General features: G+C 39.6%; 4 protein-coding genes across 8 annotated transcripts in view; 1 reads left to right on the top strand and 3 right to left on the bottom strand.

The window, feature by feature from the left end:
• cpne4a (copine IVa) overlaps positions 1-31,261 on the top strand; it is a 52,510-nt gene extending 21,249 nt beyond the window's left edge. Inside the window, exons 4-16 of the mRNA XM_084026714.1 lie at positions 4,657-4,728; positions 7,665-7,739; positions 8,749-8,832; positions 9,457-9,546; positions 13,203-13,301; positions 18,018-18,104; positions 22,275-22,334; positions 24,713-24,846; positions 25,927-25,981; positions 27,092-27,143; positions 28,236-28,369; positions 29,301-29,537; positions 31,022-31,261. Of these exons, the coding sequence (XP_083882840.1) occupies positions 4,657-4,728; positions 7,665-7,739; positions 8,749-8,832; positions 9,457-9,546; positions 13,203-13,301; positions 18,018-18,104; positions 22,275-22,334; positions 24,713-24,846; positions 25,927-25,981; positions 27,092-27,143; positions 28,236-28,369; positions 29,301-29,537; positions 31,022-31,153 (1,311 nt within the window). The 3' untranslated portion in view covers positions 31,154-31,261. The remainder of the gene's footprint in view (positions 1-4,656; positions 4,729-7,664; positions 7,740-8,748; positions 8,833-9,456; positions 9,547-13,202; positions 13,302-18,017; positions 18,105-22,274; positions 22,335-24,712; positions 24,847-25,926; positions 25,982-27,091; positions 27,144-28,235; positions 28,370-29,300; positions 29,538-31,021) is intronic.
• Positions 31,262-79,540: 48,279 nt separating this feature from the next.
• On the bottom strand, positions 79,541-119,480 carry nek11 (NIMA-related kinase 11). Of its 4 annotated transcripts, none has more exons than XM_084026544.1 (15): positions 119,440-119,480; positions 118,734-118,918; positions 111,812-111,977; positions 108,572-108,690; positions 108,220-108,284; positions 107,199-107,325; positions 105,011-105,160; positions 104,410-104,488; positions 102,162-102,232; positions 101,493-101,618; positions 100,399-100,492; positions 100,088-100,199; positions 95,351-95,469; positions 91,163-91,223; positions 79,541-79,633 (listed from the first exon to the last, which is right to left on the bottom strand). In XM_084026544.1, the coding sequence occupies exons 2-15, from the start codon at positions 118,898-118,900 to the stop codon at positions 79,602-79,604; spliced, it is 1,488 nt and encodes a 495-aa protein (XP_083882670.1). In that variant the 5' UTR covers positions 118,901-118,918; positions 119,440-119,480; the 3' UTR covers positions 79,541-79,601. The 4 variants fall into 4 exon arrangements, 2 of the variants coding, with proteins under 2 accessions (XP_083882670.1, XP_083882669.1); XR_014598284.1 differs by having other exon boundaries at positions 79,598-79,633; positions 95,351-95,483; XM_084026543.1 differs by lacking the exon at positions 79,541-79,633 and adding an exon at positions 87,466-88,072.
• Positions 119,481-121,900: 2,420 nt separating this feature from the next.
• cmtm7 (CKLF-like MARVEL transmembrane domain containing 7) lies at positions 121,901-133,197 on the bottom strand. Its single transcript, XM_084027920.1, has 5 exons — positions 132,970-133,197; positions 130,492-130,668; positions 129,337-129,435; positions 128,629-128,710; positions 121,901-128,025 (listed from the first exon to the last, which is right to left on the bottom strand). Exons 1-5 carry the CDS (start codon positions 133,081-133,083, stop codon positions 128,012-128,014), a joined length of 486 nt encoding a protein of 161 aa, XP_083884046.1. The 5' UTR covers positions 133,084-133,197; the 3' UTR covers positions 121,901-128,011.
• A 1,259-nt stretch (positions 133,198-134,456) lies between these two features.
• On the bottom strand, positions 134,457-140,637 carry LOC311024359 (sialic acid-binding Ig-like lectin 15). Of its 2 annotated transcripts, none has more exons than XM_084026729.1 (8): positions 140,538-140,637; positions 139,625-139,999; positions 138,853-139,209; positions 137,847-137,888; positions 137,568-137,681; positions 136,847-136,894; positions 136,701-136,739; positions 134,457-134,832 (listed from the first exon to the last, which is right to left on the bottom strand). In XM_084026729.1, the coding sequence occupies exons 1-7, from the start codon at positions 140,587-140,589 to the stop codon at positions 136,702-136,704; spliced, it is 1,026 nt and encodes a 341-aa protein (XP_083882855.1). In that variant the 5' UTR covers positions 140,590-140,637; the 3' UTR covers positions 134,457-134,832; position 136,701. The 2 variants fall into 2 exon arrangements, with proteins under 2 accessions (XP_083882855.1, XP_083882856.1); XM_084026730.1 differs by having other exon boundaries at positions 137,568-137,675.
• Positions 140,638-144,179: the final 3,542 nt, after the last annotated feature.

Here is a 144,179-nt window from a genome sequence, read left to right as displayed (position 1 = left end):
TGAGGTGCTTTGTGATTAAAAAACAAACACACAAGTAAAAATGCAGTATAAACAGAATATCATTCTCGGGATTCTCTGTCAAGTTTGTGTACTCATACTCAACACATGTCAGGAAGTTAATCCTTTTTTAAAATTCAAAAATAATAGAGTATTTTACAGGGAGATGTTAATCATCAGAGTCACCTGAGCTGAAAAATAAATGGTTGTTTTTGTTTTTGATCCTGGAAAGCTCCCAGAGCTTCTTCTAATTGACCAAAACGACACAAAAACACTGCAACAAGAAAATAGAAATACAAATGTCTTCTCCAGTTGCTGAAAAGCTAATTATTGGAAATATTGATGTCTTTTTATGGTCAGACAGCAGCTGAACATAAAAACACCATCAACAACTCCATAATAAGCCGAATGCAGCAGAAAACAGCCAAGATAATAATCTTAAAATATACTCCTGACAATACAAATTCAATGAGTTCTCTGCTGGTGTAGATTATTATCGCTGTTATCTTGAGGCTGTCAAATCATGCTCTCACACACAACATTCACAACAAAAGATGAAGACAACAAAGTGACAGAGTAAATTGAATTTATTATTCCTTCGCCTGCAGCACAAATGTGTTTTCAAGGCTTGTGAAGTTTCTTAAATTAGACGTTTTTCCTATGAAGTTTGGTGGAAATGCAAATAATTGCCTCTCCAGTGAAAACTTTCATTTACATAAAAATTAACTATCCAATATATACAAATGCACTGAATGAAAAAGGTCTGAACATAGATGGACTAATTATTAAGGTAATTTAGTATTCAGATTATATTACTGCACCATGTCAAGGACAAACTATAAGCAGAATAACGATTACCTCCAAGACCAAAACTCTGGTCTGTAGAGTGTGTGTGTGTGTGTGTGTGTGTGTGTGTGTGTGTGTGTGTGTGTCTGCTCATCACACTCACTCTCTGTTTAGACACAGCTGACGAATATGTGGAATAGATATTTAAAATATATTTCCAATCGCAAACAGCGATTTAATACTGAATGGATTTTGAAATTTGATCATGTGGGAAATGGATCCGGGAACTCCCAGAGAACAGCAGGAAGAGAGAAGGAAAATTAAATGCGTGGGATGCATAATATATCATCATTAATCAGAATAAAATCCTTTATATTATTTATAATATTTGATATTGTTATATTATCAGAGTATATTCTTGGCAGTTCATCAGCGCGTCACTTTTCTCCAGTGATGCTTCTCCCCTTGGTGCAGCCGATGTTGGTAAAACTACAGTAAACAAGATACCAGCTCACACCAGGGTACTGGTTCTATAAAGAAGATATAAAAACAAGGAAGAGGGAACTACACATTTGTACAAACACAGTCTCGGGAGAGTTTATGAAATAGTCATGAAACTGAAATACTGATTTGCGTACATGCACATGAATTTTACTTTTTTTTTCGTGTCACAGCACGACTTTCAAACTATTTTAATTGGTGACTGCACCATGTTTTTTTCTGTCACTTGGGATGACATTATTCTACAAAACAAATGTTAGGTTTAGGTCTTGTGTCCACAAAGTGCCTTCTTCTGAGCACAAGCTTCTTTTTTCAGCTGTTCTTATTGGGCGTATGAGAGTGATGCATCCAGCTCAATAAAAAGTTATTTTCATAAGGTACGAAATCTATCATTTTTACAGAAGATATATATTTCAGTGCACTAACACTGCCTTTATTGTTTAGCTGCTTCGAACCCTTCAAATCTCTGAACTTTACAGAAAAACACTGGAGACGTAATTGTGAAATGTAGGAGAAGCTTGTTTTGGATGTTCCTGTCGGACAGATACTATCATAACAAAGAGAGACACTCAATGTTACTGGTGTGTGTTGTACTCCAGCATACGCATCCTCTCCGACAGATCGTCTGACAGATTGAACGGTGCCAACTCATCTTACAAAGTATGAAGCAAACATCCCCTGGTTCTCATAGTGGAGAGAAAAAAACAATGTTTAATTAAAAGAGTAGCTGGAATAGATAAAGCAAAGGGCCAATGTTGATATATCATACAACAGTAGTTAGTGTGATGATATATTGTCAAGATATTGTTGGGGGAAAAAACCCATTAATGATGTAAAAATGCTGGGATGAAGCGCTCCCCCTTTCCTGCAACTAAAAGGCATTACATGGACACGGAGCCTGAGGCAACAAAGCTCTTAGTTGGGTTTAGGGAAACTGTCTGGAATGCATCACTTCACAACAACACTTTGGGACAGTTTCATGGATGGAAGTCCTGTGTTGTTGGACCTGCCCACCATCCGTATTCTCAATATTTAATACACCACTCTGGACCTTACAGAGTCACGTGGATGCATTTAATTTAAGTTACCCTTCTTTTGCTCATGTTGTGAGCATGCCCCACTGGCTTAGGGTTGGTTCGTGAGCTTCAGCGAAGGTTTCGGTGTCTGGTGCCTCACCTGTTGCACAACTAACTACTCTATTTTACACGTTTTCAGCAGTAAAACCAGAGTGTAAAGAACTACGGTGGCCTTTAGGTAACAGAACAACGTAAACGGTGTGTTGTCCGTTCTGGGCTACCGTAGAAACATGGCGGTGCAACGTGGCAGACTGTGAAGACCCACTCCCTATGAAGATGCTCATTTTGAGCTCATGAAAATACAAGGATTCTTAGTTTCAGCTGATTATACAGAAAGGAAAACATAGTTATGAATATTATATTCCATTTCTACACACTGGACGGTTAAATATATATTCCCAGTCATTTCCTAAAACAGGTTGTCAACGTGTACACACACAGAATCAACCCATCAAATAATTTTCACAAGCTTAAAGAGAACAAGACTGAAGGACGGAGAGGAGGGAACCGTAATCATCTAGAATTTTCAACCATCTGCTCTTCATCTCATTACTAGCTTAAATCGTTCACTACAACAAAGGAGCGATGCTGCGGATTGTTTTCGGCTTCCTGGGTTGGAACGCTTTTCACATGCAGAGCAGAGGAAGTGGAGCGGAAGTCTGTGATGAAACAATCGATGGGAAAAGCCTCCTCTTCCTCCTCGTCTTCATCTCTCCACCTCGTTTGTGTCCGTGCCAGCAGCAGCAGTGTTGCTCAGCTCGGCTGCCAGCTCCTTCGGCGGCCAGATGGCTGACGGAGCGACGGAGGTTCCTGCTCACAGGCTGGAAGAGACCGTCAGAAACCCTCAGACGGTACTGGCGTTCCGGTTGAAGTGAAGCAGCTGACGATGCAGCTTGTTGATAGCAGCAGGAGAGAAGCTGCAACTTAACTTATACGACACAAACCCTCAGCAAGGCGGCATTATAGGCTCAAGTCCCGCCCGTCTAGTCTGCAATAACATCAGCTTAGTTTGAATCTACAACGATTTCTGATATTGTTGTGGAAATCTTGCACTGATGATTCTTCTTGAAGATGAATAAAAAAACCCCGTAGAGCCTCAGTTGTCCTTACTTGAGGATATAGTTTAATACAAATATCTGCACAGAGAACGTTTGGTACAGTATGGCTGTGTAGACACATTCAGATACCAAATGCTTCCAGAGACATCGTGACCTCGGGTTTTATACAGGGAGTCAGGGACCAAGGACTACCATATCTACTAAGAGAGTCAGGGACCAAGGACTACCATATCTACTAAGAGAGTCAGGGACCAAGGACTACCATATCTGCTAAGAACAATAAAACAATCCTTTCTACAACCAAGGAAAGAAAGCCACCAGTAGTCATTGACATGTGTTGAGTCTAGAATGAAAATATCTGAATGTATCACATATTTTTCTCTAACAGATATGATGGGTCGTTTTTAAAGTTTCTTTTTAATCAGCATCATATCAACATTCATCTCAACTGTGACACCACATGAGAATTTAAACCTCAAACTGGTCTGTATTTCAACATCCTACCCAGGCTGCAACCTCTGATTCTGAAGAGTGAAGCCAAGGCTGAAGTGCCTTAAACTTGCATTCTCTCTACTGGCCATTAGGAGGCAACTCCTCTGGTTGCAAAATTAAGTCACACAGAATGTGGATGAAGAATAAAACCAATCAAACTCCTTTAAATAAGTGACCATGTCTGTGAAGGAAGTCTTTTGGCATTTCCATCAACCTCTCTTGCACACTGTTGCCACCTGCTTCTCACAGCTCCAGGGATCACTAGGAAACAGGTTTATCCTTATAGCTGGTTTTCACAGACACAAGCAACACTACACGTTTCACAGTTCCCCCTTCCAGCATGCTGCTCTCTATCCTCCACCACCACCATGCGGACGCCTACTGTGGAGAATATATAGGAACAACAATCAATCACCCAGATCAGCTGCAGCTGTGTCAATCAGCGGCCACTGCTCCGTGAGCCTCCTCCACACACCCACACACACCTCTCTACCACGCCCACCTCCACACACACTTATTAAGACCAATAACCTCAACTTGAACCTGACTCTAACCCTCAAAGTCAGTCCAAACCTTCAAACACCTTTGAAGAGGCGAGAACAAAATATTCTCACTTTCCAAGATTTCCTTTCCTCGACAGTCTGATACTTTGTCTTATCCCCTTAATGATCACCATAGTCGTGTGTTATTCCAGCCTGACACTTATGCATTAACTGGATTATGTGTGTGTGTGTGTGTGGGTGCAGATCATCTCCCAGAGGAAGCTGTGCAAAGCTCTTCTCAGACCAGGAGGCACCGTGGGAAAGGCCATCATCACGGTGAGCTTCACTCTGTCATCACGTCCTCTCATTGCTTCATCCTCATTCTTTCTAATGACCATCAGGGGGCAACTCCTCTCTGATTGTATAGAAGTCTATGAGAAAATTAGCCTACAGCCCACGTCATTTATTACCTCAGTAAACATGTGTTTGTGGTCTAGTTTCTAGTTTGTGAAGTGCTTGAGGGGCCGTCCAGACGAAGCAAAACAAACTTTTTTTCTCCGTTTTGCCTTGGCGTCGTTTCAAGAAAATCTGCGTCCAGACGAATCCACTGAAAACGACTCAGCGCGCTGTAGTACATATTCCAGGCCCTTATGCGGTGCTGTTTCTGCTACAAAAACGCAGAAGAAGAGACAGAGCTTGACCGGATGTTTGCCATTGCTATGGCAACACGTGAGAGCTACGGCTAATCTCCGCCCGACCACCCGACCACTAAACACCCATAAGATGACAATTTGGCCCGTATAAATAAAACCAACAATAAGCACCAACAGCCGTCACCCTAAGGACCTTGACGAAGCGTTGTCACACGTTGGGATGGATTAATAAGAAAAATAAATGCCTACATTCATGGGAAGTTAGCTAGAAAACGAACACGAAACGGAGGGGTGCCGTTTTTTTCTTTTCCACCCTGAGAGCTGGTTTCAAAAAAGTGTGTTTTCACGCCGCGAAAACGCTGGATCCGTATGGACGGCAGGGCGAAACGCACAACGCTTCTGCGTTTATGCACTGAAAACGTTTTCGTGTGGACAGGCCCTTAAGTGTGAGTGCTCTAAGGCGGGGCTACCTTGTGATTGACAGGTAATTACCACAGCGTTTTTGTCTTAAACTTTAACCATTCCACAGAGTGTCTGTGAAAGTAACTTATGTGTAAATTGGAGATGGCATAAAAAACAAAATGCACCTGCCAAAGAGTGCGACAAGGCAAAATGCTGAAGGCTTCAAACAGCAGTCCACAAACCGATGACGAAGCCACAATGACTGCGTCCACTTCTTATATGCTTTAGTTTTAATGTGGAGAGATTGAGGAGGAAGTGGCTTCTCCACCTCGACATCCTGCTCCATAAAAAAACCCAGCTGTCATTGTTTACAGGTGGGAAGCCAGTGAGGGATCACAGCCTCGCCGCCGCATATTAAACCTTTGTGTTTCTTCGGCAGGGAGATGTTTTTTCCCCTCAACCATCTGATCTCCTACAGAGCCTACTTTGTGGCTTAAACTCTTTACTGATAAAGTTTGTTTGTCTGCAGTCTGAGAGTCTCAGACATTAAAGCCTCCATCAGACAGGAAGTAGGATTTTCTGGTGCTGGTTCTGTGGTTTCTGCAATCAGCTGAGGACTCTGATCCTCAGCCAGCTGTCACATTTACTCGTTCATTTATCTACAGCTGGAAAATCCCTTTCTGATGTTTTTCTTCACCTCTGTGAACACATGAAACGCTTCGGGGGGATTTATTTTGAAAGGATTTCAGTGCAGGAAGCAGTGAATCAGAGCTTTTATATCTGTCTTTAAAGAAATAAATCTTTCTGTCTTTTGGTTTTCTGTCTCATTCTTCCAATTCTTCCTTGCTTACCTTTCTGTCATTTTTTCTCTTCCTTCATTCCTTCTTTGATTCATTCTTCCCTTCCTTCCTTTTGGATCCTTTCCCCTTGCCTTCTTTCTTTTCTTACTCCTTCCTTCCTTCCTTCCTTCCTTCCTTCCTTCCTTCCTTCCTTCCTTCCTTCCTTCCTTCCTTCCTAATTCCTCCCTTCTTTGTTTCCTCTATTTTATTCTGTACCTTATTCTTATTTCCTACCTACATCCCTTCTTCTTTCTGTCCTTCATTTGTTTCTTTCCCTTACCTTCCTCAATTTGTATCTTTCCCCCCTCCTTTCTTTTATCTTCTCATTTTCTTTCCTGCTGTCTTGTTGAAGGTTGTTGTTTATTCAGACCATTTTTGTTTTTCCTCCTTGAATTCACAAACTGGACTTCAAACAGTTTGAAGGTTGAAACAACATATCAGTTTGAAGTTAGAAACAGGTGACCTTTGCTAAGTCCTGAACCCGGTTCAGCTGAGATACAAACTGATCCTGAGCCAGCTGCATGCTTTTGTTGTTTGAAGATAAAAGAAGGTGAAAGATCTGAGATCATTTCTTGTCTCACTAAATTTGTCTTCATATCATTTAACATTCTGTTTTCCTTCTTGTCATTTGTTTACATGATAATGAACAGAAAATGAATACATGTATTTTCTGCTCCTGTAGTAACCTGCAGGCTTCTCTTCCAGTCTCATCTATTGTTAATTTGAATGCTTTTGTGTATCATCTCTCATGTCGCTGTATGTAAATGTGTTGACGCTTCAGGAACACATCTGGTGTGGCGTGTTTCATTACATTTCATTTGCTTCAAGTATTCAGTTCACTCTCTTAAATCGAGTCAGATGAGACGTTAATTCTCAGCTCAACACTTCAGACACGTCATCTGTGAGCTGTAAATAACCACTGCTAGGGAAACATTTACTGTTACATTCAAGCAGCAATCTCTTGTTTTGAAAAGTGAAGTACCTCAAACTATAATATGGTCCCTTCCTTCACAATATTCTGAACTCCAGGCTTCAAAACTGTAGTACACAAACCAACGGGTGACATCATGATGACTGCATCCACTTGCGGTTATATTACTGCAATTATGGTAATTCATGGTTTGACTGGATACTCAACAGAAATGTGAATGAAGCTTGGAGTTAATTTGTTTGTTTCACGAGAAAAATAAATGACACTGATGGTAATTGTAATAATGATGTGTGGGCTGATGAAGCAGAAAAAGAGTGGAGCTTCGAAATGTTCCTCAGTGTTTATCCACGGGTTGTGTATATTCAGAGTTTCTGTGTGTGTGCGTGTGTGTGTGTGTGTGTGTGTGTGTGTGTGTGTGTGTGTGTGTGTGTGTGTGTGTGTGTGCAGGTCACAGCAGAGGAGCTGACAGGGAACGACGACTACATCGAGCTCTCGTTCAGCGCCAGGAAGCTGGACGACAAGGTAACAACTGAGTCTCTTTGTTACCTGTAACTTGTTTCTAGAAACTCCGTGAAATATGTCTGTCATGTTTGTTTGGCTGCACCATCTTTTATTTCTCTTTTTTTTGCAATAAGCTGATGCAGAACGTCTCATATTTCTCTGTATGCAACCTACTGAGGTGTAACTGGATATGTGAGCAACATTTGATCCTTACGCTTCATCTTGCATCATCAATCAGTTTCAATACAAAGTGGGAAAGAGAAAATATCAGTTTTAAGATTACAATAATCTACACAGTATAAAGAATGCCAAAGTAGTATGGATCAGAAGATATAAACAGGTTACCGCAGAGAACAGTCTATAAACTGTATATACTTGCATGGATACTGTATCAGATAAGCTGCACAACAGTTTCCATCAGGATGAATCAAGTTCTATCTTTTATTATAATATGAGTAAGCACCAAACACAGTTTAGAAAAGCCAAAGATCATGGTGGATTATGAGACAATGAGCTCCACCAGCTGTCCCACCAAACAGCAACAGATAGACTTTGTAGTCATTTTGTGTCTCTTCGTTATCATTTTTTTTTAAACTTTGTAGATAGTTTGTGTCTCCGTAGATGTATTCTGTCTTTTTGTGGTCATGTTGTGCCTCTTTGTTGTCATTTTTCTCTCGTTGCAGCTGTTTTTTTGACACTTTATAGACGTTTTGGTGATTGTGTGCTCTGTCATATAATATAGATGTGGTCAGCCTTCTGTCTGGCAGCTGGACAGCCAAACGATTCCACATGCTGTCAAGCAAAGATGTTGTTATCAGCCATTCTCATTCCTGTAACCTGTCAGCTGGCTCTGTTGAAATATTGTCATTCATTTTATTGATCGTGTTTCCTGAAAGTGAAAAGTAATTATGGATTTCTGTAGAGTGAACGATTGTTCAAATGAACATTCTGCTGTTGTAAATATGTACATAGATCTGGTTTTAGTTAACTGTTTCTCCCTTTAATACTCGGCGTCTGTTTGTTTGTGCAGGACTTCTTCAGTAAGTCCGACCCGTTTCTGGAGATCTACAGGCTGAACGATGACGCCACGATGCAGCTCGTCTACAGAACTGAGGTTCAGTCCACATTATATGTACAACATAACGTACAGTGTTACACTGCAACACAAACCGACACCGTGAGCTCACGCTACATCCCAACCTCACTGATTTAGTCTCCTAAAAACATCTAATTCAGCGTTTAGTTGTACGTAACTCCAACCTCTAGTGTCATTTCTGGTTGTAAGCAAAACAAGATGATGACAGAAAAAACATAAACTGACCTTAAACATTAACATGACTAAACTTAACCAAATACTTTTGTTTCAGTTCCATATTAATTTTAAGCCAAACATGATGTTTTTTTACTTAACCTGAACATTAGTTTCGTTGCCTCATCCTAACTATGTAGTTTATTAGCGCTTTGTTTGATTTTTCCATTAAACACATTTCATACTGTTTCCAACTGTGAGCATTGTTCTGTAGGAGTCAAGGTTGCATGTGAAGTGATGTTTAGTAATTCCATCATTTATCAAAGACATCACCTTCGGTTTTATTCCGCTCAAGTGAGCTGTTGGACGCAACAAAGACTTGATGATGTCATTATCTCTGGAAGATAGTCGGCCATCATTTCAACAACCTTGTCAATGTTCTCCCTCTCTCTCTCTCTCTCTCTCTCTCTCTCTCTCTCTCTCTCTCAGACGGTGATGAATAATTTGAACCCAGTATGGAAAACCTTCAAAGTTTCTCTCAACTCGCTTTGCAGTGGAGACCATGAACGCAAGCTGCAGGTATAGACACACACACACACACACACACACACACACACACACACACACACACACACACACACACACACACACACACACACACACACACACAGTGTCTCTTGTATCAGTCGATGGATGCTGTGGCTCCAGTCTAAATGTGGACGTCTGATTGGCTGCTATAAGTAGAAGCTAATGAGGATGAAAACCTTGAGTCTCTACCTTTCTTTTATTTTGACATTTATTGATTTTGACATGGCAGTGTTTGTTCATCATCGTTTTATAGGGTGGACATATTACAAGACAGAAAAGGTGTCTTCACTCAGTATCAGACTTAAAGAGCTTTAATGAGCCATCATGTTTGTCAAAAATGATAAAGGAACAAAAGCAGGGATTTTCCACTTAGTTGTGTCTTGCTGTTGCTATGGAAGCGTGAACTCATCATCTGTCAACCACATGATTAGTGATACTGTGTCTGTAAACAAACATAATTGAAATAACACACAAAGAAATGTTAATGTTCCTCCAGACCGACTGCCTCGCTAAAATGAATGAAAATGAAGGAAAGCGTAACGCGTCGTGTTCAACAAACTCAAACCATTAATATTTCAGGTCGATGCTCCAATGCAAAGGAAAAGAAGAAGCACGAGTTGTGGGTATCGATCAGGAGGGAGAAAACAGTGGAGCTGTTGTTAAATTTTTTTTTAAAAAACATGTGATTATTAAGAAGGATAAACAGAGAATCACTTCTGCTGTATGAACATGTTGTGTTTGTGAACGCTACATCAACCCTACAGTCTGTCATCACTGTGTTATTTCAAATGAAATGTAGAGTCATCACAGACATGGTGGAGGTCCAGGGTTATTATAGTAAACTAAAAGTGAAACCGAAAGGGAAATAAACTGTAAATAATATAGTATAAATTGAAACTAAATAATAATCCTCTAAAAAAACAATGAAATTACGTGGTTGAAAAAAAAAAACAAGTTAAAAAAGTTAAACGAAAAAATATATTTAATTGAATTTTTAGCAATATTGAAAAAGGAAGACAGCATAGATTACAACTTCTCTAAAGCAGAAACCTGAACCTGTAGGACATCTTTTCACCGTGGAAACCACTCAAGTTTCTAATTCCAAATGCATTCTCGAATGAAGCTGTGAGTGTGACAGCTCATTAAAACTTTCCTCTCAGGTAGAAACCTGTAAAAATTATAAACCTTAAACCTCCGAGGGTCTGTTCATATGTGTAGACTCTCAGAGAAGAAGGAGGAGAAGGAGGAGAAGAAGAAGAAGAAGGTGGAGGTGAAAAGGGGGAGAAGACGACAATTTTTTCTTACAGCCATCAGTGCTGCTGTCATGTTCAATTTAATGAGGCCACACACACACACACACACACACACACACACACACACACACACACACACACACACACACACACACACACACACACACTCCTATGCTGTAGCTAATTGGCTCGGTCGCCCACTTGACTCCTGTTGACCTGAACAAAATGAGAGAAACAACATTTTAGCCATTATCATCATGTCTTCTTCTTCTTCTTCTTCTTCTTCTTCTTCTTCTTCTTCTTCATTTTAAAGTGTGTGTTACAGTAAGGGGTTACAGTGTTGACGTTACGTCAACGACAGACAGATCTACTGACATTAGCATGCTACCCAGCTAGCATAGCGTCCTGTCTTGTAATACCACTTGGACCTGGAGAGGCGGTAGTGAGTCACTGTAGCGCCCAGTCCGCCCTCAGTCCAACATGAGGGGACAAAGAAAAGTAGAGCTGCCCCAAGGGCCTGTCAACAATGAATTGTTACAGGAATGAGTCCTAAATCGCAGACATTTTTAAAATTTCTGTTGATTTATTATCTCAGTAAACATGAGTTTATGGTCTCAATCTCTAGCTTTCACACTTTTAGCTGTGCTGCTCTGCTGCTTGTGTTCTTCAGATCCACCCGTCGCTCCTCCGTAGTCCACAAACCAATGTGTGTCTTATTTTAGAGGTAGACATAGATTTTCAAACTGTCCATCGTGAGTCCCGACAGTGTTTTAGGAGTGTGATGATGACTGTGTGCACTTGAATGCACTTTAATGTTGTTGTAGTGCCACCTACAGGTGATATACGACCACTGTGAGATGAATTCATTCATTTGTCAAGAATTGATCGGTGATATAGGAAGGCAATTTTATTTGTATAGCACCCTAGACCATATTCAAAGTGATTCACAGAACAATAGAAGAATACAGTAAAGATACAAACATTCACAATTAAAATGCAATAGAAATACAGACAATAAATCCACAAGTTAAAATATAAAATATATAGATAGACAGTGCAGGGGATGAGAACAGCAAAAATACATCAAAATGCTACAAAGAAGCTGTGTTTACATACATATTGAGATTTATGACACACACACACACACACACACACACACACACACACACACACACTGGCCTCCGGAAACTCCTGCATGAATATATGAAAATATAAATCATCAGACTGAAATGAGAACTGGGGCACGAGTGTGTGTGTGTGTGTGTGTGTGTGTGTTCTGTAAATTCATGAGATGGTGGTCTACGTCTCCCTTCTTCTCTGGGACTGTCAGCGTTCTTCTTCACGTCCTCCGATCTATTTTTCATGAACTCTGTCAAACCATCCTGGATTCAGTCCTCGTCTGATTTATTCCCTTCCCAGTGCTCGTTGTGGTCCCAGTGCTGCCCACTGGTTCCACTGGGAGGACGTCAGCATGACAGAAGGTCCAGCAGGACATTCATACATGTCTTTATTCTTCTGCCACATGTTATATTCCCTCTATTATTCTTTCGAACATTTGTGTTGCAAGAGAGAAGGTTCAGTCAGAAGAAGAAACGCTTCCTACAAACCTCGCTGTACTGTGTTGAAAATGATTTTGTATAATATTTGTGAATCGGGGTAGCAGTTTGCTCAGAGGGATCTTTGTCTGTCGTACAGCATTTGGTTCTCCACGCACTAAAGCCTGCAATAAGAGGACCATTCAGACATATAGAGTCTTCCTCTCCCATCTGACTGGACCCAGTCAAACTTTGTGGCAGCACATTAATAACTTTTCAGCTGACTTTGCTGAATGACTACAAACAAAAAACAAAATATACTTTCACTCAACTAATTTTAAAAGCTTCAAACAGAGAAAATTAATTAACAGAGACTTGATTTATTTGAGTAAACAGACTTGTCATCGTTAAGGGGAAACACATTTTTCATCCTCTGGTCAATTGAGAGATTTTGTTCTATTCATATTCCATAACATGCTTCTTTCAGACTAGTGGAAAGAAATCATCCAAAATTCACATTTAAGTGTTTATTTTTAATACTTTTCTCCTAAATTCACCAAAGGTTACCTGATGATTTAAACATAACATTTCCAAGAATTTGCAAAACAAAAAATAATTGTCTTAATGTCCGTAATAAACTGGTGATGTTTCATGTTGATGTCTATTTTTTAATGTTTTACCCTATTCAACTCCTGTCTCCTGTGGACAGATTGATCTGTAAATCAGTGATGAAGGTTCAAACACAATTACAAAGTGACAACTGTCCTCTGATGATTCAAATGTCTTCCATGTGGTTGTTGTCCCTCAGCAGTTTCTAATCAACGTCCACTGAAGTGTCTCTGTATTTTGTTCCACTCAGTGCACCGTGTGGGACTGGGACTCGAACGGGAAACACGACTACATCGGCGAGTTCGAGGCCACGTTCAAAGAGATGAGAGGGGCCATCGATGGGCGACAGGTAGGAGACGATGACCCTTCATTCACATACTTCCTGTATCACACCATATGATTAGTTATAGTACGATAAGAGGCGATGAGATATGTTGAGATGCAGTTAGATATGATGATATCTGTATGAAATGATAACATATGAGATACAATAACATGTGATGAGATACGATAAGATATGATGAAATATGAAATGGAGATGTGATATGTTAAGATACGATAGGATACAATCATTCTTTTGTTGAGCCCAAGACGATAAATTCTGTTGTTTTAGCTGCACAACACATACATAACTACAGATGAATAGAGAACGTAAATTGAAGAAATAATAAGGACGTGTATCTAGAACTAATCAGAAAAGATTAAAATAGGAAATATAAAACTATATAAGTACAAAGAGTGTTTTGACCCTTCAAAGCTGAATCAGGACTAAGGATACAAAGTATCTACAGCTAGAAGTCCTACATATACTGTACATAATGCATTGGATGTGACAATGCTTACATGGCAAATACATTCATAATTAATTAAATGAATGTAGTGCAGTAATGGGAAATATGTGCCTGTGAAATGCAGTGCAGTAAGTGAAAAATACCTTAACACCCCAGTTTTTTTTAATTTTTTTTTTTTTTATCAAATCCAGTTAATATTTCATTTCGGTGTGAACACCCCGAGTGTCAGTTTTCTGTGATATTTGCTCACTGTGGCAGAAAGTCCTGTTTCCCCTTCAGCTGCAGATCAATTCACCGGCTCAGTGAGAGTCAGCCGGAGTGACACAGCGTAACACAGAAAAGACTTCAGACACAGGAGGACACACAGAGGCTCAGAGAGGTTTATTTTTACCGAAACCAACGAGCTGTTGGATGGATTGTAGAAAAGGTGGCTTATTATTCACGTCCCCCTCAGGATGTGCGATCACTTAGGTGATCATCTGACTTTTCATGTAGCAATATCATCGGTCCAATACTTCTTCCTCAGAGTTTCACTACACAGTTATCGCGGCAACTTTCTTCCTTAACATCACGTAACAAGCCCAAAGTCAACATTTAGTTTTGGTTTAACATGGGGCATGAACAGCGGTCTCCTTGGTGAAAGTCCTGTGTTTGTTTGACCCACCCACCAGTTAATTAGTGGTGTTGATGCAAACACTATGAACCAAAATGTCCCCAGCTGGAAACAGTTACAGATCAGTAGCTGTTTGATGGGCATTAGCTTCCCTGGAGCTGTGTCGCTAATGTGGCTACAAACCACAGATAGCAGCCGACTTTAACCCTGGTTGGTCTGAGAAGAAAATACCTGACCTCCATCAGGTCCTGCAGCTCCAGGAATCCATGAAAGTGCCAATTAGCAGCGCGACCGCCCTGTAATAATGCACTTTCGGGGCTGGACACTTTATGTATTCAGACGGTGTAATAACCTGGGACGGCGGAGGCGGAGGCAGAGCTAATGAAGACTCAGCTGTCAAGAAGAAGAGCTGCTGGACAGAGATGCTTATTATGGGGCTCTGCATTAACAGCGTTCTGTTTCCAAACACTCAGGTTGTGTGTTTTCTCTGGAAAAGATGAGACCAAGCGGCTGGAAACACACTAACAATGTGAGACGGTTCAGCGGAGACGCTCGCTCTCAGCTGTCTCATTATCAGTGACGAGGATTCCAATATGTTGACCGCGGTGATCCTCTGTGATGGTCTGATGACATGACGCTACGTTAACCTTGTCCTCCCTCAGAGCCTTACCTCCTTCACTCTTATAAAGACTGAAATGAAATACAGCAAACATGAAGCAGAGCAGGATATGAATGCATCTTTTATTTGCCTGTCAGCTGGATTTGTGACGAAAGCTGTTGCTCGTCTCACCTTCTCGTCACATAGAAAACTCAACGTGTGACAAGATGACAGAGTGTGATGTTATTTTTTTTGTCAAGAAATCCCATGTTCAGATTCAACTCAACAGTGTGTTAGTGAATTGCCATTGTGTTGGACAGAGGTGAGGGAATGTTGCCTCCGTATGTCTGACTCGGGGGGTAGGAGGGCAACGAACATAGTACACAAAGATTGTATAGAATGATTGTAAACACTTGACGTGTCACTTCTGGTTGCAAAAAAAACAGGATGGCGATGGCCAGACACTGAGATGGCAATGGACAAATCCAAGATGGCGATGAACAAAAACTATGATGACAACAGCCAGAAATCAAGATGGTGACGAATAAAAACAATGATTGCGATTGGGTGAAATGCCAAACTGGAGGCTCCACAAACCAATGGTTTTCCTCACAGTGACGAAGTCCACTTCTTCCTCACAGTCTATGGCTGTTAGGATTATTTATTGGTCAGAGCTGCAGTCAACTCCAACTGTAAGCGCTCTGAAATGGGAGGTGTTTTCATCCTTGCTGTCATCCAGCAGAGGACGAAGTACAATAAGAACAGTCAGTCGAGGTCCGTCGGGGGAATCCCCCACCCCGTCTCTTCCTCCTGTTATTTATTGGCCTCCTTCCTCAGCTGACAGTCGGCTCCCAACTGAAACCTCCAGGGAGCTCATCCCCCTCCATCCATCCATCCAGACAGGAATAGAATCTGAACTGCTGCGCATCACCTGGTCTCCACGGTTACATCAGTAGAGTCAGAGTGAAGCCTCTGCGGTCTTGTTCGGGCAGGTGAAGGATGGTCTTCAGCTCGGAGGGTTTGTGGTTAACTAGACTGTAGCTCTGTTTCCTCCGCAGGAAGAAGTTAGCAGGCTGTATGAATAATTGGGCTTTTTATGATGATGTATGAGATTGAATATAAACACTTCATACTAATTAAATAAAAAGGGCTGCACGGTGGTGTAGTGGGTAGCACTCTCGCCTCACAGCAAGAGGGTCCTGGGTTCGATTCCCGGGTCGGCCCAGGTTCCTTCTGTGTGGAGTTTGTATGTTCTCACCGTGTAAGCGTGGGTTCTCTCTGGGTTCTCCGGCTTCCTCCCACAGTCCAAAGACATGCAGGATGGGGATAGGTTCATTGGTGACTCTAAATTGCCCGTAGGTGTGAATGTGAGTGTGAATGGTTGTTTGTCTCTACATGTCGGCCCTGCGATAGACTGGCGACCTGTCCAGGGTGTACCCTGCCTTCACCCAATGACAGCTGGGATCTGCTCCAGCCCCCCCGTGACCCTGAATACAGGATAAGCGGTAGAAAATGGATGGATGGATTCTAATTAAATGCTAGGCCTGCTGGTCTATATAGTAGCAAACATACATAGTGTTCTTGTGGTGCAATAGAAACACACATTATTGTTCATTATGTCTCTCTTTTGGCAAATTATTCAAAGTCAAAATCCAAGTGTCGGGAGGTAAAGAAAGAGTTTGTAAGCTTACAAAAAAAATATTTACCTAAAAAAGGCAACCAGACAAGCTGATAAGCAACAAATCCACAAAACAGCTGCCATCAATTCAATGTCCTTGTCTAAAACACAATCACTTGCAGAGAGCAGGGGGCAAGGGTTACCACAATATTATCAAATGTGTATTATCAACTAGATTTCAATATTTAATATTTTAAATATCAAGGTCAATATCAACACTGATGTGTCACAACGCCCTCATTATATACTTAACGTGATAACTTAGTTCTACTTCATTTTTGTACGATTTTCTAATTGGTCAGCTTCATCAGAGGATAAACCAAAAATTAGCTGGAGGATTTTATTTTGAAATCCCCAGAGACAACTTCTACAGTTTGTTTCCCAGCATCGTTACACAGCAGATCGTCTCCTCCAGCAGCGGCAGATTATCACTGTGAGACAAAAACACTCACAAACCTGTTGTTACACAGAATAATGTGTTTCAGTCAATTAAACAGTCACACAGGAGGAATGATTAGTGTTTTCACCTGGAAGCAGCAGCTGTTTGGCGTTCAGCTGCTCTCTCTGTGTCTGTCAACATTCATCAGCTGTTACCGTTAGCATCCAATCACATTCATGGAGTATCAAGTCCAATCTGCTTCGCCAGTTTGTCTTCATAACAGATTATGGTGGACTCATTCGTCATTGTTCTGGTTGAGAATGAGCTTTGGCCACTTTGTTGGCATTCAGGTGAGAGCAGCAGGATGAGCAGCCAAGTCACCAGGAGAAAATGTTGGCATTGTACCTTTCTGCAAAAATCAATGTGTTGAATGTGGAGGTTATTGACGTAGTGTCACATCATACAACATAGTTATGTTTCCAACGGTTTGTAGCAGTTTTAAAAGACACAGACAAACACAAAATGTTCAAATTGCATGTAACATATTTTATGGTTGAACAAGTGCAGTCGCTTCTGAGCTGACTTATAAAATCACACAGTCGGTGGAGTGATTATTTACTCCATGAATTCCATGAGGTTTTTAACTTAATGTTAAACTAGAAATTGAAGCATGTTGACTTTTTTTGTCAACATGCTGAAATGTTAACACAACAGGCGACACATCTTTAGAAATTTCACACATCAGTCAACCGAACTGAATGGAAACAGGGACAAATATAACAGAGAGCTGTGTGTCAGATGATGGTTTTCAACTCAATCACCAGAAAAAAAAAGCAAACCACAGGACATGTTGAATGTAAAAAAAACAAGTGTCCCCATTTTGCTCATGTATGTGATGTCCTGATGGTTGGATTGTTTTTGCACCAAAAAAGATTGAATATACTGTTTATAGAGTAAGACAACCTAAAAATAATTGACTAATCATACTTTCTTTGTGTGTTTGCAGGTGCAGTGGCCATGCATGAATCCCAAATACAGAGTCAAGAAGAAGAATTACAAGAACTCCGGGATCGTCATTTTGAACCAGTGCAAGGTGGGTGACACGTTAAAATACGTTAAGGGATGCTGGGAAATCTATGATGGAAGTCATCACTTAGGCTCATAAACAGAATCAGTTGGGTTCGTAACGAAATCTTGCATTGTTCCAGAAAGTCTGCTCCAAAATGTAATGGATTCTTCCACTAACTTTCATGAAAATCAGGCCAACAGTCTTTCCCAGAGTCCTGCTGGCAAACTGAACAGAAAACATAACCTCCTTACGAGGTAATAATAAGCCAACATTAACATTAAAAGAGCAACGTGTTACTCTCTCTTTGCTGAAAGTCAGAGTTGAAGCTTCATCAGTAAGTCTTTGGAAGTTATTACGCCGCCGAGGGGCGAGGAGTGTTTTGTTCCTGCTTTCTCTGTCAGATGGATGTAGGAGGGTTTCAGAGTTGCTTCATAAATACACATCCTGACAGAAAGTCTTCATATTAAAATCTTTTCAAATCTTAAACTTTATTTATCACTGTTTTTTCATCCATTTCTCAACACAGTCTCAGTGATAAAGAAACAGAAGACAGTTTCAGCATATGTCATTATTTAATTACGAGTCTTCATCGTATTCGGAGACTAATTAGGACACAAACACTCCTCACTGGTGAAAAAGTAAAGGACTGAAAAGTTTTTCCACCGAAATATTCAGCGATTCTATTTGTGCGTTGCAAAAACGTAACAAGGCTGGCAAGGTTGAAAACTGGGAACTGGAACAGGCAAAAGGCACAAACTGGCAGGGCATCTCACAGGTCGAGAATAACACTGACGACGACGTAGTGAAACCAGACTGGAAACAGACAGACTATAACAGCCCTCACCCTAATGAAAACGTAAAACAATAAAAATAAATAATAAATAGTCACGTCTGCACATATTTCAAGTAAACACTCGGCCTGAACATATGCTGAGGGAGCAGGCAGCGTAGGCGGGCAGCAGATTTTGGACGGAGAAACACAGCTGCATTTGTGTTATAAAAGTACCGGTCCGGTTCCGCTCCGGTACCGCTCACACCGCAAGTCTGAAGCCCAATCCTGACCCAGAATCCCGCTGTGTCCTACAGTCATCAACAGTATTTTCAGTCATAAATCAGCTCGTTAGCGGGGGAGATCCGAGTTGAACACTGAGTGATAATGAGTGGGATGGCCTATCGATTAAAGCCTACGTCTTGTCCACGTTGTTGATGTGCTCGTGCATGAACCGTACCGGAATCTGATCCCCCTCTTCCATGCGTGCCAGGGGTGAGGAAGCGTACCGTTCTTAAGAACAGAGCTCTCACACTGGCCAAACGGGACTTTAGGCTCAAGCGTGCCTGGGCGCGATATGGTTGGTGTAGTGTGAGTGCGCCTTAACTCACTTCACCACAGGGATGTCGCTGGCGACGGGCAGGCTGATGACTTGGATAGCTGATCCAGGTGGAGGGAGGATGTGTATGGCAAAGGTCACATATTGGGGCAACCATTCCTTTTTCATGTAATCATGAGTTCAGTTTTACTCATTTAGGGACTGCTAGCTAGCTTGCTAATTTCTTGCTACTGTTACAGAACGCACCATAAACTGCTGGGCTTGGTCCACATTACAGTTTGCTGTTGACTTAAACTGCCTCCATCCTTAGGAAGACGTGGCATTCCCGGTCTACGTCAGTCAGGTCCTTTGACGACCACGAAGGCCGAACCGAGCGGCCTCTGAAAAGAGACGTTCTGGTCGACAGTGTATTTCCTGTTTGCGTAGCCCAGTAACCAGTAAAATGGGGCCAAAGTTCATAGTTTATTCTTTTAAATGTACGTTATGATGGAGGATATGCTTCATGATATATTTCAGGCTGAGAGAGTTTATTTCTACTGCATCCCCCGCTGCTGATCCGCTCGCAGCTGCCATGTTGATTAAAACCCATTCATCACCGGCGTGCACTGAATCTCGGGATACGTTGGGAACCGAATCAACAACACGACTGAATACCCAGATACATTTTCAGCTGGTTTGGGAGTTTCGTTAATCTTGGATATTTTTGCTCTTTTTGTGCCATCATTGTATTATATTGGTTTCTTCCCAGATTGGAGACATTAGAAGTTGATCTCTTTCCAGTAAAGATGAAGTTTCTTGTTTCTCAGAGGCTGTCTGGCTGACAGACTGAACCTATTATGCGTCGCTCAGTTGCCTGACTAACTCAACGTTTCCTGCCAGACGATGCTGAACAGCAGAGTCAGGGGAATCCCGCCGTCGAATAAGAGCCAGATAACATTTAGCACGACGACACTCGACACATGAAGAGTCCCTGCTTCAAAACGGGTTAACGGCAGTTTGAAGAGAGCGAAGCAGGATGAGGTGTGGCACAACATGGAAACAAATTACTGAGCTGCTCTGAGGGGCTCATTTCCACTTGATGGATGAGGAGGAGGCAGCAAATGAAGGCAAAGGAGGTGAGTTAGTGGGGAGACAGAATGAGAGCAGGTTTACAGATCACTTACCGTCCTTTGCTGCAGCTCTCTCTTCCTTACAGCTGCACATATGCAATGTTTCATAAAGATCCCCTCTGATCTCATTCTGTCACAGCAGCCACACTCAGCAGCCGGGGGCAGATTCAGGACTGGCGGGGGCCCCAGGAGGACTCAGGCCAACAGTCCCAAACCCAAAGACTTAACTGGGATAGTGATTTAATTTTTAGAATAACTGGAAGGGGTGGTGGTTTCATAAGTGTGATAGGATAATAGCTTCAAGTCTTCTAGATCTGATCTTGGGTTATTCTCTTCTTTTGAAATATTGCCTCCTGTTTTTTTTCTGAATTCGGTCAATTGTTATGTCTGAATATGATAATAATCTCCTGCTAGAGGAGATCAGATCAGGCACCTAGCTTGGTTTCTTCTTTTATAGCTCTCCGTTCCCACACAATGAAACTGTCTTGTGAATTATGGTTTGAGGGAAATGTATTTTGTCAGGGATTACGTTTTCTCTTGATGCTTCACAAATTAGTTTCAAACAAGTCTATAGAAGTAGTGGTAGTGGAAGTAGGGAGGAGATCTGAGTGGGACGGGTCAAAAACACAGGACTTTCACCCAGGAGACTAATGTTAGAGTCCCATAACCAAATAGCTTTGTTGTGTTTTTGTTATGTCATTCTCAGTCAAACATCATGTTTCTTTTTTTAATTTAGCCATATTTTTGCCTCAGTTTTTCAGGTTCAGTGGAGCACAGATATGAGGAGGCGGTTTGTTTAATTAAGTTGTTCTGTGTTTTATGGAGAAAACAAACCAACTTTCTCATACAGACTAGTGATGTGTTCAGATGCTTGAATCAGAGACAAATTGTTGCACAGCACAATATTACTGAATCTAACATTTTCAAAGAAGATTAATTTATGTGCATATAAAAACATCACCATAATCAGTTGCTGATAAAAGCGTCGCTTGAATTAATTATTTCCTCGCAGCAAAAATAAAACCAGCATTTATTTCTCTTATCAAAACCTAACTTCACCCAGCTCTAAAGAGCTGAATCATGGGGATATTTGCTTGAAAAGTGACTTAATTATCAAATGAATAATTAATGCTTAGATGGTCAAACTGCCCAATACCCCTTTTAAAATGACCTGCAGTTCATTTTTTTTTAGATTTCAACGAAATTTTGTGAAATGATGTCTGTTTTAAGCTCTTGGCACAGAAACCAATATTTAACTTTTTTTGCCTGTTTTGTTACATCTTGAAAAATATTTTTAAAGTCTTTTAGGTCACATCCCGGTCACACTCTGCACCTATTTAATCAATTTCTTTGTATGTGTACATCCTTTTGACAATAAGTGTGTGGAACCACAGTGCCCTGTAGCACTGTATCACACTGTAATCTAAGCCCGCCCCCTTTTAAGTAGTCCAATCAAATCAAATGGATTTTATTTCAATTTACACACTTGCTTAGAGCTTCAGGCCAAGGAAACAAACGAGGAGGATGTTCAAGTGAAACCTTTAAAAACGTCTCCACAGCAGCTGAGTGTGTCGTGATAAAGGCTGCTGCTTACGCCTGCATTAATCTGATTGGATGTCACCGGTCAGCTGGTACACAAACAGCTGGTCAACTTCAATGGCTGAAACAGCTGATGCAAGTGTGACTTCAGTGCTCCTTTTGATATTTGGTGTTACATCATTGAAACCTTTAAAATATTAAATGCATTCTGTCTGCAGATCATCAAGATGCACTCCTTCCTGGATTACATCATGGGAGGCTGTCAGATCCAGTTTACGGTGAGCACGCACATACACAACAAAAAAGTGTCCCGTGTACGATGTCTCCATGGAAACGGTAACCATGGTAACACATGCAGCAGCCTCAGTGTCCCCATTAAAACTGCCAACCCTCGCTGGGGATCTGACCAGTTTAACCAGTCTGATCTCTTTAACTCTTTAAAAGCACAATAACTGAGGCTGGAAGTTTATATTTATGAGTATTTATTATTTTATTACATGGATCACGGTGGGCTGCACCCTCCGGGTTGGGTGTGAGTCGCTGCCCCAAATAGGGGCGTTCAAGTATATCGGGGTCTTGTTCTTGAGTGAGGAAAATGGATCATGAGATTGACAGGTGGTTTGGCCTTCCTAACTCTCCTGTCCCTGTGAGCCTGACCCGGATAAGCGGAGGATAATGGAAATTTGGTGTCATTATTTTCTATATTTTAATATACTTTTAACATTACTATTTATTTGATACTTTTAAGCTTATTTGAATACTTATGTGTATAGGACTTGTCACTTTGCTATGTGTATAGGGTCTTTATTTATAAGCATGAACATCTTTCTTTCTTTCTTTCCTTCTTTCTTTCTTTCTTTCTTTCTTTCTTTCTTTCTAACTGTAATGAAGCAAATGCAGCTGCACAATTTCCTGAGGGACTAATAAAGTATTCTGATTCTGATTTTAATATTACTATAAAAATGAAACGGTGCTTTGATCTTTAGAGATCAACTCAAGGCAGAGAAGATCAAAACACTCCATAAAAGTGTTTTTTTTAATTATTATTATGGAGATTACCGTTGCGTTTAACTCAGTATTAAACAGAGTCTGTTTTTTTTTTATATCTCAGCTTGATTTTAAACTCTAAACACACTGGTTGTGTGGTTGTGTTACATGGAGAGGCAAACACCCAGTGCATGCTGGGAAACACCTCAAACTCTTTCAGCTCTTTAAACATCTTCCTTCAGTCTGGCAGATACAAACATGTTGTTAACTCCTGTAAACATGGAGCTCAACAAAGCGGCATCACTTCCTGCGGCGACGGGATCCGACTGTGGGATCAGTCAGGAGAAAGGAAGAAGAGAAACGAAGAGTATTTGTGAAATGATCCGCGGAGGTTTAATCACCCAGGAGGGTGACAAAGTCACTCATCGGGTAAACAAGCGAGGGCGCTGGTTGAGTAAGAGGAGCTGCACAAATGGGAGGGAGGTGTGTTTTCTTTCTCTGCAGCATTGGTCGTCTCCAGAGGAAACTCCAGACTGCAGGTTGTTTTAGTTCACAGTCACAGTTTACTCCATTAAACAAAATCCAAGTAAATACAAACATAGGAGACATTGCCAGTGCCAGGGAAAGGACGTTTAAATAATATTCCATTCGTTTTGCTTTTTCCTTTAAGTTTTAAAGCAATGGTTTCTTTGTGTTAAGATGACCGTGTCCTTACCTGGACATGACTGGAGCCACCTCTGTTTCATCTTTTTCTTCAAGGCTTCTATAACTCCTTAATTTCACTCTGTAGCAGCAGCAGAGATGAAAGAAACCTGAACCATCATGGCTTTTTAATGTGTGAAGGTTCAGGTCCGCTACACTGGCTAATCGAGCTTCTTAAAGTCAAGGTCCATCTGAGATCCTGTGGAACATATTGGTGTTACAGTTGGATCCTCAACTGGGAGCCAGAGAACTACAGGGATAACAGGAAGTGGAAAGCATCGCTGGTTCCCCCCCTCCACAAAACAGACCTGCATATATCTTTTCTAGTCCTGCATTTATGTAGCGCTTTACTCGTCTTTCAGACCACTCAAAGCATTTTACATTACATGCCAACATTCACCCATTCACACACATAAACCACTGAAGACAGAGGCTAAATCCAAACCACCCTTAATGTTCCAAAAGTCAGTAGTCATTCAAAGGTGTGCTATATAACCTTTTCTGTCTGATTGCTCATTTTGATAAGTGCCAACATATAGGTATGTTTGCTAATATATTAAACCTTCATTGCACAACATGAGACTAACAGCCTACAATCTAGAGTTAAATATTAGAATTACACGGAAAATAAACCTGTTTCTTCAAATCAGCCAATCAGCTCTTTGATCAAACAAGAGCCAGGCAAACAAAACTGCGAACAAAACTAACCAGCATGCATTGTGTGGCGATCGCCGGTGATCGATTAAATGCAGGCCTGGCTCATCTCGAACGAGCCTATTGTCTTGGAGACGAGGGAACAGGAAGTGTAAAAAGTAATTTCCTGGTTGCGGCGCAAAAGGAAATGGAGCTTCGTCGTACAGGATTCTAGCGAATGAAATCTGACTTTCACTTCCACCTCTGACAAACTGAAAAGAGCCAAAGCTAACAAGTGAACTGATGCTGGTCTCTGATTGGTTGTCGTGTCTAGGTAGCCATCGACTTCACAGCCTCTAACGGCGATCCAAGGAACAGCTGCTCTCTGCACTACATCCATCCGTACCAGCCCAACGAGTACCTGAAGGCTCTGGTGGCTGTGGGCGAGATCTGCCAGGACTACGACAGGTCGGTCCGCATCACAGCGCAGCATCCAATCACATGCACTCATGACGATTCAACAGCAGGTTACAGAAAAGGCAGTTACCGTCTTAACCTTCTGTGACTAAATGTTTTATTCAGATAGAGAAGAACTGATGAGGCTCTTTATTCTAACTTGTATTTTACTTGTCTCCTTGAGATTTCTTCTTCTGGCTGACAGACTTTAAACCCCTTCAAGCTTCACATTGCGTCCCACGCAGTCTTTTATAATGTCGCATTTTTAGAAAAGGTTGTATTTTATTCTTTGCGAGGAGAAACCCTGAAGTTAAAAAGCCTGTTTTGAAGGTCTTTCTTTCTTCAGGGTTTGAGAACATAAAGCTCTCAGAAGTCCTCTAAGTGGGTAATGTTCCTCCACTTCAGATATAAATGCTTTCAGAACACGCACACAGTGAAGGATTTATGTAAAATATACCTACAGTCCTGTGCAGGAATATACAGTCATTTATCATTCAAATGCAATCAAACATTTTGTGCGCTCACTAAAGAGTTGACATTTGCACGTATCACAGAATTTTAATTACAAATCGCTCAGATGTTATTCAAGGATTCAAGGATGATTTATCATCATTATGCAACACAGGAATGTGCAAAAAAATGCAGTTATTGCACAAGAAAAACCAGACAAAAACATTAGTGAATTCTTGTAGTGCATTTCTTGAGTTTGCATCAGGAGGAACGTAAACAGCAGCAATGAAATTCTCTGGGACGATAAGAGACCAAAAAAATCAAGTAGCCTTCGGGGTGATCACATCCTGACGCGTCACTAGAATCAATCTTTTAGATTACATGTTAATCTCTAAAATGAGAAAGGTGCCAAAATATTCAGATTAACAGCAGAACTAGAGAAAATCCTTCTTAAATCAAGACAATTTGTGATCATTTAGAAATATGTTTTACTTTTCTTCACTTTTCATTCATGTGATCCGAGCAGGAAGTAATCACTTGAAGCTCCCCACATCCAATCAGTAATTTCTCTGATTTGTGTTGAAGTATGAGCTCTTTAACTGGCAGCCAATCACAAACCCTCCTCCCTTCTTCTTCTCGCAGTGACAAAATGTTCCCAGCGTTCGGCTTCGGAGCTCAGATCCCTCCTGAGTACAAGGTAATTTAACTGCTCAGCTCGCCGTCTCTCCCAGCATGCTCTCTGTCTATGGGGAGGGGGGCGAGGTGGTCTCTGCCAGACACCGGTGATTACCAGCCCTCCTCCTTCTCCCTGTCACCCTGGGGTGCTGCTGGTTGAATTGTCCCCCATCACTTCCCTTCCCAGGATGCCATGCTGCGCCCTGCGGGTGCTTGTCTGGTGCTGCATTCACATCACATGTTAAATAGTGCTGATTATCTGCATGAAGGGACCTGGAAAGGCTTAGGAGGTTAAAGTGAAATTATTTAACTTTTGAACAAATGAAAAGTTGAGTCCATCATTAAAAAAATGGTCTTTTTCTCTTTCAGAGGAGACAGAAATACATTGGGAAAGTAAGGAAGAGCTATATAAAGCTAAAATAGGAACTATATAAAGTAAGATATCCATCAATTGTGGCTGGAGCCGATCCCAGCCTACATTGGGCGAAGGCAGGGTTCACCCTGGAAAGGACGCCAGTCTATCACAGGCTGACATGTAGAGACAGACAGGTAACCAGTCTATCACAGGACCGACATGTAGAGACAGACAACCAATCACACTCACATTCACACCTATGCAACATTAAAGTCATCAATTAACCTATTCCCATCCTGCATGTCTTTGGACTGAGGAAGCCGGAGAACCCAGAGAGAACCCACACTGACACGGGGAGAACATGCAAACTCCACACAAAAGGAACCCAAGCCCAACCGGGAATCGAAGCCGGGACCCTCTCGCTGTGAGGGGGCGGTGCTATTCTCCCATTGTGGCTTTAGCTTTCGCCTGTCCTACATGAATTGAATGCAGCATCAGTCGCTGAAGTCTTTGCCACTTCCTGTACAGCAGGTTTCTCATTCAGTAAACTCTCCAACCTCAACTATGGTTGGTTGTTTTAATAAGATACAGTCAGTCAGCTGCTCCAATTAGATGTCAAGAAGAAAAAAATTAAAGCAGCTGAAAGAAACATGAGGTGGGATGAAGGGCCTTATTTCATTGTTGCACCTCTGTCTTTAGGCTTCTCTTTTATTCTGATTTTGAGATAAAACAGACCTCCTGTATCCCCCCACCCCCCCACCCCCTCCTCCCCTCCAGGTCTCCCACGACTTTGCAGTGAATTTTAACGAGGAGAACCCGGAGTGTGCAGGTAGGTGCTTTGATTTCATGCTCTGTTTGAAAAATAAAAGAAAAAAAAAGAAGTCAAATATTGGAGTGTGAGCCTCAGCACGAAGGAAAGTGTTTGATCTGAGGATTAGTTTGTTGATGTTGGGGCTGCAGATCGAAGGAACTCCCTCTGTCTAAAGCCTCCAATGATGGAGGAGGTGACGGAGTCTCCATATGAGGCGAAACTCAGTAAAACTTCCTGAAAGCGACTATGAAATACTGACCGAAATAACGGTGTAAATTTTGCACTTTAATAATAATAATATATATATATTGTGTATGTATTTATTTATTATTTTATGTTTTTATTAGTAACTTTATTTATTTGAGTCAACAATACGTTTAGCCTAGCTTAGCACAAAGACTGGAAGCAGAGTGAAACTGTTAGCATAGCTAAATTTGTCAATCAAAAATTTTAAAAAGAACAACTACTTTAGCTTCCTTTCTTATACTAGTTGATTATAATTCTCTTTTTTTGTTGTTATCTGTATTTATTTTTGTTTTTGTGCTGCTGCAACAACTGAATTTACCCTCTGGGGATCAATACAGGATTATCCGATCTCATCTTAAAACCAGCTGACTATGTGATGCTGATTAGCTTGTACAGTAAGTGAGACAGTCGGAAGGTCGGAAGGTGTATTTGTTTCCTCCTGCTCCATGTTGTCCTCTCCTTCTCTGTTAATTAGGTCAGAGAGAGAGAGAGAGAGACTCTTTAGCTGAAGGGCTTTCACCCTCTCGGCTGTAAAGGGCTGTAAAGGTCACACTTGAACACCAATACTCTTAATTAAGAAGTGTGAAGGAGATGGTGTTATCAATGACCTTCAGACATTAAATCACATCAGTGTGCCACCGGGCATGTTGGGACGTCTCCAAACACATCCAGAGAAAGACGGAGTGAACTTGAGTCTGGAGAGGCATTTCCTGCTGGTTGTGTTTGTGGAGGAAACGCTGTAACCATTAGAGGTTCAGGAATTTTCAGTAGTCTCAAAAACCAGTAGTGTTTTGGATTATTTCTGATGCAAATGTGTTTAAATCATAAATGTGCTTCCTGACAATGATCTTTATTTTTTGTCAGGTATCCAGGGTGTGGTGGAAGCTTACCAGGCCTGCCTCCCCAAGCTGCAGCTCTACGGTCCCACCAACATCGCCCCCATCATCCAGAAGGTCGCCAACTCCGCCTCGCAGGAGGTCCACACCAAAGAGGCCATGGTGAGAGAGTGGCTTGGACCGGTTTAGTGGTCACTCCTCATTCCACCACAGTCTGCTGCTGCCTGGTTGTGATTGTTGAGGCACTTGATTTATTATCCTAAAGAGGTTTACGTAGAAGTTACAAGATTATTTCTTTATGGAAAGAAGAGGAAACATGACACTGAATACTCCCCCCTCTTCTCCAGTCAGTTTGATTGACAGATGATTCATCCAATCACCAGCCAGGTACCTTTTTTTTAAAGAGCCTGCCCTTTTCCAAACAGTTTCCAATGACAGTTTCTCTCTAATAAACCATTTTGCAGGCCAGATAAGATCTTTCCAGGCTGTCTGGGTCTTGGATCAGCATACCTCCCAAAGGTTGTGATCCTTGTTCAGTCATGCAGTAATATACTGAAAGTTGGTGTAGCAAGTAGTAGAACAATGCACGCTCAGGAAGTTCTAGAAAAAAATGTTCTTTATAATTGTCTGGGTTTCTGGGAGTCGTCTAATCGGTACCTGGGAGAAAGTGAGTAACAACTCTGGTGGAATTCTTTACCATTTCCCTTCACTCAGTTTGAGACAGTGTTGTATTAGAATATAAAATATAAAATATATGAGAGATTAAAAATAAGAAAACGTCTTTTGGTGTTCATTTGTCAGAGTAAGTTTATGGTCAGGTTTGGTTCATTTTTGTCATTTTGAGAGCAGACCTGAATTTGGTTTGATGGGTGCTTTAAATTCTCTTTATTTTAGCTTAATATTTGTTTTTCATCGAAGGTTAATTTGAGCTTTCTTTTATTATAACAATATTGTTTTACAATTAACAGTTTTTAAGATGATCATATAGAGACAAATATATTCGTTAACCATTAACAACCTGTGAACCTTGGACTTCCTGATACAGTTTGACGTAAGAAATTAACTGATTGGTTGTATATTCTCCTTCCCGCAGCAATACTTCATCCTGCTGATCCTAACGGACGGCGTCATCACCGACATGGCTGACACGAGGGAAGCCATCGTCCAGGCCTCCCACCTTCCCATGTCTGTCATCATTGTTGGGATTGGGAACGCCGACTTCAGCGACATGCAGATGCTGGATGGCGATGACGGGATCCTGCGATCACCCAAAGGAGAGCCTGTTCTCCGGGACATCGTCCAGTTTGTCCCCTTCCGCAACTTCAAACACGTGAGTCTATCCAATGGACTCTAAATGAAAAAAAAAATCATGAATATAAAGAGAGGGAGATTCTCTGTTGCCATCTTTGTCTTAAATTTCCTTCCGACTGAGGTGGTCCTCAGGGCACGATTTTAGGTCCTTTATTGTTTCCGATATACGAGTTAATTTTTCCTTGTGGGCTCATCGTACCATGACACAATATTATTTTTATTGTTGCTATGGTCTGCATATTGTTGTGCCTTTCATATATCATCAGCCTGATCTCATTCCCAGGGCATACTGTCATTGTTGATGATTTCATAAAACTCAGCTTTACATAAATACTTTCACATATTTCGTTGGCTTTGCTCTGTTTTACCCATTACATTTTTTTTAGCTTTCCTTTCCCTGATTATGATTAAATATGTTGCTACTAACAGTAAATAACTTGTCTGCTGTGCAAATATAATATATTTATATACTTTTTTTATTACAAACACATCTAGCTGTTCATTGCCTGTGTTATCCCGAGTTAAAAATCTCTAAATATGGGACCAGATGGTGTGTTATTTTGAAAGATATCTTAATTAAAAATGATACAGTGTGTATATTTATATAACTTTGTGTGACCCTAAAATAATGTAACTGTGGATGGCTGTGAATGCAATAAGCCAAGAAGAGCAGAAAGTTTGGAATCACGACCAGAGCATATTGTAAGAGGAGGAGGACGAGGCGGGAGTGTGAAGTTATTGAAGAAATGAGCTTTTCGCATTTTAGAAAGGAAGATGGGGCGGCAATCTGCCAAACCACAAGTGGGAAATAATTTATTTCTCTCAAATGAATTTTCGCTCTTTAACAAGTCTGAAGGTTACAGACTCTACAGTTCAGTGGAGATTTATCTTCACAGTTTGGACTCATTTTACAGACACTGGATACATTTTTCCTCCTGGGTTCAATATGTGTGTTGAATGAGAGTTTCCATTTTTTTACCCAAAAAGAAGTGATTCTCATTTGACAGCCGCAGAATAAGGCAGAGACGAGTAACTCTGACCGACTCCCTACCCAGTCAGTTTCTCCCAAAAGTAGAATTATGTATATGTAAAGGTCAGAATCCCTGTAGTATTTATTCTACTTATCTTACTTGTATACATTCCTGCTCATCTTAGAAAAAAGAATCTTACCCGCTCATCTGTTTTTTTTTTATCATTGATGTCTTTTATTATTAATATCTCTTTTGTATCTCATGTTTCCATAGTGTTTTCCTTATCATTTAGCTTCATCTCCACCTTTGCTGTTTCCATCAATTTCTCATCCTTGTTTACTTTATTCCCTGTCTTGTTTTTGTAGATTCTATTAAATAAAATATTGCTGATGCAATAGTTGCCTGGATGATGGGAAATTGTTCAGTGCTAAGTAAAGGTCCACAGATACAGGTTCAGCACACAATGGTTTGATTCCATATAAGAAAATAAATATGTTTGTAGATGGATATTTTCTTTCTGTCTCATCCTCAGGCGTCTCCAGCTGCTCTAGCTAAGAGTGTGTTAGCTGAGGTGCCAAACCAGGTGGTTGACTACTACAACAGCAAGGGCATCAAGCCCAAAGTGCCCAACAAGTTCCAGTCTTCCCGGCAGTTCGGCCCCTGAGTATCGGTGCCGCCACAGCTGCCCCTGGACAGCACAACCTCTTCTAGACTGAGAAAAATGTTTACTGTCTTGTCATTTGTTGATGCGGATGTTAAAGGTGCTACATGCAGCATTTTACATTGAGGAAGGGACTCATTTCAAAATGTTAATGCCTGTCAGCCTCCACATTGCATTTACATTGGGAGGGATTTTACAGTTAGGACAAACAAGAAGTTCTACTGGTTACTTTATGGTACAAAACAGGGAGACAGTGTTTCATTACCTGCCGTCAGCTTTTAAAAAGAGAAGCTGCTGGTCACAGAATTGCAAGTTAGGATGCTCCCAAGGAGGAAACATGGGTCTGGTCTAATTACATGCACACAGTAGATAAACCATTATAGACAGCAAGCAGCCAGTCTTCCATTTCAAAGAGCGATGTACGTTTTCAGAAATATCAAAGAAGTGAGTACTGTAACCTGAAGCACTGCAGTAAGTCAACTTGCAGTGATGAGCGTCCTGATGCCGAGTATGTGGGCTTACATACACAACCATAGCGAATAGTGTTTCGATGCACACTATAAGTGGATGTTTCACCCTCTAGTGTCCCTGAAAGAAGAAACACAGGAGTCTCATTGAATCATACATTTGAACCAACATGTTTTTCAGACATGAGTACAGGACATAAGGCTAATGTGAATATACCTTTGGGTCATATCAGGTCATACTGTAATTGCTTATTTTCTAATTTGTAAACATCCTTCACATCATGTTGCAAGATCTAATTACCACTACACACCAGGGTTAAAACATATTAGTAGTCATAGACATAATTTTCTAGTTATGTAGCATTACTTTTGATATGCATATAAGAATTATGTAATTTTACGTCATTTATATGTCATGTAGCATGTACTGCAATGAAATGCTTTCATGTGAATAAGATGTAGTATCAAATGTAAGAGAGACCACTTATGATGGGTGGGAGGGGGGTCAAACAAACACAGGACATGCAACCAGGAGACCAGTGTTGAAGACCAGTGTCCCAAAGTGTAGTTGTTGTTTTTCTAAGATACGTTTATAATGTGTTTCCCTAAACTGCGGCTGTCACTGTAGTGCATTGCCTAAACAACAAATGACACATGGCAAGTAAAAAGCCTAAAATGCATAATAATGCCTATAGGGGAAATTATGTTTTTTACGCCTTCCCATGAGATCAGGTTTGAAAATGTGGAATTTGAGGCAATGTAAATAGATGCAGAGATTTCGCTTATAGGAAAATTGCATAGTGAACTGTGACACATCTGTTTGTGGAAAAAATGTACAGTACAATCTAAACTGCGATAACTTTTAGTCCTGTTAGCGACTAAACCATCTTATTTACTAATCAGAAGTTAGCTAACTGGTAGCAAATAAACTAGCCTGTTAAGCAATTATGACTATTATCTGCAAATTACTGTCTGGATATCATATAAGCAGTTAGCTCAGCAGCCACGGTAGTTTGCTGAGTAGGCCTACTACAGTGGGCATGCAAGTAGTAACTTCATCATCAAGCTTCCAGCACTGTTCATTGGTGGTGCCAGTTTCTGGTGTCACCCGGTAGTAACACTCGCAGTCACTATCTTGAGTTGTCCAGTGAATTAAAGACACAAAAGTCGTAATCTTTTGCGATCTTCGATCCCACCTTACATGGACACATCATAGGAGGCTGAGAGGTTTATGGGCAATGAGGAACTGTTGCACTAAAAATATCAGTGACGTGAGAAAGAACTGCATCTTATCTTTCAAATTTAGGTTCCATGTATAAAAATGCTTATTGTTGCACCTTTAGCATCCATTGTGCATGCAGGGCCTACAGAGGCTGAGCTGATTGTTACATTCAGGAGTGTTTTTAAGGGATGTGAAAAGCACACAAACACACAACACGGACCAATCCAAACGCTGCTTCCCTGCAGACAGCATGACGGGCGGGGAAACAGACAATGATGGAATGTATGACCCCCCTCTCCTCCCCCATCTGCTGGTTTGGTTTTATAAGAGTTTAATCAATATTTTGCTAAATTTCGTATGGTTCGTAAGTTGTAAAGCATTTTGGATCTCTGCCACATTAACAAGTGAGCTGCCTTTACAGACGTCTGCATCCTCTACTGGTTTTTTCTAAAGGCGAGGCAGATGCATGAACTGTTGTTTTGCATGCAAATCTCCATGCAGGACTCCTCGGTCCTTGTGGTTTCTGTTTCCTGGTAGTAATATGAGTAATAATGACGTTTACAATGTACCCGATGAAGGGGATGTTCTGCTCTAAAGCATGTTCACATGTAAATGAAAATGTGTGGGTAGATTTAAAAGCACAACCTGAGTATCCTTGGAGAGATTTTTGGATTATGGTGATAGATTTTGGTCACTTTGTGCCACAGCACGTGCCCATCTCTATTTCTGTCTTTGAAGAACAAATTCACTTTCTTCTGAATGTCATGGGTTTTACCGATCACATTGGCACATCTGACATCCTTTTGAGGGGGTAATCATATTGTTTGCGTTTTTCAGACTACACGTCTTGTTTTTTTTTTATGTGAGTACATTAACGGTCAATTTTGCTTTCAGTGTAAACGTCCTCAGTTTCTACACTTTATTCAAGTCCTAAGTCAGCATCAGACTTCACATCCCATCCATCCATCAGTCCCTCTGTCAATTGCTCCACTTCCACCACTTATGCAGATCTAGGTTTTGGAAGCAGGCTGAACAAGATAGGCGTCTGTGAAGATTCTCTGTAATCCAGGTCATGGTATAGCTAGAAGTGCTCTGTCAAAGGTTAGTGGTTTGGTCCCAGGCTTCCTGAGACTTCCTACCAGTAAGCCTTTTGGATGATAGGAATAACATCTTAAAGAAAATCCAGTTGCCCAGTTGACTTAACACTTCTAGATATTCCCCAGCCACATCCTCCAGTTTTTCCTGGGGATCCCCCTGTTGGGATTAGTCATCCCTCAAACGTCTGGTTCCTTTTAGGCCCTCCTCTGGGAAAAGACTCCACAGAAAGGCGTCCATCCGAATCATGAGGGAACAGCACTGGATGTCAAAGCTCCTCATTCCACCTTCTCTGTTTTGTAAACATCCAAAAATTCTACCATTTGACCAAACTTCACGATCCATCCACTTCGATCCACTTCATTTGGGTCTTGGTCTAAATTAAGCTAAACAAGGTACTCCGGAGGTCCAGGTCCAGTTACATCCTCCAGCTTATCTTACAGGATCCCAAGGTTTTCCTGGGTCAACTGGCATTAGTAATCCCTTGAAGAAATGTTGGGTCTGCCCCAGTTTTCCTTCGAGTTGGACATGGCCCAGAGTTCCCCCGCAGGAAGGCATACAAGAGGTGTCTGAATCACCTCAACATGGCCCTTTCAACACGAAGGAGCAGCTGCTACTCCCAGCTCCTTTTGTATGTCTGAGCACCCTGTCCTTCGAGTCCTGATACTGAACACAACTCATTCCAACTGCTTGTATCTGTATTCTCATTATTTCGGTTGTGACACAAAACTCATGAGCAGAGCTGTGGGTTGAAATGCAGACCGGAAAAATCCTGAGATTTGCCTCGAACATCCACCAGACCTGTTGTTAGCTAGGTAATGTTTGATCCTGGTAACGAACACACAGGCACCGTAGCTCAGAGAGAGACGTCACTTAGCACACTTTGGGATGTGTCGTCTGTCTATTTATGTATTTTCAGTCTTTTACTTCAGAGTTATACAAGAAAATGTGATTTTCATCACTTGCAAAATCATCTTTTAAATTAGAATACATACATTGTTTTTTTTTCCAATATTAGGTCCACCTAAAGGGACAAGACTTAAGAATCTTGCCCAATAAACACTCCATTCAGGAACCTTTTTTATAGACTGTTTTTCATACGTTGCATTTTGCATGTACTGGCACTGTGTTTTTGTTTTGTTTTTTGTGTTTTAACAAAGAGAGAAAAGATGGGAAACAGGTATTGGGACACATGACTTATTGTGCAGTATTGTGTGCAAAACAATGACAAACTGACTTATGATAATAAAAGTTCAGTAACCTTCAAGTGTGTGTTTATGTATTATGAGAGGTCAGATTGATTCGATTTCCTCAGTCTCCGTATTCATCAGCTCCCATCGTGAGTGTATTGAACTGTGTGTTAACCCTGCGCGTATAGAGGAGAAAATGAAGGAGCGGGATCTCTGAACAACAGCAGCAATAATTAAACCTCTTGGCTGTTTGTTCGGAGGCGTGAGGAGTTCAATGAGAGGAGGAGACGGATGAAAGGAAGTCATTAACTCTGTCAACAGGACAAAAGACGTCAAAAGACTCGACATAAAGCTGCTGCCACAAAGGGCACAAGTGATCACAGCACAAGACGACGGGTTCGTGAAACATGAAGCTGCTCAATGTGGGGAATCATAGAAACATCTCAATCTGAAAAGAACCCATTTCAACTGAATAATTGTTTTAAATCTTCAATGATCCATTGTTTCTAGAACATACACATATACATATTTATTAAAATATATCATTCATAGCACAATTGAAACATTTATTCATCTTTGTTCTTATAGAAACACTGTAAACAAGATGTTTCACAGTTGGCGGATTGTAGCAACAAAGGGAGGAGGACTCAATTGCAAGTTGGATAAAGATGAATTTACTGAAGGCTAATGATCAAGAACAGGCTTAAGAGGAGGCAACAAATTCCATAGATGCAAAATAGGTGAGGTGAGCAGATCAGGAATAGGTAACAAGCACCAGATCAGGTTCTGGCTCAGATACAGATGGCCGAAAGGCAAAAGCAACACTGACAATCTGGCAACCATGTGGGGAAAAGGGGGCTGGATAAATGCTGAGATGATGATTGGAAAATGAGACACAGGTGAGCAGATGGAAGGTCAGGTGATAGAAAAGGTTGGGCAGGGCCATCTGGCTGGATCTGCAATGACAGGAGAGTAATTAAGGGGGCAGAAAACAAAAACACATAGGCGACAACAGGATGAATGCTAGGAGCTGCTTGGAGTTGTGACAGCATATCCAATATTGTGCATGGGTGGACAAAACTACAAATTCTACCATGCAAGTTATTATGATTGATCCTCAGGGGATCATGAATTTCTCAAGAACGTTTCATGGTAACATTTATTGACATTAAATTGTTGACATATCAGTCTGGAATAAAGGATCGAACATCACATATACAAAAATTGAAGGAGTAATTATGCCGACTTGAGGTTTTATTGCTGACCAGCCACCAGTCAAAAAATCAAAAATACAACTGTTATTAGATGCGGTAAGATAAAAGGATTGGATGGAAGTGATCATCAAAAATGCTATGAAACTACACGGTTAATTACATTTCGTGGGAAACACATTTTCTCAAAAATCCCTTTCCAATCAAACCACTAGGGACACGGTTTGGGTGGATGGATCGGCGACACAAACACAGGACCTGTGTGAAGCCAGAAGTCAGCACTGACTTATTTTAATTTACATCTGATCAAATCCTCCTCCAAGTGAAACTTTCCAGAGTAGACTACATGCTGGCATGACTAAATAGAAACCCTTCACTCTGATTGGCACAAACAGCTGATTAGTGCGGAGACCTTCAGCTGCTGTTTCTCAAAAATATCTCACATCTCTGAAAACGCTCTGACCCACAGGTTGTTAATAAAAAATGGTTCAGCATGTCTTTAATTACCTCAGGAAGGAGGGCATGGGACGCCTCTATCTAACGAGGAGGTTAACGAGGAGCAGCCAATAGGAAGCCAGCTTGCAGCTCCGCTAAAAGAAGGAGCTCCAACCAGAATAAACTGACACCAAACAAATTACTCTGAAGCTAATAAATTATTTTACTTTAAGGCAGTGGCGGCGCCAGGGAGGGGCTTGGTTGGGCTATAGCCCCATCAAGAATTGTGTCAGCCCTACCTGGTTAGAGTGCATGCCATTTACCCATGTCTGCATATATGCAGCAGCCTCAGGTTCGAATCCCGGCTGGAGATCCTTTGATACATGTCACATCCCCCTCTCTCTCCCATGTTTCCTCTCTATCCTTTGCTAAATACAAAGGTGTCTATGAAAGAAAATAATCTTTAAAAAAAAAGCCTTGATCATATTGTTAAAAAAAGGTCATGCTATAGCATGTCGAAAATTCACGAAAAAGTCAGTCAGGATATATTCATAAAAAAATATTTAAAATTGTTTAAAAGTCCTAACATATGCTTCTATATCGCGTGTCAATCAAAATCTGAGTGTAGTGAGTGCAAAATAGTTATAAAAAGGCTTAGTCATATTCCCCCCCCCCCAAAAAAAAGTCATACTATAGCACGTCGAAAATTCACAAAAAAGTCAGTCAGGATATATTCATAAAAAAATATTTAAAATTGTTAAAAAGGCATAAAAATCGCTCATCTCGCTTGACGCGCCTAGTCTCAGTGTAGTGAGTCCAAAACAGCCATAAAAAGGCTTATTCATGGCAGGCAGGTGGTTGAGTGGTTAGAGTGCATGACATTTACCCATGTCTGCATGCAGCAGCCTCAGGTTCGAATCCCGGCTGGAGATCCTTTGATACATGCCACATCCCCCTCTCTCTCCCATGTTTCCTCTCTATCCATAGCTAAATACAAAGGTGTCTATGAAAGAAAATAATCTTTAAAAAAAAAGCCTTGATCATATTGTTAAAAAAAGGTCATGCTATAGCACGTCGAAAATTCACGAAAAAGTCAGTCAGGATATATTCATAAAAAAATATTTAAAATTGTTAAAAAGGCATAAAAATCGGTCATCTCGCTTGACGCGCCTAGTCTCAGTGTAGTGAGTCCAAAACAGCCATAAAAAGCCATGGTCAACTTTTTCAGGGAAAAAAAAAGTCATACTATAGCATGTCGGAAAAAAAGTGAAAAATCAACAAAATTCATAAAATGTTGTAAAAATTATGTAAAAGTCCTAACATATGCTTCTATATCGCGTTACAATCAAAATCTGAGTGTAGTGAGTGCAAAATAGTTATAAAAAGGCTTAGTCATATTCCCCCCCCCCAAAAAAAAGTCATACTATAGCACGTCGAAAATTCACGAAAAAGTCAGTCAGGATATATTCATAAAAAAATATTTAAAATTGTTAAAAAGGCATAAAAATCGCTCATCTCGCTTGACGCGCCTAGTCTCAGTGTAGTGAGTCCAAAACAGCCATAAAAAGGCTTATTCATGGCAGGCAGGTGGTTGAGTGGTTAGAGTGCATGACATTTACCCATGTCTGCATGCAGCAGCCTCAGGTTCGAATCCCGGCTGGAGATCCTTTGATACATGCCACATCCCCCTCTCTCTCCCATGTTTCCTCTCTATCCATAGCTAAATACAAAGGTGTCTATGAAAGAAAATAATCTTTAAAAAAAAAGCCTTGATCATATTGTTAAAAAAAGGTCATGCTATAGCACGTCGAAAATTCACGAAAAAGTCAGTCAGGATATATTCATAAAAAAATATTTAAAATTGTTAAAAAGGCATAAAAATCGCTCATCTCGCTTGACGCGCCTAGTCTCAGTGTAGTGAGTCCAAAACAGCCATAAAAAGCCATGGTCAACTTTTTCAGGGAAAAAAAAAGTCATACTATAGCATGTCGGAAAAAAAGTGAAAAATCGACAAAATTCATAAAATGTTGTAAAAATGATGTAAAAGTCCTAACATATGCTTCTATATCGCGTGTCAATCAAAATCTGAGTGTAGTGAGTGCAAAATAGTTATAAAAAGGCTTAGTCATATTCCCCCCCCCCCAAAAAAAAGTCATACTATAGCACGTCGAAAATTCACAAAAAAGTCAGTCAGGATATATTCATAAAAAAATATTTAAAATTGTTAAAAAGGCATAAAAATCGCTCATCTCGCTTGACGCGCCTAGTCTCAGTGTAGTGAGTCCAAAACAGCCATAAAAAGGCTTATTCATGGCAGGCAGGTGGTTGAGTGGTTAGAGTGCATGACATTTACCCATGTCTGCATGCAGCAGCCTCAGGTTCGAATCCCGGCTGGAGATCCTTTGATACATGCCACATCCCCCTCTCTCTCCCATGTTTCCTCTCTATCCATAGCTAAATACAAAGGTGTCTATGAAAGAAAATAATCTTTAAAAAAAAAGCCTTGATCATATTGTTAAAAAAAGGTCATGCTATACCACGTCGAAAATTCACGAAAAAGTCAGTCAGGATATATTCATAAAAAAATATTTAAAATTGTTAAAAAGGCATAAAAATCGCTCATCTCGCTTGACGCGCCTAGTCTCAGTGTAGTGAGTCCAAAACAGCCATAAAAAGCCATGGTCAACTTTTTCAGGGAAAAAAAAAGTCATAATATAGCATGTCGGAAAAAAAGTGAAAAATCAACAAAATTCATAAAATGTTGTAAAAATTATGTAAAAGTCCTAACATATGCTTCTATATCGCGTTACAATCAAAATCTGAGTGTAGTGAGTGCAAAATAGTTATAAAAAGGCTTAGTCATATTCCCCCCCCCCAAAAAAAAGTCATACTATAGCACGTCGAAAATTCACGAAAAAGTCAGTCAGGATATATTCATAAAAAAATATTTAAAATTGTTAAAAAGGCATAAAAATCGCTCATCTCGCTTGACGCGCCTAGTCTCAGTGTAGTGAGTCCAAAACAGCCATAAAAAGGCTTATTCATGGCAGGCAGGTGGTTGAGTGGTTAGAGTGCATGACATTTACCCATGTCTGCATGCAGCAGCCTCAGGTTCGAATCCCGGCTGGAGATCCTTTGATACATGCCACATCCCCCTCTCTCTCCCATGTTTCCTCTCTATCCATAGCTAAATACAAAGGTGTCTATGAAAGAAAATAATCTTTAAAAAAAAAGCCTTGATCATATTGTTAAAAAAAGGTCATGCTATAGCACGTCGAAAATTCACGAAAAAGTCAGTCAGGATATATTCATAAAAAAATATTTAAAATTGTTAAAAAGGCATAAAAATCGCTCATCTCGCTTGACGCGCCTAGTCTCAGTGTAGTGAGTCCAAAACAGCCATAAAAAGCCATGGTCAACTTTTTCAGGGAAAAAAAAAGTCATACTATAGCATGTCGGAAAAAAAGTGAAAAATCGACAAAATTCATAAAATGTTGTAAAAATGATGTAAAAGTCCTAACATATGCTTCTATATCGCGTTACAATCAAAATCTGAGTGTAGTGTGCAAAATAGTTATAAAAAGGCTTAGTCATATTCCCCCCCCCCAAAAAAAGTCATACTATAGCACGTCGAAAATTCACGAAAAAGTCAGTCAGGATATATTCATAAAAAAATATTTAAAATTGTTAAAAAGGCATAAAAATCGCTCATCTCGCTTGACGCGCCTAGTCTCAGTGTAGTGAGTCCAAAACAGCCATAAAAAGCCATGGTCAACTTTTTCAGGGAAAAAAAAAGTCATACTATAGCATGTCGGAAAAAAAGTGAAAAATCGACAAAATTCATAAAATGTTGTAAAAATGATGTAAAAGTCCTAACATATGATTCTATATCGCGTTACAATCAAAATCTGAGTGTAGTGAGTGCAAAATAGTTATAAAAAGGCTTAGTCATATTCCCCCCCCCCAAAAAAAGTCATACTATAGCACGTCGAAAATTCACGAAAAAGTCAGTCAGGATATATTCATAGAAAAATATTTAAAATTGTTAAAAAGGCATAAAAATCGCTCATCTCGCTTGACGCGCCTAGTCTCAGTGTAGTGAGTCCAAAACAGCCATAAAAAGCCATGGTCAACTTTTTCAGGGAAAAAAAAAGTCATACTATAGCATGTCGGAAAAAAAGTGAAAAATCAACAAAATTCATAAAATGTTGTAAAAATTATGTAAAAGTCCTAACATATGCTTCTATATCGCGTTACAATCAAAATCTGAGTGTAGTGAGTGCAAAATAGTTATAAAAAGGCTTAGTCATATTCCCCCCCCCAAAAAAAAGTCATACTATAGCACGTCGAAAATTCACGAAAAAGTCAGTCAGGATATATTCATAAAAAAATATTTAAAATTGTTAAAAAGGCATAAAAATCGCTCATCTCGCTTGACGCGCCTAGTCTCAGTGTAGTGAGTCCAAAACAGCCATAAAAAGCCATGGTCAACTTTTTCAGGGAAAAAAAAAGTCATACTATAGCATGTCGGAAAAAAAGTGAAAAATCGACAAAATTCATAAAATGTTGTAAAAATGATGTAAAAGTCCTAACATATGCTTCTATATCGCGTTACAATCAAAATCTGAGTGTAGTGTGCAAAATAGTTATAAAAAGGCTTAGTCATATTCCCCCCCCCCAAAAAAAGTCATACTATAGCACGTCGAAAATTCACGAAAAAGTCAGTCAGGATATATTCATAAAAAAATATTTAAAATTGTTAAAAAGGCATAAAAATCGCTCATCTCGCTTGACGCGCCTAGTCTCAGTGTAGTGAGTCCAAAACAGCCATAAAAAGCCATGGTCAACTTTTTCAGGGAAAAAAAAAGTCATACTATAGCATGTCGGAAAAAAAGTGAAAAATCAACAAAATTCATAAAATGTTGTAAAAATTATGTAAAAGTCCTAACATATGCTTCTATATCGCGTTACAATCAAAATCTGAGTGTAGTGAGTGCAAAATAGTTATAAAAAGGCTTAGTCATATTCCCCCCCCCAAAAAAAAGTCATACTATAGCACGTCGAAAATTCACGAAAAAGTCAGTCAGGATATATTCATAGAAAAATATTTAAAATTGTTAAAAAGGCATAAAAATCGCTCATCTCGCTTGACGCGCCTAGTCTCAGTGTAGTGAGTCCAAAACAGCCATAAAAAGCCATGGTCAACTTTTTCAGGGAAAAAAAAAGTCATACTATAGCATGTCGGAAAAAAAGTGAAAAATCGACAAAATTCATAAAATGTTGTAAAAATGATGTAAAAGTCCTAACATATGCTTCTATATCGCGTTACAATCAAAATCTGAGTGTAGTGTGCAAAATAGTTATAAAAAGGCTTAGTCATATTCCCCCCCCCCCCAAAAAGTCATACTATAGCACGTCGAAAATTCACGAAAAAGTCAGTCAGGATATATTCATAAAAAAATATTTAAAATTGTTAAAAAGGCATAAAAATCGCTCATCTCGCTTGACGCGCCTAGTCTCAGTGTAGTGAGTCCAAAACAGCCATAAAAAGCCATGGTCAACTTTTTCAGGGAAAAAAGAGTCATACTATAGCATGTCGGAAAAAAAGTGAAAAATCGACAAAATTCATAAAATGTTGTAAAAATGATGTAAAAGTCCTAACATATGATTCTATATCGCGTTACAATCAAAATCTGAGTGTAGTGAGTGCAAAATAGTTATAAAAAGGCTTAGTCATATTCCCCCCCCCCCAAAAAAAGTCATACTATAGCACGTCGAAAATTCACGAAAAAGTCAGTCAGGATATGTTCATGAAAAAATATTTAAAATTGTTAAAAAGGCATAAAAATCGCTCATCTCGCTTGACGCGCCTATCTCAGTGTAGTGAGTCCAAAACAGCCATAAAAAGCCATGGTCAACTTTTTCAGGGAAAAAAAAAGTCATACTATAGCATGTCGGAAAAAAAGTGAAAAATCAACAAAATTCATAAAATGTTGTAAAAATTATGTAAAAGTCCTAAGATATGCTTCTATATCGCGTTACAATCAAAATCTGAGTGTAGTGAGTGCAAAATAGTTATAAAAAGGCTTAGTCATATTCCCCCCCCCCAAAAAAAAGTCATACTATAGCACGTCGAAAATTCACGAAAAAGTCAGTCAGGATATATTCATAAAAAAATATTTAAAATTGTTAAAAAGGCATAAAAATCGCTCATCTCGCTTGACGCGCCTAGTCTCAGTGTAGTGAGTCCAAAACAGCCATAAAAAGCCATGGTCAACTTTTTCAGGGAAAAAAAAAGTCATACTATAGCATGTCGGAAAAAAAGTGAAAAATCGACAAAATTCATAAAATGTTGTAAAAATGATGTAAAAGTCCTAACATATGCTTCTATATCGCGTTACAATCAAAATCTGAGTGTAGTGTGCAAAATAGTTATAAAAAGGCTTAGTCATATTCCCCCCCCCCAAAAAAAAGTCATACTATAGCACGTCGAAAATTCACGAAAAAGTCAGTCAGGATATATTCATAAAAAAATATTTAAAATTGTTAAAAAGGCATAAAAATCGCTCATCTCGCTTGACGCGCCTAGTCTCAGTGTAGTGAGTCCAAAACAGCCATAAAAAGCCATGGTCAACTTTTTCAGGGAAAAAAAAAGTCATACTATAGCATGTCGGAAAAAAAGTGAAAAATCGACAAAATTCATAAAATGTTGTAAAAATGATGTAAAAGTCCTAACATATGATTCTATATCGCGTTACAATCAAAATCTGAGTGTAGTGAGTGCAAAATAGTTATAAAAAGGCTTAGTCATATTCCCCCCCCCCAAAAAAAGTCATACTATAGCACGTCGAAAATTCACGAAAAAGTCAGTCAGGATATATTCATGAAAAAATATTTAAAATTGTTAAAAAGGCATAAAAATCGCTCATCTCGCTTGACGCGCCTATCTCAGTGTAGTGAGTCCAAAACAGCCATAAAAAGCCATGGTCAACTTTTTCAGGGAAAAAAAAAGTCATACTATAGCATGTCGGAAAAAAAGTGAAAAATCAACAAAATTCATAAAATGTTGTAAAAATTATGTAAAAGTCCTAACATATGCTTCTATATCGCGTTACAATCAAAATCTGAGTGTAGTGAGTGCAAAATAGTTATAAAAAGGCTTAGTCATATTCCCCCCCCCAAAAAAAAGTCATACTATAGCACGTCGAAAATTCACGAAAAAGTCAGTCAGGATATATTCATAAAAAAATATTTAAAATTGTTAAAAAGGCATAAAAATCGCTCATCTCGCTTGACGCGCCTAGTCTCAGTGTAGTGAGTCCAAAACAGCCATAAAAAGCCATGGTCAACTTTTTCAGGGAAAAAAAAAGTCATACTATAGCATGTCGGAAAAAAAGTGAAAAATCAACAAAATTCATAAAATGTTGTAAAAATTATGTAAAAGTCCTAACATATGCTTCTATATCGCGTTACAATCAAAATCTGAGTGTAGTGAGTGCAAAATAGTTATAAAAAGGCTTAGTCATATTCCCCCCCCCAAAAAAAAGTCATACTATAGCACGTCGAAAATTCACGAAAAAGTCAGTCAGGATATATTCATAAAAAAATATTTAAAATTGTTATAAAGGCATAAAAATCGCTCATCTCGCTTGACGCGCCTAGTCTCAGTGTAGTGAGTCCAAAACAGCCATAAAAAGCCATGGTCAACTTTTTCAGGGAAAAAAGAGTCATACTATAGCATGTCGGAAAAAAAGTGAAAAATCGACAAAATTCATAAAATGTTGTAAAAATGATGTAAAAGTCCTAACATATGATTCTATATCGCGTTACAATCAAAATCTGAGTGTAGTGAGTGCAAAATAGTTATAAAAAGGCTTAGTCATATTCCCCCCCCCCAAAAAAAAGTCATACTATAGCACGTCGAAAATTCACGAAAAAGTCAGTCAGGATATATTCATAAAAAAATATTTAAAATTGTTAAAAAGGCATAAAAATCGCTCATCTCGCTTGACGCGCCTAGTCTCAGTGTAGTGAGTCCAAAACAGCCATAAAAAGCCATGGTCAACTTTTTCAGGGAAAAAAAAAGTCATACTATAGCATGTCGGAAAAAAAGTGAAAAATCGACAAAATTCATAAAATGTTGTAAAAATGATGTAAAAGTCCTAACATATGCTTCTATATCGCGTTACAATCAAAATCTGAGTGTAGTGTGCAAAATAGTTATAAAAAGGCTTAGTCATATTCCCCCCCCCCAAAAAAAAGTCATACTATAGCACGTCGAAAATTCACGAAAAAGTCAGTCAGGATATATTCATAAAAAAATATTTAAAATTGTTAAAAAGGCATAAAAATCGCTCATCTCGCTTGACGCGCCTAGTCTCAGTGTAGTGAGTCCAAAACAGCCATAAAAAGCCATGGTCAACTTTTTCAGGGAAAAAAAAAGTCATACTATAGCATGTCGGAAAAAAAGTGAAAAATCAACAAAATTCATAAAATGTTGTAAAAATTATGTAAAAGTCCTAACATATGCTTCTATATCGCGTTACAATCAAAATCTGAGTGTAGTGAGTGCAAAATAGTTATAAAAAGGCTTAGTCATATTCCCCCCCCCAAAAAAAAGTCATACTATAGCACGTCGAAAATTCACGAAAAAGTCAGTCAGGATATATTCATAAAAAAATATTTAAAATTGTTATAAAGGCATAAAAATCGCTCATCTCGCTTGACGCGCCTAGTCTCAGTGTAGTGAGTCCAAAACAGCCATAAAAAGCCATGGTCAACTTTTTCAGGGAAAAAAGAGTCATACTATAGCATGTCGGAAAAAAAGTGAAAAATCGACAAAATTCATAAAATGTTGTAAAAATGATGTAAAAGTCCTAACATATGATTCTATATCGCGTTACAATCAAAATCTGAGTGTAGTGAGTGCAAAATAGTTATAAAAAGGCTTAGTCATATTCCCCCCCCCCAAAAAAAAGTCATACTATAGCACGTCGAAAATTCACGAAAAAGTCAGTCAGGATATATTCATAAAAAAATATTTAAAATTGTTAAAAAGGCATAAAAATCGCTCATCTCGCTTGACGCGCCTAGTCTCAGTGTAGTGAGTCCAAAACAGCCATAAAAAGCCATGGTCAACTTTTTCAGGGAAAAAAAAAGTCATACTATAGCATGTCGGAAAAAAAGTGAAAAATCGACAAAATTCATAAAATGTTGTAAAAATGATGTAAAAGTCCTAACATATGCTTCTATATCGCGTTACAATCAAAATCTGAGTGTAGTGTGCAAAATAGTTATAAAAAGGCTTAGTCATATTCCCCCCCCCCAAAAAAAAGTCATACTATAGCACGTCGAAAATTCACGAAAAAGTCAGTCAGGATATATTCATAAAAAAATATTTAAAATTGTTAAAAAGGCATAAAAATCGCTCATCTCGCTTGACGCGCCTAGTCTCAGTGTAGTGAGTCCAAAACAGCCATAAAAAGCCATGGTCAACTTTTTCAGGGAAAAAAAAAGTCATACTATAGCATGTCGGAAAAAAAGTGAAAAATCGACAAAATTCATAAAATGTTGTAAAAATGATGTAAAAGTCCTAACATATGATTCTATATCGCGTTACAATCAAAATCTGAGTGTAGTGAGTGCAAAATAGTTATAAAAAGGCTTAGTCATATTCCCCCCCCCCCAAAAAAAGTCATACTATAGCACGTCGAAAATTCACGAAAAAGTCAGTCAGGATATATTCATGAAAAAATATTTAAAATTGTTAAAAAGGCATAAAAATCGCTCATCTCGCTTGACGCGCCTATCTCAGTGTAGTGAGTCCAAAACAGCCATAAAAAGCCATGGTCAACTTTTTCAGGGAAAAAAAAAGTCATACTATAGCATGTCGGAAAAAAAGTGAAAAATCAACAAAATTCATAAAATGTTGTAAAAATTATGTAAAAGTCCTAACATATGCTTCTATATCGCGTTACAATCAAAATCTGAGTGTAGTGAGTGCAAAATAGTTATAAAAAGGCTTAGTCATATTCCCCCCCCCAAAAAAAAGTCATACTATAGCACGTCGAAAATTCACGAAAAAGTCAGTCAGGATATATTCATAAAAAAATATTTAAAATTGTTAAAAAGGCATAAAAATCGCTCATCTCGCTTGACGCGCCTAGTCTCAGTGTAGTGAGTCCAAAACAGCCATAAAAAGCCATGGTCAACTTTTTCAGGGAAAAAAAAAGTCATACTATAGCATGTCGGAAAAAAAGTGAAAAATCGACAAAATTCATAAAATGTTGTAAAAATGATGTAAAAGTCCTAACATATGCTTCTATATCGCGTTACAATCAAAATCTGAGTGTAGTGAGTGCAAAATAGTTATAAAAAGGCTTAGTCATATTCCCCCCCCCAAAAAAAAGTCATACTATAGCACGTCGAAAATTCACGAAAAAGTCAGTCAGGATATATTCATAAAAAAATATTTAAAATTGTTAAAAAGGCATAAAAATCGCTCATCTCGCTTGACGCGCCTAGTCTCAGTGTAGTGAGTCCAAAACAGCCATAAAAAGCCATGGTCAACTTTTTCAGGGAAAAAAAAAGTCATACTATAGCATGTCGGAAAAAAAGTGAAAAATCAACAAAATTCATAAAATGTTGTAAAAATTATGTAAAAGTCCTAACATATGCTTCTATATCGCGTTACAATCAAAATCTGAGTGTAGTGAGTGCAAAATAGTTATAAAAAGGCTTAGTCATATTCCCCCCCCCAAAAAAAAGTCATACTATAGCACGTCGAAAATTCACGAAAAAGTCAGTCAGGATATATTCATAAAAAAATATTTAAAATTGTTAAAAAGGCATAAAAATCGCTCATCTCGCTTGACGCGCCTAGTCTCAGTGTAGTGAGTCCAAAACAGCCATAAAAAGCCATGGTCAACTTTTTCAGGGAAAAAAAAAGTCATACTATAGCATGTCGGAAAAAAAGTGAAAAATCGACAAAATTCATAAAATGTTGTAAAAATGATGTAAAAGTCCTAACATATGCTTCTATATCGCGTTACAATCAAAATCTGAGTGTAGTGAGTGCAAAATAGTTATAAAAAGGCTTAGTCATATTCCCCCCCCCAAAAAAAAGTCATACTATAGCACGTCGAAAATTCACGAAAAAGTCAGTCAGGATATATTCATAAAAAAATATTTAAAATTGTTAAAAAGGCATAAAAATCGCTCATCTCGCTTGACGCGCCTAGTCTCAGTGTAGTGAGTCCAAAACAGCCATAAAAAGCCATGGTCAACTTTTTCAGGGAAAAAAAAAGTCATACTATAGCATGTCGGAAAAAAAGTGAAAAATCAACAAAATTCATAAAATGTTGTAAAAATTATGTAAAAGTCCTAACATATGCTTCTATATCGCGTTACAATCAAAATCTGAGTGTAGTGAGTGCAAAATAGTTATAAAAAGGCTTAGTCATATTCCCCCCCCCAAAAAAAAGTCATACTATAGCACGTCGAAAATTCACGAAAAAGTCAGTCAGGATATATTCATAAAAAAATATTTAAAATTGTTAAAAAGGCATAAAAATCGCTCATCTCGCTTGACGCGCCTAGTCTCAGTGTAGTGAGTCCAAAACAGCCATAAAAAGCCATGGTCAACTTTTTCAGGGAAAAAAAAAGTCATACTATAGCATGTCGGAAAAAAAGTGAAAAATCGACAAAATTCATAAAATGTTGTAAAAATGATGTAAAAGTCCTAACATATGCTTCTATATCGCGTTACAATCAAAATCTGAGTGTAGTGTGCAAAATAGTTATAAAAAGGCTTAGTCATATTCCCCCCCCCCAAAAAAAGTCATACTATAGCACGTCGAAAATTCACGAAAAAGTCAGTCAGGATATATTCATAAAAAAATATTTAAAATTGTTAAAAAGGCATAAAAATCGCTCATCTCGCTTGACGCGCCTAGTCTCAGTGTAGTGAGTCCAAAACAGCCATAAAAAGCCATGGTCAACTTTTTCAGGGAAAAAAGAGTCATACTATAGCATGTCGGAAAAAAAGTGAAAAATCGACAAAATTCATAAAATGTTGTAAAAATGATGTAAAAGTCCTAACATATGATTCTATATCGCGTTACAATCAAAATCTGAGTGTAGTGAGTGCAAAATAGTTATAAAAAGGCTTAGTCATATGCCCCCCCCCCCAAAAAAAGTCATACTATAGCACGTCGAAAATTCACGAAAAAGTCAGTCAGGATATGTTCATGAAAAAATATTTAAAATTGTTAAAAAGGCATAAAAATCGCTCATCTCGCTTGACGCGCCTATCTCAGTGTAGTGAGTCCAAAACAGCCATAAAAAGCCATGGTCAACTTTTTCAGGGAAAAAAAAAGTCATACTATAGCATGTCGGAAAAAAAGTGAAAAATCAACAAAATTCATAAAATGTTGTAAAAATTATGTAAAAGTCCTAAGATATGCTTCTATATCGCGTTACAATCAAAATCTGAGTGTAGTGAGTGCAAAATAGTTATAAAAAGGCTTAGTCATATTCCCCCCCCCCAAAAAAAAGTCATACTATAGCACGTCGAAAATTCACGAAAAAGTCAGTCAGGATATATTCATAAAAAAATATTTAAAATTGTTAAAAAGGCATAAAAATCGCTCATCTCGCTTGACGCGCCTAGTCTCAGTGTAGTGAGTCCAAAACAGCCATAAAAAGCCATGGTCAACTCTTTCAGGGAAAAAAAAAGTCATACTATAGCATGTCGGAAAAAAAGTGAAAAATCGACAAAATTCATAAAATGTTGTAAAAATGATGTAAAAGTCCTAACATATGCTTCTATATCGCGTTACAATCAAAATCTGAGTGTAGTGTGCAAAGTAGTTATAAAAAGGCTTAGTCATATTCCCCCCCCCAAAAAAAAGTCATACTATAGCACGTCGAAAATTCACGAAAAAGTCAGTCAAGATATATTCATAAAAAAATATTTAAAATTGTTAAAAAGGCATAAAAATCGCTCATCTCGCTTGACGCGCCTAGTCTCAGTGTAGTGAGTCCAAAACAGCCATAAAAAGCCATGGTCAACTTTTTCAGGGAAAAAAAAAGTCATACTATAGCATGTCGGAAAAAAAGTGAAAAATCGACAAAATTCATAAAATGTTGTAAAAATGATGTAAAAGTCCTAACATATGCTTCTATATCGCGTTACAATCAAAATCTGAGTGTAGTGTGCAAAATAGTTATAAAAAGGCTGAGTCATATTCCCCCCCCCCAAAAAAAGTCATACTATAGCACGTCGAAAATTCACGAAAAAGTCAGTCAGGATATATTCATAAAAAAATATTTAAAATTGTTAAAAAGGCATAAAAATCGCTCATCTCGCTTGACGCGCCTAGTCTCAGTGTAGTGAGTCCAAAACAGCCATAAAAAGCCATGGTCAACTTTTTCAGGGAAAAAAGAGTCATACTATAGCATGTCGGAAAAAAAGTGAAAAATCGACAAAATTCATAAAATGTTGTAAAAATGATGTAAAAGTCCTAACATATGATTCTATATCGCGTTACAATCAAAATCTGAGTGTAGTGAGTGCAAAATAGTTATAAAAAGGCTTAGTCATATTCCCCCCCCCCAAAAAAAAGTCATACTATAGCACGTCGAAAATTCACGAAAAAGTCAGTCAGGATATATTCATAAAAAAATATTTAAAATTGTTAAAAAGGCATAAAATCGCTCATCTCGCTTGACGCGCCTAGTCTCAGTGTAGTGAGTCCAAAACAGCCATAAAAAGCCATGGTCAACTCTTTCAGGGAAAAAAAAAGTCATACTATAGCATGTCGGAAAAAAAGTGAAAAATCGACAAAATTCATAAAATGTTGTAAAAATGATGTAAAAGTCCTAACATATGCTTCTATATCGCGTTACAATCAAAATCTGAGTGTAGTGTGCAAAATAGTTATAAAAAGGCTTATTCACAGCAGGCAGGCAGGTGGTTGAGTGGTTAGAGTGCATGCCATTTACCCATGTCTGCATATATGCAGCAGCCTCAGGTTCGAATCCCGGCTGGAGATCCTTTGATATATGTCACATCCCCCTTTCTCTCCCATGTTTCCTCTCTATCCACCGCTAAATACAAAGGTGTCTATGCAAGAAAATAATCTTTAAAAAAAAAAGCCTTGATCATATTGTTAAAAAAAGGTCATGCTATAGCATGTCGAAAATTCACGAAAAAGTCAGTCAGGATATATTCATAAAAAAATATTTAAAATTGTTAAAAAGGCATAAAAATCGCTCATCTCGCTTGACGCGCCTAGTCTCAGTGTAGTGAGTCCAAAACAGCCATAAAAAGCCATGGTCAACTTTTTCAGGGAAAAAAAAAGTCATACTATAGCATGTCGGAAAAAAGTGAAAAATCGACAAAATTCATAAAATGTTGTAAAAATGATGTAAAAGTCCTAACATATGATTCTATATCGCGTTACAATCAAAATCTGAGTGTAGTGAGTGCAAAATAGTTATAAAAAGGCTTAGTCATATTCCCCCCCCCCAAAAAAAAATCATACTATAGCACGTCGAAAATTCACGAAAAAGTCAGTCAGGATATATTCATAAAAAAATATTTAAAATTGTTAAAAAGGCATAAAAATCGCTCATCTCGCTTGACGCGCCTAGTCTCAGTGTAGTGAGTCCAAAACAGCCATAAAAAGCCATGGTCAACTTTTTCAGGGAAAAAAAAAGTCATACTATAGCATGTCGGAAAAAAAGTGAAAAATCGACAAAATTCATAAAATGTTGTAAAAATGATGTAAAAGTCCTAACATATGCTTCTATATCGCGTGTCAATCAAAATCTGAGTGTAGTGAGTCCAAAACAGTCATAAAAAGGCTTATTCACAGCAGGCAGGCAGGTGGTTGAGTGGTTAGAGTGCATGCCATTTACCCATGTCTGCATATATGCAGCAGCCTCAGGTTCGAATCCCGGCTGGAGATCCTTTGATATATGTCACATCCCCCTTTCTCTCCCATGTTTCCTCTCTATCCACCGCTAAATACAAAGGTGTCTATGCAAGAAAATAATCTTTAAAAAAAAAAAGCCTTGATCATATTGTTAAAAAAAGGTCATGCTATAGCATGTCGAAAATTCACGAAAAAGTCAGTCAGGATATATTCATAAAAAAATATTTAAAATTGTTAAAAAGGCATAAAAATCGCTCATCTCGCTTGACGCGCCTAGTCTCAGTGTAGTGAGTCCAAAACAGCCATAAAAAGCCATGGTCAACTTTTTCAGGGAAAAAAAAAGTCATACTATAGCATGTCGAAAAAAAAGTGAAAAATCGACAAAATTCATAAAATGTTGTAAAAATGATGTAAAGTCCTAACATATGCTTCTATATCGCGTTACAATCAAAATCTGAGTGTAGTGTGCAAAATAGTTATAAAAAGGCTTAGTCATATTCCCCCCCCCCCAAAAAAAGTCATACTATAGCACGTCGAAAATTCACGAAAAAGTCAGTCAGGATATATTCATAAAAAAATATTTAAAATTGTTAAAAAGGCATAAAAATCGCTCATCTCGCTTGACGCGCCTAGTCTCAGTGTAGTGAGTCCAAAACAGCCATAAAAAGCCATGGTCAACTTTTTCAGGGAAAAAAAAAGTCATACTATAGCATGTCGGAAAAAAAGTGAAAAATCGACAAAATTCATAAAATGTTGTAAAAATGATGTAAAAGTCCTAACATATGCTTCTATATCGCGTTACAATCAAAATCTGAGTGTAGTGTGCAAAATAGTTATAAAAAGGCTTAGTCATATTCCCCCCCCCCCCAAAAAAAGTCATACTATAGCACGTCAAAAATTCACGAAAAAGTCAGTCAGGATATATTCATAAAAAAATATTTAAAATTGTTAAAAAGGCATAAAAATCGCTCATCTCGCTTGACGCGCCTAGTCTCAGTGTAGTGAGTCCAAAACAGCCATAAAAAGCCATGGTCAACTTTTTCAGGGAAAAAAAAAGTCATACTATAGCATGTCGGAAAAAAAGTGAAAAATCGACAAAATTCATAAAATGTTGTAAAAATTATGTAAAAGTCCTAACATATGCTTCTATATCGCGTTACAATCAAAATCTGAGTGTAGTGAGTGCAAAATAGTTATAAAAAGGCTTAGTCATATTCCCCCCACCCAAAAAAAAGTCATACTATAGCACGTCAAAAATTCACGAAAAAGTCAGTCAGGATATATTCATAAAAAAATATTTAAAATTGTTAAAAAGGCATAAAAATCGCTCATCTCGCTTGACGCGCCTAGTCTCAGTGTAGTGAGTCCAAAACAGCCATAAAAAGCCATGGTCAACTTTTTCAGGGAAAAAAAAAGTAATACTATAGCATGTCGGAAAAAAAGTGAAAAATCGACAAAATTCATAAAATGTTGTAAAAATGATGTAAAAGTCCTAACATATGCTTCTATATCGCGTGTCAATCAAAAGCTGAGTGTAGTGAGTCCAAAACAGTCATAAAAAGGCTTATTCATGGCAGGCAGGTGGTTGAGTGGTTAGAGTGCACGACATTTACCCATGTCTGCATATATGCAGCAGCCTCAGGTTCGAATCCCGGCTGGAGATCCTTTGATACATGCCACATCCCCCTCTCTCTCCCATGTTTCCTCTCTATCCATTGCTAAATACAAAGGTGTCTATGAAAGAAAATAATCTTTAAAAAAAAAGCCTTGATCATATTGTTAAAAAAAGGTCATGCTATAGCATGTCGAAAATTCACGAAAAAGTCAGTCAGGATATATTCATAAAAAAATATTTAAAATTGTTAAAAAGGCATAAAAATCGCTCATCTCGCTTGACGCGCCTAGTCTCAGTGTAGTGAGTCCAAAACAGCCATAAAAAGCCATGGTCAACTTTTTCAGGGAAAAAAAAAGTCATACTATAGCATGTCGGAAAAAAAGTGAAAAATCGACAAAATTCATAAAATGTTGTAAAATTGATGTAAAAGTCCTAACATATGCTTCTATATCGCGTGTCAATCAAAATCTGAGTGTAGTGAGTGCAAAACAGTCATAAAAAGGATACATGTCACATCCCCCTCTCTCTCCCATGTGAAAAGTGCGGAGTTCAACAGCACCACCACGTCACGTCGTAACGGCATTCAGGCAGCTGTGATGACAACTGTCACTGATCTGGGTTCAAAGGTCTATTATAGTAACAAAATACAGTTTAAATGTATTTAACATTGAATTATAGTTAACACGCAAGGCTGGGATGTTTATGAAAGTAGCATTAGCATCTGAATGTGAACAACACTACTTAACACCCATACACATTGGGTTTCAGTGGAATACAGTGGTTTGGGATTTAGTTATTCTTTAACGTGTGAGGAGCTTTAATACTGTCATTATCTCCTGCTCTGTTTCCATGGAGACCATGTATTTTCTGTCAGATCCAAAGTCTACCATAAAACATCAAATTACACTGTGAAAATTCAAATTATCTGACACTATGATGTCCAAAGCGTGCTCTATTCACAGCGATGTCTCCATTGACAAAAACAGTAATTTTACCTTGTAGAACACCAGGGTGACTTTTCTACTGGTGCCTTGATCCGTTAGTTAGTTTCTCTTATTGTGTGACTTTGGTGAATCCAAACTTGTGCTATTTTCACAGTAGCAGTAGTAAGAAGGAACACACAAGTCGCCATTTGAACGGTCAAGCATTGATGTAGTTTTGTCATTAACAGCACTAAGAACTGGATAACGGGATTATCGCCCGGTTTTGGGTCGACAATTCAAGTATCCACATACTTTCAGCCATGTAGTGAATATACTCTTTTTTTTATGACACTTTATCTTTGATTAAACATTTATAATATTTCAGCTAAATGTGTGGGAAATGCAAAGGACCTGAAAAATCAGTATATGATCTTTTTTTTGTCTCTCAGGGGACCAGCTGAATGTTTTCAGTCGTTATGGGATGAACAATGTGGCGTTTGCTGGCAGCTGCTGATACTGGAACAGGAAGAAAGAACACAGCTGAGTGACGGCTCGCTGCTCCACAGAGGAAACTCATTATCATATCCAACTAAACCACTGTTGCCAACAGACAGAGAGGGACGTAGTCTCCTTCCAGATGTACCCACATTATCATTAATTCAAAGACTTTTGAATAATTAAACCAGTTGTAATATTTGCCCAGTTGCAGCACTGAAAACTGAGAATGGGAGTGACAAAGTGTGGAGTTATCAGTGAGCAGCTGAGGAAATTTGGTGACTGGCTGGTGGACTGGTATGAACTGCAGGGCTCATGAGGGAAAAATGGAAACTGGGTAGCAGGAGCACCACAGTCAGGTGAGAAGGTTTGAGGTCACCTGGTGGACAGATTAAGGAGGGACAGAGAGGAACAATGTGACAAGTTGCCGACATCTTCTTATAAAATCCAAGTTTTCCCAGAAACACGATGGACATATAATATTCACACATAAATGCTATTTTAGTCTAGACAGAGAGCTTAAACTAAGGTTGTGTAAGTAATCACTCACTCATTCACTCCTCTCAACTTATTAGTATTATTAGAAGTACTATTAGAAAACAATTTAGTGAGCTCATCGGCGAAATGGAAAAACATTTTGGGACACTATTTGGGTCTTTTTCTCTGCATGTCCCAGACACACTATGACACACCGCACAGTATAAAATGATTAACCAGAGCCGGCACGGCCGCCGGCTAGAACCAGTATAGTCTGAACCAGGCATTAGTTTCAGCTCAGTTTCTTTCTTCCTCCACAAAACACACGACGAGCTGCAGGTTATTGTTGGATTAGACACACACGCACACAAACACACACACACGCATGCACACACACACACACCTGCAGCTCTGACTGATCGATACCAACAATGGTGATTAAACATCCTCTTGCTGAACAGAGGCAGGAAGCTCAGAGATAATACCACTTTAAATTCAGCACAATACTTCATGGTAAAACATTAAACCAATTCCAACATGAAACTTCCCCAGTTGAGCATTTTTTCAGATTACAAGTTTTCTGAAATGGGATGTTTGAATGCAAATGAGGCATTATATTATTAAATAAGTGCTCATTTGCATACATTTCAGAATCCAATACAGCATCAAAATCTGAACACCTTTGCTCTTAATTGTAGTGTTATTTCATTTCATTTTGTTTTACTTTATTTTATATGTGACTCCTGTACTTTTATTGCTGCTTTTCAAAAGTTGAGTTTGCACCAAGACTAAGATTTAAGTAACGAATCACTGCATTGAGCCTCCATGAGGATAAAAATCTTGGATCTTGAATCTAGTCTGAAAGGAGACATGTTATGGGCCTTGTTATATATATACCCTCGCTACACCTGACTGGGCTAAAGTCAGACTTTAGGAAACTAATTTCAGCGCTCCTCCTCCTCCTCCTCCTCCTCTAACACCCTCTTTACTCCGGGGGGTCTCGTCCCCGTCGGGAGGCATTAATGTCTCCCCCCGGCTGGCAGCCATAATCTCCCCGATGTGTCAGCAATGTGCAGCCGTGGAGCTGCAGAGGTGGAGTAATCTCCATTTTATTATTGACCAGGCTACCCTGAGCTTCGTCACTGCTCGGCTTTGTTCAGGCGGTCTGAGGCAGCAGGTGCTTCATCCTGATAATAAAGGAGAAGGACAGATACACCACTGCTCCGTCACTAATGTGTGGAGGAGGGAACGTTATCTGATCACAGATCACTGCTGTTAAGGCGACTTCTCCATCCAGGTGGTACTCCCTTGGTCCAAAATATGTTTTAAATAATGTTTGAGTCATTTCTCAAACAAAAATGCCAAACGTTTGCTGGTTAAGCTTCTCAAATGTGACAATTTATGATCAATAAAATCAGTAAAAATTTGGTGATGAACTTAATGTCTTTGGGTCAGATAAAACAAAGATTCAAGGATTGAAGGATCATTTATTTTCATTACAAAAAACAAACCATATTCCTTTCCAACATTCCTATCGTAAATTTAGTTGAATTTGCTTCAGCAGAAAACAGAAGCAACAAAACAATAACATGGCTGACATACAACCTTAAAAATGTAAGACTAACGTTACAAATTGGACATCAGGGAACCTCATTTCCTCCCACAAGAGTCCTGTGATCGGTCCTGTGGGCCGTCAAGTGCAGCTTGACCTTTGATCCACGATGGATCCAGGTCTCCAAAAAGATGTGGACACAAGCAAACTCCTTTTGCTGGGATAATCTGAAGTCGGAAGTCATTTTAAACAGTTTATTTCCTTCTGACATTAGACAGCCAGTTGCATGCTGGGTAGAGAAGGAGCCCTAGGTCCTAGTTCTGGGTTAGCTTAGCTTCCATCTCAACCTCCTGGGGGCGGTTTGTTTTAATACATGAATGAATTACATGACATCTGAAAATATTTGTTTGGGCTCTGGGTAATGGCGATGACATTTTCTAACTCCTACAGACTGAAGAACCAATTGATTTATCAGAAAACAATCGATAGATGAGCTTTAATGAAAAGCTTAAGCTGAAGGTTAATAAATATTAGACAAAGGAACCAAACAAGGTGAATATAGACAGATTGTTCGTACAATCTCCTCTATTCAAGGGTCATCAGCCTCCATTGAAACATGTTGTTAATGTGTCTTTCTCTGTGAACTGAATTAACTGAATTAATTTATTAGAATGAGGGACAAACAGCATCCAACAGTCGTTATTATTTTGCAGAAAAACATCAGATGACACCAGAGAAGGGAAATAAGCGAGGAGGCCATTTAAATAAAATAACAGTATCAGGGACCCTGGTGGGTTTTTATTATTATTATATATAGTATACGTCTGAAGTTGTTCTCCAGAGTCTGAGAAGGAAAGTATGATATTCTTCTGTTAAAATGAGGCCATGCCCGCCTGGAGCTGCTCCATTAGGGGAAAGGTAATAATGGGGTTTCACCCCCTTTAGCTCCCCCTCCTCACCCATCCACCCGCCGGCCCTCTTTCACCTTCCCCTCCTGAAACACAAATTACATGAGTGCAGACATCAGATAACCACAGGCTCCTTACCTCATGTTTTAGACAGCAGGACACTGGCATGAGCACACATGTTATATTATATATTATGATAAGTTACATTCTAAAAAAATCATCCTAATTAACGATCAAGTATATATACGCATATATGCCCTCTTTCAACAACATACATGCAGAACATTTGCAACAGCGATTCTGATGGGTCACAGAATATGATGTAACACCCATAGACCGTATAAGACGCAGTTATGATGACGTCACCCATTGGTCTGTGGATTACGAATTAGAAGGATCAAGTTCTGGCCATTGCCATCTTGGAATTTTTGATCATATTTAATCAAGTAACCAAAGGAGTTGCCTTATCGATTAGCTTACTGAGGTAACTTAGGTCACTGCTTTTTGCTTTTTTCGTAACCTTATTGATAAGCTTACTGTGGTAACCCAAGTCACAGCAACAGCTGATTGGTTGTTTCCATTGGATAACCCCCAACAGAAAAGCAGATGGAGTCAACGTTTCACAGTAGTTTTTGGATCTATAAAGTGTTACTGATACAATAAAATCATGATTTATTAGTTAATTATATTTTGTAGGGTGAATCTGCAGATAAATGTAGTGGAACAAAAATGTGTACAAAGCTTGGGTGAATTTAAACCGGTTTTCTATCCCAATGTCATATTGATCTGTTCTCTCCTCATTCTTCTTCTTCTTCTTCTTCTTCTTAATAATTACAATTTATACTAAAGGAATCCTTGTTTTTTCAAATGATTCCATGTGATGAAATAGAAGTTGTGTCTGCATGATTATTCATCATAGATATAACGTTGTTCATGTTGGTGTTTTTCTAAAACATGAGCATGACATTTAATCACAGCTCTGAACATGTTGTCAGCATTTTTCACTGTCACTGTGAACATCTAACATCATGTGTTTCAGTGAAATCAGGCTGCTGATATCTGAAACCACATGAGATGATCTTTCTCTCTCTCACACACACACACACACACACACACACACACACGCACACACACACACACATTCCAAGACGATCCCATGCTATAGTGATGGTTTCATATTCTGCTTTCAGAATGAAAGAGGTGAACTGAATGATAAATAAAAGATGATGTATTTGATAAACCCTCTGTGTGAAATGTATTCTGTGTAATATTGCTGTAAGATACTAAATACTTATCGCCTTATTATAGCTCATATACCATACTATACAGGCAGCACGGTGGTGTAGTGGGTTGCCAAAAAAAATTGTATTTATGGACGCATTTCTAAACACTCAAGGACACCTTAGAGTTAAAACAGGCAAATACAGTTAAAACAAACAAAATAAAAATAGATCAAATGAAATGAAACAAAAACAACATATCAGTGAATCTGTATTTCTCTTTGTGCTGCAGCTACAACTGGGGATCATTATGGGCTTATCTTATCTAATCATTAATTGATTTATCCATTAGCACTTTAGCTAACATCAGCTTGTTAGCTAAATACTCCATCGCTCAGATGTCATATGGAATACTAAAGTTCACATTAGTGTTGTTGGGTAATTGTCCCCTTTTTCTCCTCCCTTTTTGTTTATCTTATTATGTTTGTTATACCAGCATATGTCTTCTTGACCTTTCCTTCTTGTTTTTTATTAAACATTTTCAGGATTTTATGAGTTAGTAAGTGTATGTGCAGATAAAACAAAGTGAAATTACAGACGTGTATTTTCTGCTCTAATCATCTATGTATGTGAGAATATTTCACTCATAAAGTCTGCAGAGCTCTGTAATGTCAAGAGAGTGATAAAAAAAAGTGCATTCAATTATTAAAACACAGAAAGAGAAATGGATCTTTTGTTCTGCTCACACAAAGTGAATTATTATCATTCTAGTGCACGAGTTGGTGTTAGCATTATTAAGTTTGTATGAGAGCACAACATGATTTGTTTTATTTACAGTGACCTTTAGTTGTGATTGAATGAGCCTAATTAAAATAAACATGTTCAATTATTAACAGTGAATTATCTTTAAATGTGTCTCCATGCACGTTGAATTATTTCTGCTGTGGTGCTTCCTGTCCATTAAATATCCATTAAAATGAAGCGACCGTCCCAGAAGATGCTAATCCAGAGGTCAAAGGTCAGCCTGTTCTATGGAAGGAGGTCACGAAGCCCCCCCTCCTTCCTCAGGTAGATCCACCACCTCCATCCATCTTCCCTCACCTTCAGAGAGACAACATTAATCACGCCGCCGCATTAAGGATCCTGACGAGCGTTTGTTTGTATCGAGTGCAAGGACGATCCGCAATGGCTGCCTCTGACTTATTAGTTCACACATACCAAATCATCCGTCTCACTTTACCAACGCTCGAGTCGTTTTGTTTTTTTCTGTTCGCCTGCAGATAAACAACCAGGAGAGTCGTTTAGAGGTCATCCAGCCCCGTAATGAGCAGCTCCACCGGGAAACAATGGAGCAGATGGAGGTCCCCACAGCTCTCTTTGTCTCAGCACTGTGGATGTTTCCATGCAGACCATCACTGCATTGTTTATGCGTCGTTTCTATAATAACCTGCATTCATTTTCTTAAAGGTTCAGCTCATTGAAATAACAAAAAAAGAACACTTTCCCGTTGTGGTATCTCTTAATGCAGAGACACTAAATCCTGGAGCTGTTTTTCTGTGTCCTGGGTCTGTTTTTACTTCTGTTTCCTGATTCATGCAGGCTCAATAATCGCTCCATGATTATCTATTCTCTTTAAGAATTCACTATAATGTTAATTTCCACAGCATTGGTTCCATCAGGGCACCATGTCAGACTGAGTTGAATTTCTCTGTTTAAAACAGCTATGATGGATATTCTAAAGGTGCGTTCACACCGAACACAAAGCAAATTTCACCTTGCATTATCCACATTATCATTTGTGTTTATAATTATAAAAATAGAGATCCAGTTTACAATTTACAGCTTAACATGCATCTTGGTGTCCAGCTCAGGCATAAACCACCACTAAGATGCGTTGTCATGTGAGCACTGAAACCACTTGCTGAGGTGATCTGGGACACAGCTGACCACATATCTTTTTTTAGGACTCGTTCCTGTGGGACTCTATAGAGATGCGATCACAAGTGGTCATGTTAATCCAGCTGTGAACAGGGCCATGAATCTCCAGCAGAAACACATCATTGTCCCTACTGCTGAGCCGAGCACAGAGAGCAGTGGATTATGGGTAACTCTTCAGTCAAACCGAACGCAAGCAGTGATTCTTTAAGAGCTAAAGAGGCTGTTAGAGAGTGGGGAGACGCAGCACTGATCCAATTTACAGAAACATCAGGCAGCTGAAGTCAGCAGGGATGAAGCTGGACACACACACACACTGCGAAAACATTTAAAGCACTGCTAGCTCTGCTGTGTCGTCATTTTCCTCATTAAAGCTGCAGAAACTTTGCTGGTTTATATATTTTTTCCTGTCAGAGAGACAATGAAACTGCAGCCAAAAAAAAGACTGATTCTTCACTAACAAGATAAAAGAAACTGAGCTCAGTGTTCTGAGAGAAGAAGAAGAAGAGAGACAAACCATCACTTTAACCCTCAACCACGGGCTTAACAGCCAATTATCACATTCTAATCAACGACGAGAAGAGGAACAAGGAATTCTGACCTGAGGTACTTCTATTTTCTGCTACTTTATACTTCTACTGCACGACATCTCGCATCTTCATCATCATCCTTGAGAAACATTACTACTTCTTGAGCTAAATTAACTTTTAAAAAGCCTCTTCCCCAGCAGCTGGAAAATGCACCATCATTATCATAATCATTTCACTGCACCACCAGTGCATTTCCTTAAAATACATATTACTTCAGGAAGGGTTTTAATGCAGGACTTTTGCATGTAGTATTCCTACTGTATGGTATGACTACCTTTACTGATGTAAAGGATCAGAATACATCTTTCATCACTGCATATTATGTGAACATGTGCAATAGTCCAGTCAGGTGCCAGTTGTCCAAACCACTTTTGAAACCAAACCCTTGTTTATAAATATACCACCACTTGCTTTTGACCTTGACTTTTTGGTCTTGACTTGGGATTTTCTTGGTCCTGATTACTTGGTCTTGACTTGGGACTTGTTGGCCTTGAATTGTTGTCTTGACTTGGGACTTGTTGGTCATATTTCTAATGTTTAGTGAGATAATAAATCAAGGAGTAGTAGTATTTTCTCATAGACTTCCATGCAATCTGACTTCTTTTTGCCAGTGCAATGCAAGTTTAAGGCACTTTAGGTTTGGCTTCACTTGCCGCCTGGAGCGATCACATGTAGAGGAAACACTCAACGGCTTAGTTTTCATGAAGCAGATTTTTCATGAGAGTCTTGGTTTCTTGCCATCATTAATTTAAACTGATCTTTAATTGGATCGTTCAGATGGTTTTGATTAGGAATGAAGACTGAAGTGAGTCTGACAGCCTGCAGCTTCACTCTGACTGATGATGTTTGACACATTCATGAATTCACAATGGGTCTCATGCCAGTCTTCATTTCATTTTCATGCGCTTTAGTCATTTGGCACACAGTATGGAGGAAAAAGTTCAAAAATAAAAGTAAATGGCTTTTTTAATTGAAACACTTTTAAATTGGCTGGAGAACAATTGAGATTGTGATGCCTTTGTTGTGACTGCGTTAGTACTTTTATCATGTTATACACGAGATCATGGTGTCTCCACAGACTCCTGATATGTTCGTTAAGTGTAATTCACTTCTTCACTGTTGATTTATGACAGCTGGAATTATAACAATGTAACTACTTGTGTTATGGCAGTACTGCTGTGTCTCTCTGAAATACCTTTGACATCAGGGACCCAGGCCTGGATCCCAGAACACTGGACCCCAAAGTCCAGTGTAAGGGCAGCGTTTGGTGAACCGCTTGAAAAGGTGGTCTTGAGCATTGTTCATGTTAACTTGGATATGATTTGCATCAGGTGTTATAACCAACTGTACCAAAACACAGAAATGGACTGTGGCTTAGTGCGAGTAGTCGGGGGTAAGTAGTTCTGAAAGGGCAGGCTTTTCTCAATGCCACCGAACTTCTCCCGAAATCTGCATATGAGCACCTTACATTACTCCCTCTCTCTAAGCGTGGGATCTGATGATTGGCTAGGGCTTTTCTATACTGCAGCTTCAGTGTTAGCATAGCATACCTCCGATCAGAACGCTAATCAGAAAACAAGCATTTTAAAAGTTATTTGCTTGTCATCTTGCGGACAGATCTAACAAACACTGACTTCAGACTTTTTCCAGACTTCCACAACAGAAAGCAGCAATAGTGGATATTTCAGCCATGATGGATGGAATGTTGTCGGTGTCAACATGGAGTAATCCCCCCCTCGTCCCTGGCACGTCTATGAGTGACGAATAAACACAATTGATCCTATGGTCGAACTGAGTAACACAAGGTGAAAATTTGCTTCACATTTGGTTTGAACACACCTTTCGAACATATTCAGGGAAGCAGAATTATCAATAATGGTGGCTTGCTTCCACCGTTTGAGTGGTTTCTGGGTCTTTTTGGGAACTATGTTGCATCACCTCCACTTGAACCTGAAGCACCAGTGTGTCTATTGTGGTGAACAGTCAGACTCTGTTTGACACAGTTTGTGTCGCAGCTGTTTGACCTTTCAGAGACATTTCAGACAAAAAATAAACTCCCCCTGACCTTTGACGTTCAAAAACGCTCTCCTAGGATATTGACCAGAACACACACACACACACACACACACTCACACACATTAGTATTACTATACTTGTGCTGAACCTTCATTGATATCCAGCAAACACGATCAATGTCTTCACTTACCAAAAATGTCATCACTCTAGGTATCAGCAACTAGTTCATGAATCATCAATTGCAATATCAATATGCAGTCAACGTGATAGAGATGGTGGAAGCATCACCTGGCTAATCTTTAATCTAAATTCCACCTGTGCAGACTGTTCTGAGACTTCACACTGAAGGAACACAAGTTAATTAATTTGCCACTGCTGCTTAAAATGCAAAATTGATTTACATAATAAAACTTAATGAAAGACAGGCACATTAACTATGAAGTGTGATACAGCATTAATATCACATATTTAAGCAAAGATGAATCAAACACAATGAATTAAATCCTCAAAAAAGACAAGGAATTTTCATTAAATCGGGTGAATGGTGGTTAACGATTCAAGGATAATTCATGCAAAACAATTTGCAGTTGAAGCCCATTTATCCTACACAAACATGACTTACCAAAACAAATAAAATTGTTCATTCCTGTATTCCTGTAACAATCTGAGTGTGTTTGAGCCCCAATCATCATTGCAGAGTCCACCTCTTCTTGTCCAACTCGAGTACTGTGCTCTGTCCTGCGGTCCGTGTCCGCCCATCAGGGTCAGCTTGATCCAGGATGCCACGATGGATCCAGGTCTCTGTAAAGTCTTTAAGACTTAAAATAGGACAATAGGACAGCTTGTTGATCTTGACTTGAAACATTCTTGACATGTACCACACTTTAGAGTGTTTTGGTCTTGGGACTTGGATCTTGGTGTTTTTGACTCAGCACTTGTCTGTCTTTGTCTTGGGATTTCAGTTGCATCTTGTGTTCTTGACTTGGATCTGTCTTGACTTGGAACTTTATTTGCATCTATAGTCTTCAACTGAATCTTGTTGGTCTTGACATGAGACTTTACTTGGCTCGGCACTTGTTTGTCTTGACTAGGATCTTTATTTTTTGACTTAGGACTTGTGGTTTTGGCTTGATATGCTTTGGTCTTGATATTGTTCATGACTTTGTATGTCTCTGTCTTGGCTTGGGACTTTACATGGCTCTTATTTGTTTTGACTAAGAACTTGTTGGTCCAGACTAATATGTTTCATTGAAACTCACTGTGTTTGTTCCCTTCTTCCTCTCTCTCTCATGAAGTACTTCCTGCTTCACCAATTTTGTTCAAACTTCAGGCAAAGCCCAAAATGAGGATTCACAGCAGGTGAAACTGTATTCGCTGTTCTGAAGGCTGAATGGATGTCGTGTTCCAGATATCTGATGCCATTGTTTTTCCAACAGATGCACCATTTTGGATTCAAACCTGGTGTGAAAATGCTCAGTGGGCGACTGCAGCTCAACCAGCCAAATCTTTTATTCATGTGAAAACAGCTGATATTTTATCATGTTTTCACACTTAGGGTCGTCACAGCTCTCTTTAGACCGTCTGTTCAAGCTGCAGATCACCTATAGACTTCCTTTTAACCGCCTGGTGCAATTTTCACAGTGGTAAAATGTGTTCTGATGTTTCTCTGCCTGGAAAAAGTAATTTTGCTTTGGGGCAAAGACAGAAATATTCAGGAACAAATGATTTCAAAAACACCTCGCAGCCATTGATAAATGAGGTTTTGGTGTTGCAGCAAATTAAAACCCTTTATGAGTCCGTTAAATGGGACATCTGCTCGGTATAATTAGAACAGCGGTCAAATGCATCACTCTAATAATCATTTACCTAATTTTGATATGTGGTATATGTTCATTTTGAGTTTTTTAAAGCCCCCATGGTTTTTATTGATCAGTGGTGGAAGAACTTTAAAGAAGTTTTACTACTTTACTTGAGTAAAAATACCAAATCAACAATGTAAAAGTAATCTACGAGTATAAGTCCTCAAAATCCCACTTTAGATTAATAATAAATGTAATCAGCAGTGTACTTGTACAATGTACTTAAACTATCCAAAGAAATTGGCCAATCATTAGAAACTCGCCACTCACAAAACCATTGTGTTCCTCCGGCAGGGCCCGCCTGGCATGCTCTCCTCTCTTGCGCAGCATATTGCATTTTACTAGCAGGTTTTAACCAAAACCTCCACATCCTCATCTGAATGAATCAATTTTTCCCCGTTAATCACATTTGATCCTCTGGATGTTTTACGCACCTCTGCTCCACAGGCTCATCTGCTGTTTAGCCCAACTGTATTTACCAAGGGGTGTTTTGAAGGTACTGAACATCTTGGTAAGCATAGCATGTGATTGTTGTGGAGCTACTTTTATACAGTGAGCTAGTTCAGTCCAGTGTTTCCCAACCTAGGAACATGATTGGCCCTCCAAAGGGCCACAAGATAAATCTGAGGGTAGTGAGATTCTAGAGGTAGGTGGTTAGCCTTCAACTCAGCCCAATTGTCAGTTTTTATGGCATTTTTTAAAATCATATTTTATAAAGGTATCCCGTTTTTTTCTTTTAAAATCTTAATCTGAAAAGTAACTACTAATTAAAATAAATGTATTGGAGTAGAAATATGAAGTGGTGTTAAATGTGAGAACTCAAGTAAACTGCCTCAAAATTATAATTCTATTCCACCACCTGGTGAATTAGACGGTCTCTCATATTAAATTGTGAAGTAAATACAATAATGACATGAAGCCACCTGACGCCCAGCTTGCCTCCTCCACGGTGTGTAATGATAAACTGCTGACAGAGGCTTTTTAAAAGGGATAAGGAGACTCTGGAGGAGGCTTTCTTATTGGATCTTGGTGACACATCAGCTGTGAGTAGCCCCAGAGAAAGATAAGGAATAATATCAGTGGTGGTGTGTTGATTGATGGTCCATCGATGTCTCTGCAGGTTTGTTGAATACAAACATCCTGCAGGCAGAGGAAATATACATGTGAGCAGCAGAAACACATCTTTGGTGGAGATGGTTGTAAAGGATCCGGATCGTGACCACCTCTTTTCGTGAGGTGGAGGTTTGGCTAGGGAGATTTCACACTTGTAATTTTGGTTTGGATCAAACTGAAAAGTTCAAAAGTCCGGACCAATTGAGGTGTGAAGTTGCCCTTGGAGATCAGTTTCTGTTCCTCTACAAAGTCAGTCATGTATTTCTCTGTTAGATTCTCTATTTGCTCAGCTGACATAGCCTTTGAAGTAATTTTACGGACCTTTGAATCTTGTCAAATATATCTTGTTTGATGTTGGAAGCTTCCAACAGAGCTCCTCTGACATGATCAAATCACTTATTTTCATGTTTTCTGTTTTTCATACTCATTTTTTCATTCCCTTTTTCAAACCTCAAAGGGTAGACGTCTGGACTTGATATTTATAACGATGGTAAATAGACTTGACAATGATATTACCTTTTGAGTCTTTTTTTAAAGGCTGATTCTGATTTTTTTTTTTTTAAAACCCTTAAATCTTATTTGACCTTTAAAATGTTTTTTTGTTGGTTCTATTAAAAATAATTCGAGACAAATTCTGCTGGAGGAATTTGGACAAAGCATTTCTAAAATGCAGGCTCCAACCTTGACCACCGTTAAATTTGGATAGTCAGTAATCTCATGAACTAACTCAGTGTCATGGCAGTTTGTGAAACAGTCACAAAATGTAATCTACTGGTTTTGTGCTGAGCGACACAAATAAAGTGGAAAGTTTGTCTCCCTTGTACACAAAACCAAAAGGTTGCATTTTGTGACTATTTTGTGACCTGACATGAGACATGTTCTCTCAAAACCTGGACACAAAAAAAAAAAAAATCCCATAAAAAGAGAAAATAGATGTACTTTAAAAGCCTTGCAGATCCTGATTCAACTAAACTGTGATGAGAAAACTTTGATTTGAAGATTTGAGGTCTGATTCTGACTCTCTGACACGATGGACGAAGTGCAGAATAATGATGACAGGCTTCAGATCACCTTCACTTCATCCATCACTGTGTCAGCGACTCTGATGGCATCAGTGTTTCTGTCAGCAGGAAGTTGCACGTAGAAACAGAGGGCGGCAGGTGTCCATCCTGTCTAACAGGAGCTGCTGGATGTCTTCGCCTCGGGGCTCCGCAGCCTCTGATGGAAACAGCTTTGAAAAATGGCACGGAGCATCTTGATGGCAGTTTTTTTTTTCTCGCTACCCAATTTCATGAGTGTCGATTGCTTCAGTCAGACTGTGTGGCAACGCTGACGCAACCTCACAGCAACATGTAGAGAGCAGACGGAATACATGACCTGACCCGTCCAGCAGAGTGGTTTTTATTTAGTTAACATGATGAAGGGCACTCTGAGAGCACAGACTTCTGCAGCCATCTGCAAAATGTAATGGGTTCTTTACCGACTTCCACCAAATTTCCATGAATATCAATCCAGTAGGTTTTCATGAATCCAAATCCACAAACTGAACATAGCTGAATATAACATCTGCAATCAGCTTTCTGATCCATTCAGTGAAACAAACTGTTTTCAGTGAAGCTCTGAGTGTCACTTCTTTTCCCCAGTCGACTCTGACATTCATGATTTAAGGTCTTAATATCTTCTGGCCCACGGCAGGTCTTTCGGCCAAACACACAGGTGTGATCGCTGATGTTGCCTGATTACAATGAATGAATGCATTAAATTAATGTTTTATAGTTGTGTCTGGTCATTTATACTCGTCTTTTTAAAGGAATCATTCACACATATTAAAAAAACAACAAACCAAAACAGTCCAGCAGGTTAAAGAACCATCATCTAAAAGCACAATCCAGGAATGTCAACATGAACATAAATATCAAAAACATGGAAAAACAACAAATGGAAACAAACGCTCAGGGCAAGAAAAATAATACAAACAATAGATAAAAGTCTGCAATCCATATAAAACAGAGTGATATAACTGAGTGACTGGTAGTTGTTTACATTGTACTTTTATCATGGAAGATAATAGACAACGTAATGGTAATTTTACGGGCTTTGAACAACAACTCAAACAATGCTTGCACAGAAATTGCTGTTGAAGTATGCAAAGGATTTTTGATCCAAAAAAATATATGTTGAACTATTAGAATCAAAATGCTCTGTGATATAACGTATTTAGGGTTTTCCATAAACCTTGGACAGAGGACAGTGAGGCTTACAGATGATCAGACAAGAACAAATGGAAGCTATTTTGGTTTGTCACATTCTGGCTCACTGTCACACTGCTGTGGTTTACGGGGACGCAGTTACACCTGATTAACCTGCCCTGACTAATCCAAATGTCTGCTGGGAAAAAAGGTCAGCTCAAAGTGATTTTGAGAGTTTTATTCAAGTAAATTAACACCTTTTCTGTAATTCGAGGGTAATGTGAGGACTTAAGATATTCAAGAACGCCCGAGTCTAAAGGCAGCAGGAGACAAGAACTTTAATATTTACAGGATGAAGTGGTCATGTTTTAATTGAGTGGTATTTATTGCTCTGACCTGAGACAACAGGAAAAGCACAGTAAAATAAAAAAAAAATGAAATGAGTGACTTTACTTTGAGGGTCCCATCATTGCACATTTTGGCTGTTGTCGTTCACAAGGACACATTGTTTATGTTATTAGTAATACCTGTGATTTTCCTAGTATTTTCAACAAGTCCAATGTCTGCTTGGAAAAGGGTTAACTACAATGTTTTTTCAAGTAACCCAATTTTGTAATTTAAGTGAAAAGTGAAGACTTAAATAAAAGGCTAAATCCTTAAATAAAGATGTGTTATATTTTGTTGTCATTTTTAAGAATATTATAAACCATGCAGCAACAACAGTTTTGTAGACTGATGAAATTATTAAATCTCATTGTGATGCATTTAATTACTCGGAAACAAACTGTGGAGCCGAGTGGTGACCTGCCAGTTAAAAACTGGGGATATTCTGAGGACATGTTTAAACCAGCAGCAATTAAACTGAATCAACATTCAGAAATTCTAATGAAGTCTTATTAGCTGAGACTAAGTGAAGGCCAGCGAACATCACGCTAACCTTTATTTAAATCAGGACGCAGAGAGCCGCTGCCGCTGCTCGCACCGCTCGACTTTTCAACAGAATTAAGTGTCGTCGTGCTGAAGTGTCCTGCAGCACAGTCGCTGATTTATGAGCGATAAATGATTAAATTATGCATAAAGTTGGGAGAAACTGACATTTTGAGGCTAGTGACAAGTTTTGGGATGATAGTTTTAGAAGTTTTAGAACCGAAGAATCTGATTGAGGTCTGAGGACGAACATGATGAGAACTGTTGCATAGTCTCCTCTTTCACAGTCCTGTAGCTAGCAGGATTTGATTTTAGTGAAGTAACTTCAGGTTTAACTCAGTCCTGCAATGGTGGTTCACTTCTTATCAGGTAGATCACCATGGTAACTGATGCTGCACACCTCGACCTACTCTGGGTGATTATCAGACATGAAGGAAACCTTGTGACATACTATTTTTCTGTTTTACACCGACGGGGTTGTAGCTGAAAGAATGATGTATGTACACAAAGAGGTAGAGGGACAAGTGATGGTTTTAAATCTGATCAACAGCTGAGGGTAATCAATAATCAACTCAGCGGAGCAGAGTGACACTAACACTAACATTAACAAGCTGTCAGCTTACACTGAACAGGTTTGTCCTTTATTATTCTCACATTAACCTGCAGTTTTCCAAAATAAAACAGAATCTGTTCTTTATCTGAAACAGGTCAACTGAGAAACCTGAAATATTCTTCAGCTGAGATGGAAAGATCCAGTGAAGCATGAAGAACATTAAACCATATATATATATATATATATATATATATATATATATATATATATATATATATATATATACACACACACACACACACACACACACACACACACACACACACACAGCAGTGTAGTAAAATGCAGATACATTGATGATAATATCTGACACCTCCTTAATGAAAGCAATTTATTTTCCCTCCTCTCAGATTTCTAATAAAGTTTCTGACTGACTGATATGAAATATAACACAACAGTCAACAGGACTCTTCAGTGATTCTGTTTGAGTTCAGTGTTCAAATATAGACTTTTTAAACAGTTTGGTTATCAAATCTGTTTATGTCCCTTTACCTAATGTTTAATGTTGACATTAACACACATTCATTTACAGGCCAAGTCCACTGAAAGACACTGAAACGCCTGTTGGCTGGCCCTAGATGCATCATCTGTCTCTAATACATCTCTACACTCCATCGTTTGCTCTGCACTTCCTTGGGTTCACCCTGGATGTGTTAAATGTGGAAATAATAACGTCTTATTTAAAGATCTCATAATTGGTACTCCTCATGTGGTAACCCCCCCTTTCCTTTTCAGTATGTACGAGGTGTTGTGTTATCCAGTTTAAAGTGGTCCATTGCCTACATTATTCTAAAGAGAGAGATTTAGCCTGAACTACTACTGTGTTGCGTCACATGAAGTTTTTCCTTCCTCTGATACACAAAAGTAGTAGCTGTGTCTCATTTCAGCATCCTTTGAAGACCGCGAAGGCCGAACCAAGCCGTCTCCTAAATGAGAAGACTAGTGTTGGGACCTCACTAGAAGGACTACACAATGCGGCCTACAGAAGCCTACAAAGCCTACACAGGACAAAGGGACAAAGGGGATTAAAAACTACACCGCCATTTTAGTTTCACATCTCACCCAGGTGAGAGATGCGACGCCACCCAACTGATGCCTATTGGCTGACAGTCTTCAGGGAACCCCGGGGGGTCCCCTGGAGCGGCCTGAGCTTTATAAACCGAAGCCGCCCGGAGAAAGCTCTCTTATTCGCTCTTACTCCGACTCCTACTCTGGCCTCTTCCTACAACCGGCGCTACACCACGTTGCAACGGGAGGCGACCCCCTCCCGCAGCGCACCGCTGCAACAAGAGGAACCAAGCCGGTTCCTGCCGTCCAGCTACCAGACGCTGTCTGAAGTAAGCTGACTAAATCGCCAAGCCGCGATTATATCGCCGTCCGTGGAAGAAAGAAACACGGACTGTTTTCTTTATTTGAGTTTGATCAACGAGAGGAAACCCGCTCCGCTCTCGTCTGGACGAAGCCGACTCATCACGTCCCCCGCTGACGCCGGGGACTCACGAACCACCGCCGTTACGGAACGCCGTCATCGTCTTACGCAATGATACCAGTAAGAGGCTATCAGTCTGGGCAGAGTCACAAGTGATAGTGTAGGATATGCTTGTAATTCTTGTTAATGTGTTTTAAGTTCTGATCGCGGACCGCCGAGTCCGTTGGTTCATGTGCTGCTGTATTTGAATACTGATCGTGTACCCACGCAGCTGGGTTGATTTCTGTAACAGTGTTTCCGACTAACCTAAGCCATATTCGCGAGCTCAGAAAGCCTCTACTATCAGTTAAAAGACCGGTCTCGCGGAATAAACGCCAGTTCATTCACGCGAGCCCGTGTGATAACGGCACGCTTTCTGTCCCTCCGAATATCGCTCGCGCATCCTCTCTCTCTTTGTTTGTGTCCCGCTAACACACACACACATACACGCCGCACACACGTGTCCTAAGCCAGCTGTTCCCGGCGGGCGCTAGGGACATAGCTACATCTGGTGGCTACATACGGCTATCTCTCTCTCTCTCTCTCTCTCTCTCTCTCTCTCTCTCTCTCTCTCTCTCTCGCTACTCCGTCAGACCTCAGTGGCTCCGCCCCTGACCGCTGCGAGGAATAGCTCCACCTCTCTCTCTCTCTCGCTACCCCATCGAAACTCAGTGGCTCCGCCCCTGAACGCTGCGAGGAATAGCTCCATCCGGTGGCCGCCCATAGCCATCTCTCCCTCTCTCTCTCTCTCTCTCTCTCTCTCGACACGCACGCACGCACACGCACGCACACACACACACACACACTTACGCACACACACACATCACGTGTGTATCTCCCTTTGTTTAAGCTTAGCTTTGTGTGTTAGGTAGTTAGGTAATAAGGCTTTGTTAATTGCAGTGTTATTGATTGTGATCATTATTACTGATTTTAATAAATCTTATTATATTATAACTAGCGGTCTCTTGTGCTTGTTGTGTATATGTCACTGGATAACAGCAGGTTGTGAAGGCTAGTGCTCGAATTTCACGCCTTTTTAATTATTCGATTGTTTTTATACTTCTATGCCAATGATCACGATGATTGGCATGTGAGTATAAAACCTTCATATTGAGACTGAATACAGTTTTAGGTTATCTTTTCCCTGATCCCAGGGTGGTGCCCCGTTTATTCATGATTATATCATGATAATATATTAAATATAATTATTAATATCGATAATCATATTGATATTAATAATTAACTGTTGATAACCAAATCTGCTCCTGCTACAACCCCAACACTAGTCTATGGAGGATTTCTTGTTTGCGTCACCTTTGCCACTCCCGTCGCCCAGCAACCAGCAGTTAACTAACACTATGTGATTAAAATGGAGCCAGAGGTCATATTTTATTTTATTTTTTATTTTAGATTATCATGGAGTTCATGTTGCCATGTAAAATCCAATCAGCACTGGTGTGCAGAGAAACTTTGGGATAAGTTGGGCTGTGAAGGATGCGTCACTTGGATCCTCCGAATCCGGGAACAGAGGCCACATTTCACAGCTTCGTTTGAAGGAGCCTTTAAATGAGACAGCCTTGGGAAAACCACTGTGATGCATTCGGTCTTCAAATGCATCCTCCGAGGGATGCTCCAGTTATAATAAACATATGTTACATGATGCATGTATGTGTCATTTGTCTGTTCAGGAGGCCGAGCTGTGACAGGATACAGCGGTTATGGTTCAATCTGTCGCTGCACTGTGACCAATCACTGCTGCTATTCAGGGAATGCATGAGATTTGAACTTGCGGCGCTTCTATCAGTGCTGATGTGTTATCAAAACAGCACTTTAATACCCTCAGCCAACAGGACCATGTCAACTCACTGCTCAGACACAACCCCATGTCTGTTGCATGTAATTAGTGTTTCATCCATTATTTACGTGACCAGAATCCCAACAACCAGAGCACAACCAGGACTACAGTCACAATCACAGCCACAGCAGCCTGTGACAGGAACAGTGTTTATCTTGTTATCTACGGAGCTACAAAGATAAACTTGTGCCTTAGCAATAACTCAGTCTACAATAAACATTATGCTTTATAATGTTAGAGCACAGCCTCCGTTTAGCTCCATCTGAGGAGGATAATTACTAATCCAATCAAAACTGTACATCCGGTTAGTGCTACAAAATATAAATAAACTGAATGTACATTAATCATTATTTCAGCAAAGTTGCTGGAAAACATTCTGGCATTGTACCAGATGGTTGCATGTCGGCGTTACTGAACCATAAATACATTTTCTCTCAGCATCGTTGCAGAAATGACACAATGCCACACAGTTAACGTTGTGAGACAATCTGTTAGGATTAGAAAACAAAACAATGTGGTTAAGGTTACAAAAAACAATAACTTATCAACATAACAAGCATTAATAAACAACAACTGCTCTTAGCAGACTCAACAACTATATATAATACACTGAATAAAACGTTACTTAAAAAGTGTCAGGTCACGAACAGTGGTCTCCTGGATGAAAGTCCTTTGCTTGTTTGACCCTGCAGCTCTTATTAGACTCATATGAGGTCTTTTATTTTGGAGATCCATCAGTTCAATAACAATGTTGATTTAGTCAACTTATTTAAACTGTCTTTTTCTACAAGGGTTTACAGATATGACTGCTTATAATAAAAGGTTGATTTCCATCTGCACATGACATAGTAAAATCAGCTGTTATCTACATTTTATTCCCTTTGTTAATATCTTAACTGTTTCATGTTAGACATGAGTGAGAGACTGATTTTTTTTATGTACATTCTTATTTCCATTTTGTAGAAAAGAACAAAACAGCTGTTTCTGGGTTTGACAGATGACTGCCATTAAAAAACTGAACAATAGAACAATGGGTGCGAGCAGGGCCGTGCAGAGACCTTTGGAGGGGCAGGTGCTCAAAGTTAAAAGGGGGCACATGGAGCACGAATTTTAAACACCATACAGAAACATACCTTGCAATATAACCGGTTGAATGGTAGAAACCCATATTCATAAAGAATGTAACATGGAATCACAACACACCATGTCATTGTCCACACCTCATGGCCAGTGGGCGCGCGCACACACACACACACACACACACATACACACACACACACACACACACACACACACACACACACACACACACACACACACACACACAGTGACATTTCATACCTTTTCAAAAATTGTACTGTATAGCCACGAATTTAATCCATACATAATCTGCCAATTATTATTCCTAGTGCTAAATTATTAAAGTAAAAAATAATTAAATGATATTGAAATCATGTACTTAAATATTTTGTGCTTTTACTCAGTTTGACTATCGACTTTGCGCAAGACAGCAAGGTTCTAAAAGTTATATAATTTGTATGCATATTATATTTAATTTGTTAAATGAGAGGTTGAGAAAATCAAAATTCTAATTCTTCTATTATTGTTGTATTTATACTGTAATAGTCCAAAATTATGTGAATATGTATATCGCATAGTTTTAGTGAAATAACAGTCTATGCCTCATTGCCTCTAGAAACATAGGAAAAAACAGCTTGACAGTAAAATAACACATTATCTCTCTAATGCACTTTGCCCGTGACAAGAGAAACATACAGAAACTAAACTGAAACTGAAACTGTGTGTGGTTAATGGCTATAACTTGTGAGAGGTGTGTGTGCAGAGTTGGACAACACAGAGGATGCTCATTGCTCCCTTCACTTCGTCAGTCATCTTGCAAGAATAGACCGTGCACAAACGAATACCGCTGCTAAACCTACTCACCGGACCAGTTGTTTACTCCCTGTCTGTCAAAAAGTGAGGTTTCGCGAGACGAGCAGTGGCGTCTCCAGCAGCTTAGCGTTCAGCAGCAGGGCATGTCTGGGCACGTCAGGGCAGTGACGGCAGAGTGAGGGCACGACCGACCAAGGTAGATCTAAATTATTATTATTTTGTTTTATTTATTATTATTTTGGGCCACACAGACACACACACACACACACACACACACACACACACACACACACACACACACACACACACACACACACACACACACACACACACACACACTCTTTGGGGGGAAAAAAATCACTTTGACAAAAGGGCACTTTGGGCATCAAGGGGCAAAGGGGCAAAGGGGCAGGTGCTCCAGCACCCCCCCCCCCCCCTCTGCACGTGCCTGGGTGTGTGTGTGTGTGTGTGTGTGTGTGTGTGTGTGTGTGTGTGTGTGTGTGTGAGAGAGAGAAATCTGATTAGACACCAGGACACCTTCAAAGGCTTCATGATCACCGAGTTCACTTGTGGGTCGGACAATCAAACCCCCAGCTGCTGTTTGAATTGTCGAATATATTTCATAAAACTGGAAAGGCTGAGTGTATGAATAAAATCTGAGTTTCATTCCGACAATGGAAACTTTAAACTCTTTAAACTCTGAACGTCATGTGATAAAGACTCATTATCTGTCTTCATTGGACACGGAGCGTCTGGGTTCCTCACGTCTTTCTTTCTTGCCTCAAGGTTTAACGACTATCTGTGGGAAGTTTTCCAGGAAGAGTTTGCTTTACTTTAATATCATAAAATATAACTGTCTTCTCTCAGTGTGATACGAGGTCTGTCTGTCAATTTAATCTATTGGTTTCCTGCTGAGAGACTCTATTGCTGCTTGGCACGACTTGTTTTCCTGTCAGTCGGTACAACATTACACTACAAAACAAAAGTTGGGTTGAGGCAACGAAACCACTCAGTTAGGTTCAGGAAAAAACACGATGGTTGAGTTTAAAATAACTATGTGCCGGGAGGTTTAGGCAACAACATGAATGTTTCATTCATGTTTGCTTCTGATTAGTCAGAGTGCTGTTTAACTCCAGGATGTTTCTCTGCCACTGGAAGGATTTTATGGCGTTAAAACCAGAAGCATCTGTTGTTCAGCTGAACCTTTCATCCAAACCAGCTCTCAGTGGGATTTAAACCTCCGACCTCTGGCAGGGTTAGAGCTCTCCTGTCTCTGCCCACTGAGCTCCACAGAGCCATGACAGAGACTCACACCCAACAACACAACACCAGTTCAGATTTAAATGTTGCTGCTTTGATTCCCCACTGAGCTCCAACAGAAGGAAAGAGACTGTTAAAGAGCTGAATAGTTTCATAAAAGAAGTGAACTTTAAACAGAAAGACTGTTGCAAGGCGGAAATTTTCACCTCATTTGCATTCATTTTTTGCAGGATCATTTGTGTCATTCACATCAGAGGAGGGGGGTTCCATCTAGATCAATAATGTTTCTTCAATCATGGCTGAAATAACCACTATTGCTGCTTTGTACATGTTGTGGAAGTCCCAGATACACCGGGAATTCAAACAGCGTCCTCTCTGGGGTCATAACATCCTCCGGAGGTGCTCTGTGAATTTAATTGAGCTGTATTTACTGCGAATAGCAGGTCACACATCGGCTGGTTTACTACAGTGATATGAACCCACATCGGATGGTCTGAGCTGGCTACCAGGGTGAACCTCAGCATCACAGAGTTGCATTCTCTGCCGGTTCCACTTGGAGGGACTTCAGTAGAAGTCATTTTGTCGCCTGAGTTGGGATTGAGAATGTTTCACCTAAAAACACCCTAAAGCTGAACATGAGTCAGAGATAAGACAGTAGAGTACTTTCTACTTTAGATGAAACAACAACTTTATCAGTTTTTTTCTACAAACATGAATATAAAATAACAACAGAATTGTAGCACTGACACTCCCAATGATGTGATTTGTTTGTCACTGTGGTGATTACTGATATTAAGACAATAACTCTTGTATTAAATGTTATGTTTAAAGATGCAAATGGGCTCCAAATTGATCGGCCTGAAAAGTGTCTCCCCTTAATGATAACATTAGTTTGATACAAGCAGCAGCTCAAATAAATGTTTTTTTTCTCTCTAATTAGACGCCTGTTTTTGTTGATGAAGCCCACACGTCTGTTTACTAAGATAAATGATGTCTCTGTTTATTCATTTTCTGATTGGAGTTTTTAAAATTAGATGGTGGCATCGTCCTGATAGGCAGGCGGCTCCTCTGCCATCAGTGTGTGTGTGTGAATGGAGTGAATGTAGTGTAGAAGAAACTTTTATAAGTAGAAATGGGAAATTGGAAGCTTAGAATGAGATAGGAACAGCTTCCTGTTTCAATGTAGAAAGATTTGACTTGAAATGTCTTTTTCTAAAAGATACCGAGACCCTAATAAGTCGACTTTTCTCCGACCTGATTTATTCTGGTAGTTTAGTGGTCCTCCTCTCGGTCAGGGAGGCTTTAGTCTCTCCAGGACTGAAGCTCATCCTCTGAGGAATCCTCCAGCTGGAAGCTAATTACAGCCTCAAGAGAAAAAGCCTCATTGTTTTAGTGTGAGCTAAATCCTCCCCAAAAAATCCTCCATTCCTCATCTGTTTGATAAATCTCAAATCCTCAGTCTTGTTTCCATTTAATTTAATTTCCTCTTCGTATAAATCAAGATGTTTTCAGGGTCAGAGTTAACGCTTCCTCCCTGAGCAATGATAATCATTCATACTTTTCTTGTTGCCATCTTTAAAATGCTAATACACCTCATTACATCAGAGGTCTCATTAGCATTTACTGACTTCCATCTCATTAAATCCTAATCAGTCGCTTCCATCGTTATCAGGCATTTAAAAGACCACTTTGCGATTTTACAACCTCTCACAGCAACATGTCAGCAAACATTTCAGTCACTCAGCTTGAACTGCAAACACCTCTAACCTGCAGACAGCTCACTGGTTTCCATCTAAATATACAAGCAAACTGAAAATGTTGATGAACAGGTTTTGAGAATATTTAAAGCTCACAGAAGACGTCTCCTTCTATTATTAAACGGACCGGAGTAAGACGAACGGGATTTGTCTGAACCATCAGATTAAACGGAGATCACGATCGCTCCGAGCGACCACACAAACTGTTGGAGACTAACCACAAATCTCAGCTGCAGCCCGTTTTACCTTCAGTCAGCTGAGATCTCAGCAGGAAGCTTCATGCTGTCAGGAATCTCTTTATATCTGATAAAAAAACTGTAACCACTGCAGATTCACACTCAAGAAATGGCGACACGCAACAACAGGGTAAAGATGTAAACACAACACGATCTAGCATGAGTGAGTCAGGTCACTAAACATAAAAACTTTTTTTTAAAACATTTCACGATACTTCCTCTTACTGGCTTTAAATCTGTTGGTTTTATTCCATTTTTCCAAACTACATATTTCATTTTTACTTTTAATTGATAGTATTATTATCCCAAAACATCCTGTTTATTGCCTTTTATGTGTAACTGTGTATACCTGTGGAGAGGCAGGTCACAAATTCTGCCCTCCTGGAAAGCCCTTTGGGTCAACTGTTGTTTCTAAATGTGACTGACTTGCCTCCTGAGCCTGAGTAGTGAATCGCTGATCTGGGCTCTCGGCTTGTGTTTGCTGACCTACTTTTCTTCTTCTACTGGTACTCTGTTCAGTCAGGTGTTTAGCTCCTGTTACACTGGCTGTCTACAGATATCAGTCTGCTGTTCTGGAATCAGTGAGTTATTCATCTGTCACAGGTGGAAGGAGTACTCAGAGCTTTTACTTCAGTTAAAGTGGTAATACCACTCACGATGCAGCCTGGCACATTTATTGGATAAGAGTTATTGTTGCATTCATGTGTTCATTACTTTAATGTTGCAGCTGGTAGAAGTAGAGCTAACGGAGGATGAAGTCATTGGCACCTATACACTTTTAATACAGTTCAGTTTACCTTTCATACAACACATCTGGTTCCTCCTCAGATCTAGTCAGTCTGTCTGTCCTCGTGCAGCTGTCTCACTGTCTGCAGCTCTTTTTCATAGCAGCAGCTAGTCCACCTGCAGACTATCAGCAGGTTTGTCCTCCAGGTGTGGCGCACCTCCGAGACGCCGCCGTCGTCACGCAGTCCGGCCTCCTCCAGGTTCTTTACAGCTTCTGGAAGACGTCTGCAGGTAGACCTGCAGGGAGGACACACGGAGATTTTAATATTCTGCCATAAGTTTTGAAAATAAAGCAGCAGGGAGACAGACATGAATTATGGTCTCTGGTGTCACATTAAGACACTTCCATCCATTCAGCCAGACGTTCTGCTTCTTTGGGCAAAGGATAAAAATACGCTGAAGGTCATTTTTAACCGTTTGAAGCAACAACTCCAGCTGTCATTTCTCTAGAGCCGTCAGCCTAAAGTGCAATACATCTGTGAACTTGTAACTTAGAATTAGATTTTAAACCCAGTCTCCTGAACATTACATTCCCCCACAAATTAAACTGCACTGTGAATTACATTTGAAGGGAAGTGTATTGTGCCGTGGATTACATTTGCTCTTGACGTGTCCTAAATTAGTTTCAAGAATTTTACTGGGAGACGTACAGTTGTACGTTAATGTCATTTTGTAGGAGACAGGGTGGCCATTTTGCAATTTCCACCCACACAAATCGTTTTTTAACAGCATTTTTTAAATTGTTTTTTGTTTTGACTATTCTTTGTTGGTATCGAATTGGTCTTTTTCCAACTCGACTGCTCTGTCACATTATTTAACACGATACATTTCTATTCCATTATACAAAAAAATCCATTTTTGGAAAACACTGTTGTGCCCCTCTCAGGACAATCAGTGTTATGTTTCTTTTAAATCTGCAAACTGAGCAAAAGACACAGAAAATCAACTGTTAACTGTAAACTACTAGATGGCCTGATTCGACCCGCAGGCGCTCAGCAGGATTTCAGCTCAGACAGAATTTGAAAGTGAAGTCAGATGGATTCACAGCAGCAGGTTGTCTAGTTTACATATGTTTCACCATGTGACCTGCTGTTTTTTGTAAACAGTGTATCTGATTGATGGCTCAGCAGGACGGACAATGATATGTGTATTTGGAATTCTAGACTTGACTACTAAAAATGTCCTCACGTGTAAAAAGTATCCCTAGTTGTCTTAAATGTCCTCAATCTGCTGCAATGTCCTCACGTCAGAAACATCCTCACTTCCTAAAAAAATGTCCTTAGTTCTTTATCCCCACTTGTCAAAAAATGGCCCCATTAACCAAAAATGTCCTCACTTTCCAAAGAATGGGCCTCATTCAGCCATATCTTCCTACATCATTATTAATTTTTTTCTGAAAGAAGTTTCATCAAAAGTCTATGTTGGATTCCTGAAGTGAACTTAAATTGCAGAAATATTCGCATTCATGTTCTTACCTTGATGAATCCCATGTTTTTGTGAATTGATTGTAACCTATAAATAATCACCCTGTAAAAGTCTGAATTTTAAAGCCTTTATTTATTTGGGTCAGGATTGTTGTCCGGTCCCAGGAGTGGGTCAGGATTGTTGTCCTGACCCAGGAGTGGGTCAGGATTGTTGTCCTGTCTCAGGAGTGGGTCAGGGTTGTTGTTGGGTCCCAGGAGTGGGTCAGGATTGTTGTTCGGTTCCAGGAGTGGGTCAGGTTTGTTGTCCGGTCCCAGGAGTGGGTCAGGATTGTTGTTTGGTCCCAGGAGTGGGTCAGGATTGTTGTCCGGTCCCAGGAGTGTGTCAGGATTGTTGTTCGGTCCCAGGAGTGGGTCAGGATTGTTGTCCTGTCCCAGGAGTGGGTCAGGATTGTTTTTCGGCCCCAGCAGTGGGTCAGGATTGTTGTCCGGTCCCAGGAGTGGGTCAGGATTGTTGTCTGGTCCCAGGAGTGGGTCAGGATTGTTGTTCAGTCCCAGGATTGGGTCAGGATTGTTGTTCGGTCCCAGGATTGGGTCAGGATTGTCGTCCTGTCCCAGGAGTGGGTCAGGATTGTTGCCCTGTCCCAGGAGTGGGTCAGGATTGTTGTTCGGTCCCAGGAGTGGGTCGGGATTGTTTCCAAAGAATTTGCCTACTTTCCACAGATGTCCTCACTTACCCAAATATGTCCTCATGTTCCAAAAAAACTTGCCAAAAATGTCACCTTTCACCAAAAATGCCCCCAAATTACAAAGAATATCCAAGCTATCCAGATATGTATTCACTTCCAAAGATGGCCTCAGATTTCTTAAATATGCTCACTTGTTGAAAAAATGTCCTCACGATCACATGGAGAGAAGAAGTGTGTGTGTGTTTGTTTCCTCCCTGTAGTAAACATGACAACAGTTTTGACTGTCAACCTGCTGAATCTATCTCAAGATATTTGGGCTGTTTGACTCCACATCACCTCCTCCCCTCCTCCTCCGCCAAGGGGAGGTGTTGTGTCTGACAGGGTGAAGATCAGGATGGCTGGCCTCCTTTCTGTTTGTCTCGGTCCGTCGCAGGTGTTTGACTCTGTTTCAGCTGCTGTCAGCAGGTAAACTGGTGTTTGTTGTTCGTCCTCTCACTGTGACAGACAGCAGCTTTCAGGTCTGCCATCAACATCGCCTTCCTCCTGTCTTTCTGTCCTCCAGAGACCCACGGATGATTGTAGATGCAGGAGGAACTTCCAGACGGTTGGAATCCATCCTAACTTCTGTCTTCGTGTTCCTGTTTTTTGGAGGGACGAGGGAAACCTCTCATCGTCACCTATGATGCAGTGATACGAATAATCAGCTGTTTAGAGTTTCAAGTAAATCTGTCATATTTTGTATCTTTTATGCCTGCTGATTTCGCAGCTTTGAATGTTGTAAAAAAAAAATTATGTAATTTAAATTTTGGATTAGTAAGATGTAGGTGAAGCAAATTGTTTTTTGATAAGTTTAAATTGAATGCATTATTAGTATTATGATTAGCCAGAGTTGATTAAAGCCACCAGTGACAGATGAATATTACAGCAAAATGTGTTGACCAGAAATGAGAGACTGACTTAATCCCTCTAAAATCAATATCACATTATTTGCCATATCGATAAGGATCAAACTGCAGACGAAACTGCAGTTTGATTGACCAAATTTTTAAAAAAACAACCTCGTCTGCTGAAGGTTTTAAAGTCTTGTTGTTTTTTTTCTGTCGAAAGTCCAAACGGATGATCATTTTTGAACAACAAGATAATGATAGGTGAAGACGAAAACACTTTGGGGAGTTTGGAGACTTGAGGCATTTTTCCTTAAGAGAACTTCAAAGCTTGACTCAGACATCCAACCACAACAACACAACAGCAGCTGAAACTAAACACTGAACTGTTTGAATCTCTATTCTTCTTCCCTCCTCCTCTTCCTCTTCCTCCTCCTCCTCCTCCTCCTCCTCCTCCTCTTATGAGGAGCTGACAGCCTTTAATTCCCACTGAGCAGCTGTGTTTGTGTGGTTGATGTTACCATGGTTCAAATTACGGGGGAGCTCAGGGTGACGCTCCAGAAAAGGACACAAGCTCCCTCCCTAAAAACATGTAAAAATGTAAGTTATATTTTATTTTCCATACATTAAGGTTCCTAAAATAAAAAAAAAAACAATATGTCAATGTTTATTCGCTCCTTCTATTCCACACCGAACATCTGGCTCCACTAACTAACACAATCCTGTGTTTATTCCTGCCGTGGCCATCCTTCTGTCACGGCGCTGCACGTAAATTCCAGATTTACGTAGCCACCTGAACTCATAATTGAGTGGGTCGTGCCCGAGCTTTTTGTCGTAGTAAATGGCCCTAATTAAATTTTCCATTTTTTATTGTTGCAACCCACAGGTTACGTAGCTACATAATGCGTGGCTGTTTCCAGTGATGTGTTTATGAAGGTGGGAAGTAGAGAGATGTTACCTGTGTTCCTCTGCTTTGTGATAATGTTCTGATGAGGCTTTTAAACTTCTCGTGTGATTCTATTGTTGTAGTTATTGTGTCGAAATGAAATGTTACTGACGTTATTACTGCCTGCAGTAGTAATGTTTGGGGCAGTAACCCTGTTATTGACCACAAGATGTATTTTGTATTTTAATTTTTTGGAATTTATAATTATAATTTTTTGTATGCGCTGGGGAAGAGGTGGCGTCCTGTTAACATTAGTCTCCTGGTCCACCAGCACCTCTAGGGCCTATGTGGTAGTTCTATACTGTGAGTAACTCAAAACACTGAGAACTGCAATAGCTGTCCACACTTTGTAATACATAAGTCAACTTTATGTGTATAGCACACTTAACAACAACAGGAGTCGTACCAAAGGGACTCGTCAGCTGCTATGAAGCTATCAATTGGACTGTTGGTGGGCAGATGAGATGAGTAGCTGGTTTTATTCCATATTCCAGGTTTTAGTGCAGAGTGTAACTTGTCAATGAAGTGGTGGATATAAAATTGTAATGAGCCAAGTCAAATTAAATGAACTTTATTTGTATAGCACATTTAAAAACAACAGTAGGGACAAACAAACAAAGGGAGTTATCATTGTGGAAAGAGTTTTTGTCTCCCCGTTGACAGCCATACATCATTTCCCCCAAATAATGTCTGGAACGGTGTGACTAAGCCTCTCTATAGCGCAGAAATGACTCTCCCTCTGTGTGTGTTATCAGATCTCCTCCCTGCTTTGTTGACGTAGCCGGTGGGCCGCGGCCCTTTTAGTTTCGAGAGCGTGCCCTCCCGGATACCTCATGGCTGCTGCTCTGCACTGCTTTCATTTGTTACATCTGATAATCAAAAACACAGCTCTGCCAGCACTGTTGCCATTGATGTACTGTTAGCTGCAAGCCACCGGCTCAGCATTTGCCGTTTTGAGAGCCGTATTGTGTAAGGATGATTCTGGTGTTATTCTATGCTTTCATTTTTTTTTCAGCAAATACCATGTGCAGAGCAATGTCAAGTCCAAGTTAAATGCACATTTTAATTGAATTACCAGAAAATCACGATAAATTAAACGTGCATGGATGCTTGTTTCCACCAACAAGGTCTGGATGCTTCCTCATAATGAAAATGTGTCTTTGATTTATATTCAGCAACGGTTTTGTTCTCACACCAAGAAATTCTGGCAATATACACTCTTGCCCATACAATTGGAATATTTAGTTTTCAGACACAACTCTCTGTTTATTGCTATTTATGACCCTGTTCTTGTTCTTTTCCTGAAGGATGGTGTGAAACCACTTTCTCATTTTCTATGACATTGCAACACATGTGTGTGTATGTGTATTAATATGCATAAACAGCTCCAGTCAACCAACCGTGTGGAGAACATGATGAAAATGTTCCATGTATTCATATGAGGAAGGTTTTCAGCTCTTCATGTTTCATGTATGAAATCATGTATTAACATTTGAGTCTTCTTCTGCTTTCATCCTACTTTTACATCTGTGTACCTTCATTCATTGGATTAACCTTCTCACACCTGTTACAGGTGGGAGCTGATGAGGACGATGGAGTTTCTACTGTAGTTTGTGTTTGCTGACATGTTGAATTTTCTCAGTTTGTTCCAGCTGTTATTAAAAGACCTTTGTGTTTTATTGTTGTCTCTCTGCCGTGTGTGTTTGTTTTCGCTGCTTTCTTTCATTTTAATCTGAACAAACAAACTGAATCTGGTTCATATCACAGTCTGATCCACGCGGGTCGACGCGCTGCTGCTTCAGGCAACTCCTTTGTCTGGAATAATTGGATTATTTGAAATTAAACTTTCAAAGACGCTGGCTTAGAGACGCGGCTTATGTCTGAGCTGATTCCTCAAGCCGAAAGAAGAAACTCGGCAGAAGAAGAATGCTGTGGCACAGCAAAGTTAAGGTCGACTGTGTGGTCGCTGAGAGGAGACGGCCCAACGCTGTTGCGTGGAGGAGGCCGTTCGTTGTACAATATGCTTTTTGGACTACTGCTGCTACTTCCTGCAGCATTGCCTGCCAATCACTGGTCAGTTTACACTCCTACAGAGAATTGCCACCACATTTGACCCCTAGCTAAGCCCCGCCCCCTACTGCTGCTTCGCCATTAACAGAGCAAGGGCCCACACTGTTAACTCTGCTTCAATCTGCATGAATACTATCTAATCATGGCTTTTTAAATGTTTCTATCCAGGATGTCAAACAGGTTAAAAAGAAGCTGGAGCCTACATCATTGTGATGAAACCATCACATCACCTGGAAAGGACCCTTCAGAGACAGACCTTTTAGTTAAAGAGTCAAATATTTTTTGTTTAACCAGAAAGACAGCATTCATAAACAAACAAACACACTTACTGCGTCCTAAAAGACCCGTCTTTCAAAGTTGACAGACAATCAACAACAAAAAATCATGAAATGTAATCGTTTCTACAGCTCTGATGTTTGGTTTCTCTCCTGATACTGTAACGATAGATAGATAGATAGATAGATAGATAGATAGATAGATAGATAGATAGATAGATAGATAGATAGATAGATAGATAGATAGATAGATAGATAGATAGATAGATAGATAGATAGATAGATAGATAGATAGATACTTTATTGATCCCGAAGGATGCAGTGACTTTAGGATTTATTTTGACTAAGCCAGCTTTAGTGAATCTCTTCTTCCGTCCTGCGGCAGCTACATGACCCAACTACCAGTCCAGCAGCTGGTGTCCTGTTCATGTGGCTCTGGAGATGTACAGCTGCGCTTGAAACTCTGCAGAACATCGGTTCTGATCGATCTATTCATCCTGGACTCCTCGGGTGCCAACATGAACTTTCTGAGTCGGGCTTCTCCCTCTACAGCCTTAACTTTGATAACACCAGGCATTTCTTATATAGATAACTTTTCACTGCTGTACTGTGGAGACCTCGACAAGTCTTCCATCTCTCTCATCAAGTCTGCCGCAGACACCGCTGTGTTCAAAACCTGCAGTGAGGAAGCCAAGGTTATTTAAAATTGTCCAAACTGTCAATCATGCCAAAGTTTTAAAAGGGCCTGAAGCTGAAACCAAGGAAAGTATTTGGTTGACATTTGGACATCAGAAGCTTTACTGCAAAGAGCAATGAAATGGAGTATTTATGTTGCTCAGATATCAACGTTTTAGATAAGATCTAAAGGAGGAGGGCTCCTTTATTATCTGACAGACATAAACATGTGGTTTTCAAAGCAGGTAACAATGGCAGCATGAAAATAATCTTTCCCCAACAAATGACGTCTTTTATAGGCAAACGTCTGCAGATGACATTACTGTATGGTCTTTGATCAACTCACAGCAGTCTTGAAAGAGTTCCATCCCAACAAAGAATTCATTCTGCTGATTTCAATGTGAGAGAAAAAACAAAAAGATAATCTCAGAGAAACAAGAATTGCAAAACTCTGATCTGACATGTACTAACAAAGCAGTAATAATAAAAAAAAATGTAATCACTGATTTATCAGATCATAGACTAACCCAATTTGTGAGAAAGCTGACAAATCAAGCAACCAAGACAAAGATCCAACAACTTAAGCGATGTTCTCTCCTCTGACTACGGCTGTAAGACTTCTACTCAGAGTTTTAATGTGAGGGTCCAGTTAAAAATCTAAAAATAATGTATCCTGGTTCAGTGAACTTCTGTGGAGGCTGATGAACAAAAGATGCTGCACAAGGGAGGCAATTAAAACTGCCCTGTCTCCTAAAAAATGCATACAATGACACTGCATTTGTGAAGGGAAACATATTTTTCTAAAATTTCAAACACAGGACTTTCACCCAGGAGACTACAATGTAACTAAAAATTAACGTTGACTTATTTTTTAATTTACGGCAATAACTTAAAGAAACAGTCATTTAAGGCAAACTCGGAACAAAGTTGTTTTGCTACATTTGTTTTGTTTTTTTATTTACGTTAACCATATGTTAAAAATAGATTCCCCTAAAACATAATTCAATAACATTTAGTTGTATGGGTACATCATTTTGTAAGAGAGTTGGACTTGACATGCTCATTTAAAAATGATTAAGAAACAAATCTAATCCGTTATCCAAAAGCTAATATTTGCCGAATCTTCATTTTATATCAATAAATGAAGAGGCAAAAGACAACTGTTAATAGAGAGGCTAATTCCTGCCCCTTCCTGTGTCAGACCTTATTTTTAATGTTTATTATCTTTTCAATTAATACACATCATTTGTGTAGTTCATGGTCCAATTAAAACAGGATAAAATAATTTGTTTATCACCGTTGACTACCGTACATAGCTTTTATGAAAAAAGTTCCCTGTGGTGGAAGCAGAAGGGAAGGACTAAACCTCTATTGATCCGGAGAAACACAGACGCACCCACAAGGACATTTAGAAGACTTTGAACTCAAAGAAAAGGGAGAGTTAATTAAACATCATCAGCTTCTGTCTTTAGTCCTTTTTTTTCTTGATTCTGTACATGAGCCAAAAAATAAATAAATAAATAATAATAATCAAAGGAAACTGGACATGGTTCCCAAAGATTCTGCAGGTTTTTGGGCAGTTAGAGACTTCTGCTCAATAGAACTACAAAATAAAATCCCGTCAGACTCCCTCTCTCAGGTGTTGAATTCTGGTCTCCAGCAGGCTGCTGTTGAACATCGGGGGCCCCTGAGGGGATTCGGGCTCCGCTGGGTCTCCTGGTTTACAGACAGAACATTTTATATTTTATTTAAAATCCATTGTATATAAAGCTCTGTAGAGCTCAGCAACTTATTATCTCCTCTTTCTTCATGCATGAGCAGCTCTGCCTTCATTACTAAGAGCAGTGGAGTCTGTGGAGGTGATCTAATGGGATTATAATGGCAGCATATCACTCACACTCACACACACACACACACACACACACACACACACACACACACACACACACACACACACACACACACACACACACACACACACACACACAGAGCAGGCTGCAGAAAGCCATTCTGAAAACTAAAGGTGTGGGTTTTTAAAGTCATTTAGAGTCTCAACAGGTTAGGAGTCTCAACAAGCTTTGAATCTTAATGAGCTCTGAGTTTTAACGAGGGTCTTGATTATAAGAGACTCTGAGATGTAACAAGCTGTGCATCTTAATGAGCTCTGATTGTTAACGAGGTGACGACCACAGAGATACTTCTTTAGGGGTCATTAACTTCGCATGAAAAGTACAAACCCGAATTCTGGTGGACATCTTCACTCGACACTGAACACTGTTTTCACCCATTATTCCAGTGAACTAAACTCACTGAACGATTTTCGATCTGACCCTGCTATTATCATTTCAACAGCTGTCAGTGGGCACACTTCCACTTCAACTGACATTCCACCTACTTTCTTTTCTTCCCCGAAAACACTACCAAACTGCAGAAACTCAGATAGACAGTTGCAATAACACTGCTGTCTTCATATGTGGCGTCTGCCTCTAGTTTACATGGGTCTGATGAGATAATCCATTGATTGGATTAAATGCAAAGTGGCAGAAAACGACTCATTTCTGTTCCGTCACGTGAAGACCACTTTAACGGGCAGCCTGGTCTGCTAAAATAACCTTAACTTAACCAAACTGGTTCTCTGCTGGAAACTGGTGGGCTGCACCCTCCGGGTTGGGAGTGAGTCGCTGCCCCAAGCGGGGGAGTTCAAGTATCTTGGGGGCTTGTTCACAAGTGAGGGAAAAATGGATTGTGAGATGGACAGGTGGTTTGCTGCTGGAGGGATTATACTGCCCATCTAATTGTGAACGCCAAAGAAGGAGCTGGAAAGCGTTTCTGGGGAGAGGGACGTCTGAGATTCCCTCATAAGCCTGGTTCCCCCTGCAAATCTGCCTAAGCGGAGGACAATGGATGGATGGATGGATGGATGGATGGATGGATGCACCCAGGAAATCAAACTGATGGTGAGTGCTGCAGAGTCTTGCATCAGAGGCAAAGAACAATTTGACAATGAAAGAGAGAGCAGGAGAGGCTTATGTAGAGTCTGATTGATGATGTGGAGCACCTGTGAGCTGATGAGGGGGAGTGGCTGGGGCAGGGTCAACTGGTTTTCCACTGCCACTTAACCCTTCAATTTAACTGTCCAAACGCAGATATTTCCACGCGGTTTGGCCTCTAATTTACACGAAAACTCAGTTTTTATCACAGAAAACGATTATTTCTAACGGTGTCTTTATGCGGGTTGATGTAAATTCATGGACAAGACCCTGGGATAGCTTCTTCACTTGAGGCAGCAGATGTCTCCCAACCTGCAGGAAGCAATCCAACAATGTCCTCAGACTTTGAGTCACCGACCCTCAACCCAAACGATTCACGCTTGGCTGCAAATTGTCCCAGTGCACATGGAAATAACAGTCTGATGAAGGGTTCATCCCTCATAACAGACACTGTGAGACATCTGATCCAGCACCAGAAACTTGCTCATCCTTCACTACTAACAGGACTGAAAGATAAGACTGTCTGAGGCTTCTTCATTAAACGTGTAACCATAACAACCAGCAGATGCATGAAGAAATGTGTACATACATGAGTGCATTCATTCATATTCACACCAACATGCTTTAATTCATATTCACAAATCCAGAGTGTGCTTCAGTTGTAATTTAACATTTTTCAACCTCAGGTCACTTAATATAAAAGTGACAGAACCAACTGAATGAATTTAAATGTCAGACCCCAAAACATATCAAATGTGTCAGTTTGATTTCCATGTAAATTACACATTTCCATTAAACTGGAGCAGAATGATTAGTTTGTCAAACAGCAATTTCAAACTCTACATTTCTGAGTACCTGTTCTTTCACTTGATAGAGTCAGCACAGGGTTCATTTCCATCAGTGAAACAACATTCATGGCCTGTTTAACCGTAATACTGTTCTCATGAATTCATTAGAATTATTTCTACTTTTTTGTTTTTTGAAATCGCTGTCAAGGTACCATCAATTCCCGCACAGATGTTTCACGATAAAAGCCTTCCAGATGTTCTTTCCTGGCGGGCTTTTACTTTCAAACTGATATAGGAAGTTTAGACTTTCATTGGCCGCGATAAAAGAAGAAGAAATCTGGAGTTCGTGGGGTAAAAATGCACATTATGCATTCTGCGCATTCATCTCCAACTGAACTGTTCCGTTTTTCTTCTTCTTCTGTTCTGAGTTCAGTGAAGCGAGACGAGCAGGTTTCACAGCAGTGGACGGCTTGTGACTGAACTAAGCCAACAGGAACTGAAGACTGAGAGGAGGAGAACACTCAGGAAGGTAAAGTATCTAAAGGATGGAGACGGCGGGGATACACGTCCTGTCATGAAAACTGGGCTCCTCAGTGTACGCTTTGATGGTTTGATTCCTGGATTCTATGTAGAGTGGCAGAAAGCAGAAAGGGAGTCACAGCGGTTGAGTTCTAGCCCCGCTCTATGTGTGAAGTGTCCTGAGGTAACTTTTGTTTGATATGACACTATGAATAAAATTGAATTGAGATTTGCGCCGCTGACAGTTAACTGCTAACTGAAGGACTGTTCATCACCTGGAGAGTCAAAGATTCAAGGAAAGATTCAAAGGGTTTATTGCCAGCTGTGTGTAGTTGTCCCTTTAAATTAGATACCAGGTACATTACATATGTCCTCCTGCTGATAGAAAAGGATTGCACTTTACACAGAGAGCACAAAGCATCATGGGAACGTAACGTAACGGCGAAAAACCTTGAGCTTCATTCAAAGACAAGCACACAAGAGTTTTATCATTTCTTATGTATACTCACCACTCAACTCCTCTTCCAGAACTTTCTGCATGTGCTTCATCATGGCCTCCAGCTCACTCAACTGAGGACGGAAATAAAAACCTCTGCAATATTATTCTCCGTAATGACTATAATTGATTGTATCCCTCAATGTTAAGGGTTGTTTTGATCATCTTAATTGATTTAATTATGATTATTGATTGATTTGATCTGCCTTAAAACTGATTATTTTAAACCCAAACACAAAAAAAATGATCAGAATATCGACATTACAATCACCTGTGCGTTCACTTTTAGTGAAACTACATCTACTTTAACTGTGCCACCACCGAACTAGTGGCACTGATAGTAAAACTCATAATAGAAATAATAAATTCACATTTAAACGAGGCTGCCTTTGAGTCGTTCCGGCTCTCTATGCCACTTTGCATTCATCGGCTCCTCACACAAATACTGAACCAACAAGAAACATTATTTTTCATCAGCTATGACAATAAACTCTATTGTTACCATCAGCTCTAATAACTGGGAGGTTATGTGTTTCTGTCCCTCACTCATGGACATTCATGGCTTTTATTTCTGTTTTATTATGAAATACAGACTGAAGTATAACTGAAGTCATGTGACAGTAACTGTAGAGGAAGATTCCTCTTGGGATGCGTTAATGAAATTTCCTCATTCTTGCTCTCCAGAGGAGAGTTGAAGAGTTCGGTTCATATAGTTTGGACTGAGTGTTGTACTAATCTGGAACTAGATTCAAACTGTGAGGCTATCAATTATTTTTATTTTTTTCTCCCAGTGCTCCGATATTTTACTTCAGTAGGAGTACTAATACCACAGTAGAAAAATAAATATGCATTAAAATATTACTCCAGTAAAAGTGTAAAATGATTATGATCATAACTTTCTGTATCGAAAGTAAAACTGCTAATGCAAAATTACACACACACATATATATACATATCATTCTAAGGAATAGATAACAAAATACGCAGCCCTGTCTCCTAAACATGACATTTCCACACAAAGAAACTCAATTTTTGAATCTGTGAGGTCATATCAAAATAAAATTTCTTTTTTAAATTGGTGTTATTACCAAGATTCAGGTTGGCACGGATGTTAATAATTTCAAGCAGACCAGAGAAATAGGAGCATCACATTTCCTTTCCGAGCTGAAATAAAGCCTCAGAGCTGCTGTTCTGTTCCATCTCAGCTCTACTAATTATCCAGCTTCGCTCCATTTATTCTCTTCTTCTCTCCCCTTTTTTCCTGTCATCACTATCAGCAGTGACAAATAGGTTTAATCTCTGTGAGCCTCCCTATTTTCTCTGAACCTCAAACGCACCACAACCATCAGCTGCTGGACTCTCATCAGCTCTTTCCCTCTCCATATTGGACTTCGGCCTGCCGTTATAAATTGGCTGAAATCGTTTCGGGGATGCAGAGCTGCTATCTGACTTGTGTGCGAGTGTGTAGGTGTGTTTGTGTTTGTGTGTGTGCGTGTAAAGGCACCTGCTTTGAATGTTATTAGCCAACTGAATGAGCAGCGTTATTGGCCTTATAGATATGTGTCAGAAGGAGCCCGCTACACCTACTAGGAGGTTCAGAAAGGCAGTTATCATCTGGTCACATGGTCGACCACGACACCTCTGACCGTTAGTGGCTGTAGTAGGTATGATGGGGCCAACGAGGAAGTCAGGTGATGTAGCACAAAGAGCAACAAATTCAGTGTACGCAGGAGGTCGGGCAGGACTTTAACCCAGGCCACGTTTTATGTCCTGACCAAAACGCAGCGTTGATGTTTTAACCTTCCTCTTACATAACTTAGAGAGAGACAAATATGTTTTAGATCCTGTTTGAATTGTTCCATGAATTACACTTATGATTGTTTGTCAAGTTAAAAGTCTAAGTTTGTTGTAGGGTTGTCATAGTATAATTTACTTCTGTGTAAAAACCGCTCAGTTTCAGTTAGCTTGTCTTGCTAGCTAGTTAGCCAAGTTCTATCACAAATCTTCTCTTAGCTGATGTGTTTTATCCAGCGACTCTTTTTATCAGCTGGGAATAGAAAGAAGGAGCGAGACCTGTTGTTGAGTAACGTTACATCCTGGTACCGAACACACATGAAGAACATCGTAGCTTCACTTACCACGCTGTCAGGTGTGTCGTCTTTCTAATTATGTCATTCCACAGTCGTATACTTCAACAGTGAAACATATGTATAATTCATGGTACAATTCCAACCACCAACATTAACTACGGTGCATATTTTTGATGAAAAAAGGTCCCATAGTGTTCCATCACTCTCAGCCTCTCTACAAGTAAACACAGGTGGTTGGGCACAGTGTCTTCTTACAGATTAGAGATTAACTCAATTAAACGACAAAGCCAAATAAACCACAGTCTTTAATCTACAGCTACAGTCAGCTGGAAGAAGTAAGCGAAGCGATAACTGGAAGAATTAACTAAAGGTTTGAGCATCAAGAACCCACTGGAGCGTTCCATTCACCATGGTGGCCACCATCTGGATCGGGCCAATTAGTCACAATCGATGCAGCTGGTAAAGGCTCCTTTTAATTATATAATTATATATATCCACACTGCTCTACTGCTGTGTAGTTACTGTTACATGCAATGCAGTTGTGCATTATTTTTGATCGGGAATCAAAGAAGTCTTGTTGATTAGATAATAACATTCATGTGCTGATTATATTTTGTATGAATCTGCAAAAATATTTATCATTTATTAAATAAAGTGCAGTAAATAGTACAATATTTACCCTGTTATGTAGTTAGGAGTAGAAGCGTAAAATAGAAATACTCAAATCAAGTAAATGCACTTCCCTGCAGCACTTTAAAACTCCATGAATAATCTCTCCATTAACGCTGCTGTTTGTGCTCTTAATCCCTCGTTCCTTCTGCCCGATGTCTCAGGAGTTGTAATAATGTTTTAACGGTTTGATTCATTGTTCACATATTAAATTTATCTGCTGAGAGGCAGATTTGTGAATTAAAAACAGACCATGACTGTTTCATTAAATTCATTTTAACATTCAGCTGAAAATAACTTCTCTATTTGGTTTATTTTCCTTTAACAGAAAATAAGCTCCTAATAATGTGCATGTTAGTTAATGGCAGGTCAGGAGGACGCCCTTTATGTGTGTGCATGTGTGTGTGTGTGTGTCTAATTAGAGGACTTAGGGGGGCTCCACTCAGTGTGTGAGAATCATATTATGATAATTTGAGCCCAAACACAAACTGAACTCTCGTCACATTAAAACATGAAACCAGCTGCGGAACTCAAAGCTTCTTCTAAGCCTCCACCTTCTAAATCCTCAGTGTTTTATGCTAATCCGTGCTAATGCTAATGCGCGCACACACACACACACACACACACACACACACACACACACACACACACACACACACACACACACACACACACACACACTCCTAATTAGGGAGCTGGTGGAAAAGAAAGTCATTTTATAATATCTTACTAACTTTTATTCTACATAAAAATGTGTTTGTATTATTTTTTCCAAAATATGTTCATAATATCTTTTTGAAATAGGTTTCTAAAAAAGGTGGGTTTTTTACGTTTCCTTAATACTATCTGTTACATCTCTCATAATGTATATCTCTCCCTTTTCGAATGAAGACTGAAACATTGGTATGAATAATTAAATCAGTTTTTTGCATTGTGGTGACTATTTTCCTTTACGCTTGTGTTTTCACCGAGTCAACAGCTCTCTCATCATTAGGGACGTACACTTAACACTGGATAGTAACGAGGAAGAAGTGTAAACACACAAACACTGATCTTTGCTCCTCTGCTCACATTATTATCATTGTACATATAATCAGGATTGCATTATAAATATATTATTGCAGGGACATTTTGTTGCCTGAGTACAGATGATACATATAATTTGATTTTATATTAAAAAATTATAAAATATCACAGTATGAAAATGCTACACTGCAAGTAAAAGTCCTGCATTCAAAACCTACATAAATTAAAAGTATTTGCTTTTATTTGTATGTTGCATCTTTGTAGCTTGTTTAATCTGCAGTTATGTATCATATTTATTAAGATCATCATCTGTCCCGTGAGAACATCCCTCATTTCAGCTTTGTGATGATGCATTTTCCAGCTGATCCAAGATGCTTTTTTAAGAGATTATTTAGTTTAAGAAGAATTCGACTCACCTGTGGATCAGACAGGTAAAGTGTATCTGCAGGTGTTGTTGTCTCTTCGTCCTCTGAACAGGAATCGAAGGCGTCCTGGTTGTAATAAACGTCTGCAGCCTGAGGGTCCTCTGGGATACCTGAACACACACAGCTGGTTTAGCAGATAAAACACTGGATCAGGTAAGATAAGGGTTTATTGGACTTTTAACAGGGGTGTCTTTAATTCTCCCATTTAAATAAGTAATTTCAAGTGTCTTGTATCAGGTAAAATACTATTCCATTTACGCATTCTGTTGGTTGCATCACAAATCTGATTATCAGATCAGATCTGTCCAGAAGGAGGTGGTGATGCACCTGAAGCTGTTTGGTAACTGAGAAAAACACCAGAGGAAGAAGAAGCTTCTTCGTAAACGAGATTCTGAAATTTCCCTCTTAAATTAAAGATGAAATAAAATGAACTTACAAATAAAGAGGTGATGGATGAACGTTAGTCCTGATGGATTTTTAATTTGTGTCTTTTAAAAGGCGAAAATGATGTCATTATTCTGTTAATGAGCTCTGAGAGTTTTAAAGATGGAGGATGTTTAATTTGTGTGGTTCTCTGAGGGTCCGACAGAGCCTCCTCCCCAGTCAGCCAATCACACGGCTGGGATCAGACGAGGTGAATAACTGAATGAAGAACAAAAACAGACTAGTTTTTTTATCATGTTGTTCCTCTTAATCTCTGAAATATATATAAAAAATATGCCCCCTTAAAATTACTATTTTTAAATGCATATTGAGCATATCACGAGGGCTTAGGGGGATAAAGATGAGTCAGAATGGAAGCTGATTGGCTGAGCTGCAGCACCCTGTGACATCACAATGAGACTTAGGTGTGTCTGTTTCTGTTGGAGCTGAAAACGTTTAGCGAGACCACCGAGGCTTTTAAACCTCTCTGAGGAGTTTCCTGTCTGTCTGTTGGGAGTCGCGTCAAAGCTCCCGGAGCAAGAAAACTGTTTGAGGAGCAGAAAGACTAAATCTAAAATAAGACTGCACCAAATCACAGCTGAGTCAAGTCTGTTCTTCAACTAGCTGTCTCTATGTGGGCTTTAAAAGGATTTAAGCATTAATATATATATATATATCCAATTAGAAAACTCTGTGTGGGGAAACTACCAGCAGGTGGTTTTAGAAGCTGTTTACGAGAAAACTTGGAATTAAAGTCACTGAAAAAAACAATTTCTTGCATGATGATATTAAATTTTAATTCCTGCCCAACCTTTTTTTTTTTTTCCCTCCAGTTCAGCGTATCTTTCTGAGCAGCAGCACAAACTCAGCTCTCAGGTTTCGTCATGTGTCCCCAAGCAGTTTGATGCAATCACGCGTCTATAAACTCCGTAATGAGCAAAAGAGCTCCTCAGTGTTTCCCTCAGACTTTAAATTCATCAGCAGCTGCACTCAAAGCCTCCGTTGGTATGCTGAGTCCAACCAAACTGTCTGAATTGCTCAGTCACACTGAGCTGATTGCATCAAACAGGAACGTTCAACCTTGTGACTGCTGGAGGGAAAAGAAAAGACTGACCCGTTTCTCAAAAAGTGAACATTTTAAATCAACAATCTTTTCTGTGTGGAATGGCCCTCAATACTGAAAAATCTGAATCACACCTGCATTGTCAGAAAAAGTAAAAGGTGTCAATCACAAGTGTTTGTGAGTTTATTGCGTACTTCCCTGCGGGAGCTACTGGTTCACTTTTCCTTCTCCAGCTGTGACTTTCACACACAGTTAACGTCTCAACTAACTTCAAAGGATTGTTTCTTAATGGGGCCTGTTAGATCTCAGATGAGTGGCTCTCATCTGGGGTTTGGGATTTCAACAGGCCTCCAGGGAACTCTCTGAGGGCCCCAATGAAACATTCTCTGATTTCATTTCACAAATGTGTTGTGCATCACACATGAGATTTAGATGACATGAAAGTTTGAACACACTTGAGAACTTGAAATTAAACTGAAGTTGTAACCTTCCTTTAAGAGGAACCTTCCCCAAACTACAAGCTGTTTATGAGGGAAATTTGTTTTATATTATTTATGTATGTAATGTGTTCACATCATCACATTTAATCTTGTTTGTTAAGTTAACAATAGTTAGTTAGTTAGTAGTATTAGTAGTATTAGTAGTAGTAGTAGTAGTGGTAGTGGTGGTAGTAGAGGTAGTACCGGTAGTATTGTAGTCGTGTAGTAGTAGTAGTAATAGTGTAGTAGAGGTAGTAGTATAGTAGTAGTATAATGGTAGTGTAATAGTAACAGAGGTAGTAGCAGTAGTATAATAGTAGTTTAGTAGTGGGAGTATTGTAGTACTAGTAGTAGTATTGTAGTAGTGATAGTATGATAGTAGTATACTAGTAGTAGTAGTAGAAGTAGTGTAGTAGTAGCAGTCCGGCTCTGGAATCTGTTCTGGATCTGTTCCGAATCCATTTGCTTTATGAAAGGGTTCCTCAAGGAACCTGATAAACTATTCCAAGTTCCTCATAGAACTGTGCCAGTGTGATGAACTGAGGAACTCCAAAAGGAGTCTTGACAGGGGCATCAGCAGCATTTCATATGTGGGGGGGTCCTGTTTAGGCAAGGGGTCTGGGGGTCCTCCCCCGGAGAATTATGGAATTAAGTAGATGCAATTTCCCACACTCTGGCGAATTCTAACATGTTTTTAGAAAATGCTTTTGTTCCTAGAAATGAAAATGAGAATAAAACATGCCAATCATTGTTATACTAACATTTTTTGTAAAGCCTTTGCAATAGTAGTTATACAACTGACTACAGAATCAAAACAAGCTTTTGCACAATATCACATAGTGGCATACACTCACGATAGCCTAAATATTAATCTAAGAGTGCATTGTTAATTTACACAAGGCTTTTTTTCAGCTTCTTAAATTGTCCACACCACCCAATTCTTTCAAATCTCCACCACCTAATATGGATTATGGACTAATATTTTAATGAAAAATGTGGGGGGGTCCAAACAACTTTTTTTAAAAGGCGGGGGGTCCCAACCCCCCTCAATATATTGTGGCGACGCCCATGAGTCTTCAGCATCCTGTAACTTCAGCAGTTTCCAGCTTTGCTCCTGACAGAGTTCCTGCAGCCACTAGAAGCCTTTGTCAGTTAAACATGCATCATTTGAAACATTTGATTCATGGTCCTGATCAGCTTGTGGTGTTTCCATCATTCAGCCCTCGTTGATGTCACCGGTTGAACGGAACTAATAGACCATAGAACACCTAAATGACGTTTGCTTAAAGTGTAAGTTTGGCGGAAATTGAAAATAAAGCTATTTTCTGAATGAAAATACATCAACTAAGCCGTGGAGGAAGTAATTTTCGCTCATCACGCAGTTCAGAGCTAGCACGGGTGGGAGCTAGAGTCCAAAATCGCAAACAGTGGGTTAGCATGGGCCCAACAGCCACACGCTTTCAAAATCGCATTTTTAAACCACTAACATTGCTCAAAACAGCGCCAAACCTCGTCAGCAGCTTGCTCTGGGTGTCTACACATAAAACGAAACATCAACAACTCAGTTCATGAACCCGAAGTTTATAACAGAAGACAGTTAAGAACACTCACCAATTCTACCCCTGCCAGCTCCTCGCGAAGGATAGTCCGTAAGTGTTGATTACCGAACGCAATGCAAAAGTGAAAGTGAAACCGAAGATTTCGCCCAGAATAAAACGAGTATACTTTTAAATTAGTGGCAGTTTGGCCAAATATAAGTTAATAACGGTGGGTAAAAACGTCGGGATAGTTTGTATACACTTCCAATCAGTTCAAGACAGCAGCCTTATCTGAAGCACATACATGTCACGCGAGATCTCACACGGGAACACGAGAGCTGCGTTCGGTAATCGACACTTACGGACTATCCTTCGCGAGGAGCTGGCAGGGGTAGAATTGGTGAGTGTTCTTAACTGTCTTCTGTTATAAACTTCGGGTTCATGAACTGAGTTGTTGGTGCTTCGTTTTATGTGTAGACACCCAGAGCAAGCTGCTGACGAGGTTTGGCGCTGTTTTGAGCAATGTTAGTGGTTTAAAAATGCGATTTTGAAAGCGTGTGGCTGTTGGCCCCATGCTAACCCACTGTTTGCGATTTTGGACTCTAGCTCCCACCCGTGCTAGCTCTGAACTGCGTGATGAGCGAAAATTACTTCCTCCACGGCTTAGCTGATGTATTTTCATTCAGAAAATAGCTTTATTTTCAATTTCCGCCAAACTTACACTTAACTTATTTCCAGGGACAACGGATTACAAGATGGCATCGGAAGTTCAGAAGTTCTTCCTCTCATTTAAACATCCGTCAGAACTGACACTAATTTTAATGAGATTTATGGCTTATGGCCTTTTTATTATCCAGCAGCTCCCGGAGGATTTTCTAGATAAACACCTGATTAACTTATTCAAAGTCAGAAATCTCCACAGAGCTTCTCTGCTGCAGATCTGCTCTAAATTTCATTACTTTTTACATGCTGGCTGCTTGTTTTATTCAGTGACGGAGAACATGATGGGCTGCAATAATCCAGAGAGACATTATGTCTCTGGATTATTGCAGAGACGCAAACTGATGAAAAGTTATTACGCTTTATTAAATTTGTTGGATGAGACTCATTTTATCACAGTGAGTGAGTGAGTGAGTGAGTGAGTGAGTCTGTCTGTCTGTCCGTCCTTCCATCACATATCTCAACAACTGTATCAGAATTATGTATGAGACAATGATTTTCTCACCGTGTAGCTCGGCCTCTGACATATCGACGTCATCCTGCCTGTGGATGGGCTGGGACCCATCTGGTGACCACTGGTCCTGGATGCTGATTGACTGACTGTGACAGGCTCCGTCCTGTTGTTTGGAGGAAAAAGAGTCAATCGATTGATTTTGAGGTGAAACCCAGCGGAGTTCGTTTGGCTGTAAGCCGCTCAGGACTTATTCACCTGTGAGGTGATTCATTCGGTATACATTCAGAAGGAGAAGCAGTCTGTGGTCTTTGGGGTAAATCCATAAAACTGTAGTTAAATTGAAAAAATTTATCTTTTCTTACGTTCAGAACATCCAAGCTGACTTTTTCAAAATGGCGGCTCCTCAGTTCTCTGCGGCGGCTGTGGATCTCCTCATATTTCTCCTCAGCCAGCTTCCTGTAGAGACAGACCATAGACTGTACATGAGAAGTGGACGTAGTCATTCCGACGTCACCCACTGTTCTGTGGACCTCAAGTTTTATATTTAGGCCATCGCCATCATGGATTTTTCAACCAGTGAAGGAAGTGACCATATTTGGACTCTGGAGGAGCGACGGGTGGATCTGATGAACACAAGCAGCAGAGCGGCAGTCTGAGCAGCAACCTTACTGGATCTGGATCCATCTGGTTCTGGAAAGCTGTTCACAAAGTTATATGTAGGGTATAAAGAATACCCTACCCTAACATGTACGTATTATTAGTACATCAATAATTAGTGACCTAGATGAGATTTCAGCTTAGGTTGTGTAGATTTTAACAAACAGCGTTTGAAAAGAATAGAAAATACAATAAATTACATCACAATGAGCAAAAATACCAATGTATGTATTGTAATGTACACACTGGGGAATATATAGTTGTGAATGAGATGGTGATTTCTATTCTGCTTCGTCTCGTGGGACGGACGGAGATGCCTGCTGCTGTGGAAACAGCTTCACTTTAATATTAATGCCTGATTAGAAAACTGTGGATTAAACAAACCAACAGGAACAACAGCAACACCAATCACAGCTCTCATGTTTATTCATGGGAGAAAAAATTACATTTTTTTTTTTAGAATCATGAATGAATCCTATTAATACTGCATCTTTATATCATTATTTCTTCACATTTGAAGTTTGAGGTTTGCGACTGCTTCAAATGACTGTGGTCATATTTTATGATGTAAACAACCTAACTCAACTCATCTTCTTTTAGCCAGGTAACATGTTAATACCAGGTGTAAATTAAGTATCAGCAAATTATAGATTTTATTAAGAGCATTAAAGACTGTCAGACAAATGTAGTGGAGTAAATACTATATTTACCTCTGAGTTGTGTGGAGAAGAAGTAGAGATACTCAAATAAAGTACAAGTACCTTGGATATGTGCATAAGTACATGAGTATGTGTGTTACCTGAGTCTCTTTGCCTTCTCGTCAGCAGCTTCTAGTTTGCGGAGCCTCATTCTCTCTCTGGGCGTCATTTTGTCAAACTCTGATCTCTCCATCAGCGTCTGCAGGTGAACCTTCGTTAGCCTGCGCCTGCACACACACACACACACACACACACACACACACACACACACACACACACACACACACACACACACACACACACACACACACACACACACACACATCACATGACTGCATTATCAGAGGATAATTACATATTGTACTAAATGATGATTTCAAGGTATTTATACTTCACATGAGTATTTCCATTTTCTTTTTCTATCTTTTACTGTTCTACATTTTTCTGACAGATACTTCAAGTATATGTTCCATATGAAATACAAATGCAATAATCTCATGAAGAAGCAAGAAAAAGCAGCAGAAGAAGAACAAAATATAAGCAGCAGCGGAAAAGAAGGAAAGGAAGGAGAGAACAAGAGCTCGAAGAGGAAAAAGAAAATGTGCGAGAAGATGACGAGAAGGACAAAGAAAAAGTAATGTGGAAAGAAGTAAGATTAGGAAACAACAGGAGGTGATGACGAAACACAATGGGAGTGGAGTAGAATGGAGGAGGATGATGAGGAATATCAGGGCGAACGAGAGGCTCGGGAGGAAGATGAAGAGTCTTACATGTTCTTGGCAATGACTTCAGTGTCTTTTTCTCCTCCTGACGACACAAACACAAACCTGTCCTTCATTTTCTGTGAAAGCAGACAGATTTTAAATCAAGTTCCTTGTTTTTTCTCTATCACCTGAATATCCTTCAAAATCCTTCCAAAACTTCAAGGAAATCGTAATTAAATGAGAGTTTTAGTTATTTTAAGTCAATAAATATGTTGATCCGACAGTTATGAGGACACATTGTTTTGCATGTAATTAAATCCTAGACCTGAAGAGGTTATTTCTGAAGATGTTATTTTAGCTAACCTCTTTACTTTTTGACACCACATGCATGTTGTTATCAATTGATGCAGAACAGAACTAGAGATATCCCTGTTTGTATTTCACACATTTGTCCTTTTAAAACTTGGTGCCCACTTTACTCACAATTCCACGAGGATTTCGAGTAATATAACAGTAAGTGCTTTAACAGCACATTTTCCGGTGGTGGCACGTAATGTGTTAAAAATATGAGGAAACAATTTAATGAAACAAAACTACGCTGTAAGACATGAGGAGCTGGAGCCGATCCCAGCTGACATTGGGCGAAGGCAGGGTCCCTGGACAACATACCTACACATCATTTAAAATAACTCAGCATTGATTTTTGGTTTCATACGAGAAGTGAGTCTCCTGGGTGAAAATCCCATGTTTGACCCATCCATCAACCCCCATCGCTTCCATACATGCAGGTCAGCAAACTGTGGTCAAGACCTGTCAATCACAAGGCCGCGCCCTAAATCATACCTGCTTTATGTTCTATTTGACTCTATATGGACCATACGTTACTAAATTAAGTTGTATTGAAGAAGACTAGAAATTACAGATTGACCTGAAATAATCCTAAATGACTTCCCGGTGGTGTGGGTTTTTATTTGCTTTTATTGTTTCATCTATTGTACTGTTTTTATCAGGCTTTAAATTTGAGTTTTGAGGTCTCACTGTTTGGCTTTCTGTTGTTATATCACCTTGTATCTTACTTTGCTTTGTCCCTTTTGGAAAAACCTACAACACCCAAACCAGCTATTATGCAGTGAAATATTTATAAACAACTATCCATTTAAAAAAAATTGAAATATTAAACTCTGCCCCGTATTATAAAATATAAACATGAACCCTACTGTGACAGAATCGCTTTAGGACCTTAAACACGACCATGAACCAAACGTCTTCCTCTCTCACACTGGTTTCTCAAGACTCTAACCCTCCTCTGCTATGAGATCTTATAGTGTCGCGGTACAGTAATGAATCCCATCAGCATAATGATATTTCAGCAGAAACCATGGCAACCAAGTCTGCAAATGTGTTATCGCTCTTCAGGTGCCCCGCGTAGCCACACGGGAGGAGCATCCAGCCTGCAGCCTAGATTTATGACAAAATGTATGACAATAATATCCTGCTGACACACACACACACACACACACACACACACACACACACACACGTACACATGGGGACATTTTACACCATGGTGTAATGGATAATAGGCTTGTGTGTGCATGAATTGGGTCAACCTGCACCCATGAATACATTAATGTATGTAAAAGTACACATATACTATACTATGGAACATAAAATGGCTCACAGTCTAGCTACTATTGGTTTTTAACTCAAACACACTTCAGTCGACATCATTCCATTGAAAGCCGTTGTGACCAGGTGTCAAATAACAACTATCGTAGTCAGAAACCGTAAAAAAAATGAAATTATCGTTGGATTTTCAAATTGAAAAAGGGATATTTCATCAAAATCAATTACAATTTTGCCCAAAATAACAATCCAAATGAGATCCTGGTCACTGGAGATATATAAATATATATCTCCAGTGACCAGGATCTCATATATATATATATATATATATATATATATATATATATATATATATATATATATATATATATATATATATATATATATATATATATATATGCACACACATGCATATACCCTCAAGATGCGATGTGCATGCATTTTTTTGCAGCTCTGGTTTTTGTTCCACACGTTTGGTTTGGAGATGAATCTGAAGCAGATGTTTTACGAATGCAGCTCATCTGTTGAACAGCTGGATAAACACTCTGATTGGCTGTTACCTTGAAATGACATGAAACAGTCCCATAAACAGCTCTCACACAACAAACAGCCAACAGTTTATGTCACGCGACCTTGTTTGTTCGTGTCAGAAGCATATTCATGTGTTACGCGTTCAAAACGTTCCGACCTTCATGTTTTCCTCCATGAGCCTGGTCTTGAGAAGTTCTGCAGCCGACGGTCTGCATGCTGGTTGTTTGTGCAGCATCCTGGTTCAAGACAGACAAAACAACAGATCAGATGTGCAGATCCATTATTCGAATACGTGATCACAGAGCTGCTCACCTGGCTGCAGAATCGCATTGTTGTTTAATTTGTGATATTCAATTATGGAGGTACTGAGTCGAGGTTTTCCAGCATTGAAGTGCATGTAAAAGGACAGTTTCTCTGCATATCAAACATGATCCGTCTCATGTGTACAGCAGCAGACCTGCCGTAATTAACTGAAATAATTGAGACGTCTGAAGTGCATTTTATCCTCCTGCAGACATGACACTGAACGCCTCTCAGTAACATCAGACTGAATTCTATAAGTCGGAGGGTGGACATTTGAGTCTGGCCCATCTGTTCTCAGCTTCCTCTGAGGAGAACTTAATTATCGTCGCCGCCTACAGTCCGCAGCTTTGAGCTCAGTAATTACTCATATTTGCATATTAATACATCAGAGTTGTCTGACTAAAAGGAGACAAACCCTCAGTGATTTCACAGTAAAGTCTGCTTTGTCTCCTCACCTTTTCATGACAGAGTTCAGACCCTCAGAGTATCTGGAGGGCAGCGTCGGGGTTTCTCCCTCCACGATCTTCATCACCACAGACAGGAAGTTTGGACCCTGGAAGGCGTGAGTCAGGGAGCACATCTCATGGAGGAGGCAGCCCAGAGCCCTGCAACGCCACACAAGCTAGTTTTAATGATCTGTCCAACAATAGCACATCTGCACTTTTGAGAAACTTCCGAAAAAGAGATGCTTTCTCATCTCTGTTGTTGTGTCCCCATTCAGACGCCAGATCCTTCAGAGAACGCGCCCTTTGTGGTCCGTCAGCCTGCGAAGACCGAACTGAGCTGTCTGCAAAACGATTTTCTACGATGGTGCATAAGGGCCCTCAGGTTTTGGTTGCATGTGTTTGTGAAATAGCGAGCATATGCCTGGATAAATGAGATGTGAATTATACTGCACCAACTTTGTGAGAGTTTTAATCTAGTTTTGTTGTTGTTTAACGCTGCCTCCATTTACTTCATTCGTCAACACTTTTGTTCAAAGTTTTCCTCAAGAATTCAAGGTAACAAGAGGTGACTAATTCATATAGAGATGGTCATTTTGTGGGTGAAGTACTCCTACAAACCTGTGGTCCAACTAGATGTCAGGGAGGAAAACCATGATTGATCATGGGTTAGAAGCTACAACCAGAGGTCTGGATCCAAAGGAGCAACGCTGCTGATTTTTCAACGATAAACCAGAGAAGCTCTATTCTTTGTCTCCCAGTTTCTTTCTGTCTTGCTTCGTTAATTAATGACCTGCTTTACATTCTACAGCCTCCTCTCTCATTACCTCTGTCTGTTCATTAGCTCTGTAAACATCCATCTCCTCAGTATTTGTGAACCTGCAACTATTCTTTACTAATTGCCTAAGAAACACCAGCTATATCATTCAATAATTACCAATTAACTACATATTTCTGTCCCACTATTAATACATTAACATGCTTCCATCAGCTTGTAAGTAATTACTGATCCTGACTAATTGATTGTACCTGCACATCATGTTATACTCAGAGATCTTATTGCCGATTGTCTTCACACTTCAAGAATCATATTGGTGTTAATTTGTGAAGATTAATTTGCAACATCTAGGTATCATAAAAGTTTGTTTTAACAGAGCTTATTTTCCGTAAGTATCCAATGGAATAATCCCATTGGCTTTTTGTGGAGGGAACCAGTGTGATGCTTACTTCATGCCATGTAAGATGATGAGTTTATAGACAGTCCTGCTGCCAATAAGTGGACAAAAAATTCAATAAGTGCAGCTTTAAAGTTTGACTTATCTAGGAAATAAGAACATGTCTTCACACTTTCTTAAAATAAACGTTTTAACTATTAAAATGTTCAGTTATCAGACCTACACAAGGAAAATTGTGTTTTATGTTGCCGCTTGCTCTCTGATTGGCTACCTGAATGACTTAGTGTTCCATAATGAAAACAGAGAATGTCAAAGGTCACGGAAAGTGTTAATCACGTATCACGTTAATTATCTGAAATGAAATATGATTCCCCTCTAATCTGATGACCTCCATGTGAGGCTGAGCTTTGAGCTTCAACAACTTCAGTACGAACGTGAAGAAATACTTCAATACGTTCTGCTGCTAATTACCTTATCATCATCATCACCGTCCTCCCCTCTGATCTGCTCTTCACTAATTAAAACACATGACCTCCTGGCGACTCTTCCCTCATTAAGAAACTCCATCAAAATGACCTTTGACCTCTCGTCTGTGTTTGCAGGGAAAGTTTATCCACTACCGTTGATGAGTTTGTGTCTGTGAAACAGATCAGCTGACTTTCAGAGTGCTCAAAGCTTTACGAAGCCGTTGGGTTGTAATATTAGTAACACGTCTTATAAATAAAGATTTGTTTTCCTTCCTGCAGCAACAAAAACTAAATTAATTCCTTGCTCTCCACCTGCAGGAGTCCAATCATCCTTCCCATAATGCACCTGTGCAGCCTCCAGCTCTGAACCAATCACATCAGAGTATAGAACGTTGTGCTGCTCCTCCAAAACAAAAACAAAATGTATTTCTTAGAAAAGGTCCTGAGGTCCCAAAATATCAGGAGATGCACCAACACAAAGCTGGTTTCTGTGTTTTCATGAGATTCGTTGGCAAAAACAAAAATGTAATATAATATCAGACTTTCTGTAAAGTTTACCAGATGTCAGACTTGGAGTCGTATCCCTGGTGGTTCAGCACCTCTGGGCTCATGTAGTATGGGGTTCCTGTGAAGGTAGTGGCCAGGTCACATGACCCCATCAGCAGGCAGGAAACTCCAAAGTCACCTGGAAACAGACGACAACAACATCAACATCAGATAATTAAGACAAAATATATTCAACTGATAAAACATATAATATCGATTTAACCACCCAGCAGTATATAAAGTCATGAAAATGAGCTCCACCTTTACCAGCTGAAACATAAAGTGATGAACACATTGATCCATCCATCCATCCATTTTCTACCGCTTATCCTGTATTCAGGGTTGTGGGGGGACTGGAGCCGATCCCAGCCAACATGTAGAGACAAACAACCATTCACGCTCACATTCACACCTATGGGCAATTTAGAGTCATCAATGAACCTATCCCCATCCTGCACGTCTTTGGACTGTGGGAGGAAGCCGGAGAACCCGGAGAGAACCCACACTTACACGGGGAGAACATGCAAAATTCACACAGAAGGAACCCAAACCCAACCCGGGAATCGAACCCGGGACCCTCTTACTGTGAGGTGACAGTGCTACCCTCTACACCACGTGCAGCCCATGAACACATTGATACGATACAATATTTGAACATATTTTACTCTGCGTAATGAGTACTTTTTGGTCCTTTAAGTACTGCGGCCGCCACATGAGAGCATGAACTCACACACTAAAGTATTTCCTCAGTCAGTTGACTGGATTCCAGTTGATCCACAGTCTCTTGTCCATTTCCTGTTTGTCAGATGATGATCAGAGAGTTTGCTGAGTTCTGCTGAGTTTACACTCCAGATATAAACTGCATATTTGGGCTGATTTAATATGGACTCATTAACATGTTTCTATTTATGATCCTGTTTTCCCTGAGTCTTTGAAGCAGCATGAGAGACCATGTAATACATACAAAACAAAAAAAAAGAAAAGTGAGAAAGTGCCCTGAACCTTTGCTGCAGCACCAGAGGAGGAAACTCACCGATTTTAACGAGGTTTCGTTTCAGGAAGACGTTCTTGGCCTTCAGATCTCGATGGAGTATTCGCCTGCAGACAGCAGCACAGCAGTCAAGAAAAAAAAACATCAGATTCGTTAAATTATCAGACAGTTTATTGAATGATCAATCATGTGACGTGAGGAGCTATTTGACCAGAGGCTGAACCTGTCAGTCCAGTTCATTACATCGATTAACTGGTTGCCCTTTGACCTCCAATCTGCTGCTTTAATGAAGCCAATTATCCAGAGAGTGTTAAATATGCACCAAGAAAGAGAAGGAAACATGCACTTGAGGAGAAAGGGGGAATGCATGTTGCCATGGCGACTGTGTCCTCACCTGTCATGCATGTAGTGAAGGCCGAGCAGCAGCTGGATGAGCCAATCAACGACCTGGATTTCAGGGAGACTCTGCCCAGCTCTTCTCACCTCCTCAAGCTTAAAGTCCAGATCCCGATCCTGACAGGGGGAGGGACAGAGAGCGAGGGGGAGGGGGGAGATAGAGGGGTATAGGAAGCAGAGTGAGAGAGAGGATGGTAGACGAGGATGGTAAAAAAACAGTCAGGATGCAGGTATTCATCAATCTTGACCTGGTTCAGAACCACATTCCCAAACACAAACTCATTCATCTGAACAGTAGGAGGAGGCTGGTGTGAGAGATCTGTAGATTTTTTACTTCTTTTTAAGTCGATTAATGTATGCTCATTAACACAAAGCAGCCTGCATTCAGGGGGAATAACACGAGCAGTTATAATAAGACTCCACATGAACTCTCATAGTTTCTGTTCAAGCCTGGCCTCCAGCATTAGATTTCTAACGACTGGATGTTCAGCACAGCTGAAACTGTCACATGCTATTGGCATATATATCAAACGTTGCTCCTCATTATGGAGGAGCGGGAGTCTGTTCTGGGTAACTGCTGATATTGAAAAAAAACAATGAGACAGAAGTTGAAAGTTTACAGTCACTCCTTTGATTACAGCACCAAGCATTCCTGCTCAACTGAAAATAGAGAATAAATAGAACAAATTAACAACCCGCTGTTATTAGCTACCTGGACTAATCACAGACACTATCCCGCTGTTATTCCAGACAACTGAACTCACTACAGACTGATCTCCCTCATGGTTTAGCTTGCAAACCTCTAGGGTTTATGGGAAATATTGTTTTTCAAGCTGCATTCAAATAGCACATTCAAAAATGCTTCATATCCCCAAAGCACTAGAAAAACATAAGACATAAAAACCAGAATAAAATCCCCTCCTCTGAGTTGCAATGAAATAAAATACAAAGGTAACGGACTCAAAATTCAAGTACAGTGCAGTAATAAGTTGTAAGTTGCCCCAGATGCAACAAAGGAAATAAAAGTGCAGTCGAGAAATCAATCAGTCAAGGCACAGGGGACCAACAGAGTCTAATCTAGATTTGATAATGGCTCTTGGGGTGTATTTAAAAAGGAGCAGCAATTTCCCCTGTCTGAAACACATTTTGTGTGCCTCAGTGTCTGCAGTGTATACTTTATTAAAGCTTAGCCTACCTGTTTTAACTGCTGCTCACTGCCATTAAAGGTAAAACTGTGTGTAAAAACAAGACTGTTAAGTCTCTGAGTTTAGGGAGCCTTGTGAAAATCATTGTGTTTATTTTATCCAAGTACTGTATAACTGTAATAAAAGACATAAAAATTCACGCATTGATATAAAATACCCTATGCGTTCCGAAGCTAGAAGCAGGTGCACCACATTAAGGTGTTGAGATTCAGGATGTTCTTCCTCTTGTGTTCTCTCTGAATCCCATTTAAAATCTGCTGGACGAGTAAAAGTCATGCATGCATTTTCTGCTTCATATCTAGGCTCGATTTCTTCATTCGGTTTCTTCTTTAATAGGCTGCAGTGAAACCCTTGAGCCCTCCACATCTCTGCAGGGGATTGTGGGTAATGGTCTGACTAGAAACAATAGCTCTGAGGGTCTCTGAGTGCATGTGCTCTTTGATTGGACAGAGTGCATGTTTCAGTGTGTGTGTGTGTGTGTGTGTGTGTGTGTGTGCATGTGCTTGTGTGTGTGTGTGTGTGTGTGTGTGTGTGTGTGCGAACCATTTTTATCCTCTTTTGAAATCAAACTGTATGAAAAATGGACTGGTTTGGTGCTTAATGAATCCTCAGTGCTGCTGCAGCTTCCTGCCTCTGTTTATATTTACACTGGTGTAAAAATGCAATAAAGAAAAAACCCAGTTACCAGTAGAGAAATGAGTAAAGCTGAGAGGGGGAATTAAAGCTTGAGGCGATGTTGGAGCTGCAGAGTATCGCTGAGTTGCAGGGAGGACAGCCGATAACGAGGAGGGGGGGGGGGGGGGGGGGATCACCAGCGAGTGACGTGTACGAGGAGAAAACACCATGTGTGAGAGAGAGAGAGAGAGAGAGAGAGAGAGAGAGAGAGAGAGAGAGGACATGAGAGTGGAGATGAAGGCAGTGTGAGATTCATTAGTGGAGAGAGTATGAAGACAGTACCTGCTGTAATCAAGACAGCAGAGATGAAAAGAAATATAATGAAAAGATGGAGACACAGAGAGGAAGATGGAGGGGGAGGGGACAAATTCAATTTCATATTATTGCTTCATTTTCTCTTTTACCTCATATGCTCATAACAGAAATGATTGATGTTGGGAGAAATGTGGTGAAACTGAGCAGAGCGAGAGAAACTGTTAGTTCTGGAGGGAATGTGCAGCTCTACGGAGCTTTAAAGCCTCCTTTAGCTGCTGGTTTGATTTCCTGTCTGCTTCTGTATGTGTTTTCAGCAGCTGTTAAACAAAACAAAAAAAAAAATCACAAACTGCAAGGGAGGCAGGGAAGCCTGTCTCCCAGCTTAATCATCTTCATATGACACATTGCATACAGGGTTTTATGTTTTTATGTTTTCCCTCCGGTCAAATGCAAGTACCCCTGTAGTATAAACCTACGCCCTCAAATTTGCGGAATGCAGAAGGTACTGCTGCGTTGGCTTCACTTTTTAGAATCGGAGGCTTGTTTCAACACGAACACCATCCTTACAAGTCATGCATGATCCCAGGAGGACTGGTAAACTCTTAAATGATGGAAATAATTTGTACAGTCCGCATGCAAGCCATGCTGCCCCGAGAGAGGGACTTCAAGTATCTCAGGATCTCTTTAAGGCGTGAGGAGCGTGAGATCAGGTAGATTGGTGTGGCGTCAGCAGTAATGAGGGCTCTTGAAAGGAAGAGTGGGAGTCGGAAGGCAAAGCTTTCGATTTCAGTTTTTCAGGCTGGTCCAACTGGTAGACCCAAACAGCTAGAGGGATTAGACATCAAATATGGCCCAGGGACTTCCTCGTCTGCACTGCTGGCACAGTGACCCAGCTCCAATACGAAGCAGAAAATTGATGGATGGATGCAAGCAGAGCTCACAAATAACATTATGAAAGCTGTCTGGTCTTGAAGTGGTTCCGACTGACTGCCGTATCTCCACTACCATGTTAAACACCAGAGCCTCCCAGGGCTATGTACTTGGCCCCCTCCTGTTCACGCTGCACTCCCATAACTGTCCACCAAACAAATCAGTGTTGTTACCTGGCAGAACTCTGTGACAATGCAGAATGTGTCTTTCTCCAGGAAGCTGTGGTAGAAGGTGAGGATGGCTGGGTGGTGCAGCTGAGATAGCAGCTGGGCTTCCTGCGTCGCTCTGACCGTCTCGTCAGGTCGTAGGTTGCCCAGAGGAATCTGTTTCAACACTTTCCTGGAAACAGAGGTCAAACAAGTGAGACAAGACCAGCGTTGAGGCCAAGAGGCATTTTCTGCTTTCACTTCCAACCAGGTTATATTAGAATTAGCAAAACAAATTTATCTTAAACTCTAGATATGTAAGTCTTCGCCGTATAATGTGTAGTAATATTCACTATATAGTATAGGGAGGAAGGGACAAGTACAACACACACCGGCACAAGGACAAAAAGTCAAGTCAATGTCACTTTGACACTCTACTGTTTACTTGCACAAAAACAATATAGCACAGTAAAGGAAAGAGAAGAAGCAGGTAAAGTGTAACGAGTTTCACAGAAGAGGGGTCCCTCTTCCAGGACTGATAGACAAGAAATAATTGCTTGAACACACTAACCATTACAGTAGTTGATAATAGTTAATGAACACATTTTCGTCTCGACCAAAGTCATGATCAAGGTAGTGCCATCTCGCAAACCTTGAGTGTGGGTTCTCGTTAAATATTTAACATATTTCAGGAGGTTTAACATTTTTCTTTTAGAGTACTGTTAACTTCCATGCATAGATATGTAATTTACATACAGTACATGAGTAGTTTTCACACACTGGTTTAAAAAGTGAAAAACTAGGATCAATTTGAAGTTTTAGGATATGTACACAGACCTTTGTACAACGAGATGTGACTGTAAAGTGACATCCACATGCAGACTGATAACGGCTAATGTTAGCACGATGCTAAAAGAAGAATAGTGGAGCAGTTATCGGGTGTCAAACCTGTCTCCATCTCCTCCTGAGGGAGTTAATCAGCTGCTCCTCACCAAGCAGCCATTTCCCCTACTCTTGTTAAATTGGTGAGCAGGTCAGCAGGTGAAATGGAGGATATGGCTCATTAGCACAGCGTTGCTTTCAACCCAAAAACCAGAATGGAAAGGGATTTCCTACTGAAATATGACCTGTTTACTGCATTCAAAAATGTTTAGCAGTTTCAACTGCTTGGCTCAATTACATAAACATATATAATGTCATATTTATTCATTAATGTTTAAATAAAGCTGTAAGCAAATCTTCAGCAGATTCAGTTCAATTCCTTTGATTTGAGACAGCAGCCTTATCTGAAGCACATACATGTCACGCGAGATCTCACACGGGAACACGAGAGCTGCGTTCGGTAATCGACACTTACGGACTATCCTTCGCGAGGAGCTGGCAGGGGTAGAATTGGTGAGTGTTCTTAACTGTCTTCTGTTATAAACTTCGGGTTCATGAACTGAGTTGTTGGTGCTTCGTTTTATGTGTAGACACCCAGAGCAAGCTGCTGACGAGGTTTGGCGCTGTTTTGAGCAATGTTAGTGGTTTAAAAATGCGATTTAGAAAGCTAGTGGCTGTTGGCCCCATGCTAACCCACTGTTTGCGATTTTGGACTCTAGCTTCCGCCCGTGCTAGCTCTGAACTGCGTGATGAGCGAAAATTACTTCCTCCACGGCTTAGTTGATATATTTTCATTCAGAAAATAGCTTTATTTTCAATTTCCGCCAAACTTACACTTTAAGGTTAACATGGTTCAGTTTAGCAGCTAATGCTAAATCACTTTCATTCAGGTTAGCTAACAGCATAGTTCAGCTGCTAAAAACATAGTTAGCATAGTTAGCTTACGCTAAATCAGTTTTGTTCAGGTTTAGCAGTTAGAAGTTAATGCTGAACCATTTTGCTCGATATCTTTTTTAGCTATTTCACTTACCTGAGCTGGTATGTGCACACTGCAGGGTGTTTGAGCTATAGGTGTATACAGGTGTCTGGATACTCATTTAAAGGTTCTGGGAGGGACCAAGTGGGAGAACAGGGGTGTTTGGTGTACTTTAAGCAGATGGTTTATGTAAAAAACTTGTCAATTATTGCTGGTTCCAGGTCATGGCAAGGGTCAGGCTATAAAAAGCTTGCTTTCTAAAAACTGCCTTATTGACCAAAACCATGGTTGCTGTATATGTTTCGTATGTCTATGTAGTGGTGCTACTCTTTCCAGAAGTTTATCATTTTATTTGAGGTGTTGTGTTGTTACATCAATGATTCCGCATGTGTTTGATGCTGTCATGAAAACACAGTTCATGCTGACAGAACATCAGCTGTCAGGTTGGTGTGACGTCGTTAACTCCACCGACTGATACACCGGCTGCAGATCGGCCCTAACACAGTTCCCGTTGAAGGATTCCTGTGCAGACTCCTGCTCCTGATTGGGCGTCTAGCTCAGCTTGTTTTTCTTCTCACAGAGAAAATCAGAAACATCTCAGCTTTAATCAGAGTGTCATACTTCAAACAGCCTTTCACTTTAGTTGCATAGCAACAGAGAGTCGTAGCTCGTGGCTCGGTAAGGAGCTTCACACCGGAAAGAAGAAGAGCCCCTCTTAGTGCAGACCGCAGTGACGATGGAATGACATAAAGTTGAGGTTGCAAAATACAAAAAGTGGTTTCCCTGCAGCCTTTTGGCTTCAAGAAAGTCATGAAAGCTGTTTGCGAACTCTTTGGTCCTGACACTTCCTGTTCGGAACTCATTGACAGTTTCTTTCTGGTGTTGGCAGAGATTTGTGACCTTCTGTTCCCTCAAAGTGTCAAAAATTCCAAGGAGTCATAGGGGTTGATGCAACAAGTCTTAAAATGGAAGTTTGCTGTTTGCTGCAGGCCTGATGGTGATGACTGAAACTCCACAAACGCACTAAACGGCTTCCTGCACAAAGAGTCTCCTGACAGAAACATTTGACAACCAACATCACAGCCTGCAGCAGCCAAGAGACACAATTTAATACATCCGTTTATTATACATTTTAGGTGTTTTGATGCATCTAAGTTCTTTCTTTGAAGACTTCAAAACCTGTGGATACAACAATTTGTCTGATATTTCCTGATTTCCTGCCCTTCTATCGAGCCAAAATGTCTACATGCACACATGATAAACCAATAACCCTTATGTTCATGCTCCCAGAGGACGGACATCTGATGTCAGATCGCTATATTTGTGGTCTGCAGAGGATGAATCAGAACCACTTCATCTTAGTTTCTACCATACCAAATATTCATTGTATGTAACCTTAAAGTCTCATTAGGTCTAAAGTCTAGAGGGTTCTAGGTACAACCTCTTGGGTGGGTTCTTGTTCGCTCCCTTACAGGCCATAAAAGCTCCATAGAGGGCGGAACCATTACACAATTGAAGGGTTCTCTCTACCTATAATGGGGTTTCTGGGTGGAACTATTAAACATAGAATGGTTCTCTCTACAACCTCCCATACTGGGTTCTGGGAGGAAGAATCAAACCATAGAAGGGTTCTCTTTAGAACCCCTCATGGGGGTTCCGGGTGGAACTATAAAACCATAGAAGCATTCTCACTGGAACTTCCTATATGGGAGTTCTGGGTTAAAACTGGGTTCTTTGGCTTGTCCTCATGGGCGAACAATTTTTTTGTTCCTGGTAGAATCTTCTTCAAAGGATCCACCTGGAACCTTTATTTCTAGGAGTGTAGCATATGATGTGAAAACATGCAACATACACATTATTTCAGCAGTAATATTAGTCCACACACATCAGAAATAATAGTAAAACGTTTTATTGCACTATTGGTTTCGGAGTATTTTCACAATGCTGTGTTTGTAATTAGGCAACAGGCTGCAGAGTTTAACACATTGAACCTGCTGAACGTCGGATGAATCCTGGGGAGGAAAACAATTTGTATCCGTCTCAGCAGGCCGTCACTCTGCCTTATCAGAGCAGCAGCGGGGGGGGACGGCACAATTAGACGATAACGGGAGCAGGCGGGGTGATGACATTTGCCTCAGTGAGTGTGTGTGTCTTCGGGCCTTTTCTGTCTCTCTGGGAGTCTTTTGCAGCTCTAAGCAGGTGTTTAACACTGATTGAGATGCATCTCTGTACAACTTTACATTGTTTGTTACTGGGGAGGAGGTCTGCCTTGAAGCTCCGTCTGCACGCTGAGCAGGAAGAAGCGAGGAGAGGCTTTGAGTGCAGTGATCGATCACACAGCAGCACATCAACCTCTTGTAAACATTTCGATAGATACACAGTACTCAACTTTTTTTTTTTTTACCACTGATGCAGCAGCTTGGTTTGGCCAAAACAAAATAAAACAACTGTGCAGGTTGGGAAACTGCTGACCTGCTCATCTGTCATTCTAGCTGCCATAATTTAACTAACTGGAGTTTCTGTGGACAGGTTTTCTGAGACTTTCTGCTCATCTCTGAGTGACCGTGTGGGTGAACAGACTTTAAAAGATCAGTCCTCTTTCATCGGCTCACCAGCAAACTGAGATGTGATATAGGTGAGCAGACGCTGCCCGTCTGTCACCATGGATACCGCATCCAGACAGACAGCTGGGGTCACATACACATCTGGACCTCTCATTGTTTTCTTTCTGCTCCTTTAAGCCTCCTTTTTTGTTGTCATGATAAGTTTGAGGACCTGTCAGGTGAAAGACGTCTGAGATTAATCTTTTTACAGACATTCATGAGCAAACACTGACACGTGGATCAGGGCATCGTGTCTAAATCTGTCAGAGGGGAGGAGGAGGAGGGAGGGGGAGGTGAGACCTGTCAGATGGTGAAAGGGCAGAGATGATGACTCTCCATCTGTTTTCTGACAACACAGAGACTCTTCCTGTTTTCTGTATGTATGTCGTCTTGCAGCAGACAGAAGTGCCCTTCAGCTACTTACTGCAGCTCTACCTGCTCTGGACACCCTCATCCCTTCATTTGTATGAACGATCACATGAAACATGAAACGACATTGATGGGTAAACACTGACAGCTACTACCTCCATTCCATTTACAGTTTACCATCTCAATAAAGCCCCTCTGAATTGAGACAGTCAGACAGACAGACAGACAGACAGACAGACAGACAGACAGACAGACAGACAGACAGACAAAGTGACAGAGTCAGTAAATCCCGTCAACTCTCATCCAGAGTCAGACCACTGAAACGCACTAAGTCTCTCTCTAACTGTGTGTCTGTGTGTGTGTGTGTGTGTGTGTGTGTGTGTGTGTGTGTGTGTACTACGTGTGTGGTTAGGAAGCGACAGAGCATGACTGCCAGTGTATGTGAGACAGAGAGAGAGACAGTTTGTATGTGAGAGAGAGAGAGAGAGAGAGAGAGAGAGAGAGAGAGAGAGAGAGAGAGAGAGAGAGAGAGACAGCATGTGTGAGACAGTCAGACTGTGGTTTACAGTCACCTGATGCAGAAACAATCAGACTTGTTGTGACTCATTCCTCCACTCTGAGTTGTGCAATTAAGAACAATCACCTCCCCACATGGGAACCAATCACTGATCGGCATTCACTGTATCTATACAACCAGCTGCACCCGAAGATGTAGATTTCTCTCTGAGCTCAAACCGAGCTGATCATATTGATCAGTATCGCTACCTCCAAGTGATTCATCAATACAGCTGTTGAACAAGCACTAAAAAGCCTCATCTCGCTGTTGTATTTTTGTTCTCACAGCTTCTAACAAACCTGGTGTAATTCTCCTGCAGCGCGTTGTTTTCTTGAAGACATTTCCACTCCTGCTGCCAGCAGTGAAACTACTGTATTATGTAGTTTGATGTTTTATATGCTAAATATTAGCAGTGAATATACTACTATTAAGGGGATGGATGAATGGTAGTTTCCGTACTTCCATCAGCAATATGACATTGTATTTAGGTTTCTAGTTGGTTTATGTCGAGATATCGTTGAGCTCTTATCTTATCACCCTTATAGTGACTCTAGTGGAGCAATTCAACTTATTATTCTTATTAATATTGTAAAATCCTCCTGATGCACATCCCTAATGGCAGATCAGTGAACTGCGGTTGTCTTCATTAAATCAATAAATGTCCAATCAGCACTAACAGTAAACCCAGGTGCTCATGGGAAAAAACTACCATGATATTGGTGAACACATAACACACATTATTTACTATTTTACTATCATATCTGGTGTTTCTGAATCAATATCACTGCTGCATTAATGTGTATGTTGCATTATTTCACTCATTAATATACTGTTGGCTAAATTTACAGCAATGTGTCAGGCTCTTAAAATATATTCGGCTTTTGTCATGGGAGAACTCTTTGGTTCCTGGTATAAATGTTACAACTGGAACCTTTTTAGATGGTCCTTCTTACAACCCAATATAAAGAGTTATACATAGAACCATCTGTGAGAGGTTCCACCCAGAACCCCATATGAGAGGTTCTGCAGGGAAACCTTCTATGGTTTCAAGGTTTCACTCACCCCCAATCAGAGTTTCTAGAGAGAACTCATCTAATGTTTCCACCCTCTAGGGAGGTTTTATCCAGAATCTACCCTCTAAAGGTTCTAACAGACCCACCCAGGAGGTTTTACCCAGAGAAGTAGAAATACTAGTAGTAGGCTGAATGAGGAGTTACCAGTGGGTGTAGGTATTTGTACAGTATGTGAGTGACTCAACAGGGCGATGCTGCCATCTTGTGACTTTCTGCAGAAATAAAGCTTCATGAATGAACACTTTTCCCATGAGAACATCATGAAAAGTGTTTGTTTACAATTCATACGAGCAAAAAAATATTTTTGATCCTCTGATTTGCAAGAACTTTGTTGTAATTTTGTTTGGTTTTAAAAAAGGGAGATTTACTTGAAAATGAATTGTTTTATGTTCATAGAACTGTAAATTACAAAAACCTAAGTATATTTAGGGGAAACGATTGATCAGAAACACTGAATGGTGAAAACATAAAATAACGGTGTTTTACTCACTGCTGTTCTCCGTCTGTAGCTTTGGTGTCCTGAACAAGATAAACTGAACCAAAACTTCCCCGGCCCAGACTCTGCAGGATGCTGTATCGCTTAGCAACCAGGCCGCCACCGCAGCTGCTGCCAGAGGCCTGGATTTGGCCGGACTCAACTTCCTTAAACCTGGACATCCTGTCAGCTCACCAGCACTGTGAACAGAGGACAGGTGCACTGTGAACGGAGGACAGGTGCACTGTGAACGGAGGATAGGTGCATTGTAGACTGAGGACAGGTGCAGTGTCATATATCCTATATCCAATAAAGATACATGTAATCATATGTACTGTTATGTGTCAGCCACTCAACTCTCTACTGGCTTTATTTTTTTCAAAAACGAGTTTTATTTTGAAGGAATAACCGGATGCTAAATTGACAACTTGACGCGAGTCAGTCTGGTAATGAAACTAAAGTATTTTACGGACTGATTATAATCAGTTTAGTCGATCATTAAACCGGAAGGGAGGACGGACACACGTAAGCCCCTAAACGGTTGTGATTCAGCTGTTTATTTACGTTTATCAGCTGTTTATGTCCGTTAATCAGCTGGTTATATCTGTTATTCAGCCGTTAAGGTTCGCGCGTTTCACCGCATATTCGCGATAGTAAGGTTATAAATGAACCAGTTTGGGATAAATACGAGGTGAAATCAGAGGTTTGTGGTGTTGTTTACCTGCAACAGACTGGATGGACAACTTCCGTGTTTGATCCCGGTTCCATGGAGACGGAAGGGGACCCACCCCTCGGTCCCGCGCACACAATTAAAGGCGCGAACATGTGTTTCCTTTCTGTCCTCACTTTCGTGTTAAATCATAAACAAACACTGAGATTTATAATGATTATTTGAATTATGTATTTATCTGCCAGTTATTCGCAAACAACACCGATAATCTAGTAGTTTATAAAATGTTTCAATTGAGTTTTGCTTGAGTCATTAATCAATCAATATGAAAACCTGTTCAAATTATGAACTGTGTGATTTACTATATTATATCTTTACGTCCTTGCTTTTAAAATGTCATTTTTACAAACTTGAATAACATATTTTATACTTGCTGTTTTAATATGACATTTTTTTCATGTTTGTTTCTGTTGTGTTTTAACTGAGGTTTTGTTCCAGCAGGTGGCGACGTTTTCTTGCCTGTAAACCTGCACACACAGAGTCAAACACCACTAAGACCAGAAACACCAGTATCAGTATCAGCTGGAGTTTGGTATGAAAAATCATTATATACTGCATTGTTAATTCAAAAATGTATTTAATCTCCCAGTCATGACATAATATTGCAGTATTTTGACTAATAAAGTTGATTAGTAGCCTATCTAATAGCTGATTAAAAAGAAAAAAACATAAAAAGTATTTTCTTATTTCTTATCTTATCATTTTGACTCTAAAAATGTATACCTTATCTTACATAGTTTTGAAATACTTGAGTATTTTTACATTTTTATCCTTGCTAACCCCCCTTGACATGGCAGAAATGGACTGCCTTGAAAACTGATGGTTTGATTTGGTTCAGCAGGAGTAAATCCAACAGATGAAAGCTTTTCAGTATTTGCTGTGCTGCCATGCTGTGTCCCATGTCACCTGGTGTGTTGAATATTTGCAATAAAACTTCTTTAAAAAAATGAAACTTTTCAGAGTCAATTAAATCTCTTTTTTGGCCCATTTGGAGAAAAAGACGCTGCCTAATAATTAGGCAGACCTTATATAGGGTGTTGATCTCCTTAGGCAACACCCTCTCTCATTACACAAATACACATCACCTGATAAGTTTAAGTTCAATAAGCATTCAAGTTTATACAGCTTGGAATTGGAAAATATGCATAAGAAAGATGATGATATATTACCCTTTCTCAACTGCAAATTATGTCAACATGTGTTTTATCTAACAACATAAAGTTTTCACTCAACTCAACTCAACTTAAATCATTTTCATTGCAGCTAAATGGGTTTGTCATCATCCATCTTAGTTTTGACAAACTTCATGTCTATCCCGATGACTTTACCCGTGACTACACCAGACAACATTCAGCACCAAATGGTTTATTTACGATATTAATAGTTTATATGATAAAAAAACATGTTTATTGTCTTCCCCCCCAACCTCCAATTATCAACCAAAGAGCAAAGCTGCTAACATGGCTGACAAACATATGATCAGGCTTTAAAAAAAATACTATTTTGAAGCCCCGTCCCTGTTAATATTTTAATAAAACATACCGTTAATGTAAGTGAATGTGGGAGAAGCAGACCAGCTGCTGAGTTCAGGAAATGAAGAGGCCTCAAGGGGGACGGGAGGCAGCCATGACTCATACTTCCCATCATGCCCTCCCCTCCTTCAGCCAAAGTTACACACTTTCTCTCTGCAGCATTTGTCCTCACACTGAAGGGGTGTGTCACAGAAATATATTTATAACAAAGTCTACTCATGTTTATTTAAAGCATCCAATTACATCACATCTTCAGTAGAGTCAAAAGAGATTCTTCAAACTGTTTATTTGTCCAGAAACAGAGATTTTGAACATGAGCTTCATTAATAACTCAATACCAACAATCTACTTCCTGCTGATGTAGTGGCCATTTAATAATTTAAAGAGAAAACATTTTCCTGAACAGAAATCTTCTAGTAGAGGTAACTCTTGGTCGAGGGTAGCACCACCACCAAGATGAAAATGACTCTCTTGGCTCTGTACGTCAACACTATGTAAACACAAGAAGAGTTGAGGTGTTTGTTTCCAGCAACTGTTGAGTGTCTGTACATGCCGTAACATATTTTCTCATTAGACTGAGAATAACAGTACTTCTGTACGAGGTCACAAACTGGAACTCAAAGAAATACGAGATATTCAAACCTGTTTTCAGCAAAACTGCCCTCTAGTCTCGAACAGTAGCTGGAAAGAGTTTGAATTTTGCATTGTTGATCAGTTGAACAACTGTATGTAGACTTTAAACAACATTTTAAACGTAGATATAGGGTATAAATTAATTCAATCTTCCTTTCCCATTTTTTTTAAAGTCATAGCAAGTTTTCGAAAAAACAAGTGTTATGTGCATGTTGTTTAATGACAGAATCAAATAAATTAAAGGAATCGGTTGCATTTAGTAACAACCTGAAATTAGCATGAGACAAAATGGTGCAATGAGTCTTTAATTTACAACATGCAACAAATCACAACTTGTAGTTTAAACACACTTTTAAAAAAATGTAGAAAAACAACACAAGTCATGTGAGCTCTTTGTGATGTGACTTATAATAATAATAATAATAATAATGTGGACATCTTTTTTTTTCGAACATAATAAAATCACTTCAGTCCTCCACCACACCAGCAAAAACCTTAAGACACACCTCGCCATTTTAAATGTGGTTCCATTGTCTTCAGTTCATTTCCTCATAGAAACCGAGTCGACACATTAGCTTGCAAACAGCAGGTTAATGGCTCGATCTAGTCATCAACAGAACATTAAGGCACTTTGGAGAAAACAAACTAAATAATCTGAACTATGAGGGCATCTGAGTCCACTGGGCTCTGCCTGTTTTAAGGGTCATACTAGTGTTGTTTTAGCTAGTAGTGTTATTATGAATGGACATCTCACAGAATCCGGACTTTTCAGTCATAGTTTGTTGCCGTTTTACACCCACTTAACCTAATTGAGCTTCGAAGTTAATTCTTGACCTTGGAAAACACATCTGATCAAACAATCTCACCTCAGGGTCAATTTAGTAGCGGTTCTAAATTTTACTCATATCACATGATCTCTCACAGATGGATTTTTATGAAGCAAGACATTTGCAACTTAATGATCAAGCAATGGATGAGAAGTTCCTTACAAACCTAAGAAAAATAAGGACAGTGATACAATCAAAAGGTCCAGAAAAGCAACTAAATGGACCTCAAGGATAAATGTTGTGGTCAATCTCGGTTACCAAGGTAAAAAATGACCTGTGAAGCTCAACTTTGAGAGATTAAATTGACGTAAAGCCAAGCCTGAAACCAAGCAAGGACTCTTCAAATGAAGTCAATACAAAGCACATTGAATCAAGAAAGAAATACAATACCATCTTTGGATTTACATGGTTTGTATTGACTTTGATGGAGGAAACTGATGTCTGTCAAGGTAAATTACCCTTTTGTTTTTTATAGATCTCCAAAATGTCGCTAAGCAAATTGCCGTGAAATGTCCATCCAAGACCACAACGCCTCTCATGACAGTCCTGGATCGGTACTCACAGACCATTTACCAGCCTACTGTATCTCCCAGTGGACAAACAGCCTTACGTCAGGTCACTTTGCATTTGTGAGAATAGATACCATCAACAAGCATCAGAAAATACATGCATGCCAAAATAAATAATGTAAACAGTCTGTTCTTTTAGTCTGAAACCAAAATTAATTTTTGATCAAAGTCAGAAACCTTTCTAAAAGGAGAAAAGTGGATGATGGGAGTAATGTTTACAATTATAGCTCATGATCATCAGCAGAGTTGAAATATTTGTCTGAAAACCTAAAGGGGCAAAACTGATGGAAAGATTCACTCTGGTTCCACACAAAAGGCAGCAATATAAAACCCAGCTTTAGGCTCAAACAATCAATGATGCACCATCAAAAATATCCAAATTTGATACCAAAACTGGATGCTGGGCAGCTACTGATGGCAAAACACGGTATATAAAAAGTTTAACAATAAAAATACAAAAGAATCAAAGCACACTGAATAAATCTGAAATACCTCAATTCTTTGTGTCCACTGATACTAAAAAAAAAGCTTCAGATCTTGATAGTTGTTTACATCTGATTTGATCATTTAATTATTATCAGCTAAAATGGTATGGGCGTTCAAGAAGTTTTATCAGTGCATAAGGAAATAAAGCTTTCATATGTCAAACCACACCAAAAAAATAAATACAGTACAGTGAAGCAGCAAGCACACAGCAAATGTGAACACATTGGACCATTAAAGAAAGATGAAAAACAATATCTGAAAAGTAAAAAGCAGCAATATTTTACTTTGTAGAAAACAGCTTTTGAATAGTTGTGACTATAACTAGGGGTTTGAGACTCCTATACACTGTGTGATTCTGGGCTGTCTCAGGTAAAAGCTGACAATCATGAGACAAGAGCCCGCTGTCATCACACAGTGTTTAGGAGCTTTAAGGGGTGCACCAGAAGTAAGACAATAATCTGTATTTGAATCCATTGTAATATAACCAGTGAGCCTAAACTTTCACGCGGTCAAAATGAAACATTCGATTATAATCAGATTAGACATAAATCCTTCATTCTTTACTCGGAGCTGCTTCAGAAATGCAACACATTCAGTGCAAAATCTAAAGCATTGCACTAAGATTTTTGGCATCTGATAAGGCAGTAATCTAAGGATGAACATCCCTGACTGAAAGCAGAGTTTAGTTTTAACATCATTAAGAGCTTTGTTACAAGAAATGGCAGTAACGTTTCCCACTCAATCACAGACCACGCTCTCTATTTTTTAGTGCCCAGATCCAATTTCAAGGATTTTTAATTCTATAAACATTACTCAGAGGCAGACGTGCTCCAGCTGCAGAAATAACGTGCTTAGTTGAGTTAAAACACAACTTTACATGGATTAATTTACTGGTAAACATCAATGGCATAACAAACTCTGGTAAACATTTAAATATAATGACACTGACTTGTTTGTCCACAGCTGATGTGCTGACCTGGATACATGGTAAACTGAGTAGCTGGGAACATTAATTCCATTCAAAGAAAATTAAGTGAAAAAGTTATTATGGCTAGTAAGACCACATTATCAGCGATGTTACGCAATAACTAGCTTGTTAGCTAATGCTAGCAAATAATTCAAATTTGCAAAACATTTTTTGAGCACATATTTCAGTGTTTCAAAGTGTTTTACATTTACAGTAACGTATAATTAGATCAACTAGTTACAAAAAAAACAGAATGTTAATATAGTTCAGAGAAAAGGAATAAAAAAAGTTTGCAAACAATATACTAAACGATGGGGGCCAAATTATGCTAGCATTAGCTTTGTTGCCTAAAGCGACAACAGAAATTGAATTGGCAGAAGTGGTTGATCTCTGTTGCTAATGAGCTAACCTCTGTATTCAAACTAACTGTTGGGAGCTCAAAAGCTAACATTAGTTGACTAGCTACTTTTTTGGATTCAAGAACGTTTCATTTAATTTCAGACAAAGTTCTTGCGCAGCAGCTAATATCTAGAAAACACTTTTTTTTTTGGTCAAGTGAGAAATGTGATTTCTTGATACGTTTGGTACATATGCATATACAAAATGGTGTTGTTTTGGTATCACTGTCATATCTGCACTTGTCTCTAAACACTTCAAATGACAACCAGTCCTAGTGATGGAGGAATGATTGTGTATTAGCACGGCCATTTTCTCAAGATAAAGTAGCTTGCTTGCTAGCTATAGCTAATGTTACATGGTTTAAGTCTGCAGCGGTGGGCTTTGCTACTTAGCTTACTATAAAATGTTCAGTCCACCGATGTTTGTAGAACTAAAAGACAAACTGCATTTAAATCCACTACTTTTGATCATTTGTGTACGATTCAGAAGACTTTGTTTTAATGCCACAAATATTCTGGTTGGTCGTAGATCTACGGAGCTGGGGGATGTGGAAATCTGTGCCCACAGATTAATTAATTATTTAATAAACGCCCACACATTGATAGTTCAGGCAAATGGTGAGAATAGTACTACATGAGAGAATAAAGCACAGACCAGGAGAGGCATCTTGGGATATTTTGTGCTTAAATTGTGACTTCTTATCGTTGTGCAGCACACTGGAGATTTATAGTTTTTCTGATGCAAGCTAATAATTATTGTGCTTTCATTCAGCTGAATTAAATGCTGCATTACTTTAAAGCTTTGTCCAAATAATTATATTTATTCCCTTTAAGATGAATGCCAGATCCATGTTCCAGTATTCCATTTTATCTGTGCATTATATTAATCTATGTTTTGTTTTTTTATCCGTATTCCTACATACAATTTGAATTGATTGATCCACAAATACGTTTTAATTCATCCATGACTGCTTTTTTGGAATCCATATGCACAAGTATGTTTAAAATGTTTAAGGTTAAGGTTTATTATTCCATTTGTTATCTGTAGGCATATTTAGTAAATCTACACATTGTTTTATTAATCTGTTTGACTTTTATTAATCTGTCTGTGCATTAATTTGTCTGTGTATGTTACATTAATCAAAACATACATTTCATTAATAATGTATCGTGTGTATGTTTGATTCATCTGTGTACATTTTATTAATCTGCATGTTTTATAATCCATGCATAAATGGCTCTAATATAACATTTCATAATCCATATGTACAAACTGATCTATTCAAAATCCACGTGTATGTTTTCTTTATTGATATTTTATTCTAAACTTTATTCATCTGCTCATCATATTTTTCATTAATATGTGTGTTTAATTTATTAATCCGTGCAAACAGATTTCCAGTAATTTTCTCCACCATATGACCCTAACATGCTCCGTAAAAATCACAACTAATGTGGACACTTCTCTCTTTTTTGGCATCATTTAAAACTGTTACTGATGTGCTTTCTGAAAATTCAGATTTAATTTAAATTCAACATTGAAAGGTTTGTATTTTTAAGAGCACCAAGGATAGTGAATATCCATCTGGGAGGAAAACTGGACAGCATGTTGTTGTGAAACTGTAATACACTTTGCCCTTTGATGCTGAACTGAAAACAGCAAACTGATTTCCACAGCAGACAGTGTGTCTGACTGTGGCCAGTCAATGTGATGCATCATGTGCGTTACTGCCACACCCAGCTAGAGGAAGATTCAGGTCACTTGATGGTAATATTACCATTAATATTTCAAATGATTGGTACACTTTCCTTTTTGTTACACAGCAGTGAGATTACTGTTTGAAAGATATTGTTGACATTATTCCATAATTTTCTTATCGTCAACGTGCAAATCCGAAACTTCAATAATCCGACTTCCTGTCTCACCTCCTAGCCCATTGGTTCCTACTGAAGACGTAAATCTTCAAAAATATAGCAGCTGTTCACTCAGCGGCGGATGAATCCACATTTGGTGCTCTAGTGAGCATTTTGGGATACAACTGTTCGTAGATCAATTCATTATTGGTTTGGTTTTGCATGTGGGATTTGTTGACGATAACAAAAATACAGATTATCACCAGCTGTATCTTTTCATTACAGAGAGATGCAGCACTTTTCCTTGGTTTTTGTGTTTCTTTGCATTGTTAGCATGCTAATGTTTACTTTTGTTTCAATTCACAGAATCGTTTAGCATGCTATTGTTTTGTAAGCACACATTAGCCCCTGAGTTGTGTTTTAGCATGCTAACAAAGTCATTAGCATGCATGTTATTTTCTGTAAAATATTTTTGTTAGCACACCAGAATAATTATACAATCTTTTAGTGTGCTAACAAAAAATAACATAGTAGGCTCCCAGGGCTATACTGTGCATTATTGTTTTTTTGCTGGGCATTTAAGAAAAGTCAGTTTTATGCATCTGTGGTCCAGACTTCTTTTACTGAGATTTTTAAAAGTAGAATAAAAAAAGTTGGAATGGATGAGATATTTGATCGTGAATCAAGCAAATCAAGCTAGGTACCGTAAACCACTGTGGAGGTGCAACAAACAGGCGACTCGTGGCTACACGCTGACTTGTGAGATTTTGGCGAGAAATCGTCTGAATTGTTTTATGGCACACAACAGGAAGAGGGCGCTGTTCTTTTACATCTAACGCAGCTTCAGCTTTTCTAAAAAGCTTCTCTAAACATTTGATGCAGATTGCGGAAGGAGGGAAAATTAAAAAACAACATGTGTACATTTTCGGGGAGGGGAAGTCAGGGCGGGAAGCAGCAGGGATGATGGGAAATTAAGTTGTGACAATAATGACAGGTGAGGATTGTTGTCACTGCGTGTCATTTGTTGATACTGATTCGACTGAGACATTGATGGTTAAAATGAGACTGAGCACCTTTAAAATGTGACTTCAGAAGTCTGAGGGAAAATAAATGTGTTCTGAGTATCTGAGTAAAACTAACTACTGATCAGGGATTTTCCATACTCATTTATACTCCATTACCTCTGGAATATGAATTATAATCCAATCAGGTTAATCATCCAGGTAGTTGCTAGGCAAAAAATTGACCAGGACAAACTGCCATCACAGCAATCTGGCTCCTTCATGACGAATGTTTCTTACACTGCTGCACCTGCAGGGAGGCAGGGAGGGAGGGAAAGAAGAATACAGCAAAGGATGCAAGGAAGGGAGTAAGGATGGATCGATGAAAGAAAGGGAGGAGGGAAGGATGGAAGAAAGGAAGGAAGGAAGGAAGAGTGAAATGAGGAAAGAAAGGGAGGAGGGAATGATAGGAAGGAAGGAAGAGAGGAAGGAAGAAAGGATAAAGGGTAGTATGGCAGATAGATAGGAAGGAAGGAAGGAAGGAAGGAAGGGTACAGGAGATGAGGAGGAATGGAGGAAGGAAAAACATCACAGAGAAAAGTAATGAAGGGAAGATTCAAAAGAGAAGGAGACAGAAATGTTTCCTTTGATTCACTGCAGTAAAAATAATCTCCATCATGTGAATCTGGCCCACATATCTGATTATCAAGTCCTTTCACGAGGCACACAGTAAGTTCAGTGTTGAGAGAAATCTCCCTTTCACTGTTCCACGGATTGTTAGAGCTGTTGACGGCATTCCTAACGGAAACCAACAGTCTCCTGTTTACCAACGCTGGACATGACGTGATTGCGGTTTAACTCAACAGAGAAGACAACACACCTAAAATCTATGGAGTGATACAAATAGACGTACCAGTCTGATGAGAGCCACAGGTCACACTGTAAGACGTCCACAAACTAACGGCCATCAAGAACGTCGCTATAAACCCAAACACCTGCAGAAAAACACATAATTGTGTTAATTTACTTCAAAAAGACATTTTCTGTGACTGTTTTATTTTTAACTAACTACACGTAAATGCTGCATTTCTGTCTGCACAAGTCTTGTTTCAGTTTAATAAAACAAAAAAACTATTTTCACATCTGTGAGCTGGAAACTGATTAATCACACAAACAATGTTTTCAGCGACAAAGTCAATGTGACTTCCTGCGTAATCAGAGGGAGTATAGACGGACACAAGCAGGAAGGATGGAGCAACTCCCAGTGGGATTTTAATGGTTGTTGCTGTGTGGAGGGCGTTCAGACAGAGGTCTCAGGTTTCAGCAATCGCAAACATCAAACCAAAATGTTATCAGAGAATTGGGATGATTGATGGGTGCTAGGCTATGCTAACATTGTAGCTGCTCCATCTATACTTCAAATAAGGTAATCTGGACATAAATACTGAATATCTACCTGTGTTTTATAGGCAATTAAACAGGAAAGGCAGCATCGGTGAGTCATTTCATATTTTTATAGATGTTCTAAAAATGTTTTGTCATTGTCAGTAAGAAAAGTAAGAACGAGATGTTGTTGTAATGGTGTTTACCCAGGTATCCCAGGGTCTATGTGGTTACGTACCGATCCGGCCACCAGGGCTGAAACTCCACTGCTCTTCACAGCAGCAACGATGGAGGCAATGAAGATGAGGACGGTCCCGAGGGAGTAATGAAAGAACTCCTGAAACAGCAGAGTGACGGATGAGGGATTAATTCAAGAAGAAAAAATAAAAGAAAAAGACATCGCCACATGTTAAAGTCTACTTTATATGAGGGATGACAACATGTCAGTCCGACCCTCCAACAACAAACACAAAGCATCTGGTTTCACATTTCCCTGGAGCCTGAAATACAAACGGTAGCTGTGAGAGAGATAATTATCCCTGTTGGATAATTAGCCCCAGGAAATAAATATCCAAAATGAAAAAGAGTGTGACATCTCAGAGAGGAGCTTCAGTCAACCTGCAGAGCAATAAGCCACATTCATCCTGTCATTTTATTTGGTGATACGGAAACTTGCTACAGCAGAACACACACTAACTGTCAAGTTCTCCACAGGCTCCAACGTGGATCCATGTGCAAGCGGACCCGGATGTAGATCCCCTGAGCTTGAAAGGACTTATCATGTTTAGGGACCATAGACTGTGTAGAAGAAGTTGACATAGTCATCGGAATGTCACCCGTTGTTTTGTGGACTATAGTTTCGAAGCCTGCACTTCGGCATTTCGTGACCATATTTGGTCTGTGGAGGAGCGACGGGTGGATCTGATGAACACAAGCAGCAGAGCAGCACCCTTACTGGATCCTTCTGGATCCTGATGTGAAGCTGTTAACAAAGTTAGCTTCATAATTCAAAGTCAACTTTACAGCCAAGTGTTAAAATTCATCTTAGTAGCTAACTGCATTGGTAGCGTGGTAGCGACCTGTCAATCACAAGGTAGCCCCGCCCTAAAGCCTACCCTACTTTAGGGTCTATTTAACTCTAACTGGACGAAAAAGACTTGAAACTACAGATTTAGACCATAAACTCATGTTTACTTTCTATTCACTATAGGAGCTTCCTTCTTTTTATTAACCGCAAAGAGATGTGTTGGGTAAAGCATCCTGTTATGTAACACTGAGGATCAAACAGGCAGTCATGTTATATGTTGAGGGAGACCAAAATGCAGATAAGCCAGTTTCATCTCTGCTGCCTTAATATTTTACACACAGCTGGTGTAGTGTTGTTCCTGCTTACCGTCAGCGGCCAGTTGATGCAGGGCATCTTTGCCTGCAGCCTGAACAGGTGCATGAGGAAGAAGATGAGTAAGGCGACGAGGAACCACAGCACCACCACCTGAAAGTACTGGAACGCAGCCCAGCTGGGCCAACCATGGGAACAGTGGACGCACAGGAAGGCGACGAGCAGGGCCAGCTGGGAGGACACAAATCAATCACACAAACCATTATTATAAGAAAGTAAAGCTCCGGTTTAAAGGAGCAGTCAGCTGATTCTACATCGTCATAATACTAGAGAGCTTCTACTCTCAGCTGACTGGTCAGGAGGGCCGTGTCTGAAATCATTTACTCACTCACTTCCTGTCGAGTGGCTGAATGAAATTCAGGATTTCCAACACAGGCGCCTCGCCTCACCTGAAATCAAACACTGCAGAAAATCTTGGTGTAATGGCTATGGTCATTAACTGGCTACCATCATGCATTGCGCTTCAGGGGGGATCGATTCACCACTTCAAAAAATTAATTCTTAAAATATCGCCACTGATACTAGATATAAGAAAATAAAAATTAGTATTTGATTGTAAAGGTACGTTCTTACCAAACGTGATGCACATTTTTCACGCAACACTATTGCACACAAAGTCAGTGCATCCATGAATACACACGTCATGAGTGAGGAAGGGGGCAATCATGGAGGTAAGCCCCGCCTCCTCTCCAATATGTCAATGCGAGAGAAGCAAATACACACAAATGATCTGTGAATAAACTTGTGCGAATAACGCAATCTGGAAAATTAAAATAATGATCATGATTTGATGAAAAAAAAATCACAAAAAATATTTATATATATATTTATTCATACAAAAAACGTACTTACTTTGTTGTTTAGTGTACAACAACAACTGCAACTGGCAGCATTTTTCATTCATCACTGAGATTTGCGAAATTAGAAATAGAAATAGAAACTTCATTAATATATTTCATAATTATATATATTTTATTCCTCTGTTTTAACTGCCAATTTGGATTTGGTTGTGACCGATAGCTGCTGCACATTAACCAACAGTTAACTGACTGGATTAGCATCTTCATGCAGGATGCTGTGGTTGAAGTGTGAACAAGCTGTAACAACAGGTTCATTTATCACCAGCTTACTTCACCGGTACAGGAGCGCTAGCAGCCACCGTGTTGCTGTTTAATGTCATGACTCATGGACACATTCAGCTTCTTTTCCTATAAGTCTGCACCACAATCAATGAGTTCAGCTGTTTTATTTGCAGCAGAGAGCCTGAGAACTACGGCGACTACTTCACTGTATCTGTTGCGCATACGACATAGACTTGAATATGCATTAGGAGCTCAGCAGATGATTCATCAGCACAGTCTCATGGCACCTTTGAAATAGTCAAACTATGCTAGTGATGCAGTATTACATATTGAGAGGGACTCCTTAAAAGGACCATCAGTGTTACTACATGTCATTGTCCATAGACATCATGGGCCACCTAGCTTACATAAACCTCTACCATGTTTACCAAAGATGCCGGATTTTTGAGTTTGAGTTTTTTTGTTTACGTTTTGTCCATATTCAATAAACGTTACAGAATGTACCTGAAAATGTTTGTCAAGATGTGTTCAAATGCATGGTATGGTCCTTTAAGGCCTTTGGACACGAGTCGTGTTTTTTTTTTTTTTGGTGGTCTTCTTTCTGATGTACCAATCGGACACTGTCCTTGTTCTTGACACCAACTCCAAGGATTGGATGGACCCAATATTTCCTTTTTCTTATTTCAAAAAGTGAGAGGTCCAAGAAATCTTCCTTCTACTGCTGGATGACTCTGTATTTTTCCATATTGTGCATTTTCGCAACAAATATATATATATCTGAAAAACACATCGGACTCAGTGTGCAAGGTTTCCATGGGTCACGGATTTAAACTTGGACGGTGTGGATGGGTATAACAACATAGGACTTTCAACCAAACCAGCCAAAGTGTTGTTGTGAAGTGGCGCTTGTGACTGTACATTATTTTAAGTAATCATTTCCAGAGTATCTTATCTTCCGTATGGTGATTACGATTATCAGTCATGCGTTTATTTGCCAGGAAGAAGAAAATATAGGATTTTGATATAAAAATACGATATTGTAATTTTTTTCAGTAAATTGTTAAATAGGTGAACATACGTATATATAAATATTATAATATATACATATATATTATATAATATATAGATAATATAATATATAATATAAATAATACATATATAGAGAGATAATATATATAATATAAATAATACATATTATATACATACATACATACATACATACATACATACATACATACATACATACACACACACACACACACACACATACACACACACACTCACATCATACATACATTCAATGTTAGCTAACACGCCCCGCTGTGAACAAACTCCGTGTTCCACTCCGGCATTCCGGCTAAACTCCGTGTTCACCTCTAACGTTTCTCACCATTTGTCCTATCTTCATCAGTCCCGGGATGGTCCGCGTGTAGCCCATGTTCAGGACACCGTCACCGGACGTCCTGGTCGTTGTCGTCGTTGTTGTGATGACGGTGTGCGACATGTTGACGGTAAACAGCGCCGGTAAACAACACGGGAGAATAGGGATCTTTACAGGAGTTAAACTGCAGCAGAGAGTCGCCGTCGACTGGTAACGACCGTGATCAGTTACGTTACACCCGTGTCAAGGCAAACCGGATAAACATGGCGACTTCCGGGGAAGGATTTCAGAATAAAAGACATTGGTGGGCTGGAGTGTGACATTTTCAGTTTATCTGATTTTTAGCGATTTAGCGACATGTACAATAACTAAATTACCACTTAGTTACAATAGCGTTCCCTCAAAAATGTAAATATTTTCATTTCCAAACTATAACCGTTAATATATAAGTGTATACATAAATAAATGCAAAAAGTGAAACCCCCACAAACAAGTTTATTTTCACTTCACTTGTAGGCTACTAATGTAGCAGAATGTAAAAATCTTTAAGGTCACACAGAAATGATCTGCATGGTTGAAAAGCATCAGGTTTAACTGAGGAAACTATGTTTTTATTCAATCAGCTGCAAGATTATTGTTGCATTTTTAAAATACTGCAACTGTTTGGTTGTTTTTTTCCCCAATAGGCAGGACAATGCTGCATTCATGTCACTGAATTTATTGTAACTATCATTTTCAGGTGACTACATTTTTTTCAATAATGCAGAATTATTTGAAAGTGAATTTGTTGCCTCGTGTCAGCTAAAGATGCTTTGACAGTTAGACAAAATGGAAGTCTTTGAGCACTACATGTGCTTACTTACATTTGAAAAGCCCCTTCAGCCTTTCATGATTTGATACACTGATGTTTAGTTTTCAGATTAATTTAGCACTTTCAAGTCATGAACATCAAACTTTTCATTAATCAGCTTCAGATTCACTCCTTCAAAATAACACCTATATTGACCGATAACTTTACTGATCTCAGCCGGTGAACTGTCATCAGGAATAAATTGATTGAGAGAAAGAGAAAGAAAACCTATTGAAGAAAATAAGCTTGTTGGAATGCTTCTGAAAATATACTGTATACTGTTTGTAGTCATGGAGACCTTTGGGCCTCTTTAAATGCCCAAAATATCATGGATATGTTTTATCGATTTTATAAAAAAAATATTCAATATTTTGTTTTAAATATGTAGATATGTGTATAATAAAAATATATTGAAAGTGAAAGTAGTTGGTTGTACAAATATTATAATTTAAAATAATAGTAAAAAAGAAGAAAAACTATTATTATTATTATTATTATTATTATTATTATTATTATTATTATTATTATTATTAATAATACCAGTATTATTGCTAGTATAATATAAGAAACAAATAAAATAAAATAATATGCATGAATGTTTTTATAATATATGTAAAAGCATATTTAAAGAGAAAAGTATTATAATTATTAATGGTCTGCAGGACCATAAACTATGAGGTGGTGAAGCCAATGTCGTGAAAACTAAACGTGTATCCAAAAAAAAGTACATAAATATGCTGAATAATCTGTGAGCAATTGGAGGTTAATAAACTTTAACATTAATCTGTCATTTCACACGATGGATTCAGACATGAATCTTATCTTTGATGTGCTGTTGCCTGGGGAACAGAGTGTTTGTGCCTTTATTTTGAAGCGAACATCCTGGTTTCGTCATGGTGGAGTGTGTGAGCGTTGACATGTCTGTGGAGGTGTGGTCTCTGTCACAAACACTGCAGCAGCAACAGCAGCAGCAGTGCTGAGTCGGAAAGCTTCCAGAGCTTCAGTCCAAACATACGATTGTTCTGAAACAGAGAGCTGCTGTCAGGACGTTTCTCTCTACACACACTGAACAGACACCGAACGCACACACCGAACACACACACACCGAACACAGATGAGATTGTTCCAGCACAGAGCTTGACAAACAAATTCTGGGTGTGTTTCATCCACCATTATCTTATGGGCTCCACCAGAGGATGGAGATGTTCAGTTGTCATGGAGATCATCACATTTAAAGGAGGTTAAGAGGATAAAACTTTTTAATTATGAAGAGGGTCCAGTTAGTAGTAGGCATTTACGTCTATGTTTCCCTCAAACTTAAATCCAACCATAATAAATAAACAATATACAATGAGTCACAGTGCTGAGCAGCTGGATGAGCCTCCTGAATGTTTGAATATTTTGCTCTCAGAGCTCTCATCAATAATTTAGATTGCAGCTCAAAGAGGCAAAGTGGGAAACTGCAGCATAACCAACCGTTGGACCTCAGAAGTTCCATTTGAAGGCAGTAAGGCCTCCTGGGAGATGTAGTCACTAATCACTAACCAAGTCAAGTTTGAAGCCCAAGACATGTTTTTATTTTGTCCATCACCATCCAGAATGGACAGCGCTGTGGTGTCGACCTGTCAATCACATGGTAGCCCCGCCCTAAAGCATATGAGTTATGGTGTATTTGACTCTTAATGGACCATAATTGGCTAAATGAACATCATGCTGAATTGAAGAAATGGGAAGAGAGCTTTCGGGCTGAGTCATTTAAAAGCTGAAGCAAAGTCGTAAATAGCCAAAGCAAGTATTTGTTTTAGCAACTTTAATTTGTCACCATGGAGACGTACAAACGGGTGCTTTTAGCAACATCCTGTGTCCACAGGTGGTTACACACACACACACACACACACACACACACACACACACACACACACACACACACACACACACACACACACACACACACACACACACACACACACACACACACACACTCTTCACACATTCAGCAGCAGGAAGTGAAGCTGAAACCTGCAGCAGTTTCTGAACTAAACTCTGAAGAGGAGCTATCAGGTTAAACTGAGCAGGGTTGTTCAAAATCAACCATGTTTTACTTGAAGGTACATTTAGTCAAAAACACACAAATCCAAAGTACTTTTGGATTTGCGGATTAATGGATAAGTTTGAGTGCTTTTCCCCAAGACAGTTTTTAACCCCTTCCTGTCCAGTGAAAATCATTAAATCATTAATAAACTGAAGTATGATGTGTTCCTATGTTGAAAGGATTCTCCTACTTCTTCAGCTAAATAAACTCATTGCCTCTTGGATCAGCTGGGAAATACATCGTCAGCTGAACACAGTTCATTTTCTTTTTAAAGATGCATGGTTCTCACTGGACATAAAATTATCTTATAGAATATGATGCACTGCCTGTAGATTCAACTAGTTAAAAACATGCAACATACACATTAATGCAGAAGAACTATTAATCCAGAAACATCACATATAATAGTGGAACCTTTTACTGCACCAGCAAAACTACTTTAACTACATTTACATACTTTATCTTTAGAAAGAAACTTGCATGCTAGATTTTTACTTGGAGTATTTTTGAATACTTCCTCTCCACCAGAGTTTCAGAGCATGTGTAGGTGAGCGAGCCGCAGTGAAAGCCTCAGCTGCACCACATGGTGGCCGCTCTCACCAAACCACAGAGGCTTTTGGGGTTTTCTGAAGCGCTGTGCTTGAAGCAGGTTGTATAAGTTCACCTGAGAAACACAAACTTCAGATTGAAATGCTGACTAGTTTTTTAAGCCTCGAGTGAATCAGGTGACTGTCATCTTTGAACTTTATATACATTTTTATAAATGTGTGCAATATTAAAAAAAGATGTTGTTCTTACCTCACTGACTGCTGAGATGCAAGGCAGAGTAGAGGACGCCTGAAATAACGAAGTTGGTTGATATGAAAAGTTTTATCTGTCAAAACCAAATTGTGAACGTTATGACATTATGACCTGTTCTGCTGTGTGTGCCGCTTGAAACTGACCTGCCTCCTCCTGTTGTTGATGAGAGCTTTCCAAAGCAGCACGTTGAGCTGGAAAGAGAAACACAATCTCTTATTAGAACAGACGCTTTGCACAAGACAAGGCAGTTTCTGTGCATGACACACAAACACTGACTAAAATGTATTTAGGTCACCAAAAATGTTACATTTAACACTGTTGTAGCGAACTGTCATTCCTATGGTAGCCCTGCCCTAAATAATACAGTAAAATGGACCATACATTACTCAATGAACATCATGCTGGATTGACCTGACCTGAAGACCCGAAACTAGAAACTTCCATGCAATCTGAGAGTAGTCGCCCCCTGATGGCCATTCAAAATAATGCAAGTTTGAGGCACTTCAGCTTTGGTCTCACTTTTCAGACCCTGAGGTTTCTGCCGTTTCTGACCCTATGTAGCCAATCACTGTTGGCCCTGAACTGAAATAAGACATTGTGAAATATCAATGTGACCTCATCTCAACACCTAAATGGAGCCCAGTTCTTTACGTGGTTGTCTTTCTGCGCCTTTTAATGGATAAATTAAATGAATTTCCAGCTGCAAAGTTTTTTTTTTTTTGTTAAAATAGCTTTAAATACAGGCCCAACCAGAAGTTCATAAAGGAGAAAGGAAATAATTAATGGACACAATGAAAAAAGTTTTTGTGCACTGATTTTCATGCTCCACTGGTTCAGGAGTCGTTATAATAAATGTGGACTCACAGGAAGTGGAGCGGGTCAGACTGGCGGTGCTGATGACAGAGTAAACCTGTTGAGGCTCAACGTCGCCCTCAGCAGGACAGTCAAAACTTTGCAGTTGATGATTCTCCACTTGAGCTACAAACAACATGACATAAGAGCAAATGTTTACTGTTGGGTTGTCGGCTGTTTGGTTGTTGATTTATTGGTTACTATGCCCACAGTGACAGGAGCGAGTCCCATTGTAAAAGCTCTTCTACTAAATGTCTGAAAAATGTAAAAGCAGCAGGTAATATCACGTACCGACATCAGCGGTTCTATGAACAGGAGAGACGTCGGCTCGAGCTGGGGAGGATGAAAAGAATACATGACATCTAGTCATTTCAGAACTAACTCCAAGTTACAGTTTGTATAAGGTTGGAGAGGAAAGTACAGTTTCATATGCAGTCTTTGTTTTTCATTCATAACGGGACTTTTATAATGGTACATTTTACTCACCAGAAAGGGAGAAAAAGAGGAAACACAAGACCCCCCCATTCCTCTTTTTTAAAGTATTTAGGTTGTAAAAGAGGAACAAGCTGAGATACAACAGGGGTGTATTCCAGAAAGCAGGTTTTCCTAAAACTCTGATTTGTTAACCCTGGGTTTTCCATTGCAGAAAGAGAGTTAAATGAAACTTTAGGTCAGTTACCATGGTAACTGGTGGTCCTCCCGCAGAAAATCAAACAAAGTAGATGCAATTTCCTGTATTCTGATTTTAATACTTTTATTTGGCTATAGCATGAGAAAGAAATGTGGGTACATTTTGTAAAGTAGTTGTACAGAAATTGATCCAATGAATAATTCAGAGAATCTATTTATGCTTGCATGCAATTGTTATTTCTGTTAAATGAATTTCCGTTAATGTTATCAAATGAATGAGTTAAGTGGAGAGCACAACTGTAGTCAAAGTACCTTCTCCAATAAACTCCATTCCCATTATTCCTTATGTATTATATTATTTCCCTTTGATAATAACACGTCCAAACAATGTGAGCTGAGCTAATTTTCTCAAAATTGATTCAGGCAGCAGTTGCCTCCCAGTCTCTCTGTTTTTTGTGATCAAACATAAACATCATGAAACAACAACATGATACAGGCAAGAAAACATAAACAAGAACATACATACCCCCCACCACCCATAAAAAGGCGGCATGAAGGAACGCAGAAAGAGAAAAATAAGTGAATAAATACTACTTATAAAGAGGCAGTTATGCAAACAGGGTTATTGTTGAGACAATGCTGGTTTTAAAGCGGGTTAGTTACTCACCTCTGTTTCTCATGTAGAAGATGAATCCTGTGACGAGCAGCAGCAGCACGACGAGGCCACACACAGTCAGAGTTATCATCAGAGTATTACTGGCTGGATACCGGCGCTCTGCTCCACCCAGCCTGCTCTCCGCCCTGCAGGTGAACACCTCAACCTCCAGGTACGGCACCGAGCTGACCAGCCGGTCCGGCGTGGCCAAGGTAGTCTGGGCCTGGTCTCCTGACAGGCTCCTGGAGGCTGACAGCCAGGTGACGGTGGGCAGCGGGTGGCCCTCCACCTCGCACTGCAGCCTCCGGGGGGCGCCATCTGAGCTGGAGCTCGCCTCAACCACGGAAAGGCTCACGATCTGGGGTTTAACTGTGAAATGAGGATATTGGGATGTGAACCAGCCGAGTAAATCTGGTTCATGTCTTGTTTCATGTCTCACTAAAAAGGAAAAGAATGCGTTTCCATCGCAGACTCTATATAAGTGGACAGTCATCATAACGTCACCCATTGGTTTGTGGACAACACGTTTGAAGTCTCAAGATCGGTATTTTGGATCTGGATTTGACTCCATCTGGCTTCTGGTGTGAGGCTGTTAAAGCTAGATTCCATAATTCCATAAACTTTACAGCTAAGTGTTAAGGTCATCTTAGCAGCTAACTGCATTGGTAGCGTTGTAGCGACATAGCGAGGGTGTGATAGTGACTTTTTATCTAAACCCTAATAGTTCAGCATTTTAAATGATGCTATCAGAGGAAAAAACTGAATCTCCTCAACTCTTCCTCACCTGTTACATAAAGCTGCGTCTCTTTTTGGACATCATTCCAAATACCGTCCAGCTCCACCCTGCAGAAGTACGTCCCATTGTCACCCAGGTGGACCCTCCTGATGAGGAGTGACAGCTCCCCCCGTCGAGGATCTCCCTGCAGAGAATGTTTCATTCCAGGTGCCGAGCAGTCGCTGAGTCTTTCCACGGAGTCATTTCTTACTGAACACTTGAAGAATGGAAGAGCATTTGATTCTCTGGCGAGCCATTTAACAGTGATCAACCCTGAGTAGCGCTCTCTGGGATGAGTGAAGGAGCAGCCGAGGAGGGTGTCTTCTCCCCTGGGGACAAAGACCACCGGTGACACCGTCATGTTCCAGGGGACTGAAAGAGACCCTGTAGAGGAGGATCACATCAGGATCAGTTGGTTCCAATTATTTTCTCCGGCCCAACTTTTTTGATTGGACGGGGTTTTTACATTCCTGCCACGGCCACAGATTTTTTTTATTTTGTTTTATGTCAGAGCGTTTAATGTATTGATGGCTATCGGTACATTACGAGGATTTCGAGTAATACAACAGAAAGTGTTTCTGAATAGAATCACCTACTCTGCCTTTAAAGCTTGTTATTTGCATAGTGTCTTTTCAACTTCAGTGTTAAGGTATAGTGTTAAGGAAACATACAATTTCTATTTGTTTCATGCATACAGTGTTCTGTGAAAATGAACTCACAACATAGGATTTCTTAGATGTTATGTCTACCTGGTTAGGTTAAGGTCACAGTCGTAGTTTGGGTTAAAATAAGAGTGTTTGTTACATAAACTAGGTAGTTAAGTACATAAGTTACTGTTTAGCTTTTGGTCTGTTAACCATCGCAGCAGACATTACAGCTTCAAATGGACGATCCCACTTGAAGAGAAAAGAAAGCATCTTACCAGTGATTATCACCGACAGGACAAGACAGAAACACAGAGTCCGCTGCCACATCCTCACGCTGGCCTGACCACCAACTTCAAATAATAAGAGAAACCAAACTGTAACCCGAAAATAGAACAATAAGGAAGTCAAGGGCAATGTGACCAAACACTGCCTGTCAGTGTTGAAGAAGTGAGCACGCGTCCACACAGAGAATGTTATCGTTCTTAGTGTTGGTTTTCAAACTCAATGTGATAAATTAAACAACTCAAGCAAGTTGATTTAAAAAATAAATAAAAAAACATTGTTTAATACACCTGGATGTGTATTACACTAGCAAAATGATTGATTATGATAAGAAGCAAAAGTGATTTTTCTATTAAATTATCTCAATATAAAACCACATTTACAACCTTTACAGTTGCTGGATTGGTGTCTGGATATCTGATCACTGATAGGCTATAAATTCCATTATTAATTCATAACTGAATAATTTTGTCTGCTGCTGTCTGACCATGAAGGTGATAAAGACACCTAATGACTCTCATCTTAATATTAAGACTCCTCCGTTTCTCACAGTGAATGTTATCATTATTGTTATTATTGGAAAGACGTTGAAGCACCACGCCGACATCCATTTACAGGACTAAAATCTCATTCACCTCCCAGATGTTTTCACACAGAAAAATTGAAAGCCCTGCTGAGCCTCTGTTAGTCAGAGCGACAGGCGTATTCCTCTGCACATGGTGAGCATTTTGAATATTTACACCCTTTCTTTTGAATAATTGACTGGAAGAACCTGAAGGGGGCCACATCCACTTCCTGTTGAAATGGCAACGATGCACCGAGGAGACACAGGGATAAAGAAGGGGGTATGATATATTGATAATTGATGCCCACATACGCATTAATGATTTATTAATCTCCTTTAATAACATGCAATTAAAAAAAGCAGCAGTGATAAAAAAAAAAAAACCTGCTAACACAACACATTGGGACTTTTTTCCCTGCAAAACTAAATGTCTGTTTGATCAGATATTAAAAGGAAGAGCAAAACCTTGAGGGAATAATTCTTATCTGACTTTCAGCAAGAAGTGTCTTTCCCAAAATGTATAACTATCACTTCACTCGATCGACCCACATCAAAATCATTTAAACTTTGAACCTGAAAACTGAGCTGAAAATAAACTTTCCTGTGAACAGATGGAGACACTTTAACATCCTAAACATATTCAGTGATTTATTCTATCTTGTTCTCAGAGATCAACTGTGTGGAGGTAATCAGGAAGAAATCGACTGTTATGATTACTGCCATCAAGAACATTTCAGCAACATGCATTGGCTGGTTGATAGGGAAGGGTTACAGTCCTGTTGCCATGGCAGCTGTTCACAGATTACCTGCAGACATCCAGTTCCATTAAGAAAACATTTTATTGCTATAATTGATCAATGAATAGAATCTGAAGGGAAAATTCATCAGTTACTTTGAGAGAAATTGATCTGTAGTGTTACTTTAGGAAGTAAGTAAGTTACCATCATGATTAATAATATAAAGTTAACATGTAGTGGGTTCCAGTTAAAAGAAAGAAACCAGTTTTAAAGAAACCGATATGGACTTTGAAACTACATGCAGCTGTCCATGTTTCAATCATGTTTCATCATGTTTCATCATGTTTCCATCATGTTGTAGGTTAAAGGAAATCCATTATTGATGTTTTGCTTCCACTCGGTTCTTCCAACAGGCTCCCGTATCGCTTTACTAGCGTTGACTTTCCCCCCCGAGTGACACATTGTGTCCTAACAACAGAAAGTCATCCCAGCAAGTTATACTCTTTATATATTCATGTTTCCCTTTGATGTGTTTTCATGATGCTACATTTCATTAAAGACGGGCAGGAAACATCTATAAAAGGTACATGTGCATTTCATGTTTCACCATCTGTTTGTAACTTCATACATGCGGAAGGTTGTTTTCTCTCTGTGTCCTTTGATGCACTGATGCACATGTGTTTATGCAAAATGTTTCTATACGTGGGATTGAATTTCCTTATCATTTGATTTTATTATAGTATTTGTTTGTGTTAACATCTGCCTTTATACATTTATCGTTACCATAACTGCAACTCTGTCCTTCAAGGTTCAAGTTCAAAATGACTAAAAGTGACATGTGCAACAAATGCTGGAAAAAGACAATTTTATCTGATAAAATCTACGTGAAAATTGAACCTGCGGAGTAACGAGTAACAGCATCTGTGAGGTAAAAGCAGTGCAGCTCACTCTGAAATGGAGGACAAATGGAAATATTCAACTTAATGAATCATCTGTGTCTTCTGTCCATCTTCAGTAAAACGTACTATTTGAAACACTTCAAAGATACACTCTGGTGCTTCTGCAGGCGCTCTTCTCCACCAGTGTTTTAAATACTGAATAAATTATTCCATTTTTGAATTCTCTGTTCATCGTGGAGGGATGAGAGAAAAACCTTTTCTTCAAGAATTCTTCAAGAATTCAAAGTAAGATGAGGTGAGTATATAAAAATATATATTTTTTGGGTGAAGTATATTCTATAGACCATCCACTTAAATGATAAATTAATCTATTACATGTCCTTACTTGGTTCTGTTACTTTTATTGGTGCAGCCAAATATTTATAGCACACCAGATAAAGTAATCGAAACATCATAAAAGTGTGCTGTGATCTGCTCAGAGCAGGATTTGACCCTGACCCTTCATGTTACATCACAGTCTTTAACTTCATCAGGACTCACTGTTCTCTCTCCGGAGGCAACCTCCGGTTCTGAAAAGAGAAGCCAATGCTTAAGTGCCTTGAACTTGCATTCTCTCTGCTGGCCATTAGGGGGCGACTCCTCTGGTTGTAAAAAGAGGCCTAAATGCATGGAAATCTATAAGAGAATGACCCTACTTCTCACTTGATTTATTATCAAAGTAAACACTTCCTTCACTGGTTGCAAAATTTCCAAGATGGTGACGGCCAAAATGCCAAACTTGATGTCAGTATGTTTTCAACATGTAAAACGTTGTGAGGTCCCACCTTTCTGTCGACACCGTCAGGCTTCAACCTGCAGTGGATGTTTCTAATAACAAGTATTGTGTGTCATCAATTGGCCTCACTGTTGCTCCCCATGATACAGCACAATTTTACAATCGATAGCAATCTATTTTGCGGACCACTGACAGGGTGCCAGGGACCCCTGGGACCCCACTTTGAGAATGACCGAACGCTCCAGGTTGTGGTTCCCCTCTTGTCCACCAGATGTCCTCAGTGTCCTCTGCTCTTCGCCCTCATTACACTGCTCGCTGACAGCGCCGCATATTTACAATATTTACAAATGCAGTTTGCGTTGAGGACTGGCCTCCAGTGTCTCTCCTTTTTAATCAGCATTTGTTTTATTGTTCTGAAGAATGCTTGTAAAGGGAACAGCCATGATCTGAACAAGATAATCCTCAACCTGCACTGATGGAAGATAACGCAGCTGTAAACTGGCAGGAAAACAGAATGGGGTCAAAGGGACCGAGCAGGACAGAACACACACTGCTAGAGGCAGAGAGAGGAACATCCATGTTGATATGGAGACTAATCATTTCATATAATAATAAGTATGATAACAACAACAACAACAACAACAACAACAACAACAACA

This window comes from Eutrigla gurnardus, assembly GCF_963514095.1.
Source record: "Eutrigla gurnardus genome assembly, chromosome: 14".
Taxonomy (NCBI): Eukaryota; Metazoa; Chordata; class Actinopteri; order Perciformes; family Triglidae; genus Eutrigla; species Eutrigla gurnardus.
The sequence above is the reverse complement of the archived record's forward strand: the minus strand, read 5'-3'. Positions and strand labels throughout refer to the sequence as shown.

Coding starts and splice junctions, on each gene's coding strand:
- nek11 (XM_084026543.1), bottom strand. CDS start 118,900: ATGTCCAGGTTTAAGGAAGTTGAGTCCGGCCAAATCCAGGCCTCTGGC. Junction 101,619..102,161: donor GAAGTCATTGCCAAGAACAT/GTAAGACTCTTC, acceptor GTGTGTGTGCAG/GCGCAGGCTAACGAAGGTTC. Junction 91,224..95,350: donor TTTACCTGTCTGATCCACAG/GTGAGTCGAATT, acceptor TTCCGTCCTCAG/TTGAGTGAGCTGGAGGCCAT.
- cmtm7 (XM_084027920.1), bottom strand. CDS start 133,083: ATGTCGCACACCGTCATCACAACAACGACGACAACGACCAGGACGTCC. Junction 129,436..130,491: donor GCATCAACTGGCCGCTGACG/GTAAGCAGGAAC, acceptor CTGCTGTTTCAG/GAGTTCTTTCATTACTCCCT. Junction 128,711..129,336: donor CAGCCCTGGTGGCCGGATCG/GTACGTAACCAC, acceptor GTTTTTCTGCAG/GTGTTTGGGTTTATAGCGAC.
- LOC311024359 (XM_084026729.1), bottom strand. CDS start 140,589: ATGTGGCAGCGGACTCTGTGTTTCTGTCTTGTCCTGTCGGTGATAATC. Junction 137,889..138,852: donor CTTCTACATGAGAAACAGAG/GTGAGTAACTAA, acceptor CATCCTCCCCAG/CTCGAGCCGACGTCTCTCCT. Junction 136,895..137,567: donor TCTGACCCGCTCCACTTCCT/GTGAGTCCACAT, acceptor TTCTCTTTCCAG/CTCAACGTGCTGCTTTGGAA.